This window comes from Nyctibius grandis, chromosome Z (genome assembly GCF_013368605.1).
Source record: "Nyctibius grandis isolate bNycGra1 chromosome Z, bNycGra1.pri, whole genome shotgun sequence".
Lineage (NCBI taxonomy): Eukaryota > Metazoa > Chordata > Aves > Nyctibiiformes > Nyctibiidae > Nyctibius > Nyctibius grandis.
The window spans coordinates 1,293,607-1,437,785 of NC_090695.1; the positions used below are offsets into that span (position 1 = coordinate 1,293,607).

Sequence of the window (144,179 nt, forward strand, 5' to 3'; positions counted from 1 at the left end):
ACCAGTGCTTCAACAGAACGAGCTAAGAAATCTGGGAGCATTTAGTGGTGGTTCTCCATGGATTTCTGGTCATTTTTGTCAAACGTTATTTCCTGGCTGATCTTTTTGTATCACAACTCTGTTCAAAGTTCTTCTTTTTTTTTTTTTTCAGTTTAACATCATTTTGACATATTGGTAATAACGATCTCAACACAAAAACTATCTGCTCTGCCTCCAAGCTCTGCCTTCCTGGCATTGCACTTCACAGTCCTCTCCACCTTCACGTAGTGATATCTGATAGTGTCGGGTCATTTAGAAATCCTAGGTGTCTTTGAAGTTATCTGATGTCGGTATTGTATTTCTTTTACCTCTTAGGGCATTTGGTCATAGCCTTTGGGAAGTCAACATGTATTCTCTGTAGCATAGTGCAGCCAGCTACCGTTTCATCATGTTTTCTTTAGATCTTAGATTATTTCCCTTGCTCATTTTAGCAGACAGGTGACTGTGGAACACCACTGTGCTGCTTCTCTCTGGACAAGAACACTGTTTGTGAGGATGTTGATCCCTCTGACAGACATTAGCATACCTTGTGAGCGATGCTGATGCTCTTCCGCTGCAGGTTCAAATCCAAATGGGACTGTCAACCATCTGTACCTAACCGCTAATGTCCAAAATGTGCTGAGCTACATGGTTTAGTTAATAGTATCCAGCTTTAGTATCAGAGATTGAGTTTTGCTGTTTCTTTGTTTTTACCAAATCAGGTGCTATTTCTGCAGTTGCAGGTGTGTGGCTGGGAGCCCTTTCTAGAGCGATGTGCAACTTGCATGTCTTGCCTGGCTTCTCCACAGCAACCACGCTTCCCAGGTGAGTTCTGGGCTCTGTGATTTGTAGCCCTGATATCGCCTTCTTCCGTTTGCTTTATTTCTCCTGCTGCTTGCAATTTCCTTGCCTAAAGAAAGGAGGTTTATGCAATTGCTGGCGTTTTTTTTGTCAGAGTCCCCCAATATATCATTGTATCAGCACTAGTGTGGCCAGCAGGACTAGGGCAGGGATCATCCCCCTGTATTCGGCACTGCTGAGGCCGCACCTCGAATCCTGTGTTCGGTTTTGGGCCCCTCACTACAAGAAAGACCTTGAGGTGCTGGAGCGAGTCCAGAAAAGGGCAACGAAGGTGTTGAAGGGTCTGGAGCACAAGTGTGATGAGGAGCGGCTGAGGGACCTGGGAGTGTTTGGCCTGAAGAAAAGGAGGCTGAGGGGAGACCTTCTCGCTCTCTACAACTGCCTGAAAGGAGGTTGTGGCAAGGTGGGGGGCAGTCTCTTCTCCCAGGTAACAAGTGATAGGACGAGAGGAAATGGCCTCAAGTTGTGCCAGGGGAGGTTTAGATTGGAGATCAGGAGAAATTTCTTCACCGAAAGGGTTGTCAAGCACTGGAACAGGCTGCCCAGGGAAGTTGTGGAGTCCCCATCCCTGGAGGGATTTAAAAGCCGTGTAGATGTGGTACTGAGGGACATGGGTTAGTGGTGGGCTTGGCAGTGCTGGGTTAACGGTTGGACTTGATGATCTTAAGGGTCCTTTCCAACCAAAACGATTCCATGATTCTATGATTCTAATATAAGCTTGTCAACCTTTTGGCCTGTTTCAACCAAAAGAGACGCAGAGCTTTTGGAAATACAAGGTCTATCAAGTTTCATGGTAAACAGCGGCTGCATTAGAAAAGAAAAACCTTGTTAGTGCTCTGGCCAGGAGAAAGCTCAGCCCTTATCAGCACTGTTTGGCTTCCTTGGCAGTAGAGAAACGGTGGGCAGCTGGCCAGCCAGTGCACACATATCCCTGAACCAGCCGTTGCATGTGCTGCTCCGTGCCCAGATGGCAAGCCAATAAAAGCAGGTTGGGGAAATAGAAGGGAGCTTTGGATACATCAGAAGTCAGCCTCGGGGACAGAAGAGGAGAGGGGGCTGTGGATTTATTGCAGTGGAGAGGTGAAGGGAATGTCTGACACAAATCCATAGAAAAACTGAGCTTAATTAACTTGCTGTTCATAGAAAAAAATTCTTTCTGAATGCAGCGAAACCTCTACAAAGCAAGTGCTGTGCTGGCTGAATAGCCTGTGTCTGCTTCCAGGTACAACATGCCTGGATCACCTCCTTATCTTTCAAAAACGTGATGGTAATCTGTTAGCAGCTCTGCATTGTCTGCAGCGGGTATCTTCTCCGTTTTACTTTTGTGTTTATTTCACGACCAGCTTGAATCTCAAACTGATGGAATTGGGGTAAAAAATACAACAAAAAAACCTGAATAAGCTGCGTGTCTCCTTCAAGCCGGGAAAATCGAAGGACAGATGAGACAAGAGAGAGATTTCTGCAAGTTCACATCTATCATTCTGTCAGAAGGGCTAAATGATGGGAGAGGTGCCTCACCTGGCTCCTGAGAATACCAAGCCTGTTGAGATGGGATACGTGCCCAAGACGCTGAATCATAACACCTACGTCACTGAGTGCAGAAACCGTTTCAGTCTGGAAGAGAAGTTGAAGCTGAAGAAGATTCAGCTCTGGAAAGCAAGTTGTTAAGTTGGTGAGATGGGACCTCAGGTATAAGAGAAGTGGCCTGCAGTTGAGATATATGGAAGGGTGAATAAGGAAACGTATCAAAAATTGGAAGCAAAAAACCAGAGTATCTCCAACAGACGTACCACAAAGCAGGAGCAGACCTTTTTACCCAAGGAAAACCCATTAAACTCTCATCTTGTGTCTTCCCACTCATGCTTTGGGGAACCTGCTGGGCATCACCACAAGGACCTCCGCAGACAAAGCAGCGATGGGTTTCACACACCGACGAGTCCCCGGCCGCACAGTTGAGGGCAACAGGCTGTAATTGACTTGTGGTGAGCCTAGGCATTTGCTCAGGTGGAGGAACTCGGTTATATTACATCATTACCACACCACAGGTGGTTAAAGCTGTGAAGTCTACTTAAGGCAGTCACTACAAAAAAACCCAACAAACCGACGTGAGGCGAAAACTGCTCTTTTAAGAGCCACTGGATGGGAGCGGGGCAGCCCCCATGTTGGCAGAGGGAGGCCGGGCAGGCTTCGGGGTGGCCTTCTCTCAGCCTCACACCTCGGCGACCGCCAGGATGGCAGCAGCGCCGCAGGGCCTGTCCTAGCCTGAAGCGGTAGGCGATCGCAGGACATGACGCCTGGGGCTGTTTAAATCCGTTTCGGGGTGAGATCAGGGACACGGGGCCTGGCGAGGGGCCGGGAAGGAGGGACACGCGCCCTCAGGCCACGGCTGTGGGGACAGCGCGGCGTCGTGCCCCTGAGGGGCCGCCACGGCTCCCACCCGCACGGGCCCTCTCTGAGGGAAGAGGTTTCGCCTTCCCCTGTCCAGGGAGGGTTTAAACTTCGATTTAGTTACGGCTTTACTGGGTCCCTGAGGTAATTTCTGGCGGGACGCACCGCACTACTTTTTCTCAGCTCCCACCCGCGCCCGGCGCGGAAGGTTACGGGGCCGGCGGCGGTGCGCGCTGAGACCCCAGTGCGGCTGCGCGCCTGCGCGTCAGCCAAACCACCGCCCCCGCGTCTCCTTCCCCGATCAACCGCCCCTGGCGGGCGCGTGGCGACAAGAGTGACAGCCGGCGCGGCCAATGAGCGGCGCCGCCCCGCCCCCGCCGCGCGGAGCACGCCGCTCCGCCCACCCGGCTCCGGCTCCCTCTTTTTTTGCCGTTTCTCTCCCCGTCTATTTTTTTTTCCGCCGCGGGCACTCGATTGGCGGCTCCATCCGCCAATCGGCGGCGCGGGCCGGGCCTCCTCTCCTGCTGTCCAATCCACGCTCGCTCTTTCTTAAGTGACGGGCGGCAGAGCCAATGCGTCGGCTCCCCGCCCACCGGCGGAGGGTGGGACGCGGCGGGAGCCAATGGGCGCGGGGAGGGCGGGCGCGCAGGGCAGGCAGCGCTGAGGGAGGAGGGCGGCCGCGCAGCTCGCTGAGGAAGAGGTTGGTCTCGGGGCGGTTTCGGCGGGCGGCCCGGCCGCGCCGCGGGACGGGGGGCAGCGGGCAGCCGCTCCTCGGGAAGGGGGTGCCCCGCCGGCTGTGTACGGGCTGAGGGGGGGAACGGAACGGGCCTGGTGCCGGCGGGGGGGACGGGGGGCGCCTCCACGCCCTCCTTCCCCCTTTGTTGTGGTGGGACGCGGCGGGCGCTGAGGGCGGCGGGTGGCCGCGGTGGGCCCCGGCGGCGGCCCCGGGGTTTGAGGGGCTGCCTCGGCCGGCGGGAGGAGACGGCGGTGTGGGGTGGGGGTGGCTGCTGCCGGCCGCTCGCTGGGTCTGCGTGAGGGGGAGCGGGGGGGGGTCGCTGTCACTCCCCCGCCGCTCCCTCCCCCCCGCAATAGCCCCCGACGTGGGGCGGTGAAGGGTGGGAAGGGGCGGCTTGTGCCTCCCTGTGTGTGTATGGAGGGTGAGGGGAGGAGGAGGAGGAGGCGGGGGGGGGGGGAAGTTGTGTTTCTCCTTCCTCTCCCCCTCCCTCTGTGCCCGGTGTTTTTTTCTTGCAGAGCTCAGGTGTGCGAAACTCCGTGCCGGGGTGGTGGAGAAAGTTAGGAGCGAGTTGTAAAGAAGTGTTTAGGATTGCAGGCTTCGCTACAGCCAGTGCCCTTTTTGTCTGTTCCTCTGCTAGAGCCACGGATGCGAAATACACGCTGCCTGCATGAGAGTTGAGATTAGTGGTTTTCTTCGTAGCGTTTGTTTTAATGCTGCAGCTATCTATGCGTTGTAAGATGTAAACAAACGTAATCTGTTAAGTGTTTCATCTACCTAGATAAGCCCATGGGAGAAGTTGCGTTGTGATAAATGCAGATGGTTGGTGTTCCTGCAGAGTTGTAGAGCTCCTATTTGTGATTTTTGTGGGGGGCAGAGGGGAAGAGAAAAAGTGTGACCCAGTGCGGTCTTTTAGTCTTCACTCTAGGGAAATAAAGGAAGGGGAAAAAAAAAAAGTGGGTGGGTGAAGAGCCCTTGTGATAGTCTTGCAGAGCTGCTGAATTGAACAGCTGGGAGCCTGGCTGCAGCATGGTCTCATGTCTTTTTGGTTGTCCATCACAGTTTTTTGACTAAAAAAGCAAACGTGTGTTGTGCTCTGTTCAAATACTTTACAGACAAGTGGATAGCATTAAGAAAAAGTTCTGCTTACTGGGTTTTACCAGACAAGTATTTCTAAAAATGCTGCAACCTGCGTATGTTGCGTGTAGAGCTCATGTTATCACAGTTCGTGGTTATAAACGAGTCAGATTCCATCTGTAGCAAGAAGTTTATGGTGACAGCTTATTAGGAGACCGCACATAACAGCAGGTTTGCCTGTTCTTAAGCGTTCCTCTCTTAGCCTGGAGAGCTGTACTTTCAAACTGATTCATGACATTATTTCTGTGGGGGCTGGACTCTGTAGTGAGAGACTGATGAGTCTTTGCTCTGTGCTCCAGACTGAAAAAAAAAAAACCTCCTCTTGTTGTTAAGGCAAAAGGCTTCTCTTAGCAGAACAAGGTTGCTGTTTAGACTTTCCTATGCTTTATCGCAGTGTGGGAGCTTGCATGGTGCGTGAATAGATTTTTTGTGTGTGTTTGTTCTGAGGCGGAGCTTAAAAACTTTAGCATTTACAGACTGCAGTGAATTAGAGGAGAACGGCAGTATAAATAAAGGGGATGTTTTTGAAGTCCCTTCCCCCCCATTTGCTTAGCACTATCGTGATGAAAGATAGCATTAGTTACAAATGCCTTCAAAAAGGAAGGGGGGAGGATCTCATTTAAGGTGGTTTAAACTTAACTCAAAGATGACTCTAAGCACATATTTAGTAATGTATTGGGCTGTTCAACAGAGTAACCTGGTAGTTGATTGTTGTTCTGCAGTTGTGTGGGTCAGACTCTATGCTGACAGTCACCGAAACGAACAGAAGTGTTTGAAGATCTAGTTTTCTTTATGAAAGATGCTGAGCATGTGTAATATAATCTTGGAGAAGAATTTGTCAGCTTTCCTGAGGTTCTGTTTGATGATGAAAAGGAGAACGTGATTGAAAAAATGCAGTTAAAAGAATTGGTCCCTTAACTGATCTCTTCGTTTTCTCCACCCAGAAGCTAAATTCATGAACAAAATCAAATAAGTTTGAATTACACAGTGAATCTCCAAATGAAAGGCCCTCCTGGGTCCTCCTCCATCTTCCTCTTCCACTTGATCTTTCATAAGTGTTGAGCAGCAGTTGATATAATTGAGTTTATTGGAGCTCACAAAAAAACTCTCTGCTACTGAGAGCAACTTTAAAAACCAAAACTTGTTTCCATCTCTCTAATCCCTTTCCCACAAAAGTACTGGGAGAACAGGCTTTGTAGTAGGTTCTGGATAACAATGAATCTGAGCTCTGCTTGAGACTGAAGAGAATTCTGAAGTTTTGTTTATATAAAGAACAGTACGCAAAGTTTTAATTATTATAAAAAGTATTCTGGAGTTTTCAAATGCATTCAGCGCTGCCTTAATGGTTGTGCATGGAAATGCCCTATAATTGAAAGCATCCATTTATGGGCCTGACTTGCTAAGTGAGCTGTAAATTCTGCTTTTCAGATTGGATTTAATGACTTTTATCATAAAGCCACAAACTGGTTGTGAACTGTGCCGAGAGGCAAACAATACCTAAGCTTACTTTGCCAAAATATTTGTAATTGTTGATTTGTTAAACTGAATTGCTGCAGGTCATGCGATGGGATTAGGTTTTTGTAATAGAATGGAGAGCGCAGGCAGCCCTATGTTCAATACTCTCTGGGCTAGAAGAAATTGGCTACTGCAGAAAAACCTTCCTAAACATTGCTCTCCACTTCCAGTAGAGAAACTGTGTTACAAACAGTAAGGCTTCGTTCTGGATGACATTTTATTATGATTATATGTGTTTGATGGCCATAGTGTGAAGTAAGATCGAGAAGAGACTGCGAGAGAGCAGTTCCTGGGTCTCCTATCAATTTAGTCTGGGGCTCAAGCTTGATTTAATTATACTGGAGCAATACGAGCTTAACATAAGACACTCTTCAGTACTGAGTGAACTCTGCTTATCAAGGGAGTGGGGGGGCTGGCCTGTTTTGAAAGTGAACTTGCATTAACTAATCGTTAAATGCAATTGTTTATGGTTTAACAAAGTGGAGAAACTGCTGAGCTATACAGATAAAAACTGAAGCAGGTACTTAGGTACCTGATAATCAGTTCTGTGAATACACTGCTCAAATTTAGCCCAGCAGTATTTATTTTCTAAAATAATGAAACACTTGCAGGTTACACCAGGAAAATTTTAGTCAAAACAAATGAGGTGTGAAGGGCTTAACCTGCTGTGGTTTGGGAGTGCCTATTCAGTGCTTTTGTGGGGCTATTAAGGTCTTGTAGTTTTAAGGAGCAATGCTGTGAGGTTGTACATAATGTTAAGTGTGTGGAAGAAGTTTGCTGCTGTGCAGAGGCAGGTGGAGTGGATTACTGCAGTTGTGGTAATTTTCTTCTTTTGTAATTCTAGGAAGAGCTGCTAAAATACATCAGTCCTATTAGTAGTTTAATCAAAGGTCAGTAAAATTAACATTTCTTCTTTCTTGTGTCTCCAGTATTTTAGTATACTCTGAATGCACGTGTTAATACAGTGTGCTAATTTTCTAATAGCAATATAGCTTTTCATTATTACATTTGGCTGTAATTTGCAGTAGTCCTTAGTAATTGAAGAAAAATCCGGCTTCTGAAGCTTTCATAACATCATGATCATGCTTATTTTAGTTTTGTGCATGAGAAACATGAATTTTCTCATTAGATTCATAATCAAAGTTCATGAAATGAGACGAAAAAAGTCTACATTCAAAGTAGGTGGCTAATTCTGTTTTCAGTGAGCTATATAAAGATAATACAGTTATGCAGAGTTTCGAGATGTATTGCAATACTACAGCGTAATAAATTTAAAAATTAATGTGTAAATTGAGTCTAGATGTAGGCATGTTTCACATTCTCATTCCAAAGCTGACCCAGAGGAAGAATTTTCTTTGCTTCTGTCCACCCCTAGATCCCAAGCAGCCTGCCTTGAACTCCGTCAGCTCATGTCAAAGCTGAACCGAGACCTTGGCTTTACTGCTCGGAGCTTTGGCCTGTGAGCTGGCCAGATGGAGCTGCGGGCCAGATGGAGCCCCTTGGGAGGGAGCTCTTCAGAGTCTTAATGGGCTGAAAAGCTGAACTGGGGGGTGGATCTGAGGGCATTGCTCAGTGGGTCTGGATTCCCCTTCCCCCAGCTCTCCACCCTCACCTTCCCCAAAGCAAAAGAAACCTCAAACACCCAACAACCAGCAAGGGAATACTCGAAGCTGTCCTACTCTGACCTGAATATGGGGAGAGAAGGATGGGCAGGATCTCTGTTTTTCATGTGGTTGATCTTCAGAAAAGTATGTATGCGGCAGCAGGTTTGAGTTTTTCCAGTATGACAAAACCAGGTGTCTTTAATATGCCTTTGTAGGGAAAGAAGGAAGAATTAGCCCTTGTGGAGTCTCAGAATGCAGCTTTTGGAGGGGTTGTGGATGCAGTAGTAGGAGTGAAATGTCATGTCTGTTCCACTGAGGGATTTAACTAGAATCTATTCTAGCTGAAAGGGAAAAGACTGGCTTCAATTTTAGTTTGAACTTCATACCAAATTCAGGTTTCCTGCTAGCTGAGATCGTTAACATTGGGGAAAACTTTCAGATTCCGCTGAGAATAAACCGTCTCCTTGTTGTTTGGAATAACACAGCCTAAAGGATCCAGAAGGAGATCATAAATTAGTTTTGTTTTGCTTCTGTTCAATGCAAAATGAAAGACTTGTATTATCATTTCTTGAAGTCTTAACGACTTTGGATTATTATAGGAGACGTACGCAGTACTGCATAAGCTATGCCCTTTAAAACTTCAGCTCGCAGTATTGTGTAGCCTAACGTGAGGTCTTCATGCTGCCTTAAATGGACCGTGCTTCAATTACTGTTACCTTATTCTGAAGCAACCAATATCACCGGGAGGCATGTGAAGGGAAAGGGTGGATAGTCCCTCCTCTTTTAAAAGATCTGAAACATTGGGTACTTGGTGAAATTGATAAAGAATCTTGTCCAAATTCCAGGATTAATGAAAAAAAAACATTGCCTTTAAAAAAAAAAAAATCGCAGAAATGGGCCTAAAATCAGGAGCAAATGAACTTGTGGACTCTCTCTTCAATGTCACAAATTATTTTCTTCGATCTTCTTTCCTCAGGAGCTTAACTTCTGTCCTCTTTATTCCAGAAGAGCTCTTGCAAATGAAATTCCTCTAAGCCAGAATACTTCTAGTAAAACCAGGAGAGATCAGATTTCTTTGTTTCACGTTTAAGATGAATAAGGAGACTGATATGAAATATGTTGCATAAGACTTTAGAATAAATTAGCCAGAAGTCACTTGATATTTTTGGTAGCACCAGTGCGTTTATAGTATGTTCCAGACACTCAGGAAAGGAAAATTTCCCTTGAAGGTTTTAGTCTGCTAGCATGCTGCCCTTAAGGTTTTCTTCATCTTCTATGCTTAGTTATTGCTGGGATCATGGGCTTAATATTTAATATTTGTTCCAGAGAACTACAGTAGAATGGAATAATAGCAGACATGACTCAAACTGTGACTTTAAAAGTTGCCAACTATGACACTGTTTGACCAACTGTAGAAACATGTGTGCTTCAGGAGGCAGAGATACACTACGGGGGCAGAGATGAAACAAATACCACCAAAGTTAGGCAGTTTGTAAATTTTCCAGTGTTAATCTGTTGGGAATAACAGCACGTGCTCCCTATGTTCCAGCAATCTAAAGAAACACTCGTACCTCTCCGGGCAACAGAGTGAGTACTCCTTGAGTATTCAGAGCTGCAGTTTTAAGGCACAATCCAGAGAATGTGGAAAGGGGTAAAATAGTGGAAGTTTTCTACTCTGTATCACACTGCTGCCTTTGTACTAATAGTTCAACTCATAGTTGAGCTCAGAAGGGGTCTTGAAAAATCTCCCTGCAGTTACTCACAGAGTCCTAATATATTGGTGTGTTGTAGTGGGAATACTACACAGGCAGGTAAAGGAACAGGTTTGGGCTTTGACGTTGGGCCTCAGTAGAAGAGAGCGAGCAAAGGAGAGACAATACTATTTGGCAAAGCACGTTTAAGGTGCTTAAAAGCAAAGGCTGTAAATGAGTACTCAAGGTTTTGGAGATGGTTGTAGACTGCAAGGAAATCACAAAAACTATATCGCAAGGAAGAAGGGATATTACATATTTAGCATGTATTTAGTCTGCAGCCATTTTAGCAATGTGGAAATGTTTCTTGCAGTGTTGGCAAAGATTGGTTTTTGGGTGCATTTGGGGAAAACCTTTTTATATTTTTTTTTTTTGTGGATGAAGAAAACGTCTGAGGAAGAAGACTAGAGGAATGTGTTTAGCAAGAGGCTAGTGTCAACGGTGGCAGTGTTTGAGAGGATGATTCTTGAGGAACAAAGATCAAAACTCCTTATATTACTGTATCAATTTGAAGGCAAAAGTTAGAGGTGATGAACTGAAATGAGATTTGCTGGTCAAAAATGAGCAGCAACAGTGACTCCTAAACCCATTAGTATAAACATGGTGTCTAAGACTGTCTAGGTGGATACAGTTAAACTCAACGCAAAATGCATTTTCATTTGAGCTCCTGCCAGATGTTCAGCAGCACATGTGTGCTGTCCACCTTCTATCTCCAAATTCCTCGTGAGGTGTAGACTTCTGTAGTGGTACTTTTTATTTTAATTATAATGTTGAGAGCGTTAGGATAATATGACCAAAAAGATAAGTGAAAAGACGGATACAATTTTTCTGTGGTCTTTAAGTCAGTCTTTATGCAATGTCTTCAAGTACTTTAATTGAAGCAGTAAAGCTTTCAGGCTTGGCATCTGTCCAGAGGAGCTTCTCAAACTGTATGAGCCGTGTTCAGTTACTTTCTTTGTGACAAAAGGCTGATAGTCCTTTGAAGGAGGGGACGTGATTCAAATGTACAGAATCATGAAGCTTGCGGACGAGATGAATACAAACAGTTCTTCAGCAAATCTGGTAGAACAAGGGTTACTTTCTGATGCTGGAAAGAGATCAAATTAAAACAGCTAAAAGTACTTCTTGAGACAGCGGGAGGTTAAATTCTGGTGCTGTCCACCACTAGAGGTTGTGGAGGCAGGTTCAAAAAGTGATTAGATGAATTTGTGGACAAGAAGTCCGTAAATGGCTGCTAAAGGGAATTGGTGGGAGTGCAGCCTTTAATTTCCTGCTCTAACAGTTTAAGATGCTGAAAAATTATGAGGAGAATGGGCTACATAAAACAGCTGGGTTCATGTACTTTCCTTGAGTGGCAGATTGTTTTGTCACATTTGGAGATGGAGCACTAAGCTAGATGCACTACTTTTCTGACCCAGTAGGGTATTTCTTATTGATTTCTTTATTGCTGCTTTTTCCTTACATAATTTCCATTTACCCAAATTGCTCAGAATTCAACCTAACCTTGCCTTGCACTTTGCAGTGCCTCCTCTAGGCTTGGAGCGGAGTGCTAGTTTTGCATAAATTAAACTGGCTGAAATATTCTCCTGTGAATACTCATCACAATCAGCTGAAGTATTAAACTGAATGAAGTCCTGTCCTACTTGTGTCACATTCTCTCTGCTCAGCCTTTGAAAGATATGGGACCACTACTGGAATAACTTGGTGATTGATACTCCTGGCAAATCCCTGACATGGCAAAGCAATGGCTAGAAGGAAGAAGTTAGTTTAAGCCTCCCAGACTCTTAGTCTGCAGCTGTGGTGTGGTGGTGTTTTTTTTTTAAATAGCTGCTAAGCTGCAGTAATAATTGTAATAAAGTGCTCTTTAAGCATGTCCCTTTGTGTTTTTTAAAAAAGCTAATTTTTCACAGGGGTAGCAGATCAACCTGTGCTTCTACAGAAACTGGATGAGCAAACATCTTTAAGGGAACTGGTTAAAACTAAGTATAATATCTGCAAATTTCTGATCAGTCTGACCTGGCAGTCTTTTAGAAATGGGAAAAGAAGGATTTTTCTTTTTTGCCTTGGAGCATGTCAAAATAGTATAAGAGTTCAAATATAAAGAAAAACTGAAATGTATGAGGTTTCTAAATTCTTTCCTACTGCAAGACTTGAATCAGTCAGCGCACATTTGAAGCAGAAAGGCAAATCTTAGCTTAAAATAAAAAAGCACCAGAGGATACAGAAAATGATATATAGATCAGTGTTGTGTCTTAAGGGAGAGAATACTGCAAAATTGGACACCTCATCACAAGGGGTATTGTAAAGCTGAGAAATTAGATAAAAGCATTTAGGATGTTTAGAGGGCCTGGAAGAATAGGCAATTTACCTTGGTGGTAAATGAGACTCTTCTGAAGTGTGTGTTTTATAAGGCTGACAATCAAAGGAGTATTCTGGGGCATTGAAAGGTGTCCAATTTGAAGATAAAGAACAGGAAATACGTATATTATGTGTCAGTGAGCTCCATAAATGGGAGAAGAATTGGTGTGTGGATAAGCAATGATACTGGTGCTCGGTTGCCTACATCTGTCATCATTGAATTTGATGTCGAAATATTACACCATCAATTGCTAGTGTTTAAAACAGCATCTTTGCAGCAAAAAGGGCTTTCCTCTTTGGTTTGGTCTTTTGGGATTTCTGAAGCATCCAAGGCCTTGCTCAGAAGGTAAAGTCTTTTTATAAAGCTCTGAATGACTGTTCTCTGTTTCAGAAACCTAGTGTGAGTGTTTCTTAAAACAGCAGAGGCCAGGCAAGCCTCCTGTTTCATCTCTGGAGCTACTATGTGTGCTGCAGTAGGGGTCTGATGTGTTTCACTCCCAGGCCCATGAACAGATCAGAACACGTGGAAAAGGGAGTAAGGTTGCTTAATTTAGCTTTGCCACCAAAATAAATGCTCTAAATTAAAGTACCTGCCTGGGTTGCATTTCCAGAAATGCAGTTAACACTGTTGAAGGCTGGGGCTGGGAGTCCTTCATCCACACTCCTGTAGCTCACCTGACATCAACTCGAGTACTTGCACCAGCTCACCCACGGTACTGTAACTTGTTAACCTCAAAGATAACTAAGTCAGCAAAAAAAACCCCAACCTTGATCAGTTTTTACTGGTTTATCTAGCTGAGTCTTTATGGAAAGGTATTGGCACAGGTGCTGAGGTGGTGGTGGTGCCACAGGAAAGAAAGGAAGGAGACCTGGGCTTCCTGTGGCAGGAAACTGTTGCATTGGCTTGGCTCCCTATGAAAGTGTACCCTGAGTGTCCTAGTCAGTGTTTAATTTGAAAGTGTTGGATATTGAGTTTATTTTTCTTGTGTTTGCTGCAGCCAGGGCTCCAGTGCAGTGCTTTTGCAGGCTGTGAGACCTGCAGTCTGAAATATTGGAGACAAATCTCTATTAATTTAATATTATTGAAAGATTAAAAGTTCTTTTCATATTATAGTCTTGTGTGAAAGTGAATGCTCTGACTTTTTACCAAGGCCTCTACTGACAGGACAAGGGACAATGGTTTTAAACTGAAAGAGAGTAGATTTAGATTGGATATAAGGAAGAAATATTTTATGATGAGGTTGGTGAGGCACTGGAAGAGGTTGCCCAGAGAAGTTGTGGATGCCCCATCATTAAAAGCATTCAAAGTCAGGTTGGATGGGGCTTTGAGCAACTTGATCTAGTGAAAGATGTTCCTGCCCATGGCAGGGGGTTGGATTAGTGCCTTCCAACCCAAACCATTCCATGATTCTGTGATTTGGGATAGATTATTTTGAGTCACTTGCATAAAGTTACCAATGTTAATCTTGAGTCCCTGCTAATTGAACCCTCTATCTCCTTGACCCCAGAAGACTATAATTCTTGCTTCAGTCATATTTTTAGGTGCTCTCAGAAGCTGGTTTATGGAGGTATAATTTAATTGAAACTGAAATGTCATTCCTACTGAATGTTCTGCTTTGTAGCAGTTGAAAAGTTACGATTTAAAGTTACCTGTGGAATATAATTTAGTGTTTGTTGACTGGTTGGTCCTCACTGAAACTGCAAAGACATGACAAGGCATAAATTAGCCATGAATACTGTATCCTGAAGTATCCCAAATCAGCCATGCTGTTTTGCAGATGGGAAATTTCAATAAGAAGTTGGTATATTTTGGATAGAAGGCAGGCATGTGCCTGTACAGGATGGAGAGGCATGTAAGCTGCCTTGAAAGCTCAAATTGTGTAGCCTGAAGGTAGCGTTAGCTCTTAGCTAAAACAAGGTATTTTCAGGCGTATGAACTAACTTACACACCTTGGAAATAAGGTAATGTTCTGGAGTTCAAATACCTGTTTGCTGCCTGGAAATAAGGTTGGTTTTGACTTGAACGCCATACTTCTGTCCGTAGGACCATTATGTCCTCAAGCAATTCCTAACAGCTGTCTGCCTGAAATAATACGGTTGATTTGGGGCTTATGTTTTAATACATAAAACCAGCCTAATAGAAGCTGCAAAAACAAGACATTTTTTCTAAATGGCTATCATTTATCTTTTAAATAATTTGAAGTGCCAATTGCAGTGAATGCTAAACATAGCCCAAGTTTCAACATCACTTCTCATCTTTCATTTTGTATGAACATCGTGGTCAGGTAGTTGATACTGAATGAAAGGCTGTCAAAATTGAAAACAGACAGTTCTACTACTCGGGTGCCTGCAAACTAAGATTTTTAAATATCCTTTAATGAATTTTGAAAGGCTTGATGATTTTAAGTGCTGCCAGTTGAGAAGATTCATTGTCTGTAGGCCATTGAACTCTAGATTAAAAGATGGGAATAGGCTTATTACCACACTTAAGAGTGAATTTCAAATAGGTGTCCGCCGTAGAACAAAAATGAGTGGTTATTTAAAACACGACAAACAAAATGAGAAAAGGCTTGTGAAATGGCTGGCTGTTGGAAGACTTCTGTCAGGCCGTAATGACTAAATGACATTCCAAACACAATTTTGCTTGCTAAATGAGTTTGGAGACAGGCAGAACATGCATATAGGTGTATGGAATTTGTCAGTCACTTGTGGAAAATTTTAATAAATGACCAAAACCAACCAGCCTAGGTGCAAACCTAGACTCAAGATAACTAATGAATTTTCTGGAATTGACTTTAGCCAGGAAAGACTTGAGGAAAAATTAAATGTCTAATGCAACAGCAACTTTAGTGTGAACTAACTGTTGAAGAGTCTGTAGCAAACTTGTGTTTTAAGTTTATTAATTAAGTGCCTAACCATGGTGCAGACTACTTCTGAACTGTTATCTGGCTTGTTTTGGGATTCAGTGTCCTATGGCATTTGGTAATGAAAGGTCCTAAGCAAGGTATTTGTTTCATGTGAAACCTCACTGCTAATGTGTCTGTTTTGGTTTGTGTTTTTAGGGATCAGACGGGAATCTCTAATTTATTGCTTGCTGAGTGTTCTATCTGGTGAAAGTCATGTCCATATTGCCATTCACTCCACCAGTTGTGAAGAGACTTCTGGGGTGGAAAAAATCTGCTGGTGGCTCTGGAGGGGCTGGTGGTGGTGAGCAGAATGGTCAGGAGGAAAAGTGGTGTGAAAAAGCAGTGAAAAGCTTGGTCAAGAAGCTAAAGAAGACAGGACAGCTGGATGAGCTGGAGAAGGCAATTACCACTCAGAATTGCAATACCAAATGTGTGACGATACCAAGGTAAGTGCTGTTGTGTTTGAAATTGTTAGAATTGCTTAAAAAATAACTAAATGGATGTTTAGGCTGTCCTGGGAGCAAATGACTAAAAAATCAGTTGCATGCTTTTGATTCTTTAAAAATTCTTTAAAACCTATTTTGGTTTTATATAGTGCTTGCTTACAACTGAATCACATGCTTTGTAAAGTCACAATTTCTAATAATAACTTTACATTTCAATTTTCATTACTATGTAGATTCCAATTTGTATGTATTCTGGTGGTGCCTAGCACAGCTCGTAGTTTGTAGCACTACCTTATGCTTTTATTTAATAACCCTGTCTATAATTGGAGGGGCATACTTGAACCTACACTTCCACTTTAAAAAAAAAAAAAAAAAGACTAGTTTTTCCTTGGTCAACACTTCAGTCATCTAATTATTTTCAGTTATGTCTGGTAGTTTCATTTAAATTGTAGAAGCTGCCTCCATTCTCCCTTTTGAAGGGAAATTTTATCTTTGGAGGCAGGTTGTCTGAAGACCAGTTTTACTGTAATTGTTATTGGTTAATGAAAGTGCTTTTTATTTAATAACTTGGAGTATTTCTAGAACTGCTTTTCTGCTCCTGGTATGTATATACATTTAGGTGAACGACTTGCATTCTACCCCTTTGACTTTCTCAACTTCATTCATAGCAACTGCTGTGCGAGAGGCAAGGGTTGTGTTTGTAAGTATAATGCAGTCTGCTCTCGATTCGTGTTGTACAGAAATCCCACTAAGGTGCATGTGTAAGCTCATTATGTGCGACAGAAGTATGAAATCACTTCACAGGTGTGTTTTTCTATGAGAAAGTTAGAGGATCTGGTGGCACAGGAATATTCTGGGCACTTAGCCCCTCGACACTTGAAATAATTTCTAGGGGAGAGAAACTGCATCTGGTTTATGACCTTAATTTCTGTATTAGCACATTCATCCCAGCCACTTTTAAACTTTGTATTAATCATAGCGCAAACTAGATTTGACTGATGTCAGTAATGATTTCCATATATTAAAAGTGTTATAGCTGTTATCTGATAATGGTTTTAGCATTCTCTTTTAGATTTGACACAGCTTCCTGGTGAAATCATGAGTATGCTCTGAATGACTGACTACTTTAATTCTGTTCTCTTTTTCTAGTCACCTTTTGTTTCTAATGCTGCCCTCTGCTTGTTTTTTCTTCCCTAGAGCAGTCCCAAAATTCTCTGTGTTTCCCTTCTGCTTTCTTCCTTTTGCCAGTTGGAAAACAATTAGAAATAAAATATTAGAGCTTTCGTGTCTTAATGTATATCAGTAGGCTAAGATTGGAAGATGTAGGGATATATATTTCTTGACTTGACATGAGATGACTCTGCGTATTTAGCAAGTCTTTACCATGACGAAGACAAAATGCTTAACTGGAAGGCATTTTGTATGACAGAAGCTAAATATGCCATTTACTTGATATAAAATATATATCTAACTTTTTAGAGCTCTTAGAGAGACTTCCTAGAGCTCTCCTGTGGGGGTCCTGGGGCAGTAAATATTGCTACTTCAGAAGAATAATTGTCTAAATTTAATTTTGCAGATGATGATAGAAGATACAAACAGTATGTTAATATACCATTGTCTTCCTAGTCTACTTGTCTGTATTTGAGTATCTCCTCCTGCTTGCATGACCTTTTGTGTTAGAGTAGACATAGTAAATACTACTTTAAAACAGAATACAAAGCTCTGTTATACTCTATATAGCCTCCATGTTGTGACCAGCAGTTCTTGCTGGGCTGTGATGTGCTGTTCTCATCTATCCTACAGTCAGCTGTAAAAAGGACTGAACCTATGTTTTACTTTTCTTGACTACCTTAGGAGTAAACTGGTAGCTAGAGAGCTCTTCAAGTGGTGTTGGCTATTATACAAGGTTTAAAATTAAACTAAGAAATGGCTTTAGTGTTAAGGGGTGAGATGATATCAGGGTTGCCAGGAGTGCTACACAGAATTCTTGAGTTTCATAGTTGGCTTTTGGACTGTTGATACTATTTCACTTTGACAGCAGTAGTCTGGGTTCCCAAGAAAGAACAAATGTCAACTCAGTACTGTAATGACTTCTGGAGATTCTTGTTCTTGGATTTAGTAAGTTAATGAAATTGCTGCTTGAGACCCACTTTAATGAATGCCTTAAAGATCTGCAGATCAGCAGGGATAAATAATATAAAAGCTGAATTTGAAACTTTTTTTTTCTTCCTAGTCAGCAAGACGTTTGAGGTGCTAAGCTGCTGAGATGCAGTTCTGGGCTAACTTTCCAAACGTTCTTCTGCGTGGAGAGGGTTTTTGTGTGTTTGGTTTTTTTTTAAACTAGCTTTAGATTTACTTACTAATACTGTTTAACTCGGTGTAGATATTGACAAGTCTTGTGGGATGCTTCTGTTTGCAACTGTTGGTTATTCCCTCAACAGAAGTTTCAGTTGCGGTTTCACAAGTTTCTGGTCCCCTTGGAGATTTCCAGAGAGTTTGATTCAGTACTTAACTCTAGTATGCTTTTTCATCATTGAAACCTAAACCAACTGAACACCTACAAGCTTTTCTCAGAACTGAGAGCAGCTTGGACAAAAGTTGAATTAAATTACCGCTTCCGAAATCTGCATATACTTACTGTATGGCATTGATAATCCTGCTGCGATTAGGATTGTTCTGTTTCTACGCCGTTTGTCAAGGTGACCACATACTAAGTGAGGCCGATACTGTGTGTAGTATGCAAAAGCTGCTCATGTAGTAATTAACACAACTTCTTATGCAGGCTAATAGAGGTTCTGAGAAAGCAGAAGCAGACAGATGGAGTGGGTGTTGGCATCGCACAGCAGGGGTGCTTAGCTGTTCGTAAGTGGGTCAGTAATCTAGAGCAGAGGCTAAATAAGTACAGAGGTCCTTTTGACACTAGACCTTTAAGTAATTTGTAGTTATCTTGCTGAATCCTCCCAGCAAACCAGTGAGATTCAAATCCCTGTGTATCCTGAAACTAAATGTTGGCACGTGAGTTCACTTTTCTAAAATACGTAGTGAATTTTGTAGAACTGAAGATCCCGTCTTTATGCTCTCCCTTGCAGTTTTGACACAAATGGGGCACAAGAAGCAGTCAGTGAAGAAACAGAGCATGAGTGTCCATTTATATAAGTAGTCTTCTAATGGAGCAGTTTCTTACTTTTTAGCATGGATTGTTCTGTTGAAATAAATACTTTGTAACTAGTGATAGCTAAAATCCAAGACTTTAACAAACCGAACCATGCTGTGTAGTGAATAGACAATGAATATGACAGTTGACTATCTTCATTATTTAAAAAGTCATTTCAGTGGTGACAGTACAGAGTATTGGAATCCAAAGTAGGGAAACACAGATCACCAGTTTCAGTGTCCCAGTACTTTGGTGTGATCAACTGTGTGGTTTTTCTGTCTTGAAAAGAGTATAAATGTTCATGCTTTCTTCTTGCTCCTTTTAAGTCTTAAGGTTGGTCCTTTCCAACGAAGATGATTCTATGATTCTATGAAATAAGACTTAGCAAAAGGCAGTTGCTTTTGTAAAATGCCTGATAATGTACAACTAATAAGAGTTTAGTTGGGGCAGGTTTGGGATAATGTTGAGCTGGGCTGTTTTTAAAACTTAAAAGCTAAGCAAAGGGAAACATGGAGTTGGGACTCCTTTGTGATGTCTTATGTTCCTCTAGAGCATGCATATATGAAAACTAATGGAGAAGTGACTGTGTCCTTCCTGAGCTGTAACTGGGTGCGTCCATATCCCATGTTGAATTCTGCTTCCATGCCAACATTTGGGTAATGTGACAGCTGTATTAGGACTTTATCTTATACGAAGGATGAGTAGTAATGGAGATGACCTGCCTATATGGAGTACTCCCCAGGTACAACCGTAGTCCTCGTTTGTTGCATGTCGTAACCCATTCACTCTTCCCCAGAGGATTCCATTTTGCACTGTGCTTTCACCTACCCTTTGTTGAGCCCGCAGAGCACTGCTGTATCTCATCTCCTTGCTTCCCTGTTCTACTGCTGACATGGTCTGCACGATATGGTGCTGAACTGAGGCATATGAGATCATTCAAAGGTGCATCTTTTTTTTTTTCTTCCAGTGTATGTGGGAGGATAAAGAAGAGAGAGGTGCCTCCCTCTCAGCATCTCTAGCTTTCATTCATTTTAGATTTGCATAGTGAATATAGCTTTCATGCGTGCCCTGACAAAGACTGTAGTTGGAAGGAAAAGGGCAGCTAACAGATGCATCTGCAACAGTATACCTCTTATTTTCTCTTTCCAAATGTTTGCGTACTCATCTCAGTACTGTAGAAAGGTTTGATGCAACATCAGACAACTTCCTGATGGATAACTTAATGAACTTTCTTCTTGAACAGCTAAATTTTTTGTTGACGTCAATAGTAGTAGTTATATTACCGTTACTACGTAAACTTGCTTTTGATACTATGTGTGGAACAGTACTTAACTCTTGGATCTTAGCTTTAATGGGAGGTCCTGAGTTTCTGCAGAGGAGGTAGATTTTATCACTGAGGAAACAACAGTGCAAAAGGAAAGCAATGTTCAACATTGGTGAAAAGTGATCTGGCACATTACTGGCTGAAGTAAGATTTTTAAGACCAACTTCCTTAAATCCTCACTGAGAGATTCGTTGCTGGGGTGCTAGTGCCATGCAAGTGCTTTAGTCTTAGGCGAAACGCAGCGGTTGCTTCCAGCGCAGAGAGAGGGCTAATACTCCTGTCACAACCTTGCTTTCCAGCCTTCTGTGCCAATAGTTTTAGAAGGTATTATCTGAAAAATGTTTTTTCTTGCTTAATGGTTCAATATATACGTAGAAAATGTAGTCTTAACATGTGCCCTCTGTTCCTCTTGCTTAACATGAGGATAGCATCCCTGTGCTATGTTTCCTGTTTTTCAGAAGCTTTTCTGCTTTGTTTTCAGCAGCACCCCAATTCTGACTGAAGTGAGGGAGATAGTGAGAGGGGCTCAAATCCTGACGTCGTTTTTTGAAGAATGTAGCTGATTTGTGGAACTTTAATGTCAACAATTAGACTTCTGAAGCACCTGGCTTCTGCTTCAAATATGAGATGAATTATGCATTTTTTTTTTTACCATTCAGAGGCAAAGAAGAAACCCTACAACGGGTTCCATGGTTTTAGGAATATGGAAGACTGTGAGGGACTGTTGGGATTAGGAAGAATTTCTTCTCAAAAAGGGTTACTAGACATTGGAATGGGCTGCCCAGGGAGGTGGTGGAGTCACCATCCTTGGAGGGGTTTAAGAAAAGCCTGGACATGGCACTTAGTGCCATGGTCTAGTTGACATGGTGGTGTCAGGGCAATGGTTGGACTCGATGATCCCAGAGGGCTCTTCCAACCTGATTGATTCTGTGATTCTGTGAATGCTAAGCAGACAACAGCAAGTGAAGTGGTTGATTGGCATTGAAATTAGGAGCCACTTACTGACCAGCTTCCCTAACACTGATGTTTCTTTGAGCTTGCTAGGATGAAATAGTAGTATTTTATAGCCATGCCTGTTGCATATCTTTCCCTTCAACCAATAGTGAAGGTTGGTAACTTTTTAAACTGCTGACATGAAACCAATCACGCTCTGATTCTCCTGGGGAAATGGCGTGGTGGTAGTATTTGATTCAAGCATTGCATTCAGAAAATACTTTTAATATTTTTTCCTTAAGAAAGTAAAAAAGTAGTAATATTTATGGGCTGCTTCTGAAGGCTGTAATGTTTTTTTTTTTGTAAAGCAAAAATCGGCATAACCAGGAGTTTCTTTTCCACGTGACTTCTGAGCCTAAAAGGCCGCTTTTGATGTTAAAGTGACTAATGTTATTGACACTTCGTTTCTTATACTTCCTTACAATCTCCAGGAGGTAAATCCACTACATCTTAATTTTGTTGTATTTCCAATGTATTCTACAAGGATTCATATACTTAAAACTGCAGAATCTGGTGACTTCATGAAACACACGAAGGCAACACCATTTGACATGTTCAGAATTCTCTGAAGAAGCTGTGAATTTCTCTCTTATGCTGGTGTTATTCCTTCGGTTGCTTGTCCTGCAGCCCTTTGTTCATTCCCTGCAGTGAGCTAGCACTATGGATAAGATAAGCAGCCTAGGCATAGCTTACAGCACTCATTAAAATTGTTTTCTGAAGGCTGGCTTTCTTTATTAGTTAGTATGAGCCTCCATACATGGAACTTATTAGTGCTGATCGAAGTTACAAAGGAGTTAACAGCACAAGTAAACTGGACGAAGACCTGTTAAAGATGGGACAACTGGCTTGGAACTGCTGTTTGAGAGCAAAGAAATCTTTTAAAATGGTGACGTTTTGATGCCTTTTTCTTCACATAACTGAGTAAAAAGTAATTTCTAATTTAGGTGTAAAGGGCACAAGGGTGTAAAGGTGTATATTTTTTTTCAGTATAACCTGTGCTAGTATGGTTAGCATGGTTTTTTTGAATCCCTTGGGAATATTTGTCAGGAAAGTGATCCCATAGCTGCATGCAGTAACCTAGTTTTAGGGATGCTTTTGATCATCCATAGAGCAGAGTTGTCAAGTTAATGTGGCTTCTAGAATAGATTGTTTTCAAGCTTTAAGATCTTTCCCCAAAATAGGTTACTTCTGAGGACAGCAATGCAGAAATAAATTCCTTTGTTCCTTCTCAGGTTAAAGCCATAGGAGATAGGTGATTTCAACAATTTCACTGTTGGGGGGCAAGGTTCCCCTGGAAACTCTTTTAGGAGAGTTCCCAACATCTGCGGCTAAGCTATGAGTGAGTTAGCTAAGAGGACAACAGCAGGCAGTTGGATTGGCACAGCAGATCCTAAAATTACATTGCTATCCAGACAGAGGTGAAGTCTGTTTTCCCAGAAGCAAAACTTGGCACTGTCTGTTAGTTTGTAGCAGAGCTGGGATAATTCACGACTCAAGTTGGGGATGGACATTGATTCTTAATCATAGCTCAGAAGTTGAGAGCGGCTACGTATAAAGAACGTCCTCAAAGCATGTACTGTATTTCAGTCTGGATGCATTCACTCAGATGTAAATTGGTTCTATAAATGTTTGAAGACTATAGCTGAACATTTTAAGCTTTCTAAAACAAGTATAGATATTTAAGACAGTACATCAGAATACACTAAAGCACTATTTTTATTGCTGAGATTAGAGGAAGAGCGTGCTTGTAAATTGTTTGTTGCTAAGCTGACTCCTTTTTCTCATGACAGGATTATTGAGGATGAAGCAGAGCCCCCTCTGCTTTTCTCTTGTTGGAATTTCAATAAAAATAACACTTTAGAACAAAGCCAAAGAGATATTTCCTGGAAGTATGGCAAGAGATGGCTGAGATTTTTGGGGAGCATTGGCCAAGATTAGCTTCAAAATCCGCTGATCTTCCTTGTGATAGCTGGTGCTGCGAAGGCTTTGGATGTGTTCACTGGGAAGATGTAGTAAGAGGATCAAAGTGTCCTGAATCTTCTCAGTCCCATAGTTATGGTGGGACTTCAATGTTGTCTCTACATTCTTTGTGAAAGACTAAAGGAAGTTCTTGGTGCTTTCTAAGTGTGTCACACCAGGCTCTGGCCTCCGCGGGGCAGTGAGGACAGAACGGTGGTGTGCTTTGCAGTGGCTTCCTGTTGTGTATGACACCTCTTCATCTCAGAGCTTGCACCGTGTGTACGTACTCCTCCAGCAGCTTGCTGTGTAGCTTTCTGACTTCCTTTTAGTAACTGGTGTCGTGCAGCATGAATGTCAGGGCTAGCGAACAGCCAAGCAGCTGCTTGCCAGGTGAATAGAGTCCACTTACATTGCCTGAACACAAAATGTGAAAAGATGATCCTGCAAGAGAAAGTCTGTTGTTGCTGAAAGTGGCAAGTGCAAAGCAGTTGACTTTGGGGGTGTTTTGCTCATGTTTTGCAGTGTCTTTTAATCTGTGTTCAGAGCTTCTTTCAATAATTTTATGATGGCAGCTTTCAACTGGTCCATGTTCTGTAGTGCTGTATTGTGCAGAGAGAGAACAAGAGTGCTGAGAGATCGCACTAACTTCCTTGGGGTCTTTCTTGGAGCTGGCGTGGCAGAAGCTGGCACCTGGTTTTCCCAGACCATCTCCTGCCCAAAGGTAAATGGGTCCAGCCCTTCTTAGTTTCCAAATGTTCAGGATGGTGTCATCGTAGACAGGAGGATGCTGACCCTAGTTACATATATGTAAAATGACATGCTTGAATTCTAGGTCGCAGAGCACGTTTAGATGCTGCATGGATGTATAATGGGAAATAAAAAATCATGTCAGGTTTGACATCAAGTCTCTATGAAATGTAATTTCTAAACTTGAGGTAAGCAATCAGTAAGGCAGTGTTGATGACACCACATCTGTTTGAAATATACTCTTGCGCATTTCCTTTAACTACAAAACTATCTTAAAAATTACAGCCTCAAGTTAAATTTTGCTTGCTTTCTCCTTTTTGATTGGTAGCGTCAGTCTATTTGATATGTAGGATAGGATGCAGGATTAATATAAGCCTAAGATAATGCTTTTTTTCTAATAACATATTTTTCCTCTATGAATACTTCTACTTGAATGGCCACTTAGCAGCAAGACCTTATTCCTGATAACTGTATATGGAAGAATATATGTGCATCAGTAGGGCACTGTCCAGACACTGTGTAGTACAGCAGTGAGGGCCTTGCTGTAGCATAGGTAAATTGTTCTTTAGAAGATGAATTTGAAAACGTAAGTTTTCAAGCCTTCTAACGCAATGTTAATTGAAGTTAGAGACTATTCAAGTATAACTGAGTGAGGTTTTATTAAAAATATTAAAATATAACTATTAATTTGGTTTGTTGTGCAGCTGTGGCTGATGTCAAGGACTGAATTGCTGCAACTACGGTTAAGCTTTAGTGTAGACATAGTTCAAGTTACAGCATCTTGTAATATTGATGCCATCCTGAAAAAGGAAGTCTTAAAGAAACTTAGGGCTGCCAGTTTTAAGCTCGTGCAATTCAGGAAGTCATGTGGCTTACCCACATCATTTGTTACAGAGTTGGTATGCCAAGCAGAAAGCATTGGCATGTCATTTGAGGTAGGTCAACATGTGAAAACATAAATGTGGAAGATACTTAGCCAATAATAAAATGTTGCCTAGTTCAAAGGAGCTTGCCTGTCGAGTCAAGAAGAAAAATGGTTGGATTTGGGGGACTATATTGTGTACTAACTGGAGCACTGGATAAAGGCTCAGAGGATGTGAATTCTGGCCTTGGCTCTGCTGCTTTTCCCCAGGTAACCTTACAAGTTTTTAATTTGCTGGTATTCTTCAGTCTATAAATTGAGACGAATTTTTGTAAGGCGTGTGATAATGCCACCTCTTCATCTCACTGGTATAATTTGTCTTATTTGGTTAGGAAGTGTAAGTTTAAGGCGTTATTCCCAGTGGAGTCTGATGTGGAAAGCACATTTGGGGGTGATGAGTTGTTGGAATTTGTAAAAGTTCTTTATCTTCAAGTTACTGTTGCTCCTCATGAGGATTGCCTTAATGGTAAGAAGCAGGAAAAGTCAGAATCAAAAATAAGTGTTAAAGCTTGCTTGATTTTTATATGCCATTAATTGTTTGTCAGGTTAACAACTGATGCTGGGGCTGTTGAATTTTAAGCAAATGAAAAATAGCTACTTGTGATTACTTTAGCGACATACCTGCTCAGTGGATCCTGCTACAAAGCTCTAACTAGGAAGAGTAATATCTGTATCTGACACTTCATGCTACCATTAAGAAGATATGTTAGTCACTCAAGAAAAACATGTTGACTGTGCTTTATTGTAAATATTGAGCCCCAAATTATCTCATAATACTGTTTTTTCATCCAAGAAAGGAATCGGGGCTTTAGTCAGCCCAAGTCAGTGCTAAACTATTCCCTGGCTTACTGGGGTAATTAGTATCTTTCTGTCAGGCCAGCTATTCAGTGTGGTGAAGATTCTTCTCATCATTATGTTCTTTTTTTTGTAGAATTCAGCCAATTTAGTTTTCTTGGTATAGTAATAAAACACCTGAGCACTGTTTTTACTAGTGTGGATGTTTTATGACAACCAGAGCAATTTTACAGGAAAAACTTCCCAATTGTGTAGCTCAGGCTGTTAGTCTAGGAGGAATTTATAGGATAAACAACATACTGCCTTTCTTTTACTGCTGCAGCTTTGAACACAAATAGCTAGTTAACAGGTTCCCTACTGATTTAATCCTACTTGGCATCTACACCTGCTAATTTAATAAAAGTAATTTCCCATGTCTTGTTTACTACTTGTTTTCTGTTCATTTACTCTGGCTTGGTTGCAATGCTGATTGGTGGAAAACTTCTAAAATTTACTATATACAAAGCCGTAGTCTCATCATGAACAGCTTTCGTTGGCTTCTGTCGTGTTGCATTGTTTGAAGCAGACCGGCAGGATACAAGAGAACAATCGGGAGCTGGAGTAAGTTCACATCTCGCTGCATATGCTTCAAAATTGGCAGAAGAACAATGAGATTGGGGAAATCCCCTTGAACAAGTGCTGCACAGGAATCTGACTTCAGCATTTGTTCAGAAAAGAGCCCCCAAATTGTGGCTTTTCATTCCGAAATGTACAAACAAGTTTCAGCAGGTCAAGAATTGAAAATTTTCATTTAGAGTCTTTGCCTGTATTTGTAGGTAAACTGACCGTTTCTTTGGATGCTTGGGTTATACTTCCTTAGGTACTGGATAGAGAAAAGCCTGATACAAAAGCAGCAAACTCTTGAGTTTTGCTTAAATGCAGAATTTCAAAGTTACTGTTTAGTTGAATTGGTGAGTTACATCCCAGAACTGGTCTTCACTTCCTCTTAGTTTTGTGGGAGGCTTCAAGTCAAGTTCCTCTGTTGGTATTTGAAATAATTTTAGCTCATGTTGTAGTTTTGAAATTTTCAACATGAAGAAAGGCTGATATCAACTGATGTGGAATCGTGCAGCTTTGTGGCATGGAAAGTCGTGTTTGACTCTCAAGTGTTTGGTTGAAAAAGTCTTTTCTCTTTAATAGATAACTCAAATGTTAATTTCATAGACTCCAACTATGTTTTCCAAGAGTGCCTTACGAACCTTGCTGTGTTTGTGTAAGCCTACAGCAGTGCAGCCTCCAATCACCAAAACTTATTGATAGTTCTTTAGTGTCTTTATGTAATAAATCTCCCCTTCTGTTATAGTGGGGGGAACTTGAATATAAACTTCACAGCCATACCAGGGAAAGAATTCAAGTGTGTCCATTCTGATGAATTCCACAAAGCTAATATTGAAAATACCTTTTTAGTTCCTTTGTAGTTAAATTTTGAGTGTCTAATGTTCTGCTTGTGTCCCATGTACCTGTTTTCCAACTGATGCCTTGTCTAAGCACAGTTAGTAACCAAAAAATCAGTGTTTTGCTGTCCCATATGTCTCAATTAGATGAATGTAGCAGGAGAAGAAGATCTGCTGAAGTGATTGTGCCTGTTGCAAGTTGCATTGTTGGCAGCCATTTTAAAAATGCTGTAATAATCTGTTCAATGATAGGAGGACATTTTTACTGGAGCCCAGTGTCAGCATGTTTGTTCATCATGTGGGAACCCTTCAATGTTTTGGCCAATAACCACAGACACTCCAAGAAGGATTTAAGCAGCTCTCCTTGCAGTGAGAAGCCACATAACCATTTACCTGAATGCTGATGTTCCTCAGGCCTTTGAAACTCTCATCTTTTTGGCTGCAACAGGACAGAGAGAGAGCAGGGCAACTGCCAGCCTCAGCAGAGGGCAGATGGTGGCAGATCGGGGTTGACTCCTCTTAGGTGGAGTGAGGAAAAGAAACTGTTGTATGTCCTGGGAAAGTGCTTTAACTGTTAAGCAATTACATGTGAGGCAAGAGCGCTTGTGGGCATCGTCTTCAGATGCGTGTTCTGGGTGTGGATCGTGAGCAAGATGCCAAAGACTTCAGGACTAGTCTGTGATCTTAACACTACCTTTCTGTCTAGCTCTAGGCAGCGAAGCTCAGGAAATAGATTTGGATTCTTTTTCTCAGGATATCCCCTGCATACTCGGATTTTCTGTCAATGGTATCTAATATGGGGCCCTATGTTCAGTTCTGGTCCTGAGGAGAGCAGAGGCCTGTAGTTAGGCACCTCGGCTATTAAGTTGCTTTCTTGATTTTGCCTTTGTACTTAGGTACATAAGGTAATATCTCAGCAAACACCCTAAGTTCATATTAAAAAAAATAAAATACTGCTTTTTTATATCTGAACACTGAAACTCTTCAAGCCTTTTTATGGCTTCCTTGCTAATTGTGGATTTTCTTTAGTATTTCTCATAAAATGTGAGCATTACTGTGAGTGAAGGTAACATCATTGTCAGGCTTAATTGTTGTATTTACATATTTATCAAAATGGTAACAGTCATGGCACAAGTACTATTTAGTTCTCTTCCACAATATGTTACTTCCTCTATAGCTCAAACCTTAACTTCATTTGAAATATCTTATAGGAAACACTCATGCCTTAGTTATATAATACTTGATGTTTCTTTGAATTTTCATATCCCTCATCTTTAGAGATAGTATCTTGTTTCGACGTGGATCAAGTTCAATGTATTCTCTGTTTCACCAATTTTCTGCTAGGTATACCTGGCTTGGGCTGCAACAGGGGTCATTCTGGGGGTAGTGACTTCACTGCATCGAGCACTTTACATTATATATTCTGTGTTCATTTGTCTTCCTGGGTTTCTCAAGATGGGTCTGTAATTCATAGGGGAAGCTGTCTGGAGGCAACTTCAGTTTGAAATGAGGTATTAAAAGATCCTGTAGCTGCTGTTAGAAGAGTAATCTTTTTGCCAGGTTAGCATATTTTTCAAGGAACGTGAACAAGATAAATGTCTTGCAGAGCTAATCCCTCCCCCTCGCTACCCTAAATACCCACTAGTTTGAGAAGGTTAATGGAAATGTCACATCTTTTTTTCAGCTGTCCATCAGTTGCAAAACAGCCCACTCATGCGGGAGCATCAACTGCTCACCCACTTGGAGGATGACAGACTACTTGAGAAAAATTGTTTGACTTAGTTCTTCGTAGCTGTACCTGTTAGCTTGTGGGAAAAGCTTTCACCGCACCTACTATGACTAGTAGTGTTTAAAGAACTTGAGATAAAGGTCATTTTTTAATGTCTGTCTGGTGCTAGTCCTGAAATATGTATGCTGAGCTCTGTTTATGTCTTTTGAAAGTATGATCTTCTGAGATTGCTGTCTGCTGTTATTAAACCGATTTGTTGGGGATAGATCAGCCAGTATTGTGATGGAGATGTCTTCTTATAAAGACACTTTGTCCGTTGATACTTTTGATTCTGTTTAGGTCTGTTAAGGATAACACAGAGCGTTAATCTGTGAAACTGCATTGGGTGTCATCTTAACCCACTGCATGATATTGCTTGCTAATACAAAACAGAAAAAAAGAAAAAGTGGCCATGTGTGGTGTGAAATGAAATTGAGATGAGTCTGTTAGGTTCTTCATTCCTTATGTAACTTGTAAGTAAAAGAAAGGTATTCAACAGCTTGACATTGGTCCCAATCTAGAAGACTCTGCTAGTCATCTGTCTCTTTAGTTGGAGCATTTCAGCGGTAATTTAAATATTAGAAAGGAATTGCTCGATCAGCTGTTTTCATAGGCATGGTATAATGAGAGTTGAGGACAGATAGTGATTTCTCAGCTAGACTGAGTTGCTGAACGTACTTGCTTCATAGCTGCCTGTTACGTGACGTGGTGCAACTTCTCACTAGCTACATGGAGCTCTGATTCTTTTCCTAAATGGACATTTTTGAAGTGTGTGTTCCTGGTTATGCTTCTTTGATAACAGAGTTTTGATCCTTTATTTCTTTCAGGAGGATAACCTCCTGAGGTCTTGTGTTCTCTGGAAAGCTTTTGTCAGAAAGTCCAAAGACATTTTTTGGTGTGTTGTTCTCAGATGAAATACAGGTAACTTATCTTTAGCTTTAGTTCGCTCAGACATGTAATGAACACAGTACTTTCAGCTGTGGGAGTTCCGAACTTGAAGACTTCTATCTCAGTTGAAGTGCTGTATTCACATTTCTAAAGATACTGGGAGAAACTGCAAAAGACAGCAATCAGAAAACCTTTATTGGATGTAATAGTGTAACAAATGAAAGCAGTGTAGGAATTCCAAGTTATCATTTCAAGAATGCCGTCTTAAAGTACAAACATCCACATCCTCAGAGCTTGTGGGTCCACATGATCATTTTTCTTTGGTGGTGGTGGTTTTTGGTTTCTTCCCCAACCTGGTTAGTCTCTGGGGAGCTGCCACTGTGAATGCTGTTGTACACTTGTCATCCTCACTAGATGCAGGACGTCTAGAAGTCATTGGTTTTGATGGCTTGCTTTGAACATGTGAGTGGAGGGAGTAAATTTGTGTTGTAGTTCATCTTATCTCTAGTAAAACTGCTTCAGAGTTCAAGATACAAATTGCAGGTGCCGAAAGCTGTGGTGGTGTGTTGAGAGTGGGGAACTGTAGGGCAAGTTTCCCAGCAAAGCTGTTAGCTCATGATTTCCATAGGCTGCTTTTGCATGCTCCCTGTCTTCAGTCTCTGAGCAGAAGATTTGTGGCCAACTCCCTGCTGACTCTTGAGTGAGGCCGAGCTGTATTGCGTGCCTTTTATTTCTCAGTCCTGATCACCATCCCTGCGCTGCTTGACCTTGCCATTTAGATGCTTACAAGTTTGCAGGCTGCTCTCCACCTGACTTCGAACAGAGAGTAAAGACTTCCTGATAGGATCTGCATCTGAACAGGCCATATGGACAACAAGAAAAGAAATAAGTATTTTACTTCTGCATGGTTTCCATGGCATCCTGGAAAAACTGCTCTTGAACTTTGAGGTGCTATCCTTCCAGCATCTCTTAGCATCGAGAGAAAAATTAAGGTAACAGTGATTGTTGTTGGCTGCTTTATTTCCTCTGACAGCACTGGGGTAGCATGTCAGGATTTGGGAGGAGGATAAAGTGCTTTGAAGAGGCCTGCCTTATATCTGTATTTTTGCCTTTGTCGGCAGTTTGTTGCACATGTGACCAGGAAGAAGTGTTCCTTTAGAAAAAGGCAACAGAAGCATATACTGTTCATCAAGATGACTTGTTGGCCTGGCACTCTGCAAAACTGGAAGAAACTAGCTACTGACCCTGAAATGAGCAACGGGTGGCTTAGATGTTAGGCTTTAACAGAGTATCTTTTGTACCTCAGGTTCCACTTTTGCGTCCCCTGTGGACATCCTTAAAGTTTCAGCTGAAGTAAATGGCAGTTGTTCAGTGACTTTTTTTTTTTCTTTTTCCCACAGTGCTAGAGAGGTTAATTGTATCCTGTGCCTCCTGCTTTTCTGGCTATTTTGATGTGTTAATTTTTTAGCATACATCCATTTATAAGGAAGGTTACTTAAGTCATTTTCCTCAGTTCAGATGCTGCACTTTGTATTTGATGTAATGATTTTGAATGTATTGTATAAAATTCTATGTAAACTTTATTCGTAAAAGGGTTCTGATTATGAGAAGTCGTGTAATGGTTCCTGGTTTATATTCCACTAAATTTGCACATACGTAAGCTTTTCTTTCTTGGATGTAGTATGTCCTGAATATGTGTGTGGGGGGGAGGAAGAGAAGGTACAGTTAGTCTTCTGAGCAAGTAATCTTTCTGTGTTGCATATGCTTGAAGAAAAAAGGTCTGCTTTTGGATTCTGGGGGAGCGGGTAAACAAGGCTTTTTTTGTTATGTACCTAAGACAAGTGCTTAAATAAAAGTAAATCTAAGAAGCTGGAGACACTTGGGGAAGCACTCATAATTGTGGAAGCTGAGTGCCCCAGCTGCCAGTTTTACTATTGTTTTGTTGAATTTGTACTGAGAGAAACCTGTGTTTTCAGTTCTGTGAGAGCTTTCTTTTCTGGAGTCCAGGGCTCTTTTAGACATTACTTAATATCCTTTTCCTCCACTTAACAGGTTCTGTTTCTTTGAAGAAAGGGAGAATCTGTTAGCAAACTAACTGCCCACCTGTACTTGTAAGATGTGTAAATATCCATTTACTCTGGTTGCTAATACTGCCCTTGAACAGAACTTCCTTAGGGGTCTGCTTTTCTACCCCAGTGTCTATCACAGAATGATCTCCGTGGAAGAATCTTATCCATCTCCTCTTAAGGATGAGTGCCACTGCGACCTGTGTAAATCGTTTTTAAGAAGAATTCACACTTGTCCTTTTTATTTGGCATTGGTCAAGGTATTAGCTCATCCCTCTAGCAGGTGCTTAGAAGAAAAATAATTATTTCATACTGAATTACTGAATCTTTACCTTTTCTGTGGCAGAAAATGAGATCAGGACCCCTGTGTTACTTCGCATCATTCACAAGCAGGAATGAACTGCTGTAGCTTTGAGTCATTGCATTTGATGAATGTGTGTGCCTGGTTATGAACATTTAAGTCAGTAGATGACATTTTGTCACTGGGATGGTGGAGATGTGAGTAAAAAGATTGGCCAGTTCTTCAGGGATGCAAAGTGATGTAGGATTCAAAGAGGAGTAGGGTGGATATCTACTGAAAGTAGCTTAACATTTGCGTTGTTATTGCAGATCTCTAATGTTTTCTATGTGAGCAATAGTGCAAATGACCTTTTCCCTGCCACCCCCCAGCGTGGGGAAAATAAACCATGATCAACACACATTTCAGTAGTTGAGACATTTAATCCAGCCAAACTACATTTTACAGTAGGGTTTTGTTCAGACAACTGGCTACACAGCTAGCTGAGGTGCTGTTTGCAAATACAGGTAGTATAATTAGGATTGTTGCTGGCTGGTACAGAGACATTTTAGGCTGTAGTAGGGAGAAATGCTAATTGCCAGTATATAGAAAGGACTGTCGAGTCAGAATATAAAAGCAGCTACACATACTTTCTTTTGAAACTCAGAATTAAGGAAACCATGATCAGGCAGATTTGGTAGGAACTGAACTGTCTGTGCTGAATACAATACCGTATGTAAGCCAATGAACTTTTTTAATTGCTGACTTTGATTCATCTATATTACACCTAAGCTTTTCAAATCGGTCTTTCCTGTTACTGTTGTCTTTGAGACTCTTCTCTGAGCTAGTTCCAAAGGTTTGGTATATTTCCCTCCCAGCTTTATGGGTTCTTGAACCCCAGTTGCATCAGGAAGAAGGTAACTGGTATGAGAAGAAGGGTTCTATTCTTTCATCCATCAGTCAATCCGTTTTTCAAAGTTAGTATCAGTGGAGTAATAGACAGTGTCTACACAGGAGTGCAACTTCAATCCAGCTACACCAGTGATGAACCAGAGCCTACGTCAATATAACGCTGTTCCTGCCTTGTTTTCCTGTTCAGTATGTTGCTGTATAGCGTCTTGGATCTAAGATAGATCATTCTATGATTCTGTGATCTGACATAGCAAGATTTAAAACAAACAAACAAAAAGTTAGTATGCAAGGTACAGATCTTCAATCTATAGACTATAACCTGTTTTCACAGGCAAATTTTATGGAAAAATATGGCATTTGCCAATGGAGTTCCATAAATCTTGTGGACATTTCTTAATGCTCTAACTCCACTTTGGATAGCTTGGTGTAGCTCTTGAAGTAAATTCTGCACCTCTTTTCTGCGCCCTTGACAAAATATCAGTCAAGGTAGCAAGTCCTGTAAATGTTAGGCTGGTATAAAGGTGTTTGTGTGTCTGTGCGAAGTAACTTCTCAAAGTGAAAACCTGATGTTCTCTTCTGTTGCTGTTGCATTTTTCTTGTTTAGTCTTTGAGTGAAAATCTGAGTGAAAACAAAAGTCGTCAGTAGGGAAGATTTTGCGTGAGAATTCTAGGATTTGAAAACTTTCATTCTCATCTCCCATTTCAAAACAGATCAATAGTGCTACCGCTTCAGGTAAAGAGGAGGCTGTCAATTGAACTCTGCCTTTTAGCTCCTTCAGAGCTGTTCCACTTCTTTGCAAGACTTTGAAGAAGAAAGTGGATTTGTATATTATGTATGAATTGTGACAATATTTAACAACTCCTGTATAGAGTTTCTGGTACTTCGTATGTAAATATCTTTGAAGTGGTTCTGCCTGCTTTCATCTGATGTCGTGCTTGTTGCAAGCACTTCATTTAGTACAAAAAGTACATAGAGCATGCAGCATTGCCAGTACTGTAGATAGTGTTAGTGGTAGGGTAGTTGCTTTGTTCATTCTGTCTCTCAGTAAGAACTGGTAATAAATTCATAGTAGCAACAACCTGTAATACACAGACACCAGCCTAAGCGTGTGTGTGGCAGTGTTGGCGCACATAGGATCCTGTTTATAACTGCTGTCTTCAGGTTCTTTCAACTATAGCATCTCTAAAACTGAGTATTACTGATGAGACCCACCACCTTTATACCTGGTTGTATCTCTATTTTGCAAATGCACTTGGGGAAAGTACAGGGATGTCTTGGAGTGTGTGCAGTGCAGTGCCATGCGTAGGCACCAGCTTGTTTGATGCTGTGGTCGTGACTGGACAGTACTTGCAGGTACTTGCTTGGATCTGCAAATCAGTACATCTGGCTTTTAACTGTGCTGAGAAACTGCACCTAATTAAGCGGCCTAGGTTGAGTACCAGCCTGAGGTGGCTTTATTAGTTGGCATCTGGACATCAGTGAGGGGATTGTGGATTGTTCTGTGTAGCTGCATCTCCAACTACTGAAGGTTCTAATTCAGAATTGCTGCCACTGCCAGACAGGATGCAAATGGCTTTTTATGTTCACTAAGATGAGGTCGTACTGTCACAGACTAACATTAATATGCTAGTTGGTAATGGTCATCTTATCCTGTTCAGCCTTATCCTGTTCCTTTTTCTCCCAGATGGGTCAGCATCCTTTGCACCTAATCGTGTTGCAAATACAAGAATCTATTTTTGGGCAGTGTGTTCCAGTTGAGATGATGACCATCTATATTTTTGGACTCTTGAATGTGACTGTAGTGTGTTACTTTAGACTGTTTCATCCCATGTAGTTTATATCTGGGTATTTCGGGTTTTGATAGGGACATTGATTCCTCCAATAGGGATATAATACATTAAAGCAAGCAATCATATTGTTTACTCAATGTGTGGCACAAACCACGTTTGTCTGAGTTCATTCTTCATGGGCAGATCCATAATCCATCTGTATGCGAACTGGCACTTTATAGTCTAGTTTTGCAGTAAACTTACAGATAGTTTTATTCAACTAAGATAGTTTGCACTGTTGGTGCAAATTGGGAACATCATGATATGTAGACTAGGCAATACAAATGCTCTTTGGTTATCTTTGATATTTAGGTTTTTCCTGTGTCCACATTTTTCTTGTGTGTGTCAGTATTTTCTGTCTTACTGAAGAAAGGCAGTTTTGGCACTTTGTCTCCAAATTGTGAAGCATTGCTACAGCTCTTTGCTGTTGAGGTCATTTCTTGCCCAGAGCAGGGTTTTTTTGGAGCTCAGATTTTCCTGTTAAAGGAAATGATGAAATGGAAGAAGTGAAGGCATACTGTGCGCTGTTGCATGCTGATAGCCACATTAAAGACTCTTCTTGCCAGAATTGTACAACATCATCTGAGATGCTGCTCCTTATAAGCAGATGAAAAGTCAGGTTGAAATGCCAACTCTTACAACCCTTTCCACTTAGGGAAAGGCTCTGACGGAAGTAGCTTCGATTCCACCCAGTAATAACTTGTCTGACCTTTTCTTCACCAAGTCAGTCATCTGGTCAGTGCTGAGATAGGAATTGCAGGAGTTAGTTGTCCAGGTTTTGTGTTTAGCAGCTTAACCACAAGTCTGCTGGAATTTGACTTTTCCCTAAAAATCCCTGGGTCTCAAAGAGTAGTTGTTATTCCTTGTAAGTATCCTTTGAGCATTTCTTCTTCCTCTAGGAAATAGTTTTCTTTTGTTAGAACTTCAAAGCACCTGTGAAACTGAGCCAATTTGATGTTTTATATCACTGAAGTCCCTTATAATAAATCCATTCATTTCATGGGGTCTGCAAAAGCAGCAACCTAGTATTCAAGCAAACTTGCTCTGGGAGTGCTAGAGGCCACAGAACATGGTGATTTGCTAATCTAAGCTAGTGTTGAGAAGATAAAAATATTAGCTTTTTTTTATGGTTGACCTCGTTTCTGTCAACAGACAAATTGTTTTGAGAACAGCAATGAAAATGCTCCTTGGAATGAAAGTGTCTGCTCTGGTGGGAGGAAGTATATTAGCTTTAAGCTGGTGTTTTGGAGTATATTTAAGTGCTGTCTACACAGGAAAGATTTAAGTACAGCTTGCATGCAGGAGGCAGTTTATGTTTTGGAAACAATGATGGCTTACCAGTGCTGCGGTATACAGTGAGTTCAAAACACCAAACCTCTGTTAGATAAAACATGAAGCCCCAAGTGTGCTTCTGGAGTTGGGTTTGAGGGCAGTCTGTTTACTAAAGGTGAAATGGTGAGATGTCTTGGCTGCCTTCCTCCTAATAAATTAAACGTGCCTGGGAATGTTCCCAGGCACCGTGGCCAGCTGGCTCAGGACTGCCGTGTCCGTACTCTTAAACTCTTAGCTACCAGGGCAGGGTGGCTGCATCCGAACTGCCCAGCCCCTAGGGATCCCGATGGTGTGCGACTCACAAACCTGGGAATTGTGTGGGAGAACAGTAATTGGCACAGCCCAGTGCTGGGGAATGTCTTAGCTGCTTTCTAGCATACATGATCGTGTTCCAGGGCCTGGGAATGTTTCCAGACAAGACTTAACTTATGAGTACAGATGTTAGTCCTTGATTCTTCCAAATTCTTTACGGACTAAAGCATAGAAGGACTCTTCACATCACAAGGGATTTGGGACGCTTCAGAAAGGTAGGTTTAGGAGACAATGCCTCCTATTTATTTTGGGGCAGTCGTTCTGTACTACTAAAAAGTCTGTACCTCCTGTCTCCCTTTTAGATGGTTTTAGTGGTTGTTTAAACATCTTTCAGAGTGCAGTCACCTTCTGTCCAGCCACCACCTTTCTGGGATAAGTAGGAGTGTCTGCCCTCTGTCATGCTGTTGCTTGTGTATGAATGAACATACTGTAGCCTTTCATGGAAGTGCTGGGTATGAAGTATGCTTTTTATGGCTGTGTGGAATTTCATTCTGGTTTGGCGTGTGTGTGTGTGAATATTAATAGCCCTAGTTTAGTGTCTGGGTGATGTGGTGGGGGGGTTGGTCTTGCATCTTTTAGGCAGTGGATCTTTTAGGTGAGTAGAAGAGTGGGGAGACCACTTTTATTTCCTCAGATGTTTCTTCCAGTGAACAATAAAAGCTGTGTTGAGCTGACTTTATTGATCATACAGGCTGATTTCCTGCAGGCTCTTCAGTGTTTGATTGTGGATTATTGCAATTGGAGTATAGTCCCAGTGTATATGAGCCAGTAAAACATTGATACTAATCCCAGCTCTAAGCAGACATACATCCTGGAAGACAGCATATCGTGGAAGCTGCTGAATATTGGAGCAGTTTTGCTCCAGCTGATCACTTTTTCTTTACCTCCTGGGCTGCCCTCCCTCCATGGTGTCCTGAGTTTCATTGCAAGCTATGCCTCAGTCATACAGTCACTTCAGGATACTGTTTGTCTTTTCATAGGTTATAGAATATGCTGTCAGCTTTTATAGTTTGAATGTTTATAGAGAGAAGAGATTAGCAATATAAAATACTGTTCCCGTTCATTGTGCTTTGTCAGGGGCTATGAAATGTTACTTTTGCATGTGCTGTCTTAAAACTTTTTAGCAAAGGCATGGCATGTCACATGTACACCAGTGATGCACCCCGCAATTTTGGGAACGTGCTATCTGTGTGACAGCATCAGCTTTGGAGCACTGCTTTGTATAACGGATCCATTGCTCAAAGGTAGTAAGCTGTCAGAGCTGACTGTGTCAATTAATATGCAGCAGGCTTTGTGTCTGCTGATTGTTCTTCTAATTTAATGTGCACGATGATCTGTCTCACTAGCAGTAGTGGTGCAAATTTAAGGACACAGTACAGTGCAGGGATGCTCCCTGCTGTCCCACAGGCCACCTGGTTTCAAGGGAGCTATTGTGGTCCTTACGCAGCTTCTGGCAGCCCACCATCCTGGAGGCATCTTAGGAATATGAAAAAGAGAGGTTACAGGCTCTACTGATGCAGTGATGGTCAGTATCCTGCTTCTGCCCACTGTTTCTGGAGAGCTGTGGTGCTGCCTGTGTCTGAGATGGATGTAACTTGTTCCGGACAGTTGGCTCTTGTGAAGAGCTGGATGTATGTCAGAGAACAGACCTTCGCATGTAGCTCTCTGCTGCTCTCTGCTAGACAAAAAGTCATGTAGTACAAGATTTTACTTGTGTCCACCATCAAAATGTCAAAGGCCATATTTTATGAACGTTTTTATTTGTGATAAGTGCAGCCTGCTGCCCCAAATTACACTCTCGCTCCTCCTTTGTAGAACTGATCTGGCTGAAAAGTAACTCTCAAAACATAGATTTTAAGCCAGCCAGCCAGCTCATTGATTTGTGTTCCTGCTCAACTGCATGGACATTTCAGCCTCATTGGGAGGGCATTAGAAATGAGGCATGTGGGACAGGTGAGAAGGGGACAAGAACCAGTCGTTCGCTTCATCAGTAGCCCACACTTAGGTTTTATTAACGTCATTGTGGAATTTAAGTGGTTGTCAGCCCTGAAAGTGGTTTTAAGTACAGCGCTATGCTGTCTGCTCTTTTATTTTGTAACACTGGTGAATTTTCTCTGTGTAGGGGCAAGAAATAAAAATACCTGCTTCACTTTTCTTTCCTTGAACACTCAATCCAAACTTCTGAGTGTATCAGCTAAGCTTAGTAGCTTAAACTTAAATAGCAAAGCCTGTATTTAAAACCAGGAGTTTGATGAACTTGGATTCTTTTCTTTCTGCTGCAACTTCTCAGAGGCTATTAACTTTAAAGGTAATGTAGCAACCAGTTAAACTTCAGGCTTTGTAATTAGAGAGTGGAGTTGTAAGTTGCTTATTGACCAAATTATCTTAATTTCTGAGGTGCAAAGTCTAGTTTTGTGTTACTTATGTAAAATAAACTGTCAGTTTTCAGTGGTCACAGAGTAGGCCTGTGATAGAGCTGAGCTTGGTTTATGAGTCTAAAGATGTGCTGCCTTACTTTACTTAAATCTGCTGCTGCTTTTATTTCGTGCCTATCAGTGGAGGGTTCTTTTTCTTTACTGTTGTGATCTTGTAATTGATCCAGTTTGGTAAAGAGATAGTTGTCTTTCCTCCTGTTTGATTTAGCAATTAAAGTTTGGTTATTCTATAGTTACGACTGAAAATACTGTACTGTAAAACTGTGTTAAAACATTCTGTGTTTTGTATACAGTGAAAAAGAATATTTAGGTTTTTAATCAAGGAGAGTACAGAAAACAGAAGTATCGGCTACAATGTGCTTTTCTTCAGAGTCCGAAATTTTCCTCTTTTGGGAAAAGCAGCAAATTAGTGTATGCATGAAGAATGAGATTAATGCTTAACTGGTGGTACCTGAAAGTTAGATTGTGGTGTTCGGTTTCGGATACACATGGCCTTTGTTTGAAGTCTTAGGGAAGCTTATGGTTAAAAACAAACAAAAACAAAAAACCCGACCCAGAAACTACCCTTGAAAATTGAATTTTAAGAGCTAGGCTGAGGAAGTTTTGCCTGTTTTAAGGAACATTACAACTGTATTGACTACTTAAAACCAGAGAACTTGTTCACCTTTTAAAAACATTATCATTTACCTTGAATCACGTGTTCCATTTTGATAGCCTCCTTCATATAGAAAATATAGCATGAGATGTCAGTTCAGATGCAAGTCTAACAATGCTCTATCTTCTATGTGAAAGGAAGTATTCTGTACATTTTTCCATGTTTGACATCATGGTGTTTTGAATAACCATGTTCCATATTCATATCAATTTTTTGTTTTTGTTTTCAATTTATGCACAGCACTTGCTCTGAAATTTGGGGACTGAGTACACCAAACACGATAGATCAGTGGGATACAACAGGCCTTTACAGCTTCTCTGAACAAACCAGGTGAATATTCTGCCCTCTCTCGCATCATAGAAATCTTGTGGGAGGGATTGGCTTTGGAGGGTCTGTAAGGGGATGCTTTAGCTGTAAAATAGACTAAAATGCTTCCTAGGCCTCTCATGGTGCAGCATTTTTAAAATATTTGCTTGCCAGTGTAGAAATCCAAGTGTTCTCAGCTGATGTTTTGACCAATGAAACTCTAATTCTGGAATATTCCTTTTTCATGCCAGTGCTATTGAAAGAATGGGAAGACTTGTTAAATGCAAGTTCTAATGTCAGTTGGTATTTATATTAACAAAGTTGGGAAACTTAATTATTTAGACCTAATCTTACAAAGTGTTTAAACTGCTTTGTATGCCACAAGCTTTCAGTTAAATCTTGCTAGTTGGCTCAGATACAAGCTACTAAAGAATTGTGTGTAAATTCTTCAGTAGTTAATGGTGGGCAAATTCTAAACAGGGTCTTTATTTTTTCATGTCACATTACTTGATTTGTGTATTGAGGTTTGTCTCCCATCCCATAACAATCATAAACATCTGCATTTGTGTAAGCATATGCAGTCTGTCTTAAAACTAGCAAAACGTTTTCAGCTGGTAGCAAGGCAGATGAAGTCAAGAAGATAAACTGTACGGCCCTTACAAGATGTGCATTCATGCTTTCTGCATTACAGTTATACTGCCATGTGGATCACTTGGGCAGCTGACTGCTTATAGGCTTATTTGCAGTCCTGTGGGAATTCTTATGCTTAAAGCCACAAAGCATCCATGCCACAGCAAAGCCTTGAGGTTTAGCAGTGGAAGGGACTATTAAGTGTGTGATTTTATTTTTTTTTTAAACTACGGTCTTCTGCATTTAAAAAAAGTGTATGAAGCAATCATCCTAAATACTTGGTTGGAGGTAAAGTGGCTTTTAGTGAACTCTAAATTCACTGGCAATAATTTGAGCAGCTCAAAAATAAGTTAAGACACTGCTTGATACCATCATTTTTATCACATTTGAAGCCTTTTAACAAGAGTATAAATGTCACTAGCAGTGTCAATCCACTGAATTCTGAGAATAAATAAAACTACCCCTCCTGTGTGTGTACACTGTTGCTTGAGCGGTTAAGAGACAGCGTGCAGTCTGTAAATACTTCTCAACATCTTTCCCCTATAGATCTCTTGATGGCCGTCTGCAGGTATCTCATCGTAAAGGATTACCGCATGTTATTTACTGTCGTTTGTGGCGCTGGCCAGACCTTCACAGTCACCATGAACTTAAAGCAATTGAAAACTGTGAATATGCTTTTAATCTTAAAAAGGATGAAGTATGTGTAAACCCTTACCACTACCAGAGAGTGGAGACACCAGGTAGGAAGACTGTTTCTGACTTTCTATAGCAGCATCTTTATGTACTTGTTCAGCATAATGTTTTAAATGAAAAACAGAGAAAGATGATGCTTTCTTTTGCCAAAAGTACAATATTTCTAGAGGTACAGCTTTTTAGAATACCATCCCCTGAAAACTTTTAATAGTAAAGTTACTGAAAAATCTTTACAAATGTGTTGAATATCCCTGATAAATGCTTCCAGTACTGCTAGCAGTTTCTGGCTGGCTAAGTACGATCCAGACTGAAAAGGAGAAGAGAGATGACTTACTTCTGCTAACGTGGAATAGTCTTACTCAAGAGGCACCTCAGGAATCTTGTTTTTTTCCAGTAACTAGCAGTACAATTGCAGTATTAGCAGTACTGAGATTCAGAAAATTTCAAAACATCTGAAGAAAGTTAGATGTTCTAGATTTTTTTTTTCCGTTTAGCTCACAGAATTGTGTATTTTGAGGGTCTTAATAATGCTTTGAATTTTGCTTTTCCAGTCTTGCCTCCTGTACTAGTGCCACGGCACACTGAGATTCTAACGGAGCTTCCGCCTCTCGATGACTATACCCATTCCATTCCTGAAAACACTAACTTTCCAGCTGGAATTGAACCACAGAGCAATTACATACCAGGTATTTTGTTAACTCCCATCGTGAACAGTATGCTTAACTTTGTGCCACTGGAACAAAGATGGTAATTTCATCCTCCTAAGTGATGAATTTAATTGAAAGATGCACCAATAAATTAAATCTAGTTGATTTCATGTATTAATTCCAATGGAAGTACCTAAACACTGTTGTTTGCAGAACATGATCCTGTGTAAAACTACATTGCTGTGGTTTCACAAGAGCTTACTTGGTTTCAGTAGCTTATTTAAGATACAGAATGCTAGTGAGTATAAAGTAGACCTTCACCTTATGCTTTAAACCCGTTTTACAAACGTATAGGGGTTGTTGAATGCTGTTTATTGGAGATTGAGTAGTAAACTGCTTCTCCATTTCACCATGTGTAGTATGTGGAGAAAATTTTAAGTTGCAAAACAGTGTCTGTAGTTCACAATTGATCAAGGTCTGCTTTGTGTATTTGTTACTATTGTGTGCATACAGTTTTGTCTTTTTAGTATGAAAGAACAACCTAACAAGATTGAACACTTAAAGAATTCCTCTTCCCCATCTTTGCCTCTTCTGCCCCCCAAGACAAATACCAAGCCTAATCTTCTACACTGCACCCAAAAGCCTGTACCCTTATTGAAACGTGAAATGAGTGACCTTTTTTTCCTGCCCCAACTTCCTGTTTCCTGTCGCTTCAGGAAGCTGCCTGGAGTGTAAAACCAAGCAAAGCTGAAGTTTACTCATAAATCTTTAACACAGCTATGTTACGAACAAGCTGAAAATTCAGATCTGGACTCTTGAAGAATGACTGCCTTGGAACTCAAATACGTGCAATGTACAAATTGTATCTACAGGTCTTAAGCAGGATGTTGCTTCTGTTTTCTTTAAATGTATCCAAGAATTGAAATGGCACCGGAAAAATTTCAATGAATTTGATCTCATCTGTTTAATTTGTGGCACATTTGTTGCCACCTAGGGACAGCAGATCTTTAAAGAGCAATTTAAGGTGCTAGAAGTTGGTGTGGCTTTCTTAACTTAGGTGTCCTGTTTTGACTCGAATCTTAGGGCTTTTGATAGCATTTGCAAACAACTTACTGGAAGGCCACCGTTTGAAAATCCCGTGCTATGGAAATGAGCTAAAGCAGCTCTAGGTAGTTATTTGCAGGAAGTTTGTTCAAGGTGATTGTGGGTATTCACATGATACTCAAATGTTTACGCAGCTAACCACACCTTGCCTCCTTCTCTTTGTCACTGGCAACTTCCTGTTGCATTCATATCATAGCATCTTACTTCATTTGACCTTGCTAACGTAATCTTGAATACTTAGCTAGGTTTTGATAAGTCATGTGTGTCTTGACAGCCTGCTTCAGAGAACCGTTTTCTCTAGTGGTGAGACAGACTAACAGCCGTGCTAGTTTGGCACCACAATACTGTCTCAGTGCTTGGTCTGCAGAGAGGTTGGTTTCACCTACAGCTGGGAAGGTGGCAATTGTGAGGGTGCAGGATGGCCTTTGGGGCTCTGTGTTCCCTTTTAGGTTACAGATTTGCTGAGCTGCATTGTCCAAACTTCTGGCAGCATTCAAGCTCTGCTAAGAGTTTTTAGTGCTGCACTTGGGCATTTATTTCCAGCTGTGGTGGTGCTCCACCTCTGACCCTAGAACAGTATTAATAGTACTAGGTGGAGGAAATCTTCTCTGTTCAGACAGAGACTAGATATGGAAAATAATCCGTGCCAAAGAGCCTAGATTAGCAACTGGAAACAGGAGGTGTGGGTTGGATTGGAAATGGTTATTGACCTTTTACTATGGATGTGAGCTTAACTATAAGGAATGATTTGGAGATGGGTGGAGTCCACTTTATCACAATGAATTGTGTAAAAATGTTCAAAGCAAGTATGATTTTTGTCATCATACTTCTTGCTGGTAAAGGTTTCCCTTAATCTTCCTTTTAAATTCTCACTTGAATTTTGTCACCTCTATATTTAGCACAGTAGTTTTACAGAATAAACCAAAGATACAGTTCTTTCAGTTTATTTTTATTTAATCAACTGACTTAATCTCATTTCCTCTCGCTGACTTCCTTCTGATCTTACTACATTGCTGTAAATCTCAGACATGATATTTGATATAATTTGATACTAATTCTTAAGCAAAAGGCTTTATCTTTAAATTTCTGCTCTTTGGTAATAATGTAATTGAATGTGTTTAATCTCTGAGATGTCTCAGAGACAATTCTAAGGCGATTGTAGAGATAGCTTCGAACACTTTCACTAAAGAAATCCAGGTTTTGCCTTTAATATATAGGAAAAGACATTTGCCCAGTTCAAAGGAAATTATTTCCTGAAAGGCAGTTGGTTAACTCATTATCTGGATTACAAAGTACCTTTTGAATGGAGAAAAGGAACAACCATACTCTCCTGGGTTTTGAAGATATTTCTGTGGAATTAGACACAGTTTCTAGTTATCAGAATGCTTCAGACTTGTTACTGAGTTTAGCTTGGTCTGTGAAACTCCATCTTAAAAGAAAGCTGGTTAAAAGGATAGATGATCGTTTTAATAAAGCTTGGAAGTAATCATAATAATAATAGAGCTTGTGCAGCGTAACTAGTTAGATAGTATAGTTATCATATGAGTGAAGTCAACTGTTGGATATTGAAGAAAAATGGATTTGGGGACTGAACTGAAAAATAACCTTTAAATCTAGCAACTTCTATATGGCGTGGGAAGGTATCTGATCTGATGGTTACACTACATAAAGACAGCTCACTTTTTTCTTTTTTAGAAGTCACCAGATGGTTTTTTTCATTTGTAACTCTACTAAATGTGAAAGCTGTTGATCACAATTGCAAAATTGTTACTCATTGTAGTGAAAGTATCTTACATTAAATGGAACAAACAAGGATTATCTGTTAATTATATAATGTATTTGAGCAATTGACTGGCATACAAGAGATGATATATTTTACATAGACAATAAGGCAGGTAATGGGTTTGAAGTCCTACTGGAAGGAAAAAGGAACAGCAAAATGAAATTCTAATTCAGTATTCAGGTATCATATGGAGCTATTGAAGACTTGAGGACAAAAACCCCAAATACTAAATCTTACAAATTTCTCCAGTCATTGAACCAATAGGTAAATTTTTTTTTTTTTTGACAGAAACACCGCCTCCGGGTTATATCAGTGAAGATGGAGAAACGAGTGACCAGCAGTTGAACCAAAGCATGGATACAGGTAACATTTATTTTTCACTGCTTTCAAGACTTGGGGTTACTAGTTGTCATCCCTCTGCATAGTGGCATGAATTCAGCCTGAACGATGATGGCAGTAGCCCTCTGTCCAACCTGATGTTTTCTGTTTCGAATATCACTTTCAATTTTTTGTGAATAAAATAATTTTTTTGCTAGGGGAATGCTTTGAAAACGTTCTGTGCCATATGAAGTACATTTTGTTTCGCAACAAAAGCGTACAGGTCTAATTAAGTCTTCATCAGAACGCCTTAAAATAGATTTTAATAGTAGACTGGTTTCAATTTACCCCTGACTTTACCTTATGGAAACAGGTTCATTGAAGCAAAATGTCTGTTTGGCCTAAACAAATTACAGAAATGCTGCATTTTGAGAAGCTGTCTCTTAACTCTGACCTTCTCACTTCTGCCATGTTTTAAATTAATTCTTGTATGGCAGGCTCTCTTGAAAGAGTAGTAGAAACATTAAGCATTTGTATGAAAGGGTTTGTAGATAATCTGGTTGGCCTTAGACTTGGACAGAGCACAGTTAATGTGCTGGATAAGAACCTCCTGCTATGTGCTGGCAGACTTGAGTGTGTGTTTGGTTAGCTAATGTTAGCAACCTTTTTCAGTTAATTGGAATCAACTGCGCTAGTTTCTCTAAGAACTGCAATATTTTCCCACTGAGTGACAATAGGTAGCTTAATTAAAAAAGCCTGACATCAACAGTCATTGTAGGGATGTTTCTGTGCAAAGCCTCTCTGTGTTTTGCCTACTAGTGCACAGATTGTGTTGGAGAGTTCATGTTTTTCTGAGTTTTTTCCTTCCTTCTTCCAAGAAAGAATAGTTTCCTCAAATGAGGAAATCCAGCTTGTTCTTTTCTAGAGATAAAGCCTCTCCTTTGATAACAGAGAGGTAATATCTTGATTGTCTTGTCCACTTTTGCTTAGCTTTTTTTTTTTTCACTGAATTTGGGAAGAAGTCAGTACCTTCTCACTGGAGAAGTACATAAAGTTACGTTCACAGAGTGTGCACGAAGCAAGAGCTCTGCCAAATGCAACACAAAGATGTTAATTGAGTCTTTATGAGGAAGGGTAGGTTCCCAGGAGCCTGGAAAATTAAATGTAATCTTAATTCAGAATAAGCATGTGACATGCTGGAAAACTGGTTGTAGGATTTCTGAGGATTCTTATTGCAAAGAATTTTAATGTAAAACTATGTCTAGATAATGGTCATACCTACCTATCCGAAATAACGAGACTCTTTTGCTCTCAAACAATCTGTATTGCTTCAACAGGATCTCCAGCAGAGCTGTCTCCTAGTACTCTCTCCCCAGTTAATCATAGCCTGGGTAAGCTGGCAATACTTTTAATTGTTTCTCTGTGTGTGTGATGGCTCTTCATTATATATATAATTACATTAAAAATTAAAATGTACTTTAAAATAAGAGCTGTGTTAGGAGGAGACTATTGGGTTGGCTTCCTGATGATAAATATAATAGGGCTGGGTTAATAACTTGTTAATAACTACTCTATTTCTGTAACTGTTGAGCTTCTAGCAAAGAGAAAGAATAATACGGTGGTGTGTGCAGGAATAGCATTTATAAAATAAATAGTTTCAAGGATGTTAGCCTATCCATAGTGCTGCCCAGACTTGCTGTCTCCCTTGTATGTGTGTTCTGCTGCTCTTCTCATGTACTGTTTCACCTGTGACCACAACACAATTGCTGCTCCCACATTAGTTGCCCACCTGCTTTGATCAGGTGCCATTGCTGTGTGTCTGTATAAATGCCTCAGGAAGATCAGATTCCCTTGGGTTTGTTTAAGCAATGGTGACAGGATGTGACAGGAAAATGCTGTTCAGAACGCTGAGTAAGTAATTAGGGCAGGTAAAAAGGGGAAGCAGCACAGGAAAAGCTGAAGATGCCCAGGGAAGATACTGAGCTCTAGTAGGGGAGAATAAAAGGAGCTTAGAGCTGCCTTTAGATAAAGAGACAGTATAAGATATATTGTAATACAAGGGAACATCATTTTCATATTAATATCTCTTGCCTTTGTGTGGTTCAATGTTTGATAGTTTAATCTTTTCTTTAACATTGCCAAAATGTTTGCAAGTTGTAGAAAGGCAACAGAACTGTCTCGGCGTCTGGCACGCACAGTGACGTTAGCTTAATCATTTTGAGGAGCAAAATGCAAGTACTGAACTACATGAGCTGTGGTCAGATTAGATCACCTCTTCTTCCCCTCCTCCTTTCCTTGTGTGAAATACTGAATTCTGTTCTGTTTGCTGCAGTATGTAAAAATGACAGCAAGCAAAACGTAAGTTGAGTAGTTTGAGGAGATCACCACTTTTGTTTCTGGAAGAGACAAAATATCAGGGCAGATAGATTTCGTTTCAACCTCAAATTCTGTGTTAAGCCTGTTTTTTAATTTATTTTTTTTTTTTTAGACTTGCAACCAGTTACTTACTCGGAGCCTGCATTTTGGTGTTCAATAGCATATTATGAATTGAATCAAAGAGTGGGAGAAACCTTCCATGCATCACAGCCTTCCCTGACCGTAGATGGCTTTACAGATCCATCAAATTCAGAACGATTTTGTCTAGGTCTTCTTTCCAATGTAAACAGAAATGCTACAGTGGAAATGACAAGGCGACACATAGGTAAAAATCTCTGATCTTTTAACTATTTAATTTCATTTTAACCATTAAATTATCTGGAATGATCCAGGTGGGATGGGCAGATCTGTGTGTTGGGATCCTTTCACCCTTGTGCAGCCAGCCATTGAACTTCTCTCTCGAGGCTGGTTGAGGAGAGCTTGGTCTTTCTCGCTAAGGACAGAAGTGGAAAGACGCAGAGGTCACCGCTTCTGAAATCAGGGAGAAATGTAGCAGCTTCTGCTACCACAGCCAGGTGCAGTTGGGAAGAGATGTGGTGATGGCTGGAGCTCAAAGGAGCTGCCTTTCCTCCATCAGTAGTCACTGAGTCAGTGGCAGCAGCAGACACACAGGCTGAGAGCTGCACAGGAGGAAGCCACTGTTGCTCACGTTCCTGTTCTCTTCCTTCTGGAAAAAGATGATGCACCAAAGCATCCTGAGGAGCAAGTTTTTGGCTTTCAGGCTTCTTGTTGGACCACTCTGCCCTCGGTAGCTTTTATGTTCAGAGTTACTTCTAGTTGAAATTTAAGCTTTAATTACAAAATATGAACACGTTGCTTAGTTTATTCTAATTTATAAAATGCAGCATGGACATTGGTAGTACTTTTTGAATTCTTTTCTGAAATGGGAAAAGCTGCTGTTGAGATAGCACGCTCTTTTGCCACGATCAAGATTTTCTTTGTAATGGTTAGTAACGAATATTGTTTTCTGCAGTGCAGCATCTTGGGTTTTAAGTTCTTCAGTGAACTACTTTTTGATTTTCCTTTTTCCCTAGATTCTTTTATTTAGCAACATTCATGAGACTTTTTTTTTGGTTTTACTTTTAGTAAAAAAGTTCAGCCTCTTTCGTAGAACCTTCTGACTCCCTCTATGCCAAATCTAAATGCTTGTCTAGTAAAATTTTAGATGTGCAGAAACCCAGGCTATGCCTGTGCTGACTGATCAAAATGGTCAGTGATGAGGAAAAGCAAAAATGTAAGGAACTCTCACTTTTTTATGAAGCAGCTTGCATTTTGTTTGAAAAATAGTTTTGAAGAGGAACTATGGCCTTTAAAAAGGAGCTGTTAATTATAAATAGTTTTCTTTGGGAGATCAATTGCACATTACTTAACTTGTGCAAGAAATAACCTGTGCAGATTTTTTTTCCACTCAGGGAGAGAGAACAAAATCACTATTTAGAAGTGAACAATAGGATTTCTAATGGGTATTTTTTTTGTAATAGGGCTAAATGAAGTCCTGTTGTTTTTGTCAAAGTAGGACAGAGAAGGGGGATGCAGTGGGTTGTGAAATAGTGTGGGTGCGTGTAAGCAGAGAGTGTTGAAGTGGTAAACTTGTGTTTTCCTTTTTTGCCATAGTGACCTGTGTCACTTCACATGCAACACTTAATATTAGCACAGGTTTTAGTTGTGTTGAATCTAATCTTTTTATTTCAATTTTGGTATTTCTTTTAAGTGAAAAAGTTACTTGGTAATGAACACTGCTTTCTAGCTTGGATTTGGTTACAAGCCATTACAGGGCTAGAAAATTCTGTCTCTTGACCAAAGATTATTCTGCTTCTCTTTCAAATATTGTGTGTTTGTGGGAGAAAAATGCAAGTTACTTGTGTTCTGCTCCCGCTACAGCTGTTGGCCCAGCCGTGTGGTCCTGTAGATAATTGATTTCTGTTGTAAAGAAAAACCTTGACCTTCTCCGAAACAAAGTACTCCCTTGTTTGTTAATCTGCTTGAGTCATATCATAACTAGAGTTCCTTTGAATTTTGCTACAGGAAGGGGAGTGCGTCTCTATTACATTGGTGGAGAAGTTTTTGCTGAGTGCCTAAGCGATAGCGCGATTTTTGTTCAGAGCCCCAACTGTAATCAAAGATACGGCTGGCATCCTGCAACTGTGTGCAAAATTCCACCAGGTTAGTAGCCTACCAAAGGTCTTGCACAAAAATACCCAGTGGATGTATTCACTGGGTGACATTTGCTTTCCTTTTGATAGTTTCTTCATAGTTTCAGGCTTGTGTGTAGCAAACAAGTATTCATTGATTGTACCCTTTTGGCTTTTTTTTTTTAATTTATAGGATGCAATCTAAAAATCTTTAATAACCAAGAATTTGCTGCTCTTCTGGCTCAATCTGTGAATCAGGGTTTTGAAGCAGTTTATCAGCTTACTAGAATGTGTACCATAAGAATGAGTTTTGTTAAAGGATGGGGAGCTGAATACAGGTAAGAAAAAAACCTTTGCTTTTAAATTTAGAGTTAATTTTTTTTCATTCACTAATACACTATTTCTGTCTGGCTTGAAAGCAATATGTACAGGCTTCTTACCGCTACTGTAGATATACTATATACAAGTTGAACCCATATTCTCCTTTTTCTCCCCCTCAGCTATGGAGCTCCTAAGTCATAAAGACCAGTAAACTGATTTTAGTCTTGCATTGAAGCCAGCTGTTGAGCAAGGAATGTCGTCAAAGTTCCGTTTCCTCGCTCGCTCCTATTGTGGTGAAATCACTGACAACATGTAGAAGTTTCACAATTTGTGCTATGAGATTATTTGCTGTTTGTTCCAGTTATTTTGGTCTCTGTCCTGTTCTATATGGAGTCTAATGCGCTTGTTAGGTTGTGGTGCGGGGTGCAGTTGATGGTACCCGATGGAAAGAATTGGAGTCACTTGGAGTGCATTCCACAGAATAAAACAGCTGGAGAACACACATTTAAGGGATGGCAAACATTTTGGAACTTGTAGTGGAAAAAACTTTGCCAGGAGTAAGATGACTGTGTTTATGTTGTAAAACTGCTAAAAACAGTTTTTTGGGTGGAAAAAATAGTCTTTTATTTGCTTTTGAATAGTTCCAATTGTATTCTCTATTAGCACAGATTAAGCGCTATAGTTGAGGACGGTGCCAGTTTTTAATGTAGTATGGGAATTTGGGAAGAAAAGGAATTGACTTCTAACAGAGCAGTATTAAAGATTTCATGATTTTGGAGAGCTAGAGATGTGGTTTTAAACAAATCCCTTAAACCTCTCTAGAAATTGTCCACTGAAATAATGAAGGCTGACATATCAATACTCTCTTGCAATACATAATGATTTTTGAAAATCCATATCATTTCTGAAGTTAATAATGGCATGTGGGTTCCCCTGTGAATCTGGGGTTTTGATTCTTTTATCTGCTCTTGAAATATATACATGTAAATAGCAGCGACAGTATGTGGGGGGAGGCTTCTCGACTAAATGTAGCCAATTTAGTAAAAGCCTAATTAGATGAAATGAGAAATTTGAGTAATGGAATAAATTGGTGCCTCTTTGTTAGCAAGAGGGACACAAGAAAGAATCTGGCTCAAGTTTAAAGAACTGTTGGATTTGGCTCAGAAGGAGTATGTATACACTTAGGCGTAATTAAATACAACATTCAAATCAGAACAGAAGAAAGACTTAATCAGTCAGATTATATGGAGACAACTTGAAGTGAATGGAGTGTAAGTGCTGGGTTAAAACAGTGGGGAGGCTTTTGGCAAAGTTATTTCTAAGGAGGGAGAATGTTAGTAGTCTATAAACCCTTCAGAGATCATAGGGTTGAAAAAGCCCCAGTGGAAACACTGCCAGAACAGTGCAGAAACTGATTACTGACATAATGCTGAACAGCACCTCTGTTTAAGATGGTGCTAATAAATTATTGATGTGCAAAACTTGTAAGTTATGCTGCAGTTGTGATTAAAGCGAGAAGAGGTTACTTCTGCAAACACAACCTTGAATTTAAATGAATGTAGTCTGAAGCACTGTAAAATCCGTAATACTTGTTAAACCTTCCGTGCTTTGTTACCATGTCAGAAATGTTTCTCATAGAACAGGCTTTGGCAAAGCCAGAGCATTACTTAATAGTAGGCATATGTGCATGAAGGTGCAGGTATGGCAAGGTGGTAGATTTTAGAAGCTTGGTAGACAAAATAGCTTATAGCTTTTTGCTCAGTACATGTTGGCTTGAATTGAGGATGGTAATAGAAGTTCAGATCAGCAGTCGAGTGTTCACATTAGCACGGGAACTATCCACGTCTAGGATCATCTTCTGAAGAAAGTTAAGCAGAGGTAATTAGAGCAAAGAGACTTAGTGATAGGTGAACTGGAAATCCATGGGTAGGAGAGGCTGAGTTTTAGCTTTGAGACAGCTGCGAAGTGATCTTCGCTGCTTTATCAGCTTTTGCCAGCGTAGTGCAAAGCCAGGGCTGTTGAACAGAACGAGTTATAAAATTCTGAGGAAGTGTGTTGTGGAACACGTTGCATGGGAGTTGACAGCGGTGGAATAATGAACTTCCTTCTTTGGGAGAGGATTCAAGACTAAATGGAATTATGTTTCCTGTGGTTTAGATTGTTCTTTTATTGGATCACTTTGTTTTGGCATAGGCATTCGGGGATGAGATAACGATGGTTTTTAGAGTGCTGAGAGAGCACAGACCCCAGCCACTTTCTTCTCCTAGAAAATGCAAAACCACAGGCAACTTTTGAAATCCATCCTCTCACTGACTTAATCTTTCTGCCTTTTCAGTTCCTCTGTTTATATAAACAGATTTCCTTAAAGCAAAGGATTGCAGTGCTGACAGTAAATGTGAAGGGGCTGGGTTTGTGTCTGAGTAATCTGCTGCCTTTGAATCTTAATGCCTCCTTGCTTTGACTTTGGGATAGCTAGAATTACTAGGAAAAACTGGCTTAGCAACAGTAGTCTTGCTAGTCTAGTTTGGGAAAACTCCCATGCCTGGAGTAGGTACAGTGAAATAACAGGATTTCTCAGGCAGAGTATGTCCAATACTGATTTATTTACTTTTGCAATGAGAAGGAAGATTTTTTGAATAACAGGTCTCTGAAACAAGGATATATGGGAGAGTGAATGAAGCTTTTATGGTTGTTAGTCCTTCAGCTTTACTGAGGCTTTCTATATGGTGTTTATTTAAGGGCTTTTATTGCAGAAAATTATAGGCAAGTTTATGTAGAGGACAAGGGAAACACAATTTTTACTTAAATTGTTTGTGTGAGGATGTTAGAGTACAAAACACATGTAGAAGTATAAGATTACAGGAAATCAGAGATCAGGTTTGGTGTTCCTTTTTAGATAACATCAGTTAGCACAGCATAACCACACACTGTGTTTTGACATAGTGTTTCTGACAACATCTAGCAGTTTCCTTATACATTTATGTTGTCAATTGCTCCAAAAAGCCAGACCTTCTGATCACTATAGTGTCATGCTGTTTGGCCGTGCTGACAGTGCAGAGCCAAGGGTTTCTATTCCATATTTCTCAGTAGTTGTCTACAAAATTCAAACTCAGTTACGCATGCAGACTCTTTGAAGGTTGAGATACAGCTGCACACAGCTCTCTGTGATGTGAACACGACATTGGTTGGTCAGTATTCAGTTTTGAATATCTTTGTAGGAGTAAAGGCTCTTGGTGTGGCACCTGAAGCACATGCTGCAGTTCTTATCTTATTCTCCAGAACAGAATATTCTCAATGTATTATGGACAAGCATATAATTATTGATGTGTCTTACAGATGTGGGGTGTTTTGGGGTTTGCTTTTTTTCCCTTCAGAGACTGTCTGAGAAAAGCTTTGTAACAGTTATGGCAATGCTTGCAGATTTTTATCTTTCTGTGTAGTAGGTATGGATGGAAACATATTTGATCATAGGACGGAGAACTTTATGGCAGCCAAAGCTACTTTCTGACTTTCCTATTCTTTATTTTCCAGGCGGCAAACAGTAACAAGCACTCCTTGCTGGATTGAACTTCATCTGAACGGACCTCTACAATGGTTGGACAAAGTATTGACTCAGATGGGCTCCCCTTCAGTACGCTGCTCCAGCATGTCGTAAAACTCCTTCCTCCGTTACCAGTGGGCTAAAAATCGAGTCCAATCAACAGACTTAATATAACAGCTCGTCTGTCGTAGTATTTGTGTGTGGTCCCCATGAACTGTTTACTATCCAAAAAAGTTTTTAAAAAAAAAAAAAAAAATAAAGAAAAACAGCACTTGAGGTCTCATCAATTAAAGCACCTTGTGGATTCTGTTTCCTATACTCTGATACTAGATGAAAATTTAGTGTATAGAAATGCCTTCTTCAGAAAGAAGAAGGGACAGTTCTAAAGACTCTTAATGGTGTTTTTATTGGGTATATAATTGAGTGTCCTAATGGTTTATCAATAACATGAATAGCTAAGTATATGTACAGGTAATGTATCATGATCTCAAATATCACAGTATTGTGCTGTTCTACATTTTAGTTCCCATAAATAGTTGTTTGTTTTTTTTGATTGGGGCAAATCTCTCATAAAATTCCAAGACTCTACTCCTTTATTCTTTTATATTTTTTTATATAAGCAGGTTTTCGAGTTGTCCTAAACATAAAAAGCAGACTTTCCTTGTAGAAAAGCTTAACTTTTTGCTGCCTTCTTAAAGAAAAAGAAAATCCCTCCATTGGAAGGGAAAGAAATGTCTTGAGATGCATCTGTGAAATCTTAAGACACTTTATATGCTTAATGGGGCCTAAAATGAATCCATATTATAAATTCCGAGTATCCATCACACTAGGAGTCTACTTTTCCCTACCCATCCGTGTTGATGCATCTGTTGCCAGCAGTATTGCTGGCACCGATGTAATTTGGGATTTTTTTTTTTTTTGTACCTTGAATGACTGAAATAAGTGTTTTCTCTCATGGAATGAGAATTTACAGTAGCATTGGATACTGGATTAAGTACACAAGATTATTGGCTTACCCCTTACATCTGTGTTTTTTCACTAAACAGATGTTACTAAAAATCACATCTTTTAGTTTTTGGGGCCAAATACCTTGAAAAATCCTTTCCCGGGGTAAACTAGACTCTCTCGTATAGGTTTTAAATAGATGCAGCTTCTTAACATATTTCAGTAACAGAATTTAAATTTCTGATCTGAGTGGCTTTGTATAGCTTACTTACATACCAGATCATACGCATTCATTATGTCATAACGGGCCTTGTTATTAAAAGTAGTTGCTTCTGCAAAACCTCTAGGATAGTGGTTGCTGAGGTATGACCAGCGAAGGAGGACTTTTAGGTTCTTCGTGACAGTGCATGTTATTGTGAACCCTTGGACACTACAGCTGCACCATATTAAAAAATATTCTGAAATATATTCTACAAATAAGTCTGGGTTGGGGAAGGGTTGGGAAACTGTATAGAAGGGTTATTCTGACTTGAAAAATATACATCTTACTAACAATCTTGTGATCTAGCTGTCTGTCATTCTTTTGTTATTGTGGCAGTAGCAGGATTGCCTTTGTCTGTTTTTTCCCATTGTTTCATCCATTACACTAGTACTGTACTTTGTAAGTACAGCTAGTGATAACTTAGCTTTGAGAACAAAAATGTGGCCAGTGTTACAGCTTTTTAATCAGTTGACTGAATTGATGATAGTGATGGATATTTTTATGCCATAATGACTAGGGCATAGAAGCAATACCAAAAATCAAGCCTTGAAAAAGTGGGCCAGACACCTTTAAAAAAAATTGGCAAAGCAGTTACCAGTTTGTGCTAGTTTTACCAGTAGACTAATGTATTGGTAGAACTTGTGAACCTAAGAAATAAGCTTCATGCGTGTTGCATTTGCCTAATATGTGAATACACTAATAAAAGTTCTAATTCTCATGATGGTTGGTTTTTTTTTATTGATTGCTGTGTACATTTTCTGTTGAAGGTTAGGAATCATTCTGACCCACCCAAATAAATGGCAGAAGTGTTCTGCACATTGTGACTGGAAAGGAATAGTTTAGATATTAAAATTGCTTCTTATACAGCTATCGTGGAGGTTCTGGGTCTATGTCTGTTTAATGATACAGGCTTCTACTCCAGATAGAGTTTATTAAAGCAATTACTTTTCTCTTCCACAATCAAATTACATCCTGCTAGCCCAGATGTTTACTTTCACCTGTGAAACAGTTAGATAAGCATGACTTGCCTGGGTAAAAGACTCCATGGCGTTTATGAGCAGGTTGCAGCTTGAATCAGTTGGGTGACCTCATTCTGTAGTCTCCTTGCTGTGGATTTCTGTGTGTGTTCTTTCAGTTACGGCGATATTACTCGCTTTGCCTTGAACATGGTAGTAACTTTGACTGTACCCTTTTTTGGTGTGCATTTCCAAGTAGCGTACAAGGACACTGCAGACGTTATCTGTGGACCTGTGGTGCTGCCTGTGTGCAAGGCCATCTCAGTCTGTGTAGGAGTCACTTTTTTTGGCTTCTGTTAGTACCACTAAAATGTTCTCTCCTGCCATGGCTGTTTCAGCCACGGCTTAGTGGAACAAGGGAACTTACCTGCATTCAAAATGTTTGCCTGCCTGTATTTCGTTTAAACGCCTTTGGCAGTTCTTGAGTAACTTTAACCTACCCCTGCTTCTTAATCCAGTGCCTTTCTGACTTATCCCACTGCTGTTCTGCTCTTCCTCAAAATATGACCAGTGCCTGGTTAAGCATCTTAATGTGGAATGCCTGTGGTACGTAAGGAATGTGACTTCATCCCTCTTCTCTTCTGCCAGTCAAAGTACCGATGTCCAAAGTACAAGTGAAAAGTGAATTATTTTTTTTTCAGTGCAGCTGTGTTCTTAAATAAAATAATTACCGAGCAGGGGGTACTTAACTGGAGACACCTTTAAGTATGGGTAGCCAGCTGCTTATCTGTACCATGAAGCTGGAAAAACTGTGTATGTAACTGTTGCCTTAAGTTTGGACTGGGATTTTGTGTGCCTGGGTTCTGATCTCCCTCTTGTCACTAGCCCTGTCTGAGCTTGGTTTTCATAGTACTGCCAAAGCCAAGTAATCAGAAATGAGGTAGTTGATGTAAACACACAAGCCTAAAAACTGGTTTTGCGTTGCCTTTTAGCAGCATGGGTGCACTGAGCTGACATTGCAGAACCCTTCCCACTCCAAAGAAAAATCCAGTTTCATTTAGAAGTTGTTCCAGGGTTGAGGCTTCGAGAACAATGTCAAATGCCTGGACTCTTGCACCTTTAAACCGTGAGAATTGATAGTAGATCATCGGCTGTATGTCTTTCACCCTTCCTTTTGTGCATGTTTCCTATCTAGGTGGTAAGCTTTCTGCAACAGGGATGCTGTTATTTGAGCGTCTTGCACGAAGTCCTTTGGCTTCCAGGTGTCGTTATACAAATCTAGAACATGGTGAGAGCTGTGGTGTTTTCTTGTTCCTGTTCAGGATGTTGTGCTTAATCAGAACTTAACCTCCTTGAGACTGCAGGCAAGCGGTGTAAATAGTTTAACTTCAGGCTCCTTGTATAGGTCAGCAAGGAGAGGTAAAGTCTGAATTTGGGGCTCTGAATTGCTCTCTGGTAGCGAACCTAGGCTGTTGGCTGAAGTGCCTGCTTTAAATGCATTAAGTAAGTATGAACATCTGCCTTAAAAGGTTCTTGGGTGCTATCAAAGTAATCAGCTTAGATGTTTAGTAATAACAGCTTTAAACTAATTTACACAGTAAAAACTAGAAATCACAACTACCGTACTTCACTGAGCTTTTTATTTTCATGTGTCCAACCTGACTTTTCATCTTGGAAGTGGGAGGGTGTGAAGTTTGGGGGTTTGATAATCATCTGCAGCTCAAAATTGTTGGCACGGTGAACTGTGTTTTGTTTTAACCTTCAAACTTGTCATTCTTCGTTGTGGTTACAGCTTTTTTTAGCATTGCAAACTGAGATTTTACTGCAGCTGGGTTTTGAGTTAAAATATTGTGAAATACAGGATTTCACTATACTCCACCCACACAGTGTTTTACTTGAGTACGAAGCAGTGTTCCTTTTACCAAAACAAGTTTGACTCTAACCTCATTTTGGGGACGCTGGAGCTTCAATACTAGCTCTGAAGAGTCGGTGAGGTACTGTCTTCATTAGAAGAATTACACATATGGCAAGGAACACACCAGCTGTTTTAGAAAGTGCTTCTAGAAGCACCTGCTCAGGGAATTAAATTGCAGCTGGTCCAAAAATTTATTACTATTAAGAAAATATTAATGAAATGTGTGCTTTTCCTGATCACTTAGGCTTGGCTAGTAAATAACTGTCATAAACTGTATTAAAGGAGGCCATTTAAAAATGTCCTTCGGTCGTGTTGGTCCTCTTACCCATCTCTCTTCTGAAAAAAATTCCTCTAAGGAAGGTCGCTGTTTCTTCTCTTGGGAAAGCACAGTTTGTGGGGTAAGTTTCTAGTACTAGGTTGTCACAGCTGCAAAAACTAGAGTCAGGGCTTCAAAGCTGAGAACAGTCTTTGATGTTACATTAGTAGCTGTTTCATTAACTGTAATCAGGATTAAATCTAGTTAGTTGGCAGAAGAAAAATGAATGACAAATAATGGATATGTAAACATGTCTTGATCCTTTTTCCCCATGTAGAAGGTCTAGTCAGAATGAATTCAGTAAAGCTTGTCCTGTTCGTTTTGGAATAGAATTGAAAGTGGCAATGGACATATATGCTCCAGTCCTAATTTTCTTTTTAATTTGCAACACTGAAAGTTGAAACAAAGCTGCTTGTCACTCTTGATTTTTCTGTTAACAGCATCTAGCTATTTGCTCGTCTAAAGCTGTAGTAATGTATCATAAAAAATTTATATATGCCTCATGAATTAATTGAGCTTATGAGCAATGTGTACCTGAGGCTGCAAATTCCATTTGATTTTAAAACTTATCTTTGCTTTAAAGTCTTAGTTGCCTTTTCCTTTTGAAGTAAAATTCCAAAAACAGCTATTGTGGCACCAAGCATAGAAAATCATTAAATCTAGGTTGCCAGCAGTTGCAGTTTATCTTCAGGTGAAGGGTTGGGTGCTGTCCATCAGTTCTTATTTAATCTTTGAAAGGAGTTGTCTAGGCGGTTGGTCACCTTTGATCAAGGAGTAACGAGACAGGGAGGCTGGAGCCTCAAGCATGCAGCCAGATTACAAGGAAGCTGGAGTAGAGGCAGGTCAAGCTGTAGAGCCATACTCTGGACTAGGGAATTGCAGATTCCCCAGGGTTAATTGTCATATGCTCCAAACCCTTCAGAGATACGAAACAGTGGGACAGGGAGTAGTATTACAGTTAAGCTTAGCTTGCCTAGATGCATGAATTACTTTGAAATAGAACTAATGCATAATAAATTCAGAAACACTTCAGAAGTCCTGTCTCTTCTGTCTTGCATGTCCTCGAAGAGTTCATCTGTAGGATTCATGGAGTGAAGCTGAGAAAAAGATGTGCTTAAGCTGTTGAGATTTGGGTGGAGGTTATTCAGCATGGACTCCTCAGGGCTTTCACAGCTGGGTGTTGGTGTATTTTCTTTTTTCCTGTGGAATCACTGATGGAGCCTGTGGTTTAAAAAAAAAGCCCCAGGCAGCAGAGGCAGGCATCTCAGGAGAGGAGCAAGATTTGATCCTACTGAAGCTCTGAGAAGAGCAAAATTTGTCTTGCCACAAAACAGTGGCAGGCAGGCAGCGCTGAGATTCATGAGCTGGAGGAAATCTGAGTGACGCCATGCAGAGCAGGACTGTGTACTATCGGAGGAGGTGTTAGTTCAGGTACAGGTCCTAGTGAAATTTCCTATGGACCTGAGCCAAGTTGTGCTGTATGTCTGGACTGTGCTTCCTAACATGCATGGTTCCAAAGCTAGCAAAAGCAGATGAAGCTTGGCTCATCTGTGCTGCCAGCGTAGATGGATAAGAGCTCAACAGGGTCCACCTGCAGGTTGAATGAATGTTCCCTACCCAGACTGCTGCCTAGCGGAGAAAGGACTGCAGAATTAGTTGCCGTGTGTTTTTGTGAGCAGTCTGCTGAATAGCAAAGAGCATTGGCTTTGGTAGAGGAGGATCTGGAAATAACTGGATTTGTAGTGGGGAACAAATGAAATTGTCTTTTGGATGAGGACTGTCATGCATCTTGAGCTAAGCAGTCTCAGAAGTATGGGAGGACTGAGGCAGGCTGTGGGTTGGGAAGGGCTGCGGTTTCTCTGGAGAGCATCCACCCTCCAGGCTGGACATACCTAACAGGATCCTGGTTTGCAGAAGAGATGCATATACAGCGCTGAGGTGTACGTTCATACGCCAACATAAACCTTCTTTCCTTTTTCTGTAGTTAAACCTTGTAAATGATAACGTTAATTTAGGAACAATAATCCCCTTCTAGACAAGTACGCTATCTTTTCTTTTACAGCTTCAGAAGTCTGAGAGTCCAATGGGAGGAAAAACCACAGCTATTAGCGACGCTGATGTTAGTACTGATGTGAGGGGAAAATATCTTCATAATGTACTCAGACTTTGAGGTTTGTGGAGTGTATGAAATTAAAATGGGCGAAGAGCCAGGGGTGAGAAATACTGAGGTTTAGTAGAACAGGAAAAGTGGTGGAGTCAAAAAAAAAATAGAGTGGCTGATGCTCAGCTTCAGCAGTGATACATGGTCACAAAAGTACCAGTTATCTGAACGCTCTTGATATGTATCTGCTAGTTAAAGATCATAAAACTCATTTTCCTTTTGTTACGGCACTGGAAGAGTTGTTGGAGCACAGGAGCACGCTTAATGGCAATTGGGCTGAGGGGAGCACAAATGTAGTTTTGCATCTCTGTTATCAAAGCTAAAGCTCAACGTAGTCTCTTGAGGAGCAACATGAGCTCAAGACTGAAGAACTGACACAACTTGTCTTGCAGCCTGGCACTGGATGGAAGAGACTGTTACCTGACTGTGAGGAGAAGCAGTCTTACAAAGAAATAAATAGTAATAAGAAGCCCACAGCCTCTGTGGGAAGAGGTTTGCTGTAGTATCTAAATGAATTTTGGTTCTGGAGAACAGAATTTTGTTTTAATGAGAATGCTTGGGCAATCTTTGGGAGCGTTCAAGTGCTCCTTAGCAAATAGTACATCTCATCCTGCTACGTGTAGATGGTTTATTGTGAGTTTTGGGGAGGGGGGATATTTTTTTTAGGGACTTAGCAGAGTCTGACTTACTGAAACTCTGCAAGACTTGTCTTCTGATTTCATTCTAAAAATGCTTAAATCCAAAGTTAGTGGACTTTTTTGCACGACAAACAGCAGCTGTGCTTGCTGAATGTGGAGAAAACACTGTGTTCTTCTGAGGACCTAAGGAAGAATATTAAAGAGGATTTTTTCCAAAATGCTTATTGGCGAATAGCAGGAAGTCATATTAGAAGGGGGGAGGAAAAACCAGCTTCAAAGTTATCAACTTAAAAAAAGGGGAGAGGCAGGAAAGGGATTAGTGTGCAAGTAACAGTCTAAATATTTTAATTGTTTGGATTGAGAATACTGGGTTGAAACATGCCTGGCTGATGGACCGAAGCCTAGTTGAAGTTAAGGTTGGAAAGGCTTAATTTCAAGTATTTGATCACAAATTTGTATTATATTTTTAGTTTACTGTGTCAACAGACGCTGTTGTTTTGTGTGGTTTTGTTTGGCTGACAAACAGTATGGCAAAGGTGTCCAGTCTCCAGTGAAGACACTTGAAAACAGGTCAACCATTAGTTGAATTATTTTCTTTGATGTAAGAAAGAACTTGGTGCATCTGCGAAGGCAGTTCTGATCTTGGTGCCACCCCAAGGGCACAAACTAAAGCCCAGTAGTCCCATTTCTTGTACCTTTCCTAAGGTACTTTCTCAGAACTTATTTCTGGTCATCCAGTTGAAATCGAGGGGGACTAACGGGAGGCGTTGCTGCTGCTGTAGTAATACCATAATTACATGATAATGGCAATAATTTGTGTGTTCTCTCTGAGCTCTACCTGCTGTCAGTAGAACTGTGGCCAGTTTACACTTGAGCAGATGCTATTTGGAGTCAAACCCCTTGAGTGTTGTATTTGTTAGGGAACCAAAAGGCGACTGTAAAGTGGAGATCTGTTCATACCCAGTGCTTCCCCTGGACGTGCTCTGAGAGGTGAGACACTTATGTGAGCAGAAAGAATGATTTATCGTGACACGGGGAGGATGAGCAGGATTTTGGGAAGTTGAATCTCTGACCTACGGTTAGCAAAGATGCTTCTCCCCCTGCCTTTCCCCAGCCCCCCATGTCTGGTGCTGTCAAAAGATCTGTGTACGTTTAGAAGATCTAATGTGCTGTTAATTAGCACTGCAGTAGGTAACACTGGTCACACTAATTGCTAATGTTAGGACTGTTATGTCCAGCTGGGTGGCTAACAACAAAAAAAAATGAGAGACAGATGGCAGTGGATTAACTGACTTTTTTTTGTCTGTGGTTCAAATGCTGGCTTGAAGAGCTTCAGTCTGCTTGGAGAGGCTGCTGGTAGGCTAAATCTGCTAGGGCCCTGTCGAAAGCCAGCTTAATGAGTTAGCTAGGTATTGAATTGTATTTGTATTTCTTTAATATTAGGCCCAAACATTGAAAAATCTCTAGTTAAGAGAACGTGTAGCTGGATTAAAACAACAGGGGAGCAGGGAGGAACTGGTGGCCTTCTTCCCATGGCGTGGGAGGTTTAAGTGGTGGTTCCAGTTCAACCCAAAATTAGTGTATCAGATGCTAATATTGGTGTGTCTGCAGCCATAGAGCTCTGGCTATGAGACTTTCCCCAGCCGTGACTGAGCTAATTCCAAAACTAGTGATTTCTAAGATGTGCCTTTTGAGGGCTACAGGAGCTAGTCCTCCTCTTATGATATTCTTAAATGTCCTGTGCTCTGGCTGGCATTGATGAAACCTGGCCTTTCACTGGGCAGTCTGGGATCTTCTTTGTATTTTGTGTTCTTGTGGTCAAGGCAGTGTCAACTTGTATCACGAGCCAAGTCCTTTCAAGCCTCTTTCCCACAGAAAAGATCTAATTAAGTGTGAAGATTAAAAAGGGATGAAATACTGATATTGAATATGATAGAGGTAACATAACCATAATTTCAGAAGTTAAAAAAGAAAAGGAGATCTCTTTTCTCAGCCTCCCTCCCTTAAAAGGTTCTTGCATGGGTTGTTTCATACAGCAGAGGCATCAGATTCTCTCAACGCAGGCGTCAAGCCTCCGCAGCTATGGAGGAGTAGGGGGAAAATGATCTGCTAAAAGTTTTTGTGGAGGAGTGCCAAGGGAGGCAGAGTTAGAGTATGATGAACAGTATCTTTGTACAGATGGAAAGCAGATAAGCACAGTCAGTGGGTAGTATTTTATGCCCTTGTTTTGCTGGAGTCCTCAGGTACTTCTTGTGTGTGTGTCAACCCTATGTACCTTCAAATAAGTTTAAACTCTTGGTGAATTTGGTTGCCATTACCTGATGATGCAGCAGCAAAGCCAGCATTAAAACCCACATCTTCCTGCCTTCCAGCCTCTGGCTGGTTTCACTAAGCCACAATATTTTTTTACCAGGGTACCACCGTTGGCAGCCCATAGGTTTGAGTCATGAAAACTTTGATGTGACTTGTATATAACTGCAGAGATGTGTTTTGCTTTGTGTCCCCCTTCCTTTGGCTTGTGGAATTGGTCTGGTTTCAGCCCAATAAGACCCATCAGGGTGGCTCTCTTGTCCTTAGTTAATGAGGCAGTGGTGGAGGTAGTGTGACCGAACTGTAACTCAAGATGGGGCTGGCCTTCTGACCAGCTGAAGTAGGAAAGTATCTTCTTCAAAGAGGCAAAATAATGAGAAACAGGTGTTGATATTTATGAAACTAGTTGTACATCAGTTGACCGACTATTTTTGTTCTTAGTAGTCTTGGAATGTGCAGATGTGGCACTACTACAAGCCACCCTTGCTCGTTGTAAGGGTAAAGCTACTTTGCACAAGGCCTGAGGACCCTCACTGATCTTGATTCCTTATGTAAGACAAGCTCATTTGACCTTGGGCATCAACCCAATGCATGTTTGAAAAGCAATCTGATAAACAATCTCTGCACTTCTCACCTCACAGAGAAGGTGGGTGAGAATGACCAGTGACACATGCTGTTTCATGGCTAGCAAGGGTTTTAAATATAACCTGCTGCTTGTAAGAGTGAAGAAGTTTGAAAGAAAAGCGAATTAGCACCTTGGCTTTAGTGTTGCATTGACAACAACTCAATCCTTTGAAAATTACTACTCTTAAAAAAAAAAAAAAGGGGTACCTTTGTTTACAATACTTTGAGGAACTTAAAAGATCAAGAAAGCCTTTGTTGTACAGTGTTAGGTGGTAGCTTTTTTCCCCACCTACATAAAAGACGCCGCCGAATTTTGTTAGCTTTGGATTTTTTCTTTTTTTTTTTTTGAAGAGCCAGGCACTTCTGACAGAGTTGAGATGTTACATGGAAAGGTGTTGATTACATGGGACTGTTGAATAAAAGCAGACAAGTTGATCCCTTGGTCATCTCTCCAGCTCAGCAACCTCCCTGAGCTTATGTTACCCCACGTGTCTCCAGCTATTTAAAAATTAAATTTTTCTGACAAGTCTTCTACTGAATATTTCTCACTTTGAATTTTCCTTTCCCACCTAACATGAAAATGATCTGACTGTCTCCATAGAGGGCTGGCATTCAGTTCTAAAGTTCCTCCAGCTGTTCTTACATACAGCACAATGACTTCTGTTTGGATGTGAGCATTTCTCTTTCTCAAAGCTGTTGTATGAATTCAGGCCACTTCAAAACCCATTCATGGTTTTCACTCCTCTCCCTACCTTCTAACAACAGGACGGTCTTGTCTTCCAAAAATTCTGTGCTATGTTGTTATTTAACTCTCCAGCCTCATTATCTTACAACCTGAGGAAGCAACCTCTTGATCTGCATCATTGAGAGGTGTCATTTTCCCCTCTCAGGATGGTTTGTGCCAAACCCTAGGTCTCACAAAGCCTAGGGCAGCTAGAATCTGGGAAAAGGCCACAAAAACATGTTTTGAAGACATCCTACAGTGGTTGCAGGTAAGACCTTGTGGTCTCGAGTAGGTGCCAAGCTTGACTGGAATCATGTGTTATTGTGAGAATGGAGTTGGTTAGAGCATCTTGTGACTCCCTAGCAAGGCAACCTTGACTTCACAGGGGCAAGGTTTCCACTATGTTAAACTCGATTCTGCAGCTGACATCCTAGCCAACCACCATGGTCAGATGGTGTCTGTCGCTCTTGGGCACATGGTCTTTGTTCTTCACATGAGGTTTCATATATAAGCTTTGCTTCAGGTGTTCCCAGATGGAGCTCCACTCTCTTTACTCTCCTGCCAGACTTTCCCACAACAACCTGGTCACCATTCGTGCTGTGGCAAGACTCGTTCGGTGGTTGGGAACAAAAGCTTGTTTCTCCCGAGGTTAGTGTTAGCAAACACCATCTTTTCTGGTTGGAGTAGCTCATACAGGCAACTTCAGTAGCCTTGGTATAGTCCTGGTAGACACAGAAATTTCACATTCATGCCCTAAAGCTCTGGGCTGTTTTAAAAGGTGTTCATGCAAAGCTTTCTGGTCTGTCAACCACTGTTTGCTATATCAAAAAGATCACCTTTTCCTCTGTCAGGCAGTCCCGATTTCCCTGTGGGTTTGCTGTAAAGACAACAGGATTTGCTTGTCTCAGCAGTTCCCCTCCTGCTTGTCCTTGAACGCTCTAGGAGATGAATTGAGTGGAGTTTTGCTTTTTTCCCCCCGGGTAGGAGATCTCTTTTGAAATTTTTTCAAGGACATGTGATGTGGGGTTAGCCAAATGTAAATAAACCCAGCCTGCTTATTTCCCATGTGACCGGGAAATGTTGATGCTTCTGCTTTTGAGTAGGTTCGTGCCCGGGGTCTTTCTGAGATGTTTCAGATTGCATGGGTGAAGTCTACTGGAGTTATCTCCTGAGCTTCAGTATTTCTCTGTGAAGGCCTCAAGAAGACAGGATGATGCTCTGTTGATTCTGGTCAGTGAAGCAGTTTGGAGGCAGTCTGCTGAGGTCCCTGAAATCCATCTGGGACAATCCTTGACCTTGTGAGCCAGAGATTTGCCCACTTGATTAATCCCAAATCTAAAATGCTGTTCCTCACAGCTGGGACGTCCTACAGGTCTCCTTGCTTGCTGACTCTTCCTCTGTACTCCTAGAGGTCAGAGATAGGGAAGGGAGGCCGCCTAGGAGCAGCTTTCCCCTCTCTTTGTTACAGCTTCTGACTATTTTGGGATACTCGGTGGAGCCAGCAGCCTAGGGTTCCCCTTTGGCTCTGTTAAGATCGATTTTGTCCCCGTTGCCTGGTTGTGGGTTGGGCATCTGTTTCCTTTCATCCGCAACGGAGGAAACCTGACTCCTCGTGGCTGACACAGCTCAGCTCTCAAGGGAAGAGCGTTCCTTCAGAGTCTACCTGCATTTTCTCTAAGACTGTGTCTAATTCAGCCAAGAGATTAATCTTGTTTCCTTCCCCAAGCCTCACACCTCTAAGGCTCTCTTTTTTTCCCACCCTTCACGTCAGGGAAGTTCTCCCATTTGAAGGTCTTTCTGGTGGGACATTGGCAGCTGTTGCTACAAGGTAGGAATTTGGCAATTCCAAGCAAAGGCGAGGAGGATGTGTTGAGGCTTGCTACCGTATCACTGAGGTGCCTCCACCACCACGCTCAGCTGCCAGGTCCTCTCATTCAGTTTGAAGGAGCTGAGATGCTTCCTTCTCTCACATGCATCATGGGTCATCTTCCGTATCTTCTCCAAGCAGTGTCCCGTCTCTGAAGTCCTGAGGGCAGCTGCGATGTTGAGCTGAGCAGCTTCATGGTTGTGTTTTGGCATGGAGCACTGACCCTCTGCCCTTTGAATTAACGGTGTAGGGAAGTTGCTGGGATTAGGTGGGGATTGTCACTTGAAGATAAGATCTAGTGTGGGTGAAACAACTGTACACAGGGAACGTACATGCTGGTTAGCCTCTTCCCGCCTGCTTGCCTGGAGTCTTCTGGAGTTGTATTTCTGTAGGAGAAAGGAAGATGAAAGAGGTGTGGTGGACCTTCACCCATCCATGCACTGAGTTGTGGGTAGCTCTGATGCTGGTCCAGGTTCTGCAGAAGTCACCGCACCATTTCCACGTCTCCAGAGCCACACTGGGGCTGTTGCAGGGAGACAGCTTGCGGTGCAAACCCTCTGCACGGCCTATGAATAAATCTATAAAATATTACAAAGAACATCATTTTTCTCATGTAATGACATGAGGCAATTCAGCTAAACAGTAACGGAGAGGGGGGAAAACCCAGGAAATAGTTTGTGAAGACTCTTTCAAATTACAAAGCACTAAAGGCCACCCCACACCCCAGGAATTTATGGAAATGATGCACACCAAAAAAACCTCTATAAAAGGGATCTGGGTCATGTTTGGTTATTTTATTATGATTATGGCCAACTATTCCTTGGTATTTAAATCACATTTAATGGGGAGAAAAATTTGTGGTAGCCCCAAGCCATGAAAATTCAAGTTTTTTTTTTTTTTTTTTTTTTTTAAAAAAAGCACACAGCGAAACTTGAAATGAAAAAGTTAATGAAACCCGTATCCTGCAGAGCATTGACACCGAAACTTTATAAACATGAAAGAAAATGCTCCTAATTAAGCTAATAGTCATTGAACGAGAAGGACTTTGTCATCCACTCTGGTATAGTTTGAACCACGCTTTATTTCAGCCAGTTGGGAAGATAATGAGGTTTTTTTATGTCAAATTATATTTTTCGTATGTATTACTTAAAGCAATTAATTCCAGACATCGAAAGGCCAGTTTCTCGGGCACTGCATCGGTTTTATACTAGCTATAAGGATCTGGCCTTCAAAATTTCTAGGGTTTGGGGTTTTTCTTGCACAGGTAAATGTTAATGTAACAGGCAGGGCTTTCATTGCAAGTGGAAGGGTAAATACGTGAAGGTTTCCCAGGAAATATACTACGCTGCGAAATAAAAAGCAAGAAGATGAAACCTTGAAATGCACGGGCATTATCAGCGTAACATCGTAGATGGGAGATGCTGTCAAACATTGCCTAAATGCTAGTTAGGAGAAATAATTTTTAAAATTCTTGTCAGCTGGGACAAAGTTATGTCTAAGCTCCCCGTGGCCTTGAAGAGCCGTAACAGCCCGTGGAGAGACATGCGTGTAGCAGAGTGTATCAAAACACCCCATCTCCGATGGCAGGGAGAGTCAATTAAAGGAACAGGTTTGATCGTAAACCCCCTGGAAAATATGAGGATGTCAAAGCCGGCTGGATAATTAGCATAATTACATCATAGCGAATGCAAAGGAGATCATCTGAAGGGGTATTGTGTTGTGGGAGCTCGGCTTCGACTGGTAGTGCATGTTGAACGACAGACTAATAGACCGCTCCAGGGAACGGAGCAGTAAAATCTTGTTATGAATTTGTTTATCAAGAACACAGAGATAGGAAGGAACAATGATGGCAGTTAACTGGCTGAATTATTGCTTTTTTAACCTTGCTTTCTGCTGATAGTCTTTTGTCAACACCTGAGCATCCTATTTACTTTAGAGGCAGAGGAAAAATAGGAGCTGACAGAGGACTTTCAGGCCACAAGCACTTTGTATGCCCGGAAAGTAGGAGCCAGTTTCTCTGGCTGCTTCTCTCTTTTTCACTCCTATTGCCTTTGCCATGCTCTGCTTGTGGTTCAGCAGATGCGTGTCCTTCAAGAAGTGGTGCTGGCTCCTGCAACATGGCCACTTTCCTACCTCCTCTTTCCACCAAGATGGGAAGAGAAGTGCTTGACGACTCACAGATGATCAAAATCTACTGGGAAAAATTAAGATACCTTCTTCAACATCCCAGTTTCATAGAATCATGGAATGGTTTGGCTTGGAAGTGACCTTGAAGATCATCTAGTTTCAACCCCCCTGCTATGGGCAGGGACACCTTCCACTAGACCAGGTTGCTCCAAGCCCCATCCAACCTGGCCTTGAACACTGCCAGGGAGGGGGCAGCCACAGCTTCTCTGGGCAACCTGGGCCAGTGTCTCACCACCCTCACAGCAAAGAATTTCTTCCTAATATCTAAATTTGCTGCTTTGCATTCTTTCTGCCTAACTTGAAAATGTCTCCTTTGGTTTTTCATTTTGCACATTTGTGCCCACGCTGTTGTGTGTCCAGGCTCTCCCCTCCCGTGGCCTTTTGAACCCACTCAACACTTCAGGTCACGTTTAACAGAGGATACTCAGTCTTGTAGGATCTTCTAGGGCCACTTAGAAGGAAGATCTACACCAGCATCCTGCTGCAAAGTGAGCTTGATATTTCTTTTCTGTTTGTTTCACCAGTGGTGAACCAATGTCTACTGGCCAGCCAGGGAGCAAGCGTGCAGCCTGGCAAGAGGAGATGCAATTGGTGGGTAAAACTCTCTTTGGGGACCTCCTCTGCAATGGAAGGGGTTGAAATGCCATGGAAGATCCGGGAATAAAGCACCAGAGGTGGACGCTCAGAGGTGATGGGGAAGGAGCACATCCAGCTCATTTGGTTCTCTAGCCTCGTGCAGGGCTATACGAGCTGGCGTTGTCATTGTACAAAAATAACACATCGGCCCAGGTTACAGGTGACACTTCACACTGCATCAGCACCAAACATCTTGGCGGATCCCTGGGTCTCAGCAGGATCACGTTGGTTGACCCCTCCATCAAACTATCAACGTTTTTCTGCACAAGCGTGCTACCTATCCAAATTTCTGTACCGAGATAATACTCTGGGCTTTCAGCACCGCTGCCGTGGCATGGAAAATAGTGTTTTACACCTTTTACATTACCTACTACTTTCTGAGGGAATTGCAAAACAATTCCAAAAACCTTTACAAATGCTACAGTTTGAAGCAATTCCCCAAAGTCTTGTGGCACGTCGTGAAGAAGATGCATTTGCGGTATTAAGATAGGGGCGTTCCTTGTCTGGGGCAGCTTTTGGCTGCTGGGTGATTATCTCAGCGAAGCTGTTTGGGAAATCAAGGCGTGTTTTGCTTTCCTTTTTTCCTCTGCCAGCAACTTCCCTTCCAGTGCATTCAGCACCAGAAGATCTGCAGAACGCTGTGGTGCCCTGCTCAACATGAATCCTGCCCTGTGTTGTCTTGGACATCCGTGCTGGAGACCGCTGACTCCTGAACGAGCGTGTGCAGGAAATCTCCTGGCCCTGGGGTCATGCCAAGGTAGGAGCTAGTGCTAAATCCTACCACTGCTTAAAATCTTGCCTCTCCTGGGGTGGGATTTGCAAGGGAGACGCTGGCTAAGGGAAGCAATAAATAATGCCAGTCTCCCAGGTGGGGCTGGATCCAGACCACTGACTTAAAGACAAGACCCAAGAGTGCTGCCTGTTGGGTCTCACCAGCTCTCTGTGGTGTCCAAAATCCCTTTGTTCCTGGGAATGGGGAAAATCTTTCCATGTCTCCATGCTCCCATGGCTTTGCCTGCATGACCAGAGGCCGGGGAATCCACTGCCGCTGCCGGGATGGTTAGATCCAGGGAAAACACACTGGGATTTTACAGCTTTAACCTGAATAAAATCAAACATCCACCTGATGGCAGCAGAGAACGAGGAATGGTGAGATCCTGGGCTGGGTGAGCAGTGGCCAGCCGGGTTGTCCATCCAGTGCCGAACGTGCACCAGGGATTTCTGAAATACGGAGTGTGGTTTGGTGATGTGGCCTTCCCATGGCGAAAGGCGATGTCCCCTGTCCTGGGGAGAGCTCACCAACAGCATCTCTGTGCCCTCCTGGAGAGGAAAAGGCCACACAGGGTTCAGGTACCACTTTTGGGGGTGCCACGGTGCAATGAGCATCCAGAGGTGCCAGGAGGAGAGTGAGAATGAGACGTGGATGGATGTAATGGGGAACTTGGGAGCTTGCCATGGGGCGTTCAAGTGTGAGAGCTCCTGAAGCAAAACTGGGGAGCTATTTTTACAAGGGACAGAAGTACTCAACAGCAGGAGAAGTTTTGGTACTCAAGTGCATCTTGGGGAAAGGGGTGAGACCCACCACTGACCGCAATTTGGAGCGAGCACCTTTCTGCTTAGCACCACTGGCGTTTTCTGTCCGTACCACCAGTATCTCCCCAGGGTTTGCTGGAACAGGCAAGGACACAGGTCTTCCCATGTGCCATGGAGTCAAGGCCATCCATGGCACGTTGCGTTAAAGGAAACCTGGGGTGACTTTCTTGACTGAAACTCTTGTTGAGGAATAACCCCAGTTATTTGATTTTTAACATCTATTTTGCCAAACTGTTTGGGTCACAGGAGGGGGATTTAAGAAAAGCTTTAGGGAATATCTCAAAGGAACACTCAAAGAAAAATAACTCTATTCAAAATATTTTTTTATTTTTGAATTTAATTCTGTTGGGAAAAAAAAATACTTCTAAATGGTCCAGTTGAGAAAAAGTTTGACCCCCAATTTAACTCTTAAACTTATTAATACTTTTTGCTATTATACCCCCTGTTACATTATCTTTTTTAATTGCCAGGGAATGGAAAAATCTGCTGTGCATCTATACTGAGCAGTGTTGTTGCTGGGACCTTGTGGCATATTTGAGACTAAGGGAACAGATATTTTGGCAAGAAGTGAGATGAAGTTACATGAAAAAGGAGGGGCATGGGGGAGCACAGAATTATTATTTTTCTTGCTTAAAATAACTTTTCTCTTGCTCTGTGCAGATCCCACATGCAGAAACGGCATCAAAGCAGCAACGGGGAGGTCGGAGCTTTTTTTAGTATAGGAAAGGTCTCTGGGGCAGGGGCTGCCCCCCAAGCCTGCTCTGCCCAGCCCCTTCCCACCCAACTCCTCACACAATGTGCTGTGATGGTGGCAGTAGGTCTCTAATGGGAATCAGCAGCATCTCCAACAACCTGTTATATATAACACTCATCTATAAGTGCCTTAAACTCTTATATGACTGTGCAGAGGCATAAGGAAGGTGAAAATCACCCACTGGGTGCCACGCTGCTCAGTGGGAAGCCCCTCCTGCCCCTTCCCTCCCCAAATCCCCTTAGGATGTCCCCACCATTGCTATCAGCTCAGGTTACCAGGCAGGAGAGAGGATGCTTTGGGATAGTGCCATGAAAACGGGGTGCCACTTTGACCCAAAGCCCCTTCCAAAACCAACTAGGGGGGTGGAAGCTTGTTGTCACCCTGAAGGCAGATGCTGGAGAATGGATAGAGAGCAGCCCTGAGGAGAAGGACTTGGGGGTGATGGTTGACGAGAAGCTCACCATGAGCCGGCAACGTGCGCTGGCAGCCCAGAAAGCCAACCGTGTCCTGGGCTGCATCCCCAGCAGCGTGGCCAGCAGGGTGAGGGAGGGGATTCTGCCCCTCTGCTCCGCTCTCGGGAGACCCCCCCTGCAGTGCTGCGTCCAGCTCTGGGGCCCCCAACAGAAGAAGGACACGGAGCTGTTGGAGCGAGTCCAGAGGAGGCCACGAAGATGCTCAGAGGGCTGGAGCACCTCTGCTCTGGAGACAGGCTAAGGGAGCTGGGACTGTTCAGCCTGGAGAAGAGAAGGCTCTGGGGAGACCTTCTAGCACCTTCCAGTACCTGAAGGGGCTACAGGAAAGCTGGAGAGGGACTTTTGACAAGGGCATGGAGTGACAGGACGAGGGGGAATGGTTTTAAACTGAAAGAGGGGAGATTTAGATGAGATATTGGGAAGAAATTCTTTGCTGTGAGGGTGGTGAGACACTGGCCCATGTTGCCCAGAGAAGCTGTGTCTGCCCCCTCCCTGGCAGTGTTCAAGGCCAGGTTGGATGGGGCTTGGAGCAACCTGGTCTAGTGGAAGGTGTCCCTGCCCATGGCAGGGGCGTTGGAACTGCATGGTCTTTAAGGTTCCTTCCAACCCAAAACATTCCATGGTTCTTTGTGTCCACACCCTGATGCCTGGGCTTTCCTTCCAGTGCCTTTCAAAGGACCGAAGGAGAAAAACAAGAAAGGCAAAAAACCCTTTGAAAACTATTGCACGCTGGCAGAGCAACACAGATGATGTATGAACTTGAAAAACTCAATTCAGATGGTAATCGCTGCTGTTGTTAGCTTTAAAGAGCTGGCTGGTCTTTGCATGGTTACTGGCCCATTTATCAGGATAACTGGAAAATACTATTTATATCCATATGACCTTTCAGTGACCAAGTAATCAGAGCAACAGCACGTCAATGATTTGGTGTCAGGTGAAAAGCTGCTGACACCAATAGCCCGATGCTCAAGGAACGCGGCAGTGGTGGGCTGGATGGAGGGCAGCCTTGTTTGAAGACCAAGGAAAGCTGAACAAGTTGATTTCAAAGATAACCTCATTCTGCATTCAAAGCAAACCTTTAGCTAATAATATTAAATGCTAACAAAAGGGACTATGGTCAGTTACGAGTAATAAACTATTAATTAGAGCTTTGTAGTAAACGACTCTCGACCTTTGAGCCAAGACAATAAGCAATTGGGGATCCTTTGTTTCTGTGCTCTTGACTTCAGCAGTGTCAAATGTTGGACACAGGTGAGTTATGTTGTTCTCCCCCTTTGGGAAAGGTGATGCCTGGTAATTTGAGGATATTCGGCAACTTAGAAACTAATTAGTTTAAAATTAAATTTTCCACTCTGGCAGACCAAACACAATAAGACAGGTCTTAAGACACAAGAGACCACTTTGGAAAGGAGCAAAGGGTGAATGGGCACATGAAAGAGCTAGCATGCGTTTCAGGTGGATCTGGCCACTCTAATTAGGTGGAACACAAACCTGCTTCTGCAGACCTGAGCTGCTGCCAGCACTCACGGGGTCTCCCAGCCTCAAATGCTGCCAGGGTTGAGGGATTTCCCTGTGGTCCCCCCGATGTCCCCAAATCCTCCTTGTCCACCTCCTTGCCATGGGACGGTCTTTGCTCACCTATATCTTCTGGTTCCTTTTCAACCTTCTCCCTTGTGCTGGGACTCACCTTAATAAGCTCAGCAAACTGGAAGGACAAAATAATCTCAACTGCCTCACTGAAGACCATTTAAAAATTTTTAAAAAATCTATTAAATTAATCATGAGCTGAAGTGATTGGCCTGCAAGGCACCACTGTGTCCGTTACATCCCATTGCTGTTCTAGCTGAAATCTGCCTTTGAAGAGTGGTGGCCCAAATCCCATCTCTTCCATGGTGCTGGGATTTCTTTCCTTGTGGCTCTTGCCTGCAAAGAGGAACTCTTTCGGTTAACTCTTTGGGTTGACCTGTTGCTCCCCATGTCCAAGGTCCCAGTACAGCTCTGATTTGCTGGGAAGGCATTTGGGGACTCCTTTCCACACCATCCCCATCCCAGGGCTGAGGACAGCTGAGAAACAGGTCACTCACCACAGGGGCCATGTCCTTCCTTCTTGGCCAAACACACGATCATCATGGGAGGTGCTTCAACGTGCATGGCTGGACACGCAGTGTCTGTGATGAGGAAGGCTGAGGTCAGCTCATGGGATGTGCTTCATTGCCTGGACCCTGTCTGCAGCACCAAACCTCTGGAAGTATTTGCAGGACTGGGCTCCAGCTGAGTAAATTCTACAAGGTAGGAATCCCCTCTTGAGCATGATCAGGTTGCAATTAATTTGGGTTCCTACAGAAAGTTCTTTTTTTAAAATAAAGAAAGAAAAAAAACACCGTTCTGAATGTCCTCAAAATGTTGTGTTTTTTTTAAATACACAAAACCAGAAAGGGTTACGTTAATATTGCTAAAAGCCCTTTCCCACACCCCCAAAAGCCCTAAGACCCTATTCCGAGCCAGCTCTGCACCATAATCCTCTTCCTTGTGGTTAGCACTGCTGAACGCTGGAGAAACTGTAATTGTTCATAAGCAAAGAAGCACTTCCCAAAGTACAGTATTTGTTTAATGGATCGTTAAACCAATATAAATAACACTGAAGCATGCATGGAAGCAATGAGGATTTAAATGTAATTACACAGGGAAACTTGGAGCGTGACTGTCCGCTTTCTGAGGCTGCGGTGCAGCATGAGGAGCATCACCGAAGTAAGGGGATTAAACCCAGCTCAGGAGGGGTTTGACTCTCCAAGGCCCTGCTTTAGGTTTCTGCATTTCTTTTCTGCTTAAAGGGAAAATATGGGGTCAGGCTTTGTTCCTGGACTAATTTCCTCTGTAATGATTCTATCAAGATCAGTGAAATTCAATCAAAAAAAACCCAACCATCTCTTCTACAGCCATGGGAGCTGCTGGAAGTGAAGTGAATTAAGACATCATGCCATTTGGGGACAGTTTTGGAGAACATTTTGGAGTTGTCCTTATGTGTCTGCCAGCCGTAGATTCAAGCTCTGAAGGGCAACTCATTGACTGTCTCAGCCCAGGGCTTTGCCGTGCCATCCCTGCCACTAGCCCAGAAAACCCCAACCCCGAGGACATCCACCCACCTTTTTATTTATCAAGGACTTTGCATCATGTAGAGCCGATGCAGATTGATTGGGGAAAGCTACTCAAACCATAAAATAATTTTTAAAAATTAACTTCATATAGTAAAAGCCTAATTCTTCTGCTGGGAAGGTCTATGCAATATCACAGAATCACAAAAACACAGAATGGTAGGGTTGGAAGGGTCCTCTGGAGATCATCTAGTCCAACCCCCTGCTAAAGAGAAGTGTGCATGGAAGTGCAGCACAATGTGTGGCCTTCGCAGTGCAAAATGCATATTGAGATCACAACCAGTAGAGAATAAGGTTTTGGGGCTGTTTTCCCAGGTGCTGGCCAGCCTGGCATCAGTGAGCAAGAATTTGGCGTTGGTCTAGTTTTGGCTAACCCTATCGGGAAGTTGTGTCGCGGTCATCTGGGGAAGGGGTGTCCTGATCTTACAGCCATCAACCTGGCATGGAGAAAGGCAAAGCTCCCAGGTGAAGGTCACAGAATGCTCAAAAAGGTGAATATTTCTCTTATATGAGCTAATAGTTGCATGTAACTGGGTTGCAGTTTAAATATTGTTGTATTAAATTAATTTGTGCTATTAAAGTGGGTAAGACAAGGGAGGAGGCACCATGGGACGCTGATGGGATTATTTGTCTTCAAAGCACCTCTGTAAGGATGGTTTTGGCTTGTGCAGGCATGTAGGTTGGTAACTAACTGCAGGGCTTCTCAGTCTGCAGCTAATTTAGCTTTTTTTTTGGAGAGGGAAGAGCTCAGCATAGAAACTGGAGGAAACCAGTAAGGCTGGGCTAAAGCCCCAGCTTCATCCATCTCCAGTCACTCTGAGCTTGCCTTTTAACATCTCTTTACTGCATGGGGAAGTAATTTACTGCTCTGAAAACACCGATTATCAACCCTAGAGCATCCTCACTGACTGGTACAGACATGCAATCAATGAAAGTTTGTTATTCTGTTCATTATTACTCAAGTTAACATCAACACATTTGCCAATAATAACAAATACTGCACAAGGAACCATCGTTGCACTAATAATTTCAATGCTCTGCCTACAGCAGGGGGGAGCATTTAGGGCCTCCTGATGTCCAAAATCCAACTGTACTCTGAACCGTAGTGTCTTCAGTGTCCTCATCTTCCTAACCACGAGTTTTAAAGTAAAACACTGGGAATCCCTTACAGAGGAAGGGATGATGCAGTCCTCACATGCCTGCTGAGTGCACCACGAGGACAGGAGGTCTTCATGCACCTCTACTCCAGGCAGTCCATGCAGTGGAGAGGATTTAATCCTGTTTTTACATTGAGAGCTGAGCTCTGGGCTCTCTCCTGGTTTTTGGTATCCAGGAGCTGTGGGTTTCATCCCTTCTGTGCTTCTGTGTATTCATGGGTGCCTTTGTCTCATCGAGGAGCTGTGGGGAGATGGTGGCCCCAAGGAGCGATGCTTCTCTCCAGCTCTTGCTCTGAACCGCCGGCCGTGTTTTGGCGTGCATCCCTACAACACGACAAGCAACATCTATGAAACCCTGGACTGTCTAACATGTCCAAACCACTAAGCTCTATTATTTTACTGTGTCCAGCTCTGGGGCCCCCAACAGAAGAAGGACATGGAGCTGTTGGAGCGAGTCCAGAGGAGGCCACGAAGGTTATCAGAGGGCTGGAGCACCGCTGCTATGGAGACAGGCTGAGAGAGTTGGGGCTGTTCAGCCCATAGAAGAGAAGGCTCCAGGGAGACCTTCTAGCACCTTCCAGTACCTGAAGGGGCTACAGGAAAGCTGGAGAGGGGCTTTTGACAAGGGCATGGAGTGATAGGATGAGGGGGAACGGTTTTAAAGTGAAGGAGGGGAGATTTAGATGAGATATGAGGAAGAAATTCTTTGCTGTGAGGGTGGTGAGACAGTGGCCCAGGTTGCCCAGAGAAGCTGTGGCTGCCCCCTCCCTGGCAGTGTTCAAGGCCAGGTTGGATGGGGCTTGGAGCAACCTGGTCTAGTGGAAGGTGTCCCTGCCCATGGCAGGGGGTTGGAACTAGATGATCTTTAAGGTCCCTTCCAACCCAAACCATCCTGTGATTCTATATGATTTCTATTTGGGCAGATATATAAGCAGCTGGATGTCCAGAGGGACCTACCAACCCTCCTTGTATCTCCTCAGACAGCCCAATCCCAGCTCTAGGGACCAATGCTGTATTTTCCGGAGCCAGTGACATCCAGGTGATGCTACCAGGGATCTCAGGCAGGCTGGGACCCCCACGAGAGCCCAGGGTGTGGGATTTCCCCCCGTTTTTCCCTGGGATGCGAGAGGTGAGAGCTCTTCCACCCTCCTGGACCTGGAGAGGGCAGCAGAGAAAAGCAGAGCATCCTTGGCTTCCAGTGCCTGGATGGAGCAGGAGCAGCTGCGTTTCAGTATCCATACACACTTCTCTGTGAGGAGGGTAATTTAGAGCAATTACACCGATTATTATTGCTTTTCTAATTAGTGCTTTTCCTACAGAATTAGCTGAGTGTTTATTAGGAGCCGCTTGTTGCCAATAGCTTAACTGCTTCAGTACCAGTTTTTATCAAACATTAGAGGGGCTTAATTTTGTTTTATTTTTTTTCCTGTGTGTAACTGGTTTTGTTATCTGGTTTCGCATAAAAGCCCCAATTAAATATTCATTTTGCTTTGTTACATATGACATTAAATTTTCATGAGCTGTACGTTCTCCTTGAAATTTGGGGGGGAGGGAGGAGAGGGACGAAGTAACCAACACTCTCTTAAAGGCAAGGGTGCGCTCATGTGTGTTTGCTTCAGTGATGGAGAGGGAACTGGGAAAAAAGAAAGAAAAAAGAAATAAAAACCAACAGAAAAAGCCTTTTCTGGTGTACTGTAGAGATGCAGCCACCACAGGGGAAAAAAAATTGTGAGGCAGGTGGAGTTTTCAGTCCCTACCCTCTTGCGTTGTGGCACAAGACCGTGGCATCAAGACTGGGGAGAAAAGGTTTCCTCGAGGGCCGAGAAGATGACTTTTCACGCTCAGCCCCTTTTCCAGCTTCCTAAATGACTTTGAGCAAGTTTTATGGGCCCGCAGCCCGTGCAATCCTTCCTCGGTGCAGCCGAGGTGTAAACTTATACTCCTAGGAAGGGGTTACCTTTTAGCGATGCCGATGGAAAGTGTTGGGATCAATGGTGGCTTGATTGGGGGATTAAAAAAAATTAGCAATAAATTAAAAAGAAAATTTAGCAACAAAATTAGCAACAATTAAATCCTTACCCTCTGCTCTGGCATGGGGTAAGGATTTAAAGAGCTTGCATTTACCTTCCTCGGTGCATGAAATTTTAATTTACCAGCGGTTGCTTTCTACCCCGCAGCTGTAGGGTCAGCTTGCCTGCTGCCATCCCCCTTTATAAGGGTGTTTTGGTTTTTTTTTCAACCTGGGGTTAGCGAGAGACCTGCAGCGAGAACTTGGCTTTGGGATTTGTATTGAGGACGAGATCCAGCAAAGCAAGTGGCTGTATCCCCTTGGGGTTTCACAGCATCTCGGCAGGTGGATGCAGGCAACGGCCAGAGAGGCTTGAGATACCCCATTTCCCCCCCTCCAGCTTCACCCTGGGGACCCCCAGAATATATTTCATAGAGGAACAGCAAAAAAGTTTATGCTTGAAAGGACAAGTTTCTAAAAATTGCATTGTGCTGCAAAGCAAAAAGGGAGAAAAATATGCAAAATTCTGACTTTTAAAAAAAAATTTTTTAAGCCAGGAAATTTAAGTTATAACAACAAAGATAAAATTGCATTTGAAGAAAATATCTTTCAACGTATCTTATAAAAAACCCAATTAATACTTTCCCTGAAAAGACAACTTGTTCTTAAGAGACCTTAGAGATTTGGGGTTGGTTTTTTTTTTTGTCAAGGGGAAAGTATGATTTTGGTTAATTTTTTGGTCAATTCTCTTTGGTCAGCTCTCAAGTAGTGTCATGATTTTGACAGAAATTGAGCACCCTCCTCTTTTTCTGAAGAAAACAGCAACACTTCCCACTTGTATTTGGAATTTAAAAGGGAAACTAATTTTGAAAATTGAGAAAAAAATATTATTTTTAATTTTTTCTTCCCCTCCCCTTGCTTTCAGAGGGCAGATGGGGGTAGTGGGACATGGAGAGCCAGGAAAGAGCTGTCACCTTTTTCCTCCTCCTTCCCTCAAAACTAGAGAAAATAATCCAGTTGTTTTCAAAAAGCTTGTAGTAAGAATATTTCTGAGGACTTTTTTAATAGTAATATTATTTTTTGATGGTAAAATTTTACCACAGGATACAGAGGAATTTCCACATCCCATCAGCTGCAACAGGTGATGGGATGTGGGCTCCAGCTCTCTAGTAGAGGGATAGAAATGATTATTGATAATAAAAAAAGTTTCTAACTGGCAGCATTTCTGCCATTTCTGGGTGGCACAGTCATGCCTGGCTGCCTGCCGCGAGCTCGAAGAGCTGCCTCGAACAAGGGAAAATGTTTGTGCCTATTTTAGGGTAAAATAGGCTAAAGTGCTTGTCCAGCATAGATAGGCAAACCAAATGTCCTGTGTCTTTCTGGATGTTTGTGTTCTGTATGATTCTGATTTTACATATATGTAAGTAAATTTTTATATATATATTTATATATATATATTTTATATCTAAAAATTAAAAAAGGGACATTTTTCTCCACAATATCAGGGCTTGCAAAATAACTACTTGACAAAACATTGACCAGAACATCAAATCCTCCGAATTATGTCCTACTTATGGGTTTCCAAAAGCAAGCTTTAGAATAAATTCCCGGGGATAAGTAGGATGGGAAATACACAGGCTAATATGTGTACACGCATCGTGAGTGACGCTGTTACAACTGCTCAAACCGAGGAAGGTGGTAAGATAAATGAAATTCATAGTCAATAGATCATTTCTTATCCCCCTCTTGGGGCAAGGGGTTCAGGTTTTGTTTGGTTTGGATTTTTTTTTTTTGCCTGTATGCAGCAGTGACTTCTGTACAGCTATCCCTGAACGTGAGAATAGGAGCAGGGTGACTTTGGGGTATCTGGTGGGACCATCCCGACCTTCCCAGAGTCTCCAGGCATGCCCATGCTATTTGAGGATGAACTCCTCTGAGGTACCAAAAGTCCTATTTTGGGATAATGTAATAAATTTCCTTTTTTTGTTTTTTTGTTTTTTTCTTTCCTGTTGCCAACACGAATTACTCATTCCTCTCTTTGTTTTAAATAGACAATTTTAAAAGAAGCTTAACTGAAAGGAAACTATGACACATACTAGAGGTGAATGAAAGCTGGAGGGGAGAGAAGACAAGTCATTCCTATGTCAAAGGGTGGACTTTGGGGTGAACAAAACCATCACAAAATGGCATAAAATTAAACACATTTTCTTGGGGGGGGGGAAAAAAGCGTCCCAAAAATTTAGAGGTAAAGCATAATTGTAAGTCTGAATGGGATATTTACATTTCAAAATAGTATTTTGAGACTGTCTAAAATTAATTTGAAAATGTGAAACCCATGCCCCAACTGCTGTCCTGATAAAAAAAAAATGAATTTAAGTAAAACAATTAGGGTCAGAAAACATTCTTTTAATCTAAAATAAATGTTCTTAACTTTAAGAGAAAAATTTAAAGATCTTTGCTTATGGGTTGGACAAACTGGTTTCTCCAAAACTTTGCAGGGGTCAGAAAATAAGGGAGAACATTTCAACTCAATCCATGGGACAGTGCATGGTCAGTGGGGAGGACGTGGGGTGCCCTGGGCAGGACGGGCACTGGTGTAGCTCTGATCTGTGCCAGAATCCGTGGAAAAGGAGATTTACTGCCCCAATTTTCTCTCCCCATTGGTTTAAATATGGCTTTTTCTGGGGTACGAGCACAGGTGCATCGCGCTTGGAGGGTTCATCCAAGTTTGGCATTTTTATTTTTCTCTTACACCGCACGCATTCACTTTTAGCATTATTCTTGATAAATTATCCTAAAGTCATCCTCACCCTTCCAAGCCCATTGCCATTAAAAGGTGAGAGATCTTTTCTGGACGAGCCATTTTCCAGGGCAATTTGTGCAGCCTCGAGGTTTTCCTGGAGAAGGCGAGACAAATGGGACCATAGCACTACAAAAAGGCATGGGACGTGGCTGGGATTCCCTGAAACAAAGGGGTTTTCCTTGAAAACTGACATTTTTGAGCATGGAAAATCTAGCTGCTAACTTTCTGTCTCTTCTCAGTGTTATTTAAATCTCTTCAGAGTTTTTATTTCAGATAGGGGAAAACACAAACCCCATTTGTGGACAAGTCCGTCGCTCTGAAAAGCCAGTCATCGCCATTTGTGAGAATGGTGTGCATTCAATTAGGTGAGTAACAACCTGAAAAATAATTTTGAGTACTTCATCGTGAAATTTGCTTCAGCTTTTCCCACTGCTATTGCAAATACGGGGACCAAGAGAGCTGCTGGTGTGCCAGCCCGCGGTGCTGCCCACCCTGCTTCGCCTCTGGCACCTTTTGGAGCTGCCCACAGAGTCAAGGCTTTGAATTTTGTGTTTTCCCCATTGATTGTCATTCCCCTGGAGTCCTTTATCTTGCATCTTGTCTTTCTGTGAGTCTGAAGATGGTCATGTGGGGAGAAGAGAGGACAGAATAATTACATTCAGCCTGGGAAGAACAAAAACCCCACAACTCTATTTCATCCATTAAAAAGTGGGTTGTTGGGGTTTTTTTAACTTAAAAAAATTAAAATATCATCCATTAAAAGAAAAAAATTGTTTGGAATCAACCAAATTTTGCATATCTAACCAAAAATTTTTCAAAAAGTTACAAATTCAAGGAAAGGCTTGGGGTTTAGACCGAAGCCTGAGAAACATAATCCCACCTAGACCTAAGCCCTGTATTCCCAGCAAATTCATCTCTTTCCTAAGCAGTAAAGTGAGCAGGCGCTGGCTGCTGTTCGGCTGCTCCTCTGCACCATGCGGGAGACGTCATCACTGAATGGCCAAGCATGGCCATGCAGTCTATGAAGCTGCATCATGTGTAGGGGTCTCCAAAAGCCAGCTTTAGAGTAAATTCCTGGGGATAAGTGGGATTGAAAAACACACAGGCTCATATGTGTACACACATGGGGAGCAAAGCTGTTCTCCTAACCATTTAAATAGCGCGAGGCAACCAGGGATGAATTTTGATCGTCGCAATTCATCCGTGCTGCTCCAGCACGGCGGCTGAGCCACCACCATGGCTCAGGTCCAGGTCCAGGATGGAGGGCCCAGGTCCAGGGTGTCTTCGGTAGCCAAACAACAGGTACTGAGGAGGGCTTTGCTACTGGGTTGGTGGGATAAATCAGCCTGGCAAGGCGGTGCCAGGACAGTGCTGGTGCGAGAGGGGACAGCTAATGAGGGCTGCGCCTCGTCTGGAAAATGAATATGTGGAAACTACGGCTTTTTGAAGAAAGTGGCCGATTTGGGATGGATATCACTGATTCCCAGCCACAAACCAGCGGTGGAAATAGTATCTTGCAAATAGAGCTTTGCATGCATGACACACAACTTCCTGGGCCAAGCCCTCTACAACTACCTGATAGGAGGTTGTGGTGAGGTGGGGGTTGGTCTCTTCTCCTGGGTAACCAGCGATAGGACAAGAGGAAATGGCCTCAAGTTACGCCAGGGGAAGTTCAGGCTGGATTTAGGAAGAATTTCTTCACTGAGAGACTCATCAGGCATTGGAATGGGCTGCCCACGGAGGTGGTGGAGTCCCCATCCCTGGAGGTGTTCAAAAAACATCTAGATGTGGCGCTTTAGGACATGGTTTAGCGGGCATGGTGGCATTGAGTCGATGGTTGGACTTGATGATCTTTTAGGTCTTTTCCAACTTTAACAATAAAAAATAAGTAAAAAAAAAAAAGTTTGTCTGGGGAGCAGTTAACTACATATCCAGGTCAGCCCCATCCTCTTGCCAGAGCCGATGAGGGCTGTCTGCTGGATCTCCTTTTCTTGCTTTCCCCAAAGTGGCTTTCCCTAGATGAAAATGCAGCCCTCACTCGGGAGGAGCCGTGACACCTCCTTTCCCTCTGGCGACAGCCACCTTGCAGGGATGCCAGGCATGAGGAGCACCTTGTCCCCTGGAAAACCCCACTTTTGGAGGCTGATGTGCAATTACCCAAGCTGGAAAGCAGCCAGGGATGGTGAGGGATCCCTAAAAACTGTCACAGGCCACCTCTGAACCATCACAGCCCTGCCAGGGAGAGACAACCCCAGCAAGGCAAGGGCATGGGACCTCGATCCTCCTGTGTGAAGATCAGACCAGGTCCCTGCAGGGTTTGGGCTGGAGGCTGGAAATAGAGCTGAGTTTCCTGGACCGTGGCTTGATGGCATGGAAACAGAAACGCCCCAGCAGGTTAAGAACAGGCTCTTCCACCTAAAGGATAAAAAGAAGAGGGGTAAAAAAAAGAGAGAGAAAGAGCCGCTGCCATTGAATAATTGATGAGTTTCAGACCAATCAATGTGACAGCAGAGCAGGGCTAATTAAAGGTTTCTAAGGAATCCCTATAGTAATTTACTTGAATGTAAGAAGTTCATTCTCTTTCTCCCTTTTTTCCCCCTCCCTGTTCCCAGGAATTCCAGTTTTAGGCTTCGGCGGTCTCTAACCACCGCTTACTTTTCCCCTCCAGGGGGGTGTTTGCTATGGAAATATGCAATTAATATTGCAGCGATCATAATTGCTAATTATTAAAACAATGCTACCCCCTTTTTCATGGCCTACTTTCTTGCTCAAAATCATTTAAATAACAGGGAAAAGAAAAAAAAAAAGCAGAGACGAGGTGGCTGCGGCTTAGCTGAGCCAGGATTGAGCGCTGAACGTGGCTGGGTTTGGCTGTAATTTGGAGCATTCCCACCATATCTGCGTGAAAAGTCAGGGCAAGGTGCTGCTGCTGGCGGTTGCCCCTCGCCATAACCTTGAGCCACACTGAAAAAATGCCCTGTGATGCTGGAACGGCCCTAACCCATTTGGTGATCAGCCTATCTGGATGGTCTGCCCATGTTTCTGAAGCAGCCGTCACGGTGGCGTCTCTGTGCTGGCTACCACTATGAAATATTAATAGTCAGTGATGAGGAATTAACTGTCAGAGGTGTAGGCTGTCAAGGGAAAGGTGAATCACACAGGGGAGAGGTGCTCAGTGCCAGGGATCTGGCCTGGGGAAGGGAGGCAATTCGCTCCTGCACCTGGCCATGACCTGCCATCCCGCTAAAGAAAGATGGAGCTTTTGGGTAGCCTAGATGTTGGGATCCTGGGGGAGTGGAGGAGAGCATGGCCAGCTCATGGTGCTTCCTGCAGGAGTTAAAACCCCAAGGTCATACTCTGATGGGCAAGAGCTGCAATGTTGTGGGGCTGAGCTGGGAGAGGAACACTGGGGCTGGGTCTGGTTGCTCCCCATGCTTTGCATCCCAAGCATTTCCTGACCCATTGCTTGAGTCATATCGCAAGGGAACTGGATGAGGCTGGGATGGGATGGAGGGAGCACCCACATGGTATCATATGAGGTTGCATGGATTTGGGCATGAGAGGTCATGATGAGAGCTGCTGGTGCAGGGAGGTCTCATGAAGGACCTCCTCCATGCCCTGGTAGCCGCTGCAGTCATGAAGGTAGGGGACTTAAATAATAGACCATGCTTAAAACTATCACAGCCAAGATGTGAAGAGCACTGGCATGGTTTTGTCATCCACGTGAACGTGGAGCAAGAAAGGATGGAAATCTTGCTCCCGAGGGTGCTGGCGGTGTGTCGCACACAGCTGTTTGTGCACCGAGCATCAGACTGCAGGAATCCGGAGGGGATCTGCTGGGGGTTTATGGAAGCAATGTATGTGGAAATAAGGCTGAAAAAAAGTCCCCTTGTGTGTTGAGTCTAGCAAAGCAGCCATTTTCTCCTGCACATAAATGAAAGCAAAAATCGGCAGGGTTATAATAAAACATGAAAGGCTTATGTGTAAGCTAGGAAGCAAGGCTTTGAATGGGTTCCTGGTGGTCTCAGGTGGTTGAAGGTGTAGCTATAATACAGCAAGCAATTAGAAACAGGTTTTCTATTAACTGGCTTACTTTGCTGGCTGCTTTGATGGAGCTGACCTTTCCCTCTCAGCCCATCCTGGAGCAGGTGACAGGTTGGAGACTGCCTGGCCCTCACCCCTCCATGTTAAGCATGGGTTTCGGTCCCACATATCTTATCTTTTCCTGCCAGACGTTTGCTGTCTGTAGAGCTGGTGGTGTGATGGCTGAGTCTTGGCTTTAATAGCAGCATGTCGGCAGTGCAAACCTGTGATTGGGAAGGCAGGATTAAGGGGCTGGGCTCCCCTTTGCTCCTTCAAGAGAAAAAAAAAACCCTGATGGGTCTGGGATGGTTGTAGGAACTTTTTTTCTTTCTCTCATTACAATGGATGCTTCACCTCAAAAAATCCCTATTTATTTAGTAACACTGTCAAAGGTTCATTACAGAAGTTACCAGCTGATTTGATGGGAATTGCTCCCATTTACCCCAGGAGGGAACGGGGGACTCTGTTGGGAGACAGAAGTTTTCCTGATTCACTGAGTTTTTATTTTCAAATGACTTGAACTAAGTAATCTTTTCCTGCTGCTCATGACGCTGCCTGGAACTTACCTGATCTAGTTTCAAACCCACCCCTGATCCTGCTGGGATTTGAACCAGTAATTTGAAGAAAAGCTCTCTGCTGCTTTTCTTAGGTGTGCTCTGCTTTCCACCACCAGCCATCTTGTTGGGTCACCCGTGATGAACAGAGCGAGCAGTCAGGTGGTGGTTGACTTCGGCAGAGGGAGAAAGGGAATTGCTCCCAGCTCCAGTTTGTAGGGGCAAATTGGTTTGGGACTGGGCACGGCAGAGATGGAAGAGCTGCCTCTGTTACAGCTCCAGCTGGGTGGCTTCTTTCTCCCTGTTGATGTTCACCACACCCGGAGCTGCACTTTTTGGCCAGGATAAATGCAAAATACAGATGCAGAAGCAACTGCCAGGAGTCACTCCAGGCTGTTGAGAAGCCAGGTTGAGTAACCAAGTCTGCTTCAGATATTTTTTTAAACCTCTTGTCTGTCAGAGGCTTGACCAACACATCTTCCAAATCTGTTTCCCTTGCTTAGTGTCTTCGTTGTCTCCATCACACTGATGACACCTCAGTTGCAACTGCCCCTTTCTGCAGCTTCAGGGAAGGCCCATAGTCAATTATTTAAAGTAATTCCCACTGCTGGTGCTTGCAGGCTTGAGCACGCCTCCGAAACCCTGCCAAGGTCCACACCAGGCCCCAAGTGCTGTGTTCACCTCATCTCTTTCCCAAGCTGAACCATTGCATCTTCACCCGGAGTTGGTAGGTAAGGAGTTCAGACCTGCCCCGACTTCTGAGGGTCTTGGACCCCATTGGTGGTTTTTGTGAGGAAACTGAAGCATGGATGAGTCCATCCGCACCTTGGTGTGTCGGGCTGACGGGACTGTGTGTGCCAGGAACCAACTCTGCTCTTGGAGAGCAGCAGGTGGTTGAACAAACTAGACCATTAATCCAGCCAAATTATGGCAACAGAAGTTTGAAGATGTTTGCATTCAAATTCAAACTGTTCGCCCTCTTGGATGAACTAGGCAGCACGAGGGTGTTTGTTAATTAAACGGTGGGGAGAAGGAAAACAAAACAACCCCCCAAAAAAGATGGTTGTGCTAAAATGCTGGAACTTTTTTTGCCACCCATGATCGGGTGTAAAGGGAGGAGAGATGGACCTTACATGATAAAAGATGGAGCAGCCCCTGCGCTCTTCCTGCAACCCTCCTGGGACAGATGGAGCATCCCCGAAGGAGAGGAACTGGTTAAAACCGCGGCTCCTGTGTAGCAGCAGGATCCTCTGCGCGAGCGGTGAAAGATTGGTGGGCTGTAATGATGCGCTGGGCTGTATGGAAATGCCCACCAGCCCTCGGCAGCGGCCGCGGCGCAGACGGGGGACGCGGCACCGAGAGGCAGAGGGAGCGTTATTGATGCGCTCGCCTCGGGGAGGGAAGCGGATAATGGATGTGGGATGTTGGCCGTGCTCTGTCATCAAACGAGGGGCCTGAAAGATGGTGCGCTGCAATATTATCAGTCATTCCTTGATCAAGATGTAATGCTCTCGGTGTCCTTCTTTTTTTTTCTCTTTCTCCCCCACCGCACTGGCAAACACTTTTATTTTTCACTCTTTGACCTTTTCGCTCCGTCATTCGGGATGTTTGGATCCGCTCCCCTTTTAACCAAAAGCACATCGTCCTCCCCTATCCTCTTTCCTCCCTTCCTCCAAGCCTGAAGATACTGGTGTGAACTTGGGGAAATCACGTTTTCCAATCATCTTGAAAAGACCTCTTGCTTTTTATTCCCCCCCCCGCCATACCATTAATAGATTATGTGTATGTATGCATACACATACTTAAGTTTTATTTCTATGGTACTATAGGTAAGAGCAGTGCTTCACAGACAAATAAAAAGGTCAGTCCCTGCTTTGCGATTGCCATAACACAGCAAGGGATGGCAAATAAGGGGTTTTATTACATCTCACCTGTATTTAGGCAAATCAAACAATTGCATTTTTTACAGCCCTGTGTAATGGCCTGATGCAACCAAATGAGACCTCTCTCCCAGGGAGTTTAAGCAGCATATTAGCTTTATCACTTGATGACCCATAAAATGGTTGTGCACCCCTTAGTGATTACCTGACTTACTCAGCACAGCTCTGCAGGGAGGATATTTAAACATTTTTTGCATTATCAATTTCATAATGTCATAGCTCTAGTAGTCAGCCTTTTAAAGGCGGTGGCTTTCCTTTTCATCTTTGTGCAGGGTAGTAAAACAAGGAAGATGGGAATGTAAAGATAAAAATAAGATTTCTCCCTATCTTGGAGGTGGAACTAGCATTTTGGGCATCTTCTCTTCCATTCTGTCTCCTCCAATGACTTTTCATTGCATGAGAAACTTGGTAGTCATGAACCTAATGGTGATGATGGACAGGGTAAATGGAGATCTTCCCTCCCACAGGATGTAGCAGAGCACCGGTGTGTGTTGCAAAGCTGTGTTAAGATGCAGAAGAGAAAAGCAGTGAGGGTAAATCCTGCCCTGTAGAATTAAATCTGGCCATGGATTTCAAGGGCAACAAGAAATGCTTCTATAGGTATGTCAGTGATAAAAGGAAGACTAGAGAAAATGTGGGCCCTCTCCAGAAGGAAACGGGAGACCTGGTTACCCGGGATATGGAGAAGGCTGAGGTACTCAATGACTTTTTTTCACCGACAAGTGCTCTAGCCTCACCACCCAAGTCACAGAAGGCAAAGACAGGGACTGGAAGGATGTAGAACCACCCACTGTAGGAGAAGATCAGGTTTGAGACCATCTAAGGAACCTGAAGGTGCACAAGTCCATGGGACCTGATGAGGTGCATCCACGGGTCCTGAGGGAATTGGTGGATGAAATGGCTAAGCCACTATCTATCATTTTTGAGAAGTCGTGGCAGTTTGGTGAAGTTCCCACTGACTGGAAAAGGGGAAACATAACCCCCATTTTCAAGAAGGGAAAAAAGGAAGACCTGGGGAACTACAGGCCAGTCAGTCTCAACTCTGTGCCTGGCAAGATCATGGAGCAGACCCTCCTGGAAACTATACTGAGGCAGGTGGAAATCAAGGAGGTGATTGGTGACAGCCAACATGGCTTGACCAAGGGCAAATCATGCCTGACAAGTTTGGTGGCCTTCTACGATGGGGTTACAGCACTGGCAGATAGGGGAAGAGTGACTGATTTCACATACCTGGATTAGAGCAAAGCATTTGACACTGTCCCACACAACATCCTTGTCTCTAAATTGGAGAGACATGGACTTGATGGATGAACCACTCGGTGGATAAGGAATTGGCTGGATGGTCATGCTCGAAGAGTTACGGTCAACGGCTCGATGTCCAAGCGGACACCAGTGACGAGGGGCGTTCCTCAGGGGTTGGTATTGGGACCGGTCCTGTTTAACATCTTTGTCAGCGACATGGACAGTGGGATTGATGCGCCCTCAGCAAGCTTGCCAATGAAACCCAGCTGTGCGGTGTGGTGACATGCTGGAGGGCAGGGATGGCATCCAGAGGGACCTGCACAGGCTTGAGAGCTGGGCCTGTGCGAACCACATGGAGTTCAACAAGGCCAAGTGCAAGGTCCTGCACGTGGGTCGGGGCAATCCCAAGTACAAATACAGGATGGGCGGAGAATGGATTGAGAGCAGCCCTGAGGAGGAGGACTTGGGGGTGATGGTTGATGAGAAGCTCACCATGAGCCGGCAATGTGCGCTTGCAGCCCAGAAAGCCAACCGTGTCCTGGGCTGCATCCCCAGCAGCGTGGCCAGCAGGGCGAGGGAGGGGATTCTGCCCCTCTGCTCTGCTCTTGTGAGACCCTCCCTGCAGTGCTGCGTCCAGCTCTGGGGGCCCCAACAGAAGAAGGACATGGAGCTGTTGGAGCGAGTCCAGAGGAGGCCACGAAGATGCTCAGAGGGCTGGAGCCCCTCTGCTATGGAGACAGGCTGAGAGAGCTGGGGCTGTTCAGCCTGGAGAAGAGAAGGCTCCGGGGAGACCTTCTAGCACCTTCCAGTACCTGAAGGGGCTACAGGAAAGCTGGAGAGGGACTTTTTACAAGGGCGTGGAGTGACAGGACAAGGGGGAATGGTTTTAAACTGAAAGAGGGGAGATTTAGATGAGATCTTAGGAAGAAATTCTTTGCTGTGAGGGTGGTGAGACCCTGGCCCAGGTTGCCCAGAGAAGCTGTGTCTGCCCCCTCCCTGGCAGTGTTCAAGGCCAGGTTGGATGGGGCTTTGAGCAACCTGGTCTAGTGGAAGGTGTCCCTGTCCGTGGCAGGGGGGTTGGAACTAGATGGTCTTTAAGGTCCCTTCCAACCCAAACCATTCTATGAAACTCCCTGGGTTGGCATTAGAAGGAGGATTGTAAAACATTTATGGCCAAATGTCCCGTCCATTCTATTTGGGGTAATTTCTCCTTTCTTGTGAATAACTCACACTCTGAATATTACAAAATAAAGTATGCGAGTGATGAGAGCAACAACATTTGTCTGTAGTTGAATTCTCCTAAACTACAGCTGGAAATGTAGAGAAAAGTGATGCAAAAGCAAATGTGCTTCAGAGGAGCTTTTGAGAGAATAACAATAAATGGGGAGGAATGAGATGCCAAAACAGGGCCTTGGGACAAGAATTTCTAATGACAATGGTTTTGAGCATCTCAGTTTTGGGGAGATGCTCTGTGTGTAAAGCAGGTTGGAGAAAAATTTTTTTTTTCTTCTCTTTAAATACTTCAAGGTTTCATAATTCACATTTACAAAATTTGGATGAAAAGCGAATGTTTTGGTACCTTTTTGAAATTAGGTTTTGGGAAAAAGTCAGTCTGGCAACTATTTCATTGAAAAAACACTAAATTTAAATTAGGGTTGTTTTTTTACTGCGGAAAAGATGACATGAAATAAAGTATGTCTCAAGATGAAATTAAAATGTTTGGAAAATAATTTAAATGAGACACTTCAGTATTCTAAAAAATTTTTCCATTTCTTTATAAAAGGCATGAGAAACCCCTCGGTATTGCCAGAAGTGCATTGCTTCTGGGAAATGTCCTCTAATGATAAACTTATAGACCACTCTGCTTTTTAGGTAGACACCATAGTCCCTGCTGCCCCCCAGGGAATTATTTCCTCTGGCATGGACTTCTCAAAGTTAAACCCACCAATTCTGTGGCTTACAAGTCCTCAGCAATTTGTCCCAGTCACTACACTTGTGTGGGCTACAACTGGACTATGACCTGCAGAGCCTGGAGTTGAATTCAGGTAAAAACCCAGGTGTTCACTCACATCTGAGGTGCCTCAATGCACCCAACATGATCACCATCTGCTGTGCAAGACCTGTCTCCTGGAGGTCATGTCTTCAAACCTGCCATCCCCTTAGAGATGTTTTAGATAGACTTATGGCATCTGACACTAGATACCTGTGTTTGGGAACTTCATTCCCATACCCTTTGCAGTTTGGTCAAGAGAAGCTGTCCAGCTTCTCTTGATTGGAGGATGTGTTGAGATCCATTGAGACTCTATCCAGCTGACCTCCATCATGTGGGGTGGATGAGCATCAAAGCTCCTGCACCATGTTGCTGGTGAGCCCAAATGTCACCAAACTTGAAGTTGAGTCTAAAGTCATACCACCTTTAGGCCGCAAAGGTGGTTAATAGTCTCAGCACAGCATGTCCCTCTGCCCATGGTTTGAGACTCACCAAATGCCAGGTATGAAGGGTAATCTTCCAATTTTTGTGGAAATTTTTGAGGGGATGGGGTGAGCTATCTTTTCTTAAATAATTCTGAAACTGCACAGATCTTCCCTTTTTTACTGATTCTTTTTCATCCATCACACTGAAACTTTGTCTGTCTCTGTGGGAATTCAGTAAGTAGATATCACAAAGGGTTTGCATGGCACAGTGATAGATCATCTACCCTGATGTATGCACACTGAGCATATCAGTAGTAAGTTTTACTCCCAAGAGCCACCCCCAGAGATAGATCTCAGGCCTTAGTTAAAGATCACTGTCTCTATTCATTATCTTGTCACTGGTTCCAGCATTGGTTTGATCTATAGATGGTTGTATAGGGAGCAGAGCTTAATAACTGGAGAAGGAGAACAGTTTGGGGTTCTGTCACTGACTATGTGGAGTCACCTTGGGCAAGTCACTTGCATCTAGATCATCAAAAATACATTAACACTTCAAACTTGTTGATGTGGATGGGAGATTTTGGGTTTTTTGAGGATATGGACCCTTTGCTGGTGTTGCATTAGTCAGTGTGTACTTCCCATTCAGTTCCTGAACTTCAGTCCACTGGAGATTGAGGAGGTGGAAAGGCTGCAGGGTCTCACACAGGAACTGTAAGAGAAGGTGTCACTTGGTGGTATCCAGAGCAACTTTGGGATGCTGCTGTCCATTGGAGCAATGTGCCTTGGGCAGCTGATGGGAACGGATTTGAAGGGAAAGAGGGGTTGGCAAATATGTGCTGGGGGTCCCTTGTTACTTGGAGATTTCCTGCAGGTGAGGAGGAGGGGAGATGTTAGCTACTACTTCCATTCTTAATGACTGTTTTCTCAAAATCCTCTCTAATGAACAAGGCAGTCATCTTTACAGTCCCAACTTGATTTGATAGGCAGTTGGACTAGATGATCATTGTAGGTCCCTTCCAAATAAACTATTCTATTGCTTTTAGATTTGACCCTATCTATCATTTCCACATCTGTTAAATTAATGGTAAACAAACAACCCATCTGGCCATCCTAATTTTTCCTTCCCTGGAAACATTTCAAAGGGCTGAAGACTTCTATCCGTAAGCCATCAGTGGGAAAATCCTCAGGTGAGTAAGGAGAAAACTGAGGTAGGTGGCACTGACCCATTTCTAATTTGCTCACAATAACACATATTCTCTTCCCATACGCACCAAAGACTGAAGCTTCCTTGCCTTTGTCCATTTATTGCTGCTCCACCAAGAGTGCCTATCACCTCACATCACTTTTCAGCTTGCTTTTGGATGTCAAACCAAACAAAAATCCAGGCTTCTGAGATAAATGTGTCTTTTTAAGCAATTTTTTTTGTTAGACTTTATAATACAACTTCACCCAAATTCTTCCTAGATCAGGACTCTGCTTTGGCTTTGACAATTCTTTGGTGATTTCTGAGACTTATAGCGAATAATGCAGCTGGCTGGTGGGGGGGTCTGCTGTGGGTATTAGTTTGTGGAAACAAATTCCTAACTATATTCTGGTCTATAAACCCTGAGCCTAATGCCATGAGACTTACATTGGTGAGTTCACTCTCAGCATATTGGCATTTTAAGTTTTGACAATCCAATTTAACCATCTGTATTGATTGCAGGTTTTGGTATATGCAAAGGAACCTTTTTAGGGGGGAATTTGAATTACATTGGAGTAGAAGGAAAGCCCCAGATCACTTCAACACACTTTGATACTTAATTTGCAATCCTGGGATAGTGTGACTTCAATTAAAGTGAAGTCATCCCACATACCTGTCTACTGACCTCGGTTCCTGCATGAACACAACAATGTATGACAATGAGCAAGAAGAGCACACAGTAAAACAAGCCCAAGGTATCGAGTCTCCTTAAGGCACTCTTTCCTTTTCTTTTTATTTTTTTTTGTTATTATATTTTTTCCTCTCTAGTGGCTTTACCCACCTGTAATTGCAATAGAAAGAAGGAGCCAGGAGATATTTCTTTGCAGACGAGACAGTGGTTGTGTTATTATGGTGTATTACGTTACTTTCCATTAGACCAAAAACTTTTCATCTCTAACCCTAGAAGGTGACCTACAGTAAATACAGTGTCATATTTAGCTTTTGTGAATAGCTTAGCTCTCATGAATGTTTTATAGTGGGGTAAATATCACATTCTCTCCACTTATTTACATCCGCACAGCATCACAGAAGACTTGTTGGTATTAAATATTAATTGTAAGCTTCAGTGAATCTATGCTTTTGTCAAGAGTGCACTGGGCCACACATCTTCTTTGGCCTCACGCATTGAGAAACCGCATGACCTTCTGAAGAAAGAACTTGGAAGTGCATTATCAGTGTCTTAAACCAAACTGCCCCTCAGCTTGATGGCTACAGCTTCCATTGCTTTCACTCAGGTGGGAGGAGGGAGAGAAGTCACAGACAAAGATACACCTGGCTGACCCAACACTTTGACCTTAGTCAAAGTCTTTTGCATCCCAGGGCAAGTCCCTGTGGAAGGATTTCAGAGATTTATGAAGGCCAGAATGGATCAGCCAGTCTGGCTTACTCTAGATCTCAGTCGTGACCCCCTTGATTGAGCCAACAACTTGTGTCTGCCTGAAGTATATCTTCCAGGGAAGCAACCACACTTTTGGCTGGAAGACATCAATCAATGGGGAATCCACCATATCCCTTGGTACACCACTATTACTTGATGCATGGTTAATTAATTTTAGAATTACCAATGATTTCTAACACCATGCTACGATTTTCCTGTCTTTCGCTTCCAGCTGTGGATTTTTGTTGTGCCTTTCCTAGTCGATTTGCAGATCTTGCCTAGTACCTTGTACCTTATCCCTGGGAAGGGCAGGTTCTTGATCTCATGATGGAGGGTAACAATTTATCTCTTTCTTTTTATATGCTAAATGCATGGAGCTCTTGCTCTGTGTCAGAAGTTTTTTCCAGTTACAAATTGTCCATGGCACCTTTTTGTATCTCAGTCAATTTTTCCAGCTCAGCTGTTTTAGAGCTGGGGGATGTACTCAGTACTCCAGGATCAGTCTCTCCTTGGTCCATGAAATATATTCCTCTCGAGGCTGCTTTTTCAGTGTTGAGTCTTCTTCCAGACTGACCATGACTCATTACAAGTTTTAGTTGCAAAGGATTTTTTTTTTTAATCAAATTCATAGTTTTTCATAGATTTTTGAGAAACTGCTCCAAAGTGAGACACAACTTTGGACATGAATGGGACTCTGAGAGGTGCTATTATTATTGTCTATGAGCACAGCTTAGTTTCCCCCCCAGATTTCAGAACAACTTTTCTCAGGCAACGAGCATGGATTATTGATGATCCACATGCTCTATATACTCAAAAAAATTTGCACCAAGGTGTCATTTCAGACATGTAAGTAGGGATGCACAGAGCTCTCAGCGTCTGTGGTGTTGATTGACTTTGGTGGATTCTCACTGACCTAACATTCATTGATCTCATGTTCACCCATATTGGTGCATCTTTGTTGCCTTCCCTCAAGTCTCTGCTGAATTATAGAAATATGGGAGAATAGAAATTAGAAAGATTGGGCAGAGGAGGTTTACGAGCTGTTCTCAGTGGAGGGGACAAAGACCTTACGTCTTTGAGGTATTCACTTTTAAATAATCCTCCAGAATGCTTCTTCTGAAAGATGACTTCTCTCTTTTCCTAGCTGTTTCTGGTGCCGGTTGGGGTCACTGTTTATGCTCTGGCAGGTATCGGAAAGGTGGTTACTTAGGCATGGAGGAAAGCTAGTGTAATGGAGTTTAACAGCATTGATTTTACACGGAAGGCTCATTCTGCACTTAAACCCCTCCTTTCCCCATGAATACCTTATTTAAATTGTTGATTTATAATTTTTTAATGAGATGTTCCTTAATCCATCCAACCAAAGACTAGGAAGACTACGACTATGTAAGAGGGACAAAAAGCTTCTGGTTTTGTTAACTGTCTGATTTTCTGATTCATTGACTTTGGTGGCCTTTGTTTGGCAAGGAATGCCTTTTTCTGCTCCACCTGACCCCAACTCATTACAATGATTGCAGAAATCAGAGCAGTTGTTGGTACATGCTGGAGTTTGTCAAGCGATTCTTAGCCCCAAGTAGCAGCCTGGTTATTTTTAATCAATGCAAATCAACTTTTGAAGCATCCATTATGTCCTGGTCCAGGGGCAAACTAAACTACATTACAAAACACTTAAGCCCTGTAAAATTTCCTGACCTCTGAAATCTCTTACGACCTAGTTGCAGCTTCACAATGTCTAGCACTAATCTCTCCATTAAAGCCTTTTCACCTATTTCCTAAACTGCTGCACGATGTATGTATTTAGACAAAAGCAGCGGCTTTCAGAGCCATTAAAGGCTCAGGCCAAAAGTAAAGATGATTTTCTTATGGCTGAGGATGTCTGACAGCCCAGGGGGTTGGACAACACTATGTTCTTCAGCTGACCCTTATTTAAGATAACCTGTGAGTGTCAGGATTACGATGCTAAGATTACTGTGGTATTTAAATATTATGTTATTAGTCAAATACTGGCATGTATAAACCCAAGATAATTGTGGGGGGGAGGACTGGGGAAGGGGGGAATTCACTGCCAAGGATCAGATTTAAGCTGGTAGATTCAGCTTGAAACCGAGTCTTTAAAAATTCGCTCTTCCCCTCTTATAAACTGCAATTTATATTAACGGCACCAAATTAAAGTTTGGTGACCCTGACATGCTTTCCTTTCATTTACCAATCAGCAAATGACCTTTCTAATTAAATCAAGTGTGTTTCATTTGTGGGAGGGTGTGTTATGTCCGTCTCCTTGCTTGGAGGGAAGGAGAACCTGAAATCTGTGTTATTCTCCCCTAGTTTTTAAATTGCTGAAACTCCCAGAACTCTTACAAAGGAAAATCAAGAAAACCAAGGGACTTTTCTCTCCCAAGGAAGAGCCCAGCTACCCAGACGAGCAGAGGATTCATTTTGCTGAGAAGAGGTGGGAAGAAAAACCAAATTAAGGGTCTCTTCCAGACTGACCCTGATCCTTCAGCCTTTCCACAGAAAAAAACAAGGACTGGTATGAGGTCAGAAGAGTCACCCTTGTGAATCTGTTTTTCTCCACCACATGGGCAGCGTGATTGGTCCAGCTCTTAGCAGCACAGTCATCAGTGTCTGAAGGTAGGTGGAATGGTTTCCACCTTGGCCCACACAGATCACCTGCTTTGCAAAATACCATTGCAAGAAAACACAATCCCATTTGTTCTACAAGTTCACTAGATAATGAGCCCAGTGGTGCATGGGGTCTGCTGGGTCTTCACCACCTTCCCCTGAAGTAGGACCTGCCTGACCCCCTGAGAATTTTGCAAACTTCAGTGCATCTCTTCTTTTAGCTGTGACACCATCCTTGGGGTGACCCTGGTTTAGGTGCCTCATCTGCAGGAGCCTTGGTTTCCTCCTCTATAATATGGGAATGGTTGCAAAGCCTCTTAAGACCTACTGGTGCAAAATGCAAGGACCAGAACAAGTTATTTTGGAGCAGCAGACACAGCAAGACACGGTGGAGAGGAAGGGGTTTCCCGTGGGAAGCCACTAGCATTGCCTGCACAGCCTGAGGTAGTGTCATTCGCCTTCCTTTAATCTCCTGCTTTTTACTGGAGTTTTTTTAGTTGTCATTCTTCACAGCGCTGTGGTCTCAGGATCCAGTTAAGCAAACCCCACATTATCACACTACCTAACAGTGTGACATCTGTGAATGGCTTTCTAATTACTCAAATAAATCAGCATGATTGGAAATTCTTGAGATTTTATTAGGAAGGAAATTTATAGTAATTAAACCCAATTAATTTTGGGATTCTGTTAATCCAAAGAAGGTTTCGGAAGCTTTGGGTTAGACCTGCATTGTCTCCAGGAAGTGATGTGGGTGAAAGAATGAGAAATTAATTGATTTTGGACAATATGATGATAATAGGGGAATTTTTCAAATGAGTTTGTTATGCATGTTTCATCAATTGCAGAGTCTCTTTTCTGGCATCTAAAAATATCGTTCAGGGCTTTTACTAAAGATTCAAACAGACTGAAAGGAATCTTTTTTAATCAAAATAAAGAACCCTTTTTAATTACTCAGACTCCTTCACAGTTGGAGGTAATAATTGTCTTTCGTTCTTAAGTAGTGCTGTTATTAGCCTGCCCTGGGGCTCTTCTATTTTCCAGAAGTTAACGTCGCTCTCTGTTGAACGCCAGGATAGAGCGTGCGTCAGCTTAAATATTTCTATTTTTTCAATGCTGGGAATGATGCGGATTGAATCCAGCCCCTTCCTTTGGTGCTGCCATGGCCAAAATGTCTGCACACACCAACAGGAGCCTGGGAACAGTGGTACACACCAAGGGGTGGTAAGACCATGTTTCGCAGAAATGCATGTTTCCAGGTGCACCTGTGAGACCATTGTCTTATGTTTTTTCTTAAGCACTTTTTTTGATGTTGGGTTAGGGGGTTTTTGGGCAAATAAGTGCCAGTCAAGTGAGTAAATATTTTCCCTCTCTTTTTTTTTGCTAAATGTTCCCTCCAACACTGATGGAGGGGGAAGGAGTTCATCCAGGCAGTGTCGTGGCCCTCTTTCTGCAGTAGCACAAGTCCAGGTTGTGGACTGTGCTGCTTGATTATCAGGATGGGAGTAAACATTTTATGGGGAAAAAATGGAATCTATGGGACTGGGATTGCTATTCTTCATGAAGACCTACTAGATGCCCCCTAGAAATCTGGCCATTAGTAACTCATCAAATTAACAGCTCCTGGTGGAGGGAGAGTATTGCAGACCCTGAAAAAGGCTTTTGAACATTTATGCAGATGTTTGTGTCTTCTTCATGTTCTTGGCATTGGATATTGCTCCTGTGTCCATCTACTTTTTGTCAAAACACTTCTCAGTTTATACTTTTGATGCCCGTTGTTTTTTTGTGGCTTCTTCTAATGCTGAGCAGCATGAAGTTGCTCTTGATTGCAACTGAAGTCAGTGAAAGCAGAACGAACCAGCCTTTATAGCTACCATGCACTGAAACATACAAAATAGGTATAATATGGGTGGATTTGGATTCTGCCACTTCAGCATCTGTAATGTCCTTTTAATCACCAGTATTGCTCACCAAGCACTCTTACCCCTTCTTCTGTAGGTGAAAAAAATGAGGTGAAATAAAATGAAGCTCACCCCAAACTGCTCAGAGAAGAGGTTGGTTGCAGAACCAAGGCATCCTGACCCCTACGTTACTGCTGTGAACCGATCAGTTATTCAGCGTTATGTCTCCTGGCTCATGCAGTCTGTCTCCTGTAGACTGCCTTAAAATTACAGCATAATTTTGGTTGGAAGGAACCAAATGTGTTTCATTGCTAGGAGAAAGGAAGCACCCAAGATTGTCAAGGAAAATAAGTATATCTGTCACGTATAGCAAGACCCATAGACTCTATGAAGGCCTACTGAGAGAGGGAAAGAGAGAAGCAAAAGAAAAAGAAAAAGGGGTTTGGTGGAGGGCTGATGTCTCTGAATTGACATTTGCCAACCATCTTTGGTCAGGAGCTAGCTGCACTGCCTGACTGAGGTGACAGGCTGAAACAGTAGTGTTTCCACATTTCCCATCAAAAGCCAAGAAAAGACTTGTGCCATATTAGTGGAAAGAAGAATCTGGTTTGGAAGACATCCCAGCCCCACGTGAGGTGGGATGTCTGGTTTGGAAGACATCCTACCTCACCAGGTGTAACTGCTGCATTGCAAACCCTCGGTATAGACAAGCAAAGATCTTCCACTGAGGCAACTTCATAGGACTTGAAATATCACATTTTCAGTATCTCTGGCTATAACCACGGCAAGGTTTGGGTGAAGACCCAGGAGGCAAAGAGTTAAGCTGCTTTCATGTTCTAGGTACTTCTTTAGAAGCCCTGTATCAGAGGGTTGTATCCTTCTGAATGTGAGTTTAGACTGCTTTTGTGCTAATGCATTTATATTGTGATTGTGAAAAGCTTTTTTTAAAGAGGAAGATAAATCTTACCCAAATCTGATAATCATTTTTAAAAATCTCTGCTCTGAGATTTATGTTGCTTTTTTTCCCCCCCTCCCCATGACAAAAAAAAAAAAAAAAAAAAGAAAAAACAACCACCCTTCTGCATCAAAGACAGAAATAATGGCTTGTAAGTACTTAAAAGCTTATGGATAGGAAACTTAAAAAACTGTTCGGATTCAAACCAAATCCTATCAGATTTTCTTGGTTCTCATAAACCTTTAATCAGCTCCCATGGGGCATTTTTGCTAACCATAAAGCATGTGATTAGAAGACACATGAACTACTGGAATTATAACAGTGAGATGGGCTTTGACTTTAGTCCGACTTAAGAACGTGAATTTAAGAAGCCGTTGCAGCGATAGCGGTAGGCAGCCAACCCCGGGAGGGAGCACAGCACACCGCCATTTCTGTCATGAGAAGCCAAACTGGTGGTGAGACCCTCTTTTCACCACGTCTCAGCCCTACGAGGGGTTTTCAGAGTCCAGGCATCCTCCTCGGGGAAACCCCGGTGCGTTCAATGCGGGATGCGCGTTGCAAGGCACTGGTCCCTGATAGCCTACTGCTGTTAATGGGGTATAGGAACGGGACAGCCCAGAAGGGAAAACAGCACAGTATTTTCAGCAGAGGACTGGGATGACCTTAATTGCAGAGGCAACGTGGCACTTTTCACCGACCTTTTCTATGAGATGATGTCTGGCTGACAAGGGCATAGGGTGTGGCCCAGGGTGCTTGGTAGCATCCTGCCTCATCCAGGTCCTGGTACTTGCTCTAATACCATTTTATGAGCTTGGCTCATCTGCTTTCCATCTCAAGGCTTTCTTGGTTTAAAATACCAGTTTTCTGGAGCATGAATTCCCTCTTATGTGACAAGGCTATGGAGATGAATGCAATTCAGTCAGGATCTCCGGGTGCTTTTGTCATACAAATAGTATCTGTTGGGACACAGTCTGCTACAAGAAGAGATTCTGAATTAGGCTGGAAATGAATCCTTGGTCCCTTTATGGGAGAAGATAAATATTTTATAATCTATGTGTACAGGTCCCAGGCATCAGCAGGACAGAAATACGCTGTAAGTAGCATAGAAATTACCAGGAAGTTAGACACAGACTGGCATTTCTCTGTGTTAGATGTCACTGAGAAAAGTGTGATTGACATGAGAATTTGTATTTCTGTCATTCAAAAGATGCATTATTTGGAAAAAGCAATTGCTAGATAGAGATGAATGGATCTTTGTAAGACACTGCAGGTTTGGCATGGGGGTCCATGAGAGAGGGGACCATTTTGAGGGTCTTTACTCTTTAGCAACTAGTTCTGAAGTCTCCATGAGGTGGACACAACTGGAGCAGAAGCAGTTTTGGATTATAGTAGCTGGAAGTCCCAAGCTTGTATCACCAAGCTGCCCACTGAGCCTATTCTGGAAGGACCCGTTGCTTTAGAAGATGCATTATTTACTCTTGAAGGTCATTATGTTCCTGGTTTGCCAGCTGGGAAACTCTAATTTGGTGTCCCCACCTAATGAGCTGGGATGATGCCATGTGGACACGCAACCACGAGGAAATACATATTCCTTGCAGGCATCAAGGGGCTACAAGTTTGGAGACAGGCATCAGCTCTTGTTCATCCCTCAGTGTTTCTCCCCATTGTCCTATGGCAGGCAGCGGTATGACTTGCACAGAAAATAAGGCTTTATCCTGGGTCCTGCTGCTTTGACATGAACCTACAGAGCCCTCAGACACCAGAATGGGCATCAGAAAGCATGGGGCAATGTTGCAACCTCTGATATAAGAAGGGGAAGGTGGCAACCATCCTGAGCTCATCACACAGGGCAGACAATGGAAGAAGAGCTGCTGGCAGATTTTTCCATGAAGGACATTTTAGTTTGTAATTCACTTTGCTGGTTCTGAAATTATATCATTTCTCTTAGTATTTAGGAAATGTTACATGTCCTGTCTTTTTAGCTGTATGAATACTCAGGGCTGGCATTTTAAAGGACAAATGGTTTTAGTACATAGAGACCTGTACATCTGGTTGGGTAATTTCAGATTTGCTGATCTTTTAACAGATATCACTGCAATTCAAAAATTACCTCACAAAGCACATTTGTTCTTTGTAAGTGGATATGACAAAAATTCCACTTAAACAAAAAGAGCCAACACAATATCTCTGCTAGGATCCCAGCAAACAACTTGAGTCTATTACCAAAATCTAACTTAATATAATTTTAGCACACTGTGCTAAAACAATTTTAGATAATTCTGTATGTGTGACACTATTTTACCCAGCTGCTAGGACACTGCACAAATAACTTAGTTCATCATCTCTGGTCTTTTCCAAATTCTGCAGAAACTTTCCTGAGTGTATCTGGGAGGATTATATAGGTTTATGTTACACAAGCTACTGCAACACTCTTTACTATAAGATAAAGTTGTAATTCCTAATGCTGTAATGTCTGCTGGAGGATTATTGTGTTAATGTGATTGGACCGTATACTGGCTGGAATGTTATAGAAATGATAGAAGAGCCTGATACTGAGAGTTGAAAAATATGGAATTATGTGAAGTGAAAACAAGTGAACTCCTGAAAGTGAAACAAGTGAACTCCTGAAAAATTACCAAGTTCTACAAGGACTACTTAGAGCAAAAGTAAAACTAGAAGCACAAAGTTCATATCCAGATCAAGGTCCAGGTCAAATGCTTCCCTGGTTGAGTATTTGTCCTTAGAAGTTTGATCTGGCTGGGCAGAAGAGGCATTGTGGCCATTGGCTGGGTCTAGTTGCCCAGAAAGGTGGTAGATGCCCCATCCCTGGAAACATTCCAGGTCAGGTTGGATGGGGCTCTGAGCAACCTGGTCTAGTTGAAGATGTCCCTGCTCATGGCAGGGGGGTTGGACTAGATGGCCTTTAAAGGTCCCTTCCCACCCAAACCATTCTGTGATTCTATGGTTCTGGGGGACAGACAAAGTTTGGGATCCGCTGGGACCCTTCCTATGATGGGACCCTTTGAGGTGCCAGGATGTGGTGTGCAGCCTTCTTGCATCAAAAGTGGGACTGCAATTTAAAAAACAGTCCTCTGCAATGTGCCACCCATTTTGGAGGCAAAGGGACAGCGGGTCGCTCCTCGCCAACCCTTCACACCACATGTCTCTGCTTTCAGCACGGGGGGATACGGGGCATCAACCTGAGCAGCTCTGTGAGACCTGGTGTCAATTCTCAACCTTTTTTTTCCCCGCTCCATGGGTTTGCACTCATTTCTCTGATTCTGCAAGCAGTGCTGATCTCCTATCACCAGATAAGAACCAGCTAAGAAGATTGCAGCAGTGACCACCGGTTTACCATACAGGTCACCAGAGCATGTGCCATTCTCTGTTCAGGGCGAGTGATCACCTTCCAGCCTGCCACTGCTTTGGAGAGTTGCAGTCAGTGGCCTGAGCAAGACAGGCTGCTGGGATGTCCTCCGTCTGCTCCAAGCAGGTAGGTAAGAGTAGAGCGCCATTGCTAGCATCTTCCATGGAGGTGCTGGAGCCAGGCGTGGAGCATCACCATCCAGGTACACTCCACAGATGTTTCGGGGAAGGTGTTGTGTCAGCGTGCCCTGTTATTCCCAACGCATGGGAAATGTGAGGGTTGCCCAGAAAATGTAGTCCAGTTGTGCGGGTAAGAAAGAGGTTCTCCTTAAGGACCCCAAAACGAAGGCTACGCACATTTTTTCTGGGAAATCACAGGGAAAAAAACCCATCTCATTGTATTTTCATGCAGCCACACGACGATTGCTCACATGGAAATACTTAGGTCACTTGGACTGGAGTCTTCAACTCGCAATGACTTTTAACAGGCAACATCTGACAGTACCAAAGCCCTTTGCAGCCCTGGGTGAAATTATGATAACAAGAGAAAAAAGCTATTACTGCCACCATGCTTTCATTATGCAAATGATATTAAGATAGGCTGTGCAGATCGCCTGTGGCTATGCTATAATCTCCATGCAGTGATTATAATGTGTCAAACTTAGTCATTTTGATTATGACATGTTAATTACATGCCATCCTCATGCAGACATGAATATTACTCGCAGTCAAACAAAACACAAATTGGGGGCATTGTTTTTTTTTTTGTTGTTGTTTCATCTTTTTTTTTTCTTGAAATTTTGTTGATTAAATGAATTAAAATATAAAGAGATACGTAACATTGTAAACTCATTAAACATTGGCCAACTCATCCCTGGCTGCCTGGGTGGAGAGGGAGGGGCTTCCGTCACAAAACCAGTCTGTAGCGTTATTGTTATTTTTTTTTTTGTCCCAGTAGGGGTTGTGTTTTAAAAAATATATAGTTTATAAACTGGAGAGCTGCATGGGGTGAAGAGAATTTGATCTTTTAACTCTTTCTGGTATTTATCAGAAGAGGGTGCAGATGGTCGAAGTGTCCCCATCTCCATCATGGTACAGTGCCTGTGAGTCACCCTGCTGTGGATATTTCTCATCATCATCCCCATCCTCAGGTACCTTAATTTCAGAAGTTGTTTTTTGAACAAAAAAAATTAAATAGCGTTCCAAAGTTTTCTGAGGACAAGCCCTTTTTCCTGCTGCGCCACCCTCTCCTTATGGCAGATCCTGCTTAATCCTCCTGGAAGAAAAGCAGAATATTTTTTTTCTTGTGTTTTCCAGCAAAACACGTTTTAAAATATTGCCATTTTGAACGTAGCTCACTGTAAAAAAAATACAGTTTCAGGGGAGATGGTTCAATAAAATATTCTCCCATGATGAAATATGCCATTAAATATAGAAACAGATCAGATATCAGATCTTCCCACCGAGATTCCCCTGGATGAGATATCTAGGTAAGAGGCTGAATTACTGAGACACCTCAGTAAGTATGGGATGGGAGGGAAAAAAAAGACACCTCGCAGGAGAGAAACACCTAACTAGGCTTATAAATAGCCAGTACTGCAACCTGCCAGATTAATTTGGGGAAATAAGCCTCACTGAAAGTGTTTTGCAAATTCATCAGATTTCCTTACTTCGTTAGCCCTCACTGGTGTTTAAAAATATAATATTAGCATTGAAGCTAAGATTTTGTTTTAGGTAATTAAATGCTTTGAGTTACTGGTTCATTAACAGGGATCTCTCCTAGCATTGTCAACTCTTGAGTTAAAAAAAAGAAAACAAGAAAAAAAAAAAAAAAGAAGAGGTGATGGTGATCAAATAAAAAATGTACACGATGGACCATTTGCAGCTAAAATTTGCATGGCACCAGGTGGGACAGGACTGAGATGAGGGAAGTAGCTGAAGGATATGCAAATATCAAGGGAGAAGCTTAAAATTTATGATCTCTTCACCCAAAAAAGCAAACCCTGTGTGACTTCCGTGGAGAAAAGTCATAGTAAAACTGTCCCTGTGCTTCCTCTATACAGGGGTTTGGGCTATCAGCATCACTGGAGAGACTTGTCTCACTGGTGTGATGAACGCAGCAGGGCTGAGCTTGCTTTTGGGTAGACTTTGGGGCATCTGGGGTGCAGACTGACCTTTCCCATGATCACTGGTCTTCAACTTCATACCACAATCACCACTTTGGCAGCTCATAGGCGAGTTGTCTGTTTGTTTCTTAATGCGCAAAATAAATTTTAAATAAAATAAAAGGCATCCCCTTAAACATTGTGTTTTTACAGAGGGACATTTCAAGGCAAGTTTTACACAGGTTCAGCCCAGAGGGAAATTAAACTCTACATGTAAATGGAGATTACACACAAAGGAATCCATTACTTTCAATATTTCTCAGCAGGAGGGTTCAGAGTTATTTAAATAAGTTTAGATATTAAACCTAAAGTAGCCATTAAAGGAATGTGGATTTGTTTGCCTAGTTTTTATAGAAATCTTTTTTTTTTTTCCAGCTGACTGAAAAATCCATTCCTTGCATGATGGTGAATATTTTTAATGCATAAAAAAATGAAAGAACTTTCAATATAGTACTTCCTTTGAATTTTTAAGCACCAAATTACAGAATACTTATTATAGGAAAATGTCTTCTTCAGGAGAGATTAAACTGCAAACATTTTCCTTACTTTTTTCTCCCTTTTCCATCTATTCTTTAGAAGAGAACTAATATAAACACTGACATTAAACCATATTGGCTATGTAAGGCACTTTGATTGTCATTGAGATTATTTTAAAAGTTATTTAGGTCCCCGTGTTACATCTTTGCAACTGCATGGAAAATGTTTCACCATGTTTCTCTTTGAAACATTTCTTTGGGGATTCATAAATATTGATTGTACCGTAAAAAATTGATGGAATCTTGAAACAGACTGCAGTCTTGGTAGCTGGGGAATTTACTCAATTTTTCTCAATAGCTGCAGTCTATAAAAAGAGGAGATTTTGCAAATTGTTTCTCACCTTGTCTTTTTAGTATTTAATAGCTCTCAATTCTGTAGCCTTCTGAACCATGCACCGGGTGCGTTTTCCATCAAAACTGTATCAGGCCTATTCAAAGAGAATTAAAAGGCGAGGTGTCACCAAGGGGTTAAACTGCCTTCCTGGCTGGCAAGCCTGACTTTCATTACTGGTGGCAGTGTAGAGCCATCCTGGTTCTCGTTGTGTTAAAACTTTTGTTAAAAAATTTGTCCTTAAATTTTAATGGATTTATGCAGAAATGGGGGAAAAAAAACAGATATTTCTCTCTCTTGGTTTAAAAAAAACCCAAACACACACACATACAAAAGGACATTTCCCTGGATGCCAAGGAATCCCTCAGCATCTTATTTATTAAGTGCAGGATAGTCTTCTTTTGGTATGGAAAAGTTTTAACTCCGTTGACCGAGGATTAGCAGCGAAGGAGGTGTCTTTGCCAAATCCCTGGGATGGAGCCTGCGGCCGAACTCCAACCTCCCTCATCCCATCCCACTGCACCATATCCAGGCCAACCTTACCGGACCCCCTTTGGCTGACACTTGGGTTATTTTGGTAAATGCTATAAAAATGAGCTGTTTATTTCCCTCTCAGGCCGGTGATGGGACTTTTTGTGCTCCTCTGCAAACCATGGGCACAGCTGAGCTTGGAGGCAGCAGTGACTTCTTATCGGCTGGGTCCTGGCTGTGCTGGGTAGTCATGGGGGACGACAGCGATTCCCTCTTCCCCAGCTGTAAATACAGGCTTCACTTTGGATAATTAAGCTCTCCCCAGAAAAATACCAACGTACACTGCTGGGCAGGTAGGGCTGTGCACAGGCAGCAGAACCTTTGCTCCGAATTCAATTAAAGAGCATCCCATGAATAAGTGGGAGTAAAAGGGGCAATAGGGGATCTCTGTAATGCTGGTGGGCTTTGCTTTCATTCCTCCAGGCTGGGTGCAGCCCTGGGATGTCTTGTGAGGGGATGCCTGGGTGTGCTGCGGAGCCACGTTTTGCTGGAAAGCTGCTCTGAGGGTCTGCCCAGAGGGTCAGCTTTTTGCAAAGACACCAGTAAAGGGGCTCAATTGCAGGTCTAGGAGCCATCCTACTCACCTCTATCATTCCATTAGGTCAAAGCTAAAATCAGTGTGAAGATCTGGAGAACAGACCACCTAAGCCGAGCAACGAACACTGGGCAGTGGGCAAGAATGGAGTGAAAACAGCCAGCCCCTTGTGTTGGGAGAAACAATTTAGAAAAGCATTTCATATGCTGCCACCTCTGCCACATGCATCCAGCACTGGGGCTGTCATGTGTTTAAGTTGGCTCCCATGCATCAGCCAACAATATGCAACCGTGCTGCTGCTGGGAGAAAACACTCTAGTTCTTCAAGAAGCCCATAGAAGTCTCTCTTTATGTAGGCATCAAGAAGGCACCAGAATAAATGTCCACAAGATGTCTGTCATGGGTCTATCAAAGTTTTCAGAAGAAATGTCCACAAGATGACCATCAGGGGTCCATCCACTTGTCCATAAGAAACTACCTGCTCAACGACTGATGGATTTTCATGTGCCAGGTTTCCACTTCCCTACCTGTTACATACTGCAACGTGCATCAGACTTTGAGGCAGTGCAATAATATGAACGTTACCCACCTGACAACGGATGTTTTTCCTGTTGGCTTTGAAGCACACTCACTGCAATTAGAAAGGCCTGAGGAGTTTTTAATAACCTTAAGCCAGGACATGCTCTGTAAAGAAAGCAGAAGTGCTATAAATGTTGCTGTTCCTCGGGGCTTTTGCTGCTGCTCTTGGAGTTCAACACCCATTAACATTAATGCTAGTTCAGTATATGCATGAGCTATGGAAAAAGCCTGCATGAAAGTTGGGCATGACGCAGTAATGGGTTGTGAGGCCTGTTTTATGCACTCAATACCTTAAGGTTTTATTCTTACAAATTGGAGTAGGAAACTCAACAACTGGAACCAAACCATAGAGATGTACTGCTGCTGACTGCAGCATGAGCAAGGTTGGCAATGGAACTGTAATTATGGGGGTTAGGCTGGGCTTGTGGTGGACCATCATATACCCATGGCCAGTACGTGCATACTTGTGCTAGGGCTCGGCAGCACGCAACCGGACTGCACGTGGTTAGGTCCTGTGCATGGCTTTCCCATCCACAGGTCATCTCTTGCTGTGCTGGGGCTCGATGCATGGTCTCTTTGCAAAGCCGTATGTAGGAACGTCTTCACAAGAGCTTGTGCCATTAAATCTGCTCATGTTACACTGCTGTGCTTTAAAAGGGCAAAAGAAGCTGAAAGTTTGAAATTTAAGGCCAGGAATTTAATGTAATCAAGGAGTGAAGAAGCAATGTTAGTAAAGGAAGGTGGGACAAGAGGGAGAGGGTGTTACTGCAGGCCTCTGCAGTCCCCATGTTTGATCACAAGAAGCAAGGTTTCCTTAGGGGCAAGTGAGCAAGGCAGGATACCTGTGCTGTGGAGCAGCCCTGAGTGGCTCTGATGGTCATGCTCAGCAAGAGGAGAGGGGAACACAGCCCTCAGACCTGCCAGGCCGGCCATGAGGCATGGGGCAAATAAACCAGCCCTGCAGCTGAAACAACCTCACCACCAAGTGCTACCTCAGTGCCGCTGCCTTGTGCTTTAGGGACTATGCTTTTTAGACGATGATGTTCCTTTATCCTTGAGTCTTGGGTTTGGCTGTGGCAGAGGCATCAGTAGTGGACAGGCGCAGTCCCAAGTGCCAGCTAGCCCAGGCAGGGCATAACCCATTGATGGGCTGGTGACTGTCTGCTGTGTGTGGGTAGCCCCAAGGCAGAGGGACCAAAGCCTGAAACTAGGAGTGTTCTTGAGCCAACCCATCAGAGAGTTTCCAAGAGCAGTGCATTAATACCAGTGCCTCCTTGGCTCCAAACCTGACAGCACCCAACTTCTCAGGACCAGGGTCTTCATCAGCAAACAGCAGCAGCAATGACCAGACCAAATCCTGCCCAAAAGGCATTCACATCTGGTAAGAAATGGAGAAGACAATAAACCAAAAATGTACAGAGCAGGGACACAGAAGTTATCAAAGAATTGGGAACTGATCACGTACAGTTACCTTAAAGAATCAACACAAACTCTAGGAGAAATTGCTAAAATCTTACATTATTGTTGTAGCTCCTGTTTTTCTTGCAGATATATTGTCTCCTACACTGTCAGGGTGGAGGCTTGAGCATGGGCATCCCTAAACCCTCCAGCTTCTTAGCCTGCACGTGAGTATGAGCCATCATGTCTTTCTTGGGGGATGGCATCTGTGACCGATGATAAACATTTTTGCTGCATCCCTTTCCAGACATTGAATGAAGGCTGGGACTGACGGCCTGAAAGGCTGTGGGTGATAATGCCCAAGGCCAGTTTTGCACAGATCCAGCCCTGGTTCCTAGACATTCCTTTCATTGTCACCAAATCAGGATAACCTGATGATGTAATTTAGTCAGGCTTCCTCGGGTTTGAATTTGGGTGATTCTAAGTTCCTTGCTCAGTTACTGTAGTGCAGAGTGGGTTTTTTTTTATTTCCTTCGAGACACAAATCTCTGTTTAGGGACTGAAATGCATCCTGATTTGATTTTTTTTTCCTAGAGACAGCAGAAATCTGTTCCTCAAAAAATGCTTGGGTTTGCTTTGTCCAATCTGCCAGTCACTGCTGATGTTACATGATTTTATCAGCTTTCCTTAGGCTGCTTTACCCAAGTAAAACAGTTCAAATTCATATACATTTTTTCTTCTGAGACCCAGGCTGAGTTTTCACATCACTTAGTCTCCTCTCACTGCACTTCCTTGAGAGAGAAATGGAGAAGATCAAAGAAAGCTCATCTTTTGCAGTGAGACAGGTTATGGCAGGTGTGGTTTGAGTCCGGGGAGATGGAAGGCATGCTGCTGAGCTTAGTGAAAAATTCATTTTCTTGACCATTGCAGAACTTGATCCAGATAGTTTTAGATGGTGGTGAAGTTTCACAGATTGTCTAAGGATCTGGTATGTAGGCTGATGAAGGGTAAGAAATATTTGGCTGCTATCTAGCCTGAGTTTCTGTGGATTTAAAACTATTCTGAAGGTCCAGATTTTCTGGATTTTTTGGCATTGCTTCATGGAAAACCAGGCCCTCAACTCCCAAACTTTGGCATGAAAAAGTTGTGCTGCCAAAAGAATTACAAGACTACAGGAATCACAGAAGCGATGCCGCTATCGGGTCAGCTCACTTGAATGTAGGAGATGAAGAGATGGGAAAGACTATGAACACAGGGATTAGAGGAGGAAACGGTTCCTTGCTGCTCCTGTAGGAATTGCCCTCAAATATAGTTTTTAAACAACTTGATCCTGGGGAATGGGAACAGCCCAGCAACTTGTGGAGGCACAAATGCAACATGAATCATGAAGAGCAAAGTACAGGTCTGGTGGTCCCCAGAAGAGAACCCAAACTCAGTGCTCCAGCCTTCTCATCCAGACAACAGTCTCCTCCCAAGCTCTGGTCAAAGCCCTGGTTCTTTGCTTCCTTCTCTCCCCTTTCTTCTGTTGGGTTTGGAGTAGAGATGGTCTTTTTGCATGTCACAGCACTATGCTTTGATCACTTGGTGTGTGGTGATAGGACTGTCTCTCCCTCCATCAGATGCCCCTCTCCCAAGCTCGGTGATGAGGACAATCCTCAACATCTAACATTATGGTAATCCCTGCCTCACTTGGAACCTGGCCAGTTCATTTTCATGCTACACTGCTCATTTCCAGCTTCTAACGTAGTTTTAAAGTTGCATTAAATAAAGAATGGATGTAAAAATCAAATTAATTACTGGACACTCCATGCTACTTAATTTTAAGGCTCCCATTCCACCAGTATTTCTTGTAAGCACAACAAGCTGCAGAGTGCCAGGATGGCCGCATTGCTCTTAAATATGTTAATTAGAGAAAAATATAAAATGTGGATAAGTGTTGGAGAATCGATTTGCAATATTGTTTGGAGCTGTTATTTGCACTTCTCAGTTTGCTTCCCTAAGTCACATAAAGATCTACAACCTTCAGTAGCACCCAAAAACTGAGCTCCTCCCATTTTTTACCCCAGGAAAGGGACCCCAAATTGTTCTACAAGCTGGATTTGCCAGCACAGCAGAGTCTGTACCGCTGCTCCAGCATATCCACCTTATCTCATGTCCCATCCACCTCATTTCATGTCCCATCCAACCATCAGAAGGAAAGACCCACGTTAATAGAGCAAAATGGTTAATGTAATGCTTTTCATCTACAAGCTTTCAGGCAGACCCTGGTAAATCCTTTTCTTTGGGGTAGATAGTTCAAAGCATGGAAGAAGATGTGCTGAAGAGATGCGCCTCTACATATCCTTGTTAGGAGGCAAGACAAAAACATCTTCAGTGATAGGTGATGGGATTCAAAACACACTTTGTGATAAACTTAGGGGTTTCTCTGGTTGCTGAATTGGGATTAACTGTGACATTCAAGCTCCTTTAGACAGAAAGATGCTCTGATCTTCTATTATTTTCCAGAACTTGTGATACTTTGATTATATTTTCCCTTTGTCGTGTGTTTAATCACTACAAAATGGCAGTATTGTATTTTTGTATGTAGGCAGATGGTCGGAATTTGCCAAAAAGGTGGATTTGTTTCGCTTCGTGGATAATTTTCAAGGATGGATGTATCATTTTGGTGGGAAAAGTGTCACAGATAACATGCCGTGCCAAGTCATAGCCTTTTTTTTTCCATTCAGCTCAGATCTCTAGCTAAAACCAGTTCTGTCGGACATCATAGAATCACAGAATCACAGAATCATTTTGGTTGGAAAGGACCTTTAAGATCATCAAGTCCAACCATTAACTCAGCACTGCCAAGCCCACCACTAAACCATGTCCCTCAGCACCACATCTACACAGCTTTTAAATCCCTCCAGGGATGGTGACTCCACCACTGCCCTGGGCAGCCTGTTCCAATGCTTGACAACCCTTTGGGTGAAGAAATTGTCCCTGATCTCCAATCTAAACCTCCCCTGGCACAACTTGAGGCCATTTCCTCTCATCCTGTCAATGCATCAGTCATCCTATTGGTGCATCAATGGGGAGAGCCTTTCTTCTCTTCTTATAGAGCATCCTGCTTTTTGCATTTTTTATTTGAGCTAATTTAATCCTTGCACTCCTTTATGTGAATTATTATTTTTAAAATTTTGTTGGTTTTGTGCCACTGCTGGGTGCTGAGGGTCTTTCTGCAAACCCTGCTGCCCATAGAGGACAGCCGCAACAAGCCTGTCCCTCCACACACGGACATTTTTTTTGTTTCCCTGGGCTTTTCCCACTTTATCGGAGTGCGGAGGGACTGATCCTGTATCCGTACCCTCCTGTGAATAAGATACATCCTCTCTTACAAACACCAAGCAGGGGGAGGATACTTGAGTATTTCAAATGAATCTGAGAGCAAAGCGGTCAACCAGGGCCTTTGAAACCAAGGCAAGTTTATTTTTATTATTATGTTATTATTTTAAAAATATTTATTATTTATTTTATTATCCTTGCAAGAAGGGGAAGGATGGAGACTTTAAATTCTGATCGTAAAAACGGATGAAGCAATGGCACAGAAGGGGTTATACCTGCACAGCCATTCTTCACGGTGCAACTTCTTCCAGGACCCACACAAAAACTTATTAAGCGGCTGCCTGTCACCTCTCCTTAATAAATAAGAATCTCTTTTCAGCCTCTTTGTCTCCTTCACCTCTGGGGCCGGCGTCCTGTAAACACACTGCCAATTAAACCTCACGTCTAGCAAGGCCACAACTAATGAAAAGCAATAGAGAATTCACTGCCTTTTAATGAGGAAAACATTGCTTTTTACAGGGAACAATTTATTGGGCCAATTCCCCCCGTCCATCACCCTGGGGAACTGCTGCCTTTTTTACCCCCTGTTTGTTACTTTGTCAAGCGCGTGTAAAATTGCACGCTGAACACAGAGGTGAAGGCTCTGACTCAATTTATGGTGTGACATCTCTGATCTCGCTCCCTGGATCAGTAAGCGATCCTGGCAATGATATGCATGGAAATTAATTACTGTGCCTGCCAGCGATACAGCGGGCCCCCGCCGTTGATAATAGATGAGTTTGCAGGAGTTTGTTAGAGGGGCAGTCGCGTCTGCCTCTGTTTGCTCACACGCAGGCAATGTCAGTTAAGTGCAAAGCACCAACATCATCGAGCCATGGGAGGGGGGAGAGCTCTTTCAAGAGAGCTGCCGGAGTACCCTTGGAAAAGACAAAACTGAAAAATGAGAGGAATGCAGTGATTTTTAATTTGATTTTTTTTTTAAGAGCGAAAAGGCAGCGATGCTCTGTGAGAGGAGCATAATATTTAAGCAAGGGAAACTTTTTACCAAGCCTAGACTAATAAAGTGATATATATATTTAAATGAAAAATGGATGGAGAGGTCAAATTGCAAATAAAAGAAGTCTGGGAACAAATTCTGGGTGAATACCTCCAGAATCATGGGTATAATATGGGTTAGCTCTGTTAGCTTTACAGCCCTTTTTTCCCAGACTTTGCAGTTTAAAATGCATTCCTAAGCTCTTGCCTGTGATATTTTGTCTGCTCCTCCTGAGCAGCGCATTTTTTTTGCTGGTGGATCCAGCGGGTTTTGCTTGGCTTAACTCACCCGTGGTTCAGGACATGAAGGGACACTGGTCACATCTGGGGGATGGCCAAGACGTGTCGACTTGCTGAGCTGTTTTTGGGGAAATAGGGGAATTGCCCCAAAGCAGTTGTAGGAAACCCCTCCTCGCTGAGCTGTTGGGCAGCGTGGTCCGTGAGCATCCTTACATCCCTTCCCAGGTCACCCCTCCACACGGGGAGTGGTGAAACCAGCCCGTCGTGTGAGATGGGTGGAGGGATGGTGGGCAAGGGTATGGGCCCCTGTCCCATCACACCTCTGCTGGCCCTGGCACAGCTATCTTTTAGCCTGGAGAAGAGCAGACTGAGGGGGGATCTTATCAATGCTTACAAATACCTTAGGGGTGGGTGTCAAGGGGATGGGGCCAGACTCTTCTCAGTGGTGCCCAGTGACAGGACAAGGGGCAACGGGCACAAACTGAAACATGGGAAGTTCCATCTGAATATGAGGAGGAACTTCTTTCCTTTGAGGGTGCCAGAGCCCTGGCACAGGCTGCCCAGGGAGGGTGGGGAGTCTCTGGAGATATTCAAACCCACCTGGACACGACCCTGTGCAACGTGCTGTGGGTGACCCTGCTTTGGCAGCGGGTTGGACTAGATGATCTCCAGAGGTCCCTTCCAACCCCAACCAGTCTGTGATTCTGTGATCTTCTGCACCTTGGTTTTTCAGCTATGCAAAAAGGGTGCCAGCCACTTTCCTGTACTTCTGGGGTGAAGATGGGAGAAGCATGTGAAGACCCAGCAGGTTAGCAGGACACCAGGAAAGCCAGCTCTGCCAAGCATTATCATCGGATGCTTCCATAAACTCCTGCCTGCAAGCTATTTTTTTTTTGTTATTTGACATTTTTTGTCATATTATTTCTTACCCCTTCAGCGATGCCTTTTTCTGCTTGGTCCTCAGACTGTTCACATAATCATGGAGTTAATTTAAAAATATATTCAGCTCAGGTATCCCTTTGACCAAGCCCCTGGTTGTCTCATCTGTGGTACTGCAGTTTGGCCACTGCTTCACCAGCCTGTTCTAGTTTTTTTTTTTTTTGTATTTCTTTGTAAGTGACCCCCTTCAAACCCTTCAAAATACTAGGATTTCCTTTAGTTCACACCACTTCCTTTGTGGTTTTGTACACTTTTAGGCCTCAAAGGGCTCCATATTTGTTTTGAGGCCAGACAAATGAGGCCCAGCTCAAACCCCAGCTCTGGGGTACCAAGACAAACATGGGTGATGCCACACTTGGTTTGAATATGGCAGGATTCCCCCCAAAAGTAAATGTTCCTGAAAGAACAGGGGACTTCAGCTCCAGCCTGTGACTTCAGGGTCCCTACTCTCAACCCAGGCTATGTCCTAGTCATAGTATTTTTTTTTTAAATTCAGTACTTCCTACAGGCACTGTTTTCCAGTTCACCTTCTTTGAAACAGCCATAACAGTCTTCCGTGGCAAGACAGGTACTTTAAAAATGTGTTTAAAAAAAAAAGTGGGAAACCATCAGAAATGGGTAATAATTAATATCCTGGAAAATGAAGCAGATAGATAGAGAGGAAACAGGGATACCCTTTAGCTGGCTTTCAATGCCTTGAGTGACGGCAGTGCTTATTGCTTCTCTATCTCCACAGCTCTCGTGCTGTGACCCTCCACCCACTGCCGCTTTGCATTTGGTAGGGGAACATTTCAGAAAATAGTGGGTGAATAAAAGAATAAATCATGCTTTTGTATTTACCTGGGTATCTTCTTTGACGCAGTTTGCATATGCATCAAAGAGCAAAATTTGGTTCTTCCTATTTACCCCCTGCTAGTGAAATCTAGAAACTACCTCATATATGTGAAAGCCCAAGATTATTTCAAAGCTTTGGAAAAAAAAAAGGGAGGGAGGAGGGAAAGCTGTGAAAGATCATTTCTTTCCTAATGTGACTGTTAGATTTGGCTGCTTTAGCAATTAAACTTTTCCTTTATTTGTTACCCCTACAGACCCCTGGTTAGAATAGGATCCTGAAGTTGAGTCCGCCAGAGCATTGGGCTTACATGATTCAATTAACCTTTAAGGTAGCTCTGGAAGTTGGTACTCTAGGAGATCCTTTTGTTAATTGGCAGCCTGACACAGACAATTAAGTTTGATCAGATGAAGAGGGCATCAGGGACATCATTAGCATACTGTACTGAAGACTACGTGGTGTGTAAAAGTTGTTTAATTTCTGCCAAGGAAGAAAGCGGGGGGCTGGGGGAGCCCTCCTTGCACATACAGCGTTTTGCTTATTAAATATTTCATTTCCCTTGCCATAAGACGTGAATGTTCCCATTTTTTACCCCTCCTTTTTGGTTTCTTCCCACTGCAGTGAAATCCACCGAATGATCGTTCCTCTCTTATTAAAACTTCATCATTTCACTGGAGGTATTGCATCAAAATAAAAACAACCAACCAAAACAACAACCAAACAGAGAGACCAGCAGAGAGATTTGCTTCAGAGATGGTCACAAAGCCCACTGTGGATGGAGTATGAGTAGAGCATGGCTCAGCGGTTAAAGCCAGAGCTGGGCTGGGTGAGCTCTCAATGTGTCCTTTGATCAGCAGGGAGCTACACAAAAATGTACCTGTGGCTCTCAGATGTAGCAGGTCTTATAACGGAGGTGGCCATACAGCTCTGGGTTGCAGGGGGAGATGCTGAAGATGAGGGTGGGACGTGCCATGTAGCCGTGCACGTCTTTGCAGAGGCAGGAGGTGTTGGACCAGGTGAGCCCACCACCGGGCTGGTGTTGTGAGCTTGGGTTTGCGTTCGACAGAGGTGGTTTCTCTGAGTTTCTCTTGCCTGGCAGTAACAAGTCACACTGTTGAGGCTTTGAAAATGTTCTTTTTTTCGCAGACACCACCGCAGGGCCAAACGGAGGTGAGCCAAGTTACAGCCATCTGCAAGGTTTACTTGCCACCACCCTTTTAGTGAACAGGAGACATCCTGGATTCAAATCCTCTTGGTAAGCGAGTAGTGCTTTGCTTTTCCAACTTTCCATACCTAATGCAAATAACAGCCTGCCTGACACTGTCTGCTCAGCTGCCTGCCAAAGACAAACATCTGCCCAGGGCTGAGCAACCTGCTGCGGTGAGGGTCTTACCATTGCCGGTATGGACTGCCAGGGCCCTGCTCCTCACCAAGGTTTGCAGCCATGGCATCCAGGTGGGTTCAATACATAGTGACAAGAGGAAGCAGCTTTAGCAGCTAAACTTGATGCATGAGCTAGGCATGAGCTCTGCCTTGTCACCCGTGGCTTTTGGAGAGCCTAATGGGATGGTGTCCCTCCCTTGCTCTCCCACCTCCCACTCCAGATTCTCCAGCTGGTTGCTGAGCCAAATACAGCTCAGGAGGAACTTCCCCAAGCCAATACAGGACTACGGGGCGACAGGCGTCTTTCTTTCCTCAAAGACAGAGCCTTTCTCCCACCCTCTGCCCACTTTTGCAGGTAACATCTTAAGAAGAATTAGCTGTGAGACCCATGCAGAAGCTGTCTTTTTTGCTCACTCCTCTTCCTACAGCCCTTTTTCTGGGAGTCAGAGAGAAGGCACCTGGAAAGGAAACAAGGTGCATAAAGACTAGTAGGCACATGGTATCAGGATTTTCCACCCCTGTATCACATAGGCAGGCTCTCTGCTTTCTAATTAGCTTTGCACAGTTGCTTCAGCAATTATGATATATATTGCATAATTCTTATAGCATTAGCCTTGCTACATAAGTCTTTAATGTGCTAAGTTAGTGATGGAAGCAAATGTAGACTCTTGTGCTATGTGATGCTAATAATATCTATGAGATTTTAGTCCTAATCCAGCGAGACATTTTTAGCCCTCCACTGCCATAGCGTCGTGTAATGGAAAATTAATGGGAAGTTCCAAGTGCAGAATGAGCATGTTTTGCTGTCTCATTGACTGGCCGTGCTGCTGGTAAGAGTGTAGTGCAAGAACAAAAGAGCACAGACTAAAGATTAATCCAGACCACTATCCAACAGTGACCAACACTCAATGCCCTGGGGAGGATGTAGGAACAGGGTGAGCACGCAGCGATTCCTCCACAGGATACTCTCCCAGCCTCCAAAACCCTCTGGCTCTGGACCTCCCTTGCCGCAGGTCCAGTTTTGCATTCAATAGATCTCGGTGTATTTTTCTTATATAAATTTTTCTGGCCTCTTTTGAACTCACATAAACTTCTATTTCAATGCCTCAGCTGGCAAATAACAGAAACATGTAGTAAGTGTCCATAGCCCTCCCATGGCAACTTGTAGATGGCTCTAAGCTGGTGATAAATGTTAAGTAAATGGGAATGCTGAGATTTTTAGGTCTATTCATAAATCTGTGCCAATAAATCCCATTACTGTTAGGCACTTGGTGGAAGACTTCAAGGCAACACTGAGCTTGGGGAGACTGAGTTGCTCTCTGCAGGTCTCTCTCTGTCAAGGAGAGATGGAGATGGGGCAGCCATGCTCCAAAGCGAGCTGTCTCCTGTAAGCACCTCCTTTTAGGTGGGATGAATCCAGGCAAGTATGTTTCCTATATGGCAGCCAAGTCAGTCATGTGCACTTGGACTCACTCTGCCCATGTTTCTCCCCTGGCAGTCAAGGATTCCCATTTATGCCGTGCTATGTTTCCCACCTCCTCTTTCTATGGGAACCTCTCCTCGAAAAGGGAAATCCAAGATTTTTAGTTGACCAAACTCTAAGCAGGGAAGCAAGCAAAGGTGAAGGCCGTCTTGGTCTGACACAGTCTTTGTGTAAGGACCAAGGTCTGAAGGCAACCAGGTGAATGGCAAAGCTTTCAGCCTCTCACCCCAGGCATCCCTCCATGTTGGAGAGGTTTGCTTAGGTATTCAGTGACATGGTACGAAACTTACAATAGCAAACCCCACCGAGAAAGTAGCACGAGTCATTCAAAATCTACTCAGTTTTGGTAGATTCCAGGTGAGGGAAGAAGGAAATTTCATAACATTGCTAAGCATTCATTTGGATGTCAAGGAAATGCTGAGAAACAGACTTTACCAACAACCGACGGTGAAGATTTTGTAAAGCAAAATCTGTGACTCTACAGCTCTTTACAGAGAGAGCAGGGAGAGGCAAGGAAAGGGGCAGAAAGGCCTCCCAGTCACGAGTTTTTACCAATGGACACGAGTCTTCAGCTCACTGACATCAGTGGGAGGGTATGTCAGAAATATGAAACAGTGGAAAAAACATTTCTACCAAGAGATGGAAACTGTGCCCAATTCCTCTCCAGAAGTCACCTGTGGAGTGGGGCTTTGCTGACGTCGTGCGTGTGTCGTGGGGAATTCCTCATGAAAACTCAGATGTTTTCATGTTCCATGTCCCAACTTAGGAGCATAAGAAAAGGGCAAAATAGGATTTGTAAAGGCAAAGAACTGTGTTGAAGGCAAGTCACTGCATTAGTGGACTGTGCTGACCGTCGGGCATTGTTTGTGCAAGCCCGCGAGCAGGCATGCCCCTTGCACCAGGACTGAGGTTGGCCTGACTCTGCATAGCTGCAGCAAAGGATGTTTTTGAACCATAAAGGAATAATACTTGAGATGTATTGGCTGTACAGTTTCATTAAGATGACATAACATCTTGGATAGATTATATTTTTATAATACCTTCGCATACTGCTGCTATTACTACGACGCTGTTTTATGACGACGTTAATATACAGATGTTGCTTTAATCTGTTTTTTAATTTACTTTGTATATCCCCTACGTACATTTTGTCGTAATGTAGTTTATTTTGTAGCAGCTCATTTATTTTAAAAGTTGGAGGTTTTTTTTATATCACTGCTAGCATGTTAATGACATTTATACATGTGTTCTCTTTAATCTCTCCCCTAGTTGCCTGGTACAGAGCACAGATATTATCATTTCTCTGATTTTTCTAAGTGCTGACAACTGTTTTATTAGGGGGTTTTATTTTAAGGTTTAATTTTTTATTTTGAGGTTTACTAAGTACAGCTCTGCAGTACTGTATTTCAGCGTGGTATGACTGCCTTGTGTTTTCACCGATACTTTCATTATGTGATAAGTGTTACTACTGTAGAGGGATTTGGTCTGGTTACCCTCCATCTGAGCATTTGATGCTCCCTAGGAAGCTCTTGAGAAAAGGTTTTTTAGGTAGCCAGGCACTCCCTCAAGTTAGGGGCAAGGCAAAGAGCAGAGCAGACCTGAAGACATATCGCATCTTTAGCAGTCACATCTAGTCAAGACCTGGATTTATAAAAAAAATTCACATTCCTCTAACAAGCCAAAACTAAGCCCAAAGACTAGGTTGTTCCTATGCTTGGATATAGATGCTATAAGCTGACTGAAGAGCGAATTGTCCCAGCTGGGTTCAGGTTGAGCAGGACTATTGGGGTCGTACCAATAGAAAAAACAGGTCAAATTGGGGAATAAGGATCCAACGACTGGAGGCTGGCACAAAAAGAGGAGGAGGAGGCATGACCTGAATTTCTGGATCCGGCTGAATAACAGCACTAGTGTGTGGGTGTGCATTTAGTTGCAACAGTGATGTGAAGTCCCGTTTCAGAAGGGGCTTTGTGTGGTGCAGAGAGATGCGAAGGAGGGGATGCGCTCGTTGGAGGGAGGAGGAGGAAGGAGCAGCATCCTTCTGAGCAGCTTCCCATGCTGGACTTCTCAAATCACGTCTAATTAAGTCTGCTGCCCAGAATGTCATCAAATTAGCAAGTGAACAAATTGCACTGACTTTGGTGGGACGACTCCCTTGCGTCGTCCTGCCTTGTGGCATGACTGCTCTGTCTACGACTCTGCCTCGCTGAACTCCTGGTGAAACCCCTCCCAAAACAAGGCGTAATGAGCATCCACCCCTCTCCGCAGGCTTTGACTCCACCGCCCCGCTGTAATATCCCGCCAGAGCTCTCCAGCCTCCTCGGGGACACCTCCCCGCTTCCCCTAAAAAATGTATATCGGGAGAGGCCATAACTTGTTGGGACAGAGCTTGAGAAATGCTGCCTTAGATGGTTTCATGTTGCCAAAATGTATTTGCTATTTGATGATGTGGGCTTCGAAAGGCCTGCTGTTCCCAATTGTCCATTGCATATTAAGGATGGTTATAGCCAAGAATACTTTTCTATTTATTTGCTCCCTTTTCACTGTGACTTTATTATGCATGAGCAGCTTGACTGTGGTACTTCTTTTGTTTTACATTTTGCATTCATTAAAAACCAGTCATCTGCATATTTTGTGAACCCTCGGGGGTCTCTTCTCCCCTTGATGCACGCCAGTCCCATTAGCATGGATGGGAATTAGGAGCTCATACTGAAGGAAAAACACAGGCACCCCTCCCCCTGTTTCTACCCGTACCACTCAACTAGGATATTAAAAAAACCCAATCGTTACAGAGGATATTCACTTTGGGTTTAAAAAAAAATTGAAAAAAAAAAGAAGGAAGGAAGGAAAACTTGACCATGTACCTCAGGAGATTCTTCTTATAGCCCAGGGCTAGAGGCCACATAGACAGGGTGTAAATCATTTTAGCATCACCGAGGTTTATGGCTATGTCTTTACTAACAAGTGAGCCAGGCTGCTCCCCAGCCCACAAAGCAAGAGGTGTGGTATGGCTTGTGTTCACACCAGTGCCCTCTTCCCTCTCCAGTCTTCTGACATGAGAGTGAGGTCTGTACCCTGCTTTCTGGCCCTGTTTTGTCCACTAAAAGTCACGAACACGGGTTTGATCCCATTTCTGTCACCCCCCAAAATGAGTGTAGGCTGCACCATGATCTTCAGTGGCATCCTGATGATGCTGAGGATGTGGATGAAGATGTCATGACAGGTTCCTAAAAGTACTCATTGGGAGATCTTGCGGGGTCCTTGCTGACCACCCCAAGGCTGGTCGTCACCAAGCCACTGAGCTGAGGGACCACAGCGCCCAGTGATGCTCCTGTGGTGGATGGGGAGGGCTGGTCCTGCCATCATCCCTGCACTGTTTGCAGAGGGCTGCCCTCCCCCCTCCCGTGCTCCTGCTGAGCGAGTGTTCACGCTGTGCATTTTTGTTCCCTGCCAACAAAGAAGTGATTTTTTTTTTTTTCCATTTCGGTTAAAACTACCGGTGCATGGTGGCCTCTGGTACAGGAATCCCCTATTCTCTCTGCCTCATCTCTGAGGGTTAGAGCAATCACGCTTCTCCACCCAGACAGAAGTTTCATATGAAACCTCCCCTGCTCCTCTGCATTCCAAGTTTGGCAGCTCCCCCTTTCACAAGTGTGTGCACGGGAAGACGTACAGAGATATGAATTTATTTTCTGCATTGTTAAAGCTTCAGCATTGCCCTCAAATCATCCTGACACAAAGGCAATGCAGCTCGGTTCACCAACCAGCACATTTTGCCCTGAGCAAAGACACTTTCCCATGCATGGAATGATCTCCCACTGTTTCCCATAAGAGCGCCAAGCTGGCTGGAGAAATCGAATCAAAAGCTTTCCAAGACAGCAACCTGCCTGAAACAACTTGAAACAAATGAAGGCTTCGGCTGCGGCCGTACAAGGCTAGTTGGAGCCACGTGCTAATCGCAGGGCTAGGCAGTAACCCCGTTTCGTTGTTACTGCCATGGCTGGAGCATCCTCTGCTCTGCCAAGCATCTGCCTCACCTAAGCAGCACGCTGGTCGCTTCGAGGACCGGGTGTCTGCCAGTGTGTTTGCATAGTTGTCCGTGAGTCGTACATCATGGATACTGGCAGGTTTAGGCACAATGGGTACTTTAGTAAGTCAATCACGCAGACGGAGCCTATCTGCTCTGGCTAATGGTGGGTGGAGGGGAAGGGATAAATGGTTTTGGAGAATGAGGCATTCTGGCTTCCTGGCTGTTGGGGCTCTGTTTGTGCTCCAAGTGCTCTCTCCAAATTAAAGTACTTTTAATTTAGAGCAGAGCAGGTGTTTGACCAGAGAAGACCAATTCATGAATGCTTTTCAACTATCCATCTCTCTGCTTTCTTTCTGCTGCTTTATGTCCTTAGCAGCATATCCACAATTACTTAGCAGGGACCCAAAGCAAAAGGGGATCATTTTCCAGGGTAAGAGGTGTCACTCAGAAACTTGTTCGGGACCTATCTTGTAATTCAGGCTGCTTGGAGACAGCCTACAGGTTAATGGAACAAAATAACAACCTCCCAATTCCTGTTTTACTCACTCCTTTGGCCCATTGACATCTTTTTACTGACCTACTGCTTTATCAGCTGAAATGTGGAACAAATAAACATTTGCATAATAATAACAAGTTAGGAGTCCATAAGCTGTCCTGAGGTCAGTGCCCAGCTCTGGAGCCTGGGGGATTCTGGCCTCCTATGCATTAAGGTATGGAGAATTGCTGCCTGTCTACTTTGCACATCTTACCAGTGTGGGATCTATATTCATACCATGACTTACTACAGCCCAGCTGGTTACTCTCAGCCTGTATCTACTCCTGGATAACTTCACTTAAGCACCTTGCTTTTGGTGTCTGGTCCTTGCGCCTGCTTCACTTGGGTCAAGTCAGAAAAAAACTTGAATCCACTGGCTCACTCTTACTCCACTAAAAAAAAACAAGCAAAACCAAAAGGGATGGGAAATGATTCTACTGGAGCAGCATCAGCTTCTCCATTTGTGAATCAGTTTGTTAAGAGAACAAGGCTCCATTTAGCTAAAAGGTGCTAGCTAAATTGCATGACTGGCCTTCATGTCTACAGCCCTCTAAGTACCATCTTTGACTCAGCAGTCTCCAACAGTAAATCATTAATGGTCCCATAAGAAGGGCGAGCTAGTTCATAACAGGAGTTTGAAATGGGGAAAGAGATGGGCAGAAGAACAGACTTTCCATTCCCAAAATAAAGCATCACAGTCATCTTGAATATATGGAGAACGCATGGAAGGCCGGAGGCGTTCCCTTTGTTAAATATTTACCATGCAAGTATTATTTCACAGAACATTTCTGGGACTTTATCTAAGCAGGATGGAATAAGTGAAATGTTCGGATGGGTCAATAGGACCATTTTCCAGAGTGGCTTGTTCTTAAACGGGAATCAAAAGCCTACCAGAGAGAGCTCTGTAATGTTTGACTACTAAAAGCATTGCTCGCAAAAATGCAGCACCGCGCTGGCTCCAAGAGACCAGCAAACAGCTTGTCTCATTGGCATCGCCAGGCCAGGATTTCCTCTTCATTAGCGACTGTACAAGCTCCTGGACATGAGCAGGAGAAGGGGATGAGCTCCTGTTGACTTGGTAGGAACCTGAGGGTGCTGAGAAAGGAATCAATGGGATGTGCACAATATCCCTTCAAAATCACATTTACTACTCATAGAAATGACCTGTATTTAGAATGGGTATAGCCCACCACAGGTCCAATCATCCTCCCTGAAAACATCAGGGCTCAGGTCCAGCATTACCCAGACAACATTTGAACCTTCTCACCAGCACTCAAGACTTTGCTTATAGATATAATTAAATTACAGATGACTCAGAGCCATCCAAGTATGCAGAGCCACCAGGAACAGACAGAAGACTGTCTTACTAATCCTTGTGAGGACACCACAGAAAGTGCCACTCTGTAGATGCAAGACCAAAGCAAAGACATTGTTGCAGAAGACTTACTGTTTAAAATGTCTAGTTTTCTTAGTATTTTTGCTTTCTGGCTTTATTCTTATTGCTGTATTTGCTCAGCTTCATTTTTTTCGCCATAATCTTGGAAAAGAAATACCTTTTCAAACATCCTATTAGGAAAAAACGCCAACTTGTGGGATTTCTTTGTTAATCTCATCCTGCATGTTACTGCAAAGCTTGCAGAGAAATGGGGGAAAGGCTATAAAGGGCACGTGTCCAGCAGGCTGTCTGGAGGAAAGGGACAATGGCGACTGGAGCTGTGTTGTGTGTCCCCAGAGAAGCACTGGAGAGGACCCTAAAAGAGGGATTTGTCACCTGTGGCTGCCAAGTGAGAGGCTTGTCCTTTGGGAAGGCATGTGTTGATGGGGTGTGCAGTGGTAAAAGAGCCTTTGCTTTGGCCCTTCGGGCATGGGAGACAACTACTCTGGGTTATACGATGGAAACTGCACTGCAGTCACCCTAACCTTGCAGAAGGAATTTATCCCTATGCAGCAAGTGGTCTCTTCCATGTCTTGCAGGGCAAGACCCTACCTGTGGGTCAGGGCAGAAATGCAACTAGATCTTCAAGTGCCTGAACCATCTCATGGGGCCCTCCCAGCACCTCAGATGCTCTTCTTGACCCCACGTGGGTCGGTACCATCAGCAGAAGACCGGTCTTTTGCAGCCTTGGAGGACAAGGTGCTGCCCTGGAGCTACACTATGGAACTGGGCTGTTGGAGTCTGTTCAGCAGAAAAGTGAGCATCTGAGGTATTTCCTAGCTATGGTTTCTTGCTAGCATATGTCAGAAGTCTCATGGGGATTAAAAATGTTTTGGGGATTCAGTTGTGATGCCTTGTGTTTCCTTCTACCTCTTGTAAGACAAAAACAAATCTCCCATAGCATGGAAAAGGCTTGATTTTTGCTATGGACAAGACTATAACATAGGATGGCACAAAAACCATCCAAAACGGGATTAAAATGACTAAAGAAATTATGAGGAGTCCCATGAAGGAAAGCCAGCAGTTACGCTTTTTGCACAATGAGAGCTGGGTGAAGCAAAAGTGTCCAGCAGTGGAGGGAGGGCAAGTATGCCAGATCCAGACAGGTGGTGCAGATGTCTGCCACGTGCAGCCTTCTCCTGCACCACTTCTCACCACAGCAGAGAGATATGGAAACTCACAGGTCAATGGGTTTGAGTCCATCTTTAGTCTTTAAAATATCAATACATATTAAGACTAATTCAGTATATGTGATGCTTCCTCTGAACTCTCTCCCAGCTCCCAACAATCTCCATTTTTCATGCAACCTGAGCTAAATGCGGTTGCCCTGTGCAAATTACCTCCCTTCCACGAGCTCATCTGTCTCCCCTTGAGCTCAGGCAGACTTTGAGCATCCAGTGTGATTTAAGGAAGCCAGGCGTGACAAATAAGGACAAGCTGGATTTTTTTTTAAATTATAAAGTGCAAAACACTTTGGCAGCTAATTCTGATTCACAAATACACTGGAGAAACTTGTAACCAAGGAACGCTTTGTAAGGAGGAAGAAGAGCGCAAAATTTGTCATGCCTGAGGAACCACTCATCTCCTTGCACTTCCAAAATTTACATCACGCTGGGCAGGTACACGATACAGCCCAAGTTCAGGGAATCCAGCCCACGTTGGGGAATTGCTGCGCTGCTACTCACCGCTTTGATTTAAGTCACTTCAGACATCTGAGTAGCATCCAAAAATTAAAAATGCCATGAAGCGTTTTTTTGAGATCTGTCTCCATTCAGTGAATTTTGAAAACCCCTCATCTTCTGTAAAATATTGCTGGTGTTTATATCCTATATGAACATCTCTAAAGCTGTGGAAGTTCCGTGTTGTTAGAGACAACATTTGATGAAAAGTCTCCATTTTTATTTGTGGTTTCTTGAGTTGCACTTATCTTAGTTCTTGAGCAGCAGGACTTCTGAAACCTGTTTTCCCAAAACTTACATTCCTAATGTTTCCCATCTGTGTCTAACAGTGTGGTTGAGCTCATCTTGGGACTTTCTTCCAGGAGAGCAAGGACATAATTTGGTGCCCTTCTTGATTTTTAACTGGCTATGTTTTTTTTTTTTCCTGGAAATTTACAAGAATTTATTTGATATATTTAATATATTTGTGATTGTTAACATTTTGTCATATTTGGTTGAAACTGTTTAACAGCTTCAGAACTTATCATCAACCTCGTTTCCTTAAGCAACATAGTTCAAAATATTACTGTGAAAGCATGGCATATTTTTTCTTTAACTTGATGGCAGGTAATGATTGGCAAAGATATAGTCTAGTCTCTCTTCTCCTGTATTTCTCTGGGTAATTTATCCTTACTTCTGTGTTCTCTTTAGCCATTTTTATTTCTGACCACCTTTCTCTTCACAACAGGCAAGAACAAATGCCATACCAGGCAAGAGCAGAATCTGGTAGCCTTTTTTGTTCAGTCCTTGCAATGCCTCCCAGTTTGCTGCTATCTGCAATATTAAGACTCTTACACTATTTTGCATAATCTAAGAGTGGCCGTTCTGGCTTAGACCAAGGGTGGGTCTAGCTGAAGATCCAGTCCTGAACCAGATGTTGTTCTGAGATACATCAGAAATAATTTTCTGTCTATTGGATTGGATATATTAATGTGCCCTACGGTCTAACCAGCAGCAAAACTGCGTCATGCACAGAGGTGGGACTCAATACCCATGCCCACTGCTCACTATCTACATCATGCACCCTTTCCCCCCCAGCATTTTCTTGGGGTGCAACTTGGATGGAGAAGAAAGGATTGAACTAGATCCTGCATTCAGAAGAATCTCTCACAGAGGCGTAGATCATAGCCAGTGTATATTCTCACTGAGGCGACAGGTTTGTTCAGCCTGGATTATTTGCCAGCCCTAATTACACAGGGCAGAGACGACTTTAAACGCGGGACCCCTCGCTTGCTCTGCTGTAGCCTGGGTAGGCAGGAGGCATATTAGGAAATTGCTCGGATAATGTTAAAGAGGATGGATTTGTGATTATGGTGTTTTGACCCACATGGTAGTCTGCCCTTGGAGCTCTACTTAACAGGTCTTCCCTGTGTCTTTTCAAGCAGTTAATTTTGTGGCCAAGTCCCTGAACTCTCTTCCCATTCCTTTTTCACGTGTAGGGTTGTTTGCTTCTCTGCCATCCAGTCATCTTGTGAATGCTTGTTCAAGGACACCGTGGAAGATTTGTGCTAATAATGAAAAGCTTGAAGGGGGCAAGAGATTTTGCCCAGGAAAAATAATGTCGATCTATTGTCTATTGTGTCTCTGTCCCATTGAGAAGAGGGAGCTAATAACAGAGAGCTTAGCTAACGGGCTGGCTTTAAGGGTTTGTGGCTATGTGAGTTAATGCATTATATTTGTCTAAGCAAACTTCTCAGCTACCTTGTAGAGACGTAGGTTTTTTAGAGTATTTGCTTCTCCTGTTCCTATGTTTTTAATTTACAAAGATTTTTCTGATCTTGACATCTCCTTCTGTCACAGACCAATAACCAGGAAAAGAGAGCAGGAGTTTTCTGTGCCGCTTCCTTGCTTAACATTGGGATATTTTCAGCAGTCAACAGGGAATGTATTTCTAGGTTTGGGGGTTGAGGCTGCTTTTTTTTGTGTGTGTTTGTTTCTCTTTGCACCACAAACCGCACGAAGGGGCTGGGAGGATTGTGCATTACATAAGAGTGGCCCTCCACGCTTTAATGTGGGTCTGCGCCGTGCCATGCAGCGAACATAATGTGTCCTCCCAGGGACAATTTGCATAAAGGATAAATAAGAGAATCACAATGTGAAGTTTATTCATTTTTAAATCCTGCAGCGTTTGTGATTGAAGGCCCAAGCTCAGATGTTTTCCTGATGTGTACCATTAAGAGTCAGGGCTTTGCCTAATGTCTCTTCTGTTACTGCAGGGGGATGTAATGTGCAGTATTTCTCCACACTGGAGTATCATTTTCAGTGTATACCGCTCGGCTAGGGAGTGAGGAACTGCAGGCTGCATTATCTTGTACCGGGCCCACTCTCCTTAATTTGCTGTAACCGAGCCAGCGCATAAAATACAAAACATATTGATGTTCTCTGAGAACCCTTGAGGGTCTTTACCCTTCCTTGTCAAAGGAACTGTGCAATCCAGGAGGAAAGAAAAAAGGCATTTTGCCACGGTGAAAATAGTTGCGCTGTAGGCATGCCGTGGCTGACATGATGCTGCGCTTCCATTTACTTCGCTTAGAGGGGAAAGTCATTACAAAAGCCATTTTATCTCCTAACTCCAGGTCAGGGTCAGTGGAGGGAGGTGATCTGAACCCCAACTCAGGTGATGTTGGTAGCAAAAAGCATTATACCTCACACTAAAAGGCTTGCTGAAGTAATAGGATCATAGAATCATTTAGGTTGGAAAAGACCCTTAAGATCACAGAGTCCAACTGTTAACCTGACACTGCCAATTCCACCACTAAACCATGTCCACTCCGATGATCTCACAGTTGAAATCTGGTGATGAAAAGGTCTGGTCCTGCCTGGGCACGACAGGCAAGAACCAGAACAGGACATCTCAGCAATCCTCTGCTAAAGGTTAGTAGACTTGGGCCAATGCGGTGACCCACGTTCAGATCTGACTTTGGGTGTCCTGGGTAAGGGCTAAGTTTCTTTTTGGGCCTGCTGCCAAAAAAATCAATGCAAGTCATTAGTGAGAACAAAAGCAAGAGTGTACATGTCCTGCCAGTTCTGCCTGCGTCCTGTCACCAGTAAGAGATGTAACAGAGGTAGCCCAACATCCCAACACCCCACATCGCTTGCAATCTGTAGGACCATATGTCTGCAGATGGTTGCTTTGCATTGTCGAAAGTGTTTTTTGTGGGTTTGGGGACGACAATTTTAGCGCAAAGCTTTTAAAACATTAAAAGTGAACATTTGAAACTATAACAAGTGCTTCTTCACCACCAGTGAGTTTGGGCTTTCCTCATCTTTAGATCTGAAATCTCCCTGGTTAGAGACAAGTTGTTTTCCTGTGTCTTCTGAAGGTGATTAACAGCAACTATCTCACTGGCATCAGAACTGATGAAATGTGGTGGTTTGTGGATTTGTGTCCTGTGATTGATAGTCTTTGGTATCTAAGAAGAAATGAACTCAGCTAAAAGGTTTTCTGTATTTGGAAGTATTTGTAAGGTCTCTCATGTTGACTCTCTTGAGGTCCTCTAAGATATGAATTTCAGCCATCCCATATTCAGAAGGTTTCTGCCCTCAGCCTGCTTGTGCTCATGTAATTTGTAAAGACTGGGCAATCTTGGAGATTTCTATCTTATTATCAATTTTGGATGAAACAAAGAAATACAATAAAAAATCTATCAGGGGAACACTCAGATGGAGGCACATAGATGGAGACGCATGGGTAGTAAGGTAACAGAGGCTTTCTTAAGAGATCAGGTTAGACTGTGACAACATAGAAGTAATACTACTATGAAGTTACTCTGAGAATTATGTACAGTACAAATCTATTTACTGGTTACTCAATTTACTGGAAAAATTCACTGGATATTCATCCATTTTTATACTAAATCATGCACTTTTTATTGCATTAACTGAGAGCTGGCATTGGTCTTGGGCTCTGAAAGTAAGAGCCAGAAGTGAAGTTTTGACACTGTACTCTACCACACCTTTGAGGATGGAGTTTAGGCTGTGTGTGTTGCATACATTTATCTAGGAAGAGCAACCCAGAGTTCCTCAGTGTTCAGACCCGGTGATGCCATAAACTTCAGCAAATCCTGCAAGCTCCAGCTTAAGACACAGGATAGACAATGCTGCCAAAAATCCCACCATGAACCTACTTTCTTTTAGAGCACACCAAAACCTATAACAAACATCATTTGCGAATGTATCACTTTGAAGGGAGGCAAAAACCAAAGCAAAGCCAGGGCAGCATTTCTAAGCTTGATACGTTGGGGTTTTTGCTTTTCCTACTGAAAGCTCCTGTCTGGCTCATTAAGTTACGCAATATTTGCCATGGGTAATGTTTATTCCAAATCATTTTATGCAGCTCTAACCACAATCCTTTGGATCCTGTGCAATCATTTGTTGTCTTTAGTATTAGAAAGCCTTTGTGTAGTGAGAGAATACTAATTTCCTCTACAGCCGTTAGTTGTAGAGGGCTCTTGCGCTGCGTACGTCGGCATTTCCCTTCCACACACTTTTCAGTATGGAGGGAAAGATTTTATGTAACTCAGAAAATATTTTGTGAAATACATTTCAAGGAGTGTGGAGGAAACGTCTTAAGTGAGAAAGTGCTTAGGTGAAATTGCTGTCGTTTACAATCAGTAGTAAGGAACCATGTAGCAATTCTTGGATTTGACTGTTTGAAAGAATTTTTGCGGTTGATCCAACATGGTCCATTCCTTTACATGGATCAGGAAGAGCAATTTTCCACCTAGCAAAGAGGTGATAATTCACCGCCTGGTAAAAATGGCAGAGTCCTCTTGAAGCCAGCTGGTGTCATGAAAGAAACCAGAAGAAGTAAGGGGGAAATAAATGCATACGGACGAGATACTGACTTTGTGGATTTGGCCTTTAGTGTTTTTTTCTGTGGCCTTTCAAAAAGCAATTTTTTGTTTTAATGAACTTTGTTTTTACTGCACTTGGATGATGCCCAACAAGCAGACTGACTGGTGGCTGGACACTGCTGATCTGCTTGGTGGATCTGCTCCTGTGCTATAAGCTAGTCCATGTTGGACAGCTGGTGAATCTGTCCCTACCAGGTCCCACATCCTCCCACCCCAGATCCTTCCTACCCTACATCACCTCTGATTCCTCCCAATTGCTCCTCACCCCTGGTGGACATCCAGCCCTTGCACCATCCCTTACGAGGCAGCACCAGGTTACCCCCAAAGCCTCTCTACAGGTGACATGAGTTTGCTCTGTGTTGGCGGTGTACAAGAACAGGACATTAGTAGGGAGACCTGCCCCATAACAACAGTACACCTCAGCTGTTTAATTCACATGTGGTTTGTGGCCCCTGGAAGAGCTCTTCCATGCTCAGTAATTATCCCAGTAGAGCAGCCAAATGCCATCTCCAGTTGACAACAGCTCTTTACCTTATTGAGGTACTTATTTTGGATATTGATTAATGAGCATCCTGAAGAAGGCAACATATTGTTGTGAACTTCTTGTGGTGTGGCACAACATAACTTTCACTGACACCTGCAAAAAACCTACTTTTCTTAAAACTCCTTTTTTTTTGTTTCCCTGTGAGCTCTGTGGGGCAGGTTCACCTCCAGGATGTGTGTACAGCATCTGGCACCACAGAGGGCTTGAGTCCAGGGCTTCCAAGCAATGCTGGGAGGGAACTGCAAGAAATAGTTTAAGGTCAGCATTGTTTTTCCTCCCTTGGAGAGTAAACGGAACAGAAACTTATTATATGAACCAGCTCGGTCAGGGGAAATTTCTTGTTATTCATAGTAAAATTCATCTGTGGGAATTTCACAAGTTCTCTTGCAAGATGGGAAGTAGCAGCACTTTATTAACTCAGGCAATGAGATCCCTTATCCAATGATGATACTGTTTTTGAATCTCTGGTGGCAGTGAAATGCAGGGATGATAACTTTTCTTCTCCATGCTCCCACCAATGCACCCCAGTTCCTCTCGCTGATGCAAGGAGGACCTCAGGAACACCTCAGGAGTGAGCATAGGGACATCTGGCTGTCGAGGCAAGGGACACTATGTACACCCTTTGCTGTGCTTTGTACACATCCCATCACATTGAACTCCCCACCCCAGTGTCACTTCACCCCACAGCCCTCTCCCAGAGCCATCAGCCCCGACATCTGCTCCAGGGGACGGGCCCTATGTGATGCTCATAAGGGGAAGCAAATGCAAAGAAGACCAGTGGGGAGTACCAACGTAGGCTTAAAAATTGAATGGATGATTAATCCATGTCTTCCCTGCAAAATATACCCCAAGCTCAGCCTCTGTCTCTGCTTTTTCCCTCCCCATACCCTCAGCAAAGCCCTAATGCTCACTGTTTAGTCCTATTTAGGGGAACGTGTGTGTGCGTGTGAGTGTGTGTGTGTGTGGTTTTTTTTTCCAGTGACTTGTTTGTGCTGTCATCAGCCATTGTTTTGGTAAATGGTGAGTTAAACAGATATATCCAAGCGTAAAATCTAAAAAATGTTCCCTGTGGGTGCCTGGGGGGTGTTGTTTGAAATCAACTACATATCAATTGAGCGGCAGCGAGCGGATCCGATGATAAATTCCAGTCCACAGACGCCTTATAAATTACATTTTTTTGTTCACGATCTAGCCTCATCTCAGCTCCCCAGAGGCCCTTAGACTGAGAACTATGATTGTGTTGGAGAAACGTTTGCTCAGCTTGAGCGATGCCATTAGTGTTACATGTGCCAGGCCGCTCTCGCCAGCACCCCCCCCACTTCCATCCCTCCATCCCCCCAATCCCAATCCGATCCCCACCTCCCCCCCCCGCCTCCTCTTCTTCCCTTCAACAAAATGCAATATGTGCCTGGTAATTTTTCTGTTCATTATCTCATTGTTTTCTGTAAGTACAAGGTTAGATTGAATTACTGCAGACTCTATTGTCTATTTGTAATTCTCCTTCCATGCCGCGCTACTAATGAATGGGCAATTTAGTCAAATCTTTGTAACGGCTTCTTCTGTGCCTCAGCCACTTAATTACTCTGAGCTTTTCTCACTGCTGCTTTATTGCATGGAAACTCGGGCTGCTTCCAGGTCTTTGCTAGGGGATCTCCAGCTCTGAAAGCCAAAAAAAAAAAAATCATTACAATAACCAGCCCAAATCATCTCGATTCTTTGGTGTAACAGCATCCTCGGCACGCAGGACTTTCCCCTCCCATATGGTTTATTTGCTCTATAGTTAGTGGTTTTGTTATTGTCCTGTGCACAGAGGAAACTGTCACCGTGTAAATTAGGCAAAGTACATCTAAGGTGAAGGCAGTCTAGACCCTTTAACATGATGGGAGCTGGAAAAAAAAAAGGCAAATTAAATAAATGCAGAGGACTTGTATAGAATATGCCCCACTCCATGCAATTCCACTAAAACTGAAATGCTAACCTCGATCTATTTTGGGATTGCTAAATCTGAATTTAGCTTGATTTTGGTACTGGGGTAGGAATGGTGCTTTTTTGTTTATTTGTTTGTTTGCAAAAAGGATATGTTCACCTTTGTGTTTAATAGCCAAAACTTCAATCTGCAAGTGAGGGGCAGGGCAGGGGAATAAATACATTTTAAAATCCATTTAATAACAATTAAACACGATCATTTATAGCTAGCAGTCAGATAGATATGTGTAGAAAGCTTTAAACCAGCTCCTTCACCTGATAAAGACTTTTTCCTTTCTTTAATAACAAGATACAAATAATGGAAAGAAGAGGAAATAAAGGAGTTAAAAAAGAAAGTGCTGTGAATTATAAATAAGATCCTGGCAGATTATCTCCATACATGATCTGACTCACCTACTTAAATTCCTAAAGAGACTCTGTTTCTTTCTTCAGTGACTGAAATAGAGGCTGATGGAGTGCAGGACTGGGCCCCAAGTCACTGGTAAGTGGACTCCGTGTGTGTTTGAACTCCTCTTTATCTGTGTGTTTAAACTGAACACCAACACCTTATATCAACCACATTTTTAGCAAACTGCACTGCCTCTTTACAAAATTAGTATATTTTATGTTTTTCATGGGTTTTATTATCTTCACGGAGGAAACGCTCTAACAGTCTTTCTCCCATCCTGCTCCAATTTGTATCTGTACGTTGTTATGTGAAATCCAAACCTTTGGTTGTACTTTTTTTGTCATGTTTCTTGGTTTTTAATTCAAAATTGAAACTTTGAATTTGTTCAATGATTCATTCTTTTTTGTCAAATTGACCTTTTACAGAGGGCTTCCTATCCATATGACAGACAGGTATAGACTTCACATTTGTTTTACACAGAGGATCTGCATGCTCAATGATCTGCACAGATATTTAATATACAAACACTAAGCACAACAATTAAAAGATGTTTTCTCTCCAGCTCCTGTGACTGGAAAATAGATTTAAATTAAAATTATATTCTACAGGATTTCCAGGGCATGGGTTTATCCCTCAGAACTCTTACAAATTGATGGGGAAGATCTTGTGAGCTTTGTAAGAGTACAAAAAGGCTCATAATAAATTACTGTAATTATTAATGATTATAAAGGTCTTTCAAAAGACTTTTCAAGGAATTTTCCTATAGGGGAGTTTCCCAACCCCTGGAGACAGATTGCTGAAGAGAGCTACGAGCTGAAAACCCAGCACAAAGACATTGCAGACTTTTGAGAGATTTTGACTAACACTGATGCTCATCCTTGACCCTACAAGTCAAAACCTTCACCGGTCCAGGAGCAGTCAGCACATGGAAAGGGGCTATGTCTCCCCTCCACGTGGCACTGGGATGGGGCAGGATGGTGTGTGTGCCTGGGGCAATCTGCAGTGTCCATCCCACAAGATCTTGGCTGCTCTCTTGTCCCTTGGCTAGGATTTGGTTTACCAGCTCTCATGGTGGGACCTCACTTGAGCTTCATGATAGACACATGTAGCTTTAGTCTCCCCTCTTCTGCAGGCCAAACACTACAGGTAGGGGCCATCCAATGCCTATTGCACATAGTAGGAGTTGAGGTCTGACTTACCCCAGGGATCTGCTCCTAAAAGCTTAAAGTTCTTAGATTTCAGTAGAAATCAAAAGAACCCGGTTTTTACATGATTACAAACAGGATTCACTGCACAGACACTACATATTTTGGCCAGGACACAAATGTGAACCTCTGTGCCAAACTCCAAAGCAAATCCTTGTTTCAGCAAATGTGCATTTTCATCACAGCAGTGTTATCAGGTCAGGCTGACCATAACTTTGGTGTGTTTTTTTCCTCTTCAGTTCCAGGGAAGCATACTGAGCTCAGCGTGACCTGAATACCATCCCAACATGCTGGTCCTCCTGCCCTGTCCCATGCTCACATGTGCTCCCCTGGCAGTTCTCACCATGCTCCTTGCTCTCCTCATGCACAGGGTGGTCTTCGTGTCCACCTTGGAGATGCTGCAAAGAGTCAGATCCTGCCCAGAGATCTGAGTTCAATCCTGGATGCTACCAAGAAGGAAACTGTTGCATGGCCATGGCATTGTATGGCCATGCCAGAAGGGGTTGCCCAGGTCTCACTGGACCAGTGGTTCTATGACGGGCTCTGCTGCAGTGCTTGGTGTGGAAGATTAAGGGCATTTCTGCTGGCATCCAGATCAGTGAGTGTTGGATTTCACATGCCTTCAGAAATGCATATCATTAAATAGCATCTTATTTCCATTTGTCTTTACAAAATAGCTGAATATGGGGAGACAGCCTGAGAGTAAGCTGGTGCCTCGTAGACCCAGATAGGCTCTTTGCCTGCTTTGTTATAATACTTCATTGGAACTGACACATTGATAGCCACAGTTTTTCTAGGAAGTGACCTTCATGCTGCCCATTGATTCCCAGTGGCCATCAACTCCTTGCAATTGGAATGACAGGCCAGGTTAAAGGTCAGTCCTTAAATAAAGCTTCTGGATTACTAAACACCTGAAGTTCAAATGAAAATGGAAATCTGCACCTCATTTTATGTGACATGTTACTGCTAATGACACTTCGGGATCTTAAACGGCTCCTGCTCTTTAACTCATGTGTACATTTCACTCGATAGCCCCTTAAACCAGCACCTCTCCTCGCCGCTGCTGGACCCTTACAGGACAGGCAGCAAGGGAAAACAATCTCCCTGGGATATATGGCTTCTGGGAAAAAAGATTTCGCAGGAAAAAAACATCAGAACCAATTAAAACATTTGCCTTTCAAGCGATGGCCAGAAACAATCATTCCCTTAATTAAGATTCACAGTAAAAGGATTTTATTTACATGAGTTGTGACATTAAAAAGGCCCCAATAGTACAGCCGTGCCGGGGAAGCGGGATGAGTTTTGTTTTCTGTACATGGTGGGCAGCATGGCTATGTGGAGAGACAGTGGGGTGTTTGTATGGGGAAGAGGAGAGGGCTGCTGTCCCTCCATACCTTATGGAGCTGCTGCTCCAGTCATCCTCACACTGAGCCTTGGTCCCAGAGCCAGGTGCCCTCAGCTTTGGCAGGACCCAGCTCACTGTCTGCAGGGCACCCAGAGCTTCCCCGGGGCTCCCAGCACCTTCCCGTGCCCCATGGGACCCCTAGGCCCCCTGAGGGCTGTGGGCTCAAATTTACCTCTTTATCTTCTCCTGTGAATTTTTATTCATTTTCTGCACCTTGACTTGAGTGGGGAACGTTGGTAGACAGGACAGTAGACTTGTCATTGCATCTTCAAGAGTATTTGTTCTTACTCTGTAGCTTTTGCAAAGAATACTTTGACAGATTCTGCTAATTTACTTCTATGCTGTTATAACATCTTTAGTTTCCAGCTGAGATTTGCGTTCTCTTGTGCCAGATGCAGTATATACTCCCTGTGAGGTATAGAACCTGTCCCAAAAATCACACTGTCTAGAGAATAAGATGAAGTTATTTGCCCCAGGATAGGTTTGTCTTCTTCTGCAGTGTGTCAGGACAGCAGGTGCCAGAATCTGGTGGACATGGCAACATGCTCGTGTTTCTTAATCCAGAGTCCCCACTGTTTAATAAATCATAGAATCATAGAATGGTTTGGGTTGGAAGGGACCTTAAAGATCATCTAGGTCCAACCCCCCTGCCATGGGCAGGGACACCTTCCACTAGACCAGGTTACTCCAAGCCCCATCCAACCTGGCCTTGAACACTGCCAGGGAGGGGGCAGCCACAGCTTCTCTGGGCAACCTGGGCCAGTGTCTCACCACCCTCACAGCAAAGAATTTCTTCTTAATATCTAAATCTCCCCTCTTTCAGTTTAAAACCATTTCCCCTTGTTCTATCACTCCATGCCCTTGTCACAAGTCCCTCTCCAGCTTTCCTGTAGCCCCTTCAGGTACTGGAAGGCTGCTAGAAGGTCTCCCCAGAGCCTTCTCTTCTCCAGACTGAACAATCCCAACTTGTTACAACCTGGTTGCAACTAGATCATAAATCCCTTGGAGTAAATTAAGGTGAAACAACACCAAATCACTGGTATGAAATTAAGAACAATTTATTAATACAGGGAAAGTGGCATGGTCGTAAGTGTCTTGGGTTTCTAAAGGCACAGAGAAGAGAGTGAAAAGGAAAAGGGGAAAGAGAAAGAGGATAGAGAATATGAGAGAGAAAAAGAGATATCACCACCCTTGGATCCAGCAATGTAAGTTTTTTGTAGAGTTGGTCCTCTGGTAAATTGCTTGCAGGATCGGTCCTCAGGTGATGAGCGGGGAGCACACCCCAACATCCCAAGCGAGAAGTTCTAAATACTTTAGGTCATTTGCATGCAAGATAGGAGAGGGTGGTAACATCCTTCTTGTCTCACCTCCGCGCCCCCCTCCCACCCCCCCCCCCCCCCCCCCCCCCCCCCCCCCCCCACCCCGTCCTCTCGCTTCCCATGCTAATTTGGATGCCTGCACATTTGTAGTCTTAGTCAGTGGTCCTCCAAAGGGTGGCTGGTGGTTGTGATCCGCCCTAGTTGTGGTGTCAGCTGTATGACCCCGCTTCAGCACAAGCATGGTTGATGGCTTCGTGTTACAAAGATGTAGGTTGATCCCAAGGAAAAGATACCATCCTGCCTCTGCAGGACTTATCTCTTCCTCCAGCCAGAGTTGTAAATCACACCAATTAAGGCACAGCAAAGGCATTGTTCTGCTCCCAAGGCCCTTATCTCTTGCCAGACTTGCAGATCTTTGTAGCACCCATCCTCTCCTCCAGCCAGAGTTGTAAAACAAGTTGTTTAAGGCATACAAACTCTGTCCGTCACACAACTCAGCCTGTTTTCATAGGAGAGGTGCTCCAGCCAATGACCATATAATAAGTCAAACCTGGCCAGGGCTGCTTGCTGGCACTGCAGCCACCTAGCATGGTATGGCCTGCATCCATGCTCTTGATCTCATCATCCAATGCAGTGCTGCTCTGTCCAAAATACTTGCTTGGAGGGATCTCTGGACTACCCTAAGTCTCAAGTCATGTTTGGAAATTGGCTGAGGACTAGTTGCTTGGCCAAAACAGGGCCAAGGTCCGTTCTGACAGTCTGAAGTGTAGTGACCAAGTTCCTATGCCTGGAAATGTCCCTCTTCTTTAATTTGTCGTGTAATATTTATCATTAAATTTCCAAATACAATCATATGGGTGTGCACGAAACACAGGATTTCTGTTTGTGCTAGATGACACTTTCATTGCTTTCAAGGGTCAGCATGGGGGAAAATGGCTGGATGAGGAGGGAAGAAACAGACTTAATCCCAAAATCTCACAGGTCCTCTACAGATTCTGTTGTATTCACTGTTAGGTCACCCAGGTGAAAGGTGTTTTGGAAAGCAGGCATCTGAAATATGGATGGACCTCTTTTTGGTTAGAATTGAATAATTCCATAGGCAGTGGGACATTCCTAGTACAGAACCCCCACCAATGGGGATTGCATGGACGGATGGCAGAAGATGCGGTAGGTTACGGTGACTTCCACTTCAGGGTCACCACTGGCTCTGCTGCTGCTCTAGCAGAAGCCTGCAGGACTTTCCTAATGGTCATTTTTGGGGGGTTTCTGGTGGCCATCTGCAGCAGGAGTAGTTTAATTGCTATCCACGTTGGTATCCCTCGCTGAGGGGCTGGTGGTTGGATGGACAACGGGGTTGAGTTACGCTCTTGTTGCTCTGTGTGGTGCCTCCAGGCAGTGGCTGTGGGAAGAGGGAGCTGCTGTGTTTTAACCGTCCAGGTGATGAATAGTCTCTCATCCCCGCCGCTGTCAGCCTGACACTGGCTCGCCAGTGCTAAATTAATCTAAACAACAGTGTGTACCACAGATACTGCTAGGGATGGCTAATACCTGGCTAATAAAGTGGGAACAGCAGAGTCGCTGTGCACAGTTTCATAAAGTGCTTTAAATGCACATTAACCAGAGTGTGGTATAATGTGCTGGGAACCATTGCACTAAAATCTGTGTTCACTGGCAATGTTCTTTAAATGTTGGTTAGTTTTGGTGGTACTTCTTAATGTAAGTCCTGGGGTTTCTGGTAGAAAAAAACAAATTTCTAAGGGAAGATTTTAAAATGTCTAAAGATACAACTTAAAAAAAAAGGTGATCTCTCAAAATAACCCTTTGTTTCTGTTCATTTGAAAAAAAAAAATCTGGTTTCACCTAGTGAAATCTAAGGAAAGCTTCTGTGAAACATTGGTATAATAGAACTTGTTTCAAACAAACTTTCAAAAAATGTTTAAAACGTTTCCCCTGGCCAGAGACCCTACACTGAATTTCAGCCAGCAGCAAATTTTGGGCAGCCGGTGTCATAAATCAAAACTGGGTTTCTAATGAAAGTGCTGACACAACTTTAACTGTAACAGTACTTTCAGGCAAAACTGTAAAGAAATTAAAAAGTCCTAGATTCAGTGTGCTGGTGCTATATCCAGAACTGCTTTTTTAAATCTTTCTCCAGAGTGCTTCTCTGTATCAGAGAAACACTGAGAGTTAGTGTAAACCTTGTGTAATGCAGAATGTAGATATCTGCTATACCTAGTTAAATTCTGCAAGATAAACCCTCTTGTTAGAAATATTAAGATATCAAATGATCATTTTTTTTAATGAGTTCTCTATGAAATAATAGCTCTGTCTGGAACCACTATCCAGATCACTCAGAGTAACCTTTGCTCCTAACTGGACAACTGACATCTTTAAAATATTATAAAAAGAGTAATCAATGGTCAAAAACCTCTTCTTGGTCCAACAACTAGGTAAAGCAAGCATTTGCTCCAACATTCTTGGGGGAAACTGCAAACATTTCCATTAATATCTGGCAATTGTCTACTGGAAACACACGACTCCTTTGAGGCAGAGACACCCTGGCCTGGGTCCTGCTCCAGCAACACAGGTAAGTGATATAATTTTGGGAACATCAGTGGTCCCATGGAAGATACTTGTGCATTAAAGGTTGCACAAGTACCAAGACGTTTCAAATGACATTGACTGTTGGATCTGTGTGAGCCATGCCCTTTCAGCTGGGGTGCTATGGCATTTCAAAGAGAGGTTTGTTTGGAAATAGATGAAAATTAGGATTCTGGTGAAAATTTGAAACCTCTCAAAAAGCACCAGTTTGGGCACTATCAGAAGGCTTCTGCTCAAAGCTACCCCCATCAAAAGGGGTCTGGAAATCATCCAGCAACAATTAAAAAAAATCCCTAATTCTTCTGAGCAGAAATATTTCTCTGAGAACAAGGTTGTTTTCAGTGCAATTCCACTGAAACTCAAGAAGGTTTTCCATTGGAAACCTGGCTGGTTCCCTACCAGTTTACTACTGTGTTTCAGAGTCTGTAATATAAGCACATATCATCATCAGGATTTCAAAGACTCTTCCTGAGTATCTTCAAAGGCAAGCCTTTGAAACCAATTTTCCTGCCCATTCCCCATGAATTTTGGTCAAAGTCCAGTTAAAGGACAGAACACCACGCTTCTTCCAATTCAGAAACTGGGGAAATATTTTGAAATATAGTTCTAAGTAGCCTAAAGACCTTTTTAACTTTTTTTGTGGTGATCAGTTCAGTTCTTCCATTTTGGAGTTTCTGGACTAAAGGCATCAAGAACATACAGGACAACTGTTAGGTCAATGCAGGGCCACTTTTGAAAATACCAAACGATTTACAGGCATTAAAACTGGCTGTCTAATCACTGCCCCTGCAATGCAGTGTCCTTCAGGGAGGATGGGAGCTCCTTTTTCTTGCTTTCTTCAACAACAACATGGCATTCACATTATTGCACAAAGAGTGCTGGGTCTAAGTTTTCTCTCCAGGGTTGAGTTACTTGAGTTAATGGTTCTATGTGACTCTTTCTCTGGAGGATATGAGCTAGAAGGTAATCTGGCTTGCTTTCCTGTGGCAATATGGTTTCTCTAGTGGTTACAGAGGTGAAAATAGGTTTGTCCCTCTGAATTCAATTCCAACATGTTTGGATTAAAATTCAATGCTGTTCAAGGATGGGCATCTCTGAGGACCACCTCAGAGGACTCTAAGGTCTACAGTAAAGACTGTGCCTCCCAATATCAGCAGCTGGAAGTGAGCAGAGCTGAAATCAGTGTCACTGTCCAACTGAGGTCTTAAATAGGGCTTGCCTGGTACCTGCTTGTGCTCAGTCTTTCTGCCTCCTGAAAACTGTTGTTGAGTAAAGTAGTGTCACTTGTCCCTGTAGTGACAAGCACGACAATTTTAAAAGGTGACCATAAAATGAATGCAGGAATAGGAACAAGAAATAGCTTCAAGGAACAGAATAATTTGTAGAGATACTTTTGTGTACAACTGATTTTTGACTCAACTGTTACAAGGAAAGAATTAACTTACGGGAGTATAAAACCTATCCTGAATGTTTCAGAGTATTCAGTGGATTGGAAATGATAGGCTTTTAGGGCAAACAGGACATTTCAAAGACTCAAACAAAATGTCTCTCTTCTTTGGAAGATTTTTCTAACAAAAGCCAAGTGAAAGTATAGGTGGAGATGACATCTGAAGCCAAGAGATCCATACCCTAGCTGCTAATGAGCTATAAGTCATCTGTCCTCCTATACGCTTGTTTATACCCATTGTGAACCTACCAGAGATAGATTAAGCCTTTTTATTTCAAACACTGTGGTGTGAATAATTTTGATGCTTTCCAATTAGATGAGAGCACTACACTGACTTTGAATTTCCAAAAAGTTTTGGTTGACCCCAAGCTGCATTTCTTCACAGGTAGGCCATTTTTCTTAAGAAAGCAGACATCCCCCCAAAAATGACCAAAATTGCTTCACTTATTAAAGGTTTATTAAAACATTGCTGTCCTTGTCTCATGTTTATAAAGTAGCGTGTGTGTGATATTCTGATTAAATTCTGATTTTTTATGTGATGACTTCAGGCCAGTGAGGTAGTTTCTGAGTCCAGAGGCCAGAGACCATTAATTCTTTGTATGCTGATGTTAACTCTTCCATCTACATAGCAGAGCAAGAAAGGGACATGTGGTCTCAGCACCCTCTTATGACTATGTCCAGTATTCGTAGTAAATGCCAAAGCCAAAGTGGCTGATATAAGGCAGTTTTCAGTCAATATTTTTTGGGCACAACCCTGTGTTTCTGCTGTATCTCTTTTGGTGCCAAATCACAAAGATCTCTGGACTTTCCAGAGATCTGTGTCAAGGGCCATCTTTGACTTTCAGTCTGCTATCAAAACTTGTGTTTTTATTTCTTTTACTTTGATGGGAAAGAAATTTTAATACAGTACTGTGTATTTACTGTATCTGTTTGTCTTTACAAATCACTCTACAATCCAAGGGTTTGGTGTGAGAGTGAGCGAGCAAGAAGTAGTATTTATAGTAAAACATGGATAGTCAATAGCATGTGGGAAAACAACAGAAACTGAAACTGGTCCCAAAGGTAATTTGCAAATCTGCTGAAATCCCGAACAAGCTTTGATTTAACTGAAGCTTGAAATGGCTTTTATTTACTGTCTATTGTGGAATAAATGACATCTCATAAACAGGCTTTATCCATTACCACAGAATGGAGATCACTGTGTTAGGGACATTTTATCCTCTTGATATAAAACAAGATATGCTACAGTGTGTTATTACAAATAGAAAAATCAATGCTGAGACACACACCTCTGAAATTTCATTTTTGTGGAACCCCATTTTCAAAAATGTATTCTCTAATAAAAATGTCTCCATAACCGGGGGGATTTACAAAACACTGAGCAACAAAGAACAATAACAAACAATGAATAAAGTGGCTCCATCCTGAGTCTTTTTGCTGTACATTAGTCACACACTTGCATACATTTCTGAGCGCAGAGCAGAGCTCCCACTAGGCAGGCAAGTAAAACAGTTGAATTACCTTCTCTTTTAAGCGCTTTGTGGAGAACACACACTGCATGCCAAGTTGTGCCAGAGAGGAAAACTTTGTGGTAAAAAGAGCCTGATCCAGGGATGGAGACATCAAAAGAAAGACTCCCGTTATTTTCTTCAAGGTCTGGATCATAAAACTTATGAAAAACTAGTCAAAACTTGGCTGATGCTGGTGTTTGCAATTACTTTTCATTCGCAGCAGGTCTGATGAGTTTGCCCCTTTTCACTGTTCATTACTTAATGCTGATTCATAGGATTCTGTTTCTCTGATAAATTTTCACCTGGAAATGCCTGGGAACACATTTTTCTCCAGCCAGTCAGTTATGAATGCTTCAGAGTGTCTGCTCCCTCTGTATAGTACATAATTGGTCCCCAAAATATGGCAGTGTAACTGGAATCTGACTGGATGCCTGTGAAAGTAAGATTACACAAAATAGTGAATGCAAAATAACAAACAGTGATTGCATTGATCTTTTTTTTTCCTAATGCATGATTATTTGTCTCTGGAATTTATGATTCTTCTGAGATTTTGAGACTCATCAATCAAGTAAGTGGAATGGGGAGTGAGTCTGCCCCCACACCATAGTGTATGAGCTATAAACAATTGTGGAGTGACTTCCCTGAACGCTTCTGAAAATGCAGATAAATTGCTTTTGAGTTATTCAGTTGCCAGAAATCAAGATTGGATAGTCACCTTCGGTGGGTCAGCAGTATCCCAGGGATGTGAACCTCAACTAGGAAAGAGCATTCCCTGCTCAAGCAGCAACAGAAATCCCATGAAAAGCCCCATTTCCCACAGCAAGGGAGAAGTCACCATCAAACTCCAGTTGGCAAGAGATACGTTCCTGTCCTCATACATCAAGGAGCTGCTACTTCCAAAAAGTGATTTCTCACATTTTGGTTTATAGCTTGATTTGGGCATTGCTTTAATATACATGACTTAGTTCACGTAGATTAGTTCCTTATTACTTCTAATAGTCTTTCTCTAAAATTATCTAACAACATTGAGTTCCACAGCCAAGCACACACGATGGGTAGAAGGATTTTCCTGGACTCTGCGAAGGCAGATGTCAAAGACCAGATTTGTGGCCGCTCTTCAGGATGTATGACTCTCTCCTCCTCAGGCAGATAAGTGAATTTATTAGGATGACTTGCAAAGTACAGCAATGCTTAATGTGAGCAATCGTGCTGAGGTCACATTTACATTGAAAATGATCTCATAGCCCCTAGGGTTTCACATCCAGCACTGAGAAATTGTCCTTGC

General features: G+C 42.9%; 1 protein-coding gene across 7 annotated transcripts; it reads left to right on the forward strand.

The window, feature by feature from the left end:
* Window positions 1-3,903: 3,903 nt before the first annotated feature.
* SMAD2 (SMAD family member 2) lies at window positions 3,904-55,355 on the forward strand. 7 transcript variants are annotated; one of them, XM_068422405.1, is made up of 12 exons: window positions 3,923-3,967; window positions 7,497-7,542; window positions 15,428-15,717; window positions 39,760-39,849; window positions 41,002-41,195; window positions 41,700-41,834; window positions 44,971-45,045; window positions 46,338-46,391; window positions 47,489-47,701; window positions 49,462-49,599; window positions 49,762-49,906; window positions 53,421-55,355. In XM_068422405.1, exons 3-12 carry the CDS (start codon window positions 15,485-15,487, stop codon window positions 53,542-53,544), a joined length of 1,401 nt encoding a protein of 466 aa, XP_068278506.1. In that variant the 5' UTR covers window positions 3,923-3,967; window positions 7,497-7,542; window positions 15,428-15,484; the 3' UTR covers window positions 53,545-55,355. The 7 variants fall into 7 exon arrangements, with proteins under 7 accessions (XP_068278505.1, XP_068278512.1, XP_068278510.1 ...); XM_068422404.1 differs by lacking the exon at window positions 7,497-7,542 and having other exon boundaries at window positions 3,904-3,967; XM_068422408.1 differs by lacking the exons at window positions 3,923-3,967; window positions 7,497-7,542 and adding an exon at window positions 4,098-4,153.
* The last annotated feature ends 88,824 nt before the right edge of the window (window positions 55,356-144,179 follow it).

Excerpts from the sequence above, each read along its gene's own strand:
- SMAD2 (XM_068422404.1), top strand. The coding sequence starts at position 15,485 with ATGTCCATATTGCCATTCACTCCACCAGTTGTGAAGAGACTTCTGGGG. Across the intron at positions 47,702-49,461 it reads AATGACAAGGCGACACATAG|GAAGGGGAGTGCGTCTCTAT; the intron begins GTAAAAATCTCT and ends ATTTTGCTACAG. Across the intron at positions 49,600-49,761 it reads TGTGTGCAAAATTCCACCAG|GATGCAATCTAAAAATCTTT; the intron begins GTTAGTAGCCTA and ends TTTAATTTATAG.